Consider the following 144179-nt stretch of genomic DNA (forward strand, 5'->3'; position numbering starts at 1 on the left):
TATATACGACCAGTTTGAACGACTGTACCAGACAATATGGACTAAAATGTGTATGGCTGCTTCTGAGAGATTGTTCGCTAGGTGATCTTCTCTTTTAATGGTTGTTCAGCTTCCAGTCTACTACTCTGTGTGTGACCACCTTAAGAACAGAGGCTGGTGTCCACAGCTTTAAAGGGATTAACCCATTAATAATGTAAAAAATCAAAATACACACAATCTAGTTCATGGCACCTGTATCTAAAAAAAGCTAGATCCACTCCTGTAACTCACATGGATCAAGAGATCTCCCCATTCATTGCTGTAGTCATTCTGCTAAATTTATTTCAAGCTGACATGTCCTTTCTCTCCGTCTATCCAAGTGGAAGCAACATTGACATTGCTCTTGCTCAGATGTGGTGAAAATGTGCAGAGCGTGATTCCCAATATGAGGACCTCTGTCTTATTAGCTCAACTTTAAAGATGAAATGATCTCCACAAGCTATAAAGTTAAAGATGACACATTCCCTTTGTATTTTAAGCAAAAATATTTTTTTATTTTTCAAAGTAATGAAACTGAATCAGTGGCTACACCAAACTGAGAAACCTCTGGATAGGTACTCTACCCAGCGACTCACCCCTGTGTCGCGAAAAGAAATAGATTTTTAGTAAATTCTAAATGTGGGAGGCACTCATAAATACCTAGGGTTGTATATAATAACCACAATATGTATAATACTGTTAATTTATTGATACTATTAATAAAAATGTTAAAAATTTGTTTTTTAATATATTGTAGTTGATCAACTAAAAGTGACAAAAATGTATAGAGAAGATGCTAAAAAAAAAAGAAAAAAGTAAAAAAATTATGATAAAATAAAGTCAGTATATAAATATTATTCACTGTTAGTAAGTCTTCAAAGGAGTAATTCTCGTTAATGTCCAGTAGGGGGAGCAGATTCATTCATGTCATTTATAAATGAGTAGCCTAGTAAGAGGCAGTACGATGTTGTAAGTGTCTCCCCTGTAGTCTATCAGCGGCTCTGTGTATACTGGTACAACAGAGAGCCTACTTTTGATTTAAAAAAAGTTCCTTTTGACTAAATAATGGCTATACATATCTCCCTATGACGGGAAAGAGAATGTTCCGATATATCTTGTTGTTAAATAACAGTGACACATTAGATGCACTTCTTGTCCTATAATTCAGTTGTATTGTAAAGATATTTCTAGTGCTATCTTGTGTGCTATCTTGTGTGTGATAAAATTTATAATGTCCACTGTGATAGCGATATTCCACTCCAGGGGCAAGGACATATATTTAGTTGATCGGAGCAAGTGACTTATGCAGATAACAGGCTGTCAATTACGTTACCCATCCTGATGTCCATGGGAAGATTAAATACTGGCTGGCCGAGCTCTACCTGCCCGTGACGTGGCGTCCCATTTTTATATTTATTTTCATCTTTTACATTTTCTAAATTACAAAGAAGCAAAACTTTGGGCACCCTGCATGATTAGTACCTAGAAGCACCCCCTTTTGGCAAGTATCACATCTTGTAAACTCTTTTTGTAGGCAGTCAAGAGTCTTTCAATTCTTTGTTTCTAGTACACAGGCGCTTACACTCTTGGTTTCTAACGCTGTGGTAGCGCAGCGGTATCGCCACCGCTGCTAATCAAAAGTAACACGTATAGTCTCTATTCAGGCACTGCGCGATGCACTCCCTATGCACCTTCACTATCAGATAGTGAAGGTGCATAGGGAGTGCATCGCGCAGTACCTGAATAGAGACTATACTTCTTTTAATTCTTGTTTTAGGGATTTTCAGCCATTCTTCCTTGCAAAAGTCTTCCAGTTCTGTAAGATTCCTGGGCTGTCTTGCATGCACTGCTCTTTTGAGGTCTATCCACAGATTTTCAATGATATTCAGATTAGGGGACTGTGAGGGCCATGGTAAAACCTTCAGCTTGCATATTTTGACGTAGTCTATTGTGGATTTTGCACTATGTTTAGAATCATTATCCATTTGTAGAAGCCATCCTCTTTAACAGTTGGTATTATGTTTTCTTCCAGAATTTTCTGGAATTTCATTGAATCCATTCTTCCTTCTACCTGTGAAATGTCCCCTGTGCCATTGGCTGGAACACATCCCCAAAGCATGATTGATCCACCCCCATGCTTAACGGTTGGAGAGGTGTTCTTTTCATGAAATTCTGTGCCCTTTTTTCTCCAAACATACCTTTGCTCATTGTGGCCAAAGATTTCTATTTTAAACTCATCGGTCTACAGGACTTGTTTCCAAAATGCATCAGGCTTGTTTAGATGTTGTTTTGCAAACTTCTGATGCTAAATTTTTTGGTGAGGTTTTCTTCTGATGACTCTTTTGTGAAGGCCATATTTCTGCCTGTGTCGCTAAACAGTAGAACAATGTACCACAGCTCCAGAGTCTGCTAAATCTTCCTGAAGGTCTTTTGCAGTTAAGTGGACGTTCTTATTTGCCTTTCTAACAATCCTATGAGCAGCTATCTCTGAAATTTTTCTTGGTCTTCCAGACCTTTTCCTGACCTGTTCCTTTTAACTTCCATTTCTTAATTACATTTCGAACTAAGGAAATGGGAACCTGAAAACGCTTTGCTATCTTCTTACAGCTGTCTCCTGCTTTATGGTCTCAACCATTTTCAGAGTGTTAGGCAGCTGCTTAGAAGAATCCATGGCTGCTGCTTTTTGGTACAAGCTAAGTGGAGTCTGGGTATGTATAAAGTTTTGAAATTAGCATCACCTGACTTTTCCTAACGATGATTGTGAACAAGCCTTAGGCTAGTTACACACTAGCGGCTGCGATCCAGCATACTGTTCCGGCAGGGAACAGTCTGACAAATCTCTGCGCATTCCGGGAATATGCAGAGAATTGGCTGGAAGAATTTGCTGTGCACAGTGGTTTTCTTCCGGCCGTTTTTTTCAGCATATTTGCTGTAATGCAGACGGATCTCCGCCTGGTCTCCATTAAAGTAAACAGAGCTTTACCAATGCCGGAGTACGCAGAGATCCAGCAGACCGTTGCAGCGCTCCTCCAGTCCCTTTTCCTGTGTGTGGTGCTTGGGGCAAGGAAGTGGAGAGCAGCGGAGACCAGACATCTGCAGGGGATCATTATGCTGAGTGATGTTTATTGTGAATTTATTACTCGTTAAAGCAATATACAAATATTCTAGAAAACCTGGACAAGAAAAAAATCCTGTTCTGTACACTACAAGTGATTAAAAGACCAGGATGCTCAAGTCTTTTCTTATACAAATTTTAATTATTGTAAGTTATTGGATAGCAGTTGCTGCAGCAAAGGCCTCATTCATGCAGCCTTATCCGTATTTTGGCACACAAATCCACAAAATGGATGCCTTCCATGTGCACTCCGCATTTTTCTTACTCCCATCAATAGTAATCTCTAAATAAAAGCACCTTATGCGTTCCATAATTCGGCATACGTAGATTGACTCCTGACACTGCGATGCTCCACAGGATGGTGGAGCTCAGCAGTAAACACAATATAATGCATACAGCTGAAGAATGTCAGATTGGCTCCCACCACTTTCTGAAAGCAGTCCTTTATTCTTTACCTTAAAAACAAGGGCTTACGGAGGATGCAGCATGGTGTGCTAGGCCAAGGCGATGGACATGTTGTGTCACTGTGCAGCGCTTCTTCAGGCCTGTAACGTAAGGATGTAGGCATACCTACATATGTGAATTGCTGATGTCCTTTTCGTGGTAAGAGCATACAAATTCATATAATGCACAATTAATCTACAAACAATTGCGCAAAAAAAGGCGCTATTTGCAAAAATTCACTAAGATCATTTTTGTTATTAAGACAAAAAGGTCCCATTGTGGTAGAGCAAATGATCCAACCAGCTTCTTTCTAAAGCAAAATCCTTTGATGGTCTCCCCCCCCCCCCTACCCCCCTTGAAGGTATCTGAACACAATGTTTTTGGATCATTCCTCTGCTATGGGACCTTTGGGCCTTAATGGGGTATTCTGAGATTTATATACTGATGACCTGTCCTCTGGATAGATTATCAGTATCTGATTGGTGGGTGTCTGACAGCTGCGCCCCCTGCCGATCAGCTGCTTGAGAAGGCAGCTGCACTCCTGTGAGCACCGCAACCTTCTCTCTGTTTTTCCTAGGCCGAGTGACGACACGTCCATGTGTCACATGGCCTAGGAGCAGCTCAGCCCCATTCAAGTGGATGGGGTTACGTTTTGATACCAAGCACAGCCGCTATACAATGTATGGCGCTGTGCTTGGTAGGCTGTGAGAAGGCAGCGGAGCTCACAGGAGCGCTGGTACCTTCTCAAACAACTGATCGGTGGGCTACCGGGAGTCAGATCCCGACCAAGGATAGATCATCAGTGTTAAAATCTTGGAAAAGCCTTTTAATGACAAAAATGAACTTTATTCTTGTAATTATTAGCTCTTTTTTTTATTTTATTTTTTATTGTTTTTAGATTAATGTGCATTACATGCATTTGTGTATTATTACCTGGAAAACTATGTCGGTGATGCATATATGTAGGTATGCCTACGTCCTTGCATTACAGGCCGGAAGAAGCGTAGTGATGCGAAACGGTCATCACCTTGACATAGCACTTATGCTGCATCCTCCGTAAGCCCTTTAATGTGAAGAATAAAGGACTGATTTTAGCAAGCGAGGATTGCTGCATTTGACATTCTTCTCTACCCATCAATAGTAATGACAATACTCGTCTGCAATCCGGACAAGAAGACACACTCTGTAATTGTCACGGAAGGTGAGGGAAGGGAAGCAAACCAAACACAACAAAATTAAACAAAACAGCAGGCTAGGCCCCACAGCTAGGGAACAGGGACAGGTCACCTCCTGACAATCCTTGAGCCTTTCCCTGACTGCTACCAACATGAACAAATCTCGATAGTAGAAGTGTTCATGCTCTCCAACCTAAGCCCTGCTGCAACTGACACAAACCCTCACCTAGGGAGCAGGCGAAAAGACAACCGGTTCCTTGCACAAAGATGAAGGAACCAGTGTCTACCTAAGGCCTAGCTAGTACAAACAACAGAAGGGAAGGAAAGAGAACTTAACTGAAGACGAACTAGGAGCAGGAGATCCACAAAACACCAGCAGAGATCTCCAGGAGAAACTATAAACCGCAAGGGCTATAGTGAGAGGCAGGTATAAATAGCATCACTAACTAATGAGCAGAACCTGTGAGGAGGTGGGATCCTGCCCAAAGCCACAACAAAGCAATCTGTCGGATTCACAGCAAGTCTGACAGATCGTCTCCGATCACTCACAGGGCAGGGCGTGACAGTAATTCGCAGAAAGGTCACATGGATCAACAAAAAGTACAAAAGCGTGCCAGGCCCAATAAAACTGAATGGATCGTAGGCTACCTGCAACAAATGCAGATAATACACAAATGAAAAATATGGTCGTGTGCATGAGGCCTAATGACGAGACTCCAAGCCAATCATTGTCACAATACTGTGTTGGGCATTTGTCACACAGTTCAGTTTTGGTGCAATTTTATGCAAACACTAGGATTTTTTTTTTTTTAAATGCACCAATTCAGTGAGTTATTTTGCTTTAATGGGAGGAAATGTTCCTTTCTTATTCATTTAAGTGTACTTAAACCTATAAACATTTTAAAAACTGTTAGAAATAGCCCAAAACATTTTTTGTAATATATTTGTCACGGATGAAGTTGCAGATAGCTGGAACGTATAAATAAACGATTGACTGGCTTGATTCCAAACTAAGGAGCATATAGGCGAGCCCTATAAAACCCTAAGAGCTCTCCCTGACTGCTATGCACATGCAAGGGTCTCAATGGTAGACGATTGCATGCTTACGTACCTAAGACTGTGTGACACCTGAAAACCCTATAATAGTGAGGGGACACGACCACTGGCTCCCTGCACTTAATACGGACGGAGTCAGGGGCACCTAGAATCAAGCCAGCAAGGAAACACAATAAAGGAAAAGACTTATCTGAGCAAACAGCAGCAGCAGCCTCCAGCAGTGAACACTTCATCCAGGAAGTAGTATAAACCTCAAAGTGAGGCAGTATGGGAGGGAATATAAAGGAAGACGATTAGTCTTAATAAGTGACACCTGGCAGAAGGAAAGGAGATGACAAAGTGAAACCAAAACAAAGAACGTCATACAAGAGGTAGAGAAGAACGTCTGTCAGACCTTCTCACAGAACTGGTGGTGACAATATTTTAATAATTAATTTTATTGTTTTACTAGCAAAACCGGCAGCCAAAGTTCAGGCCATTCTGTAGCACTTTTCACAGTAGCGTATACAGAAAAGACAGACAGGAGCTCTGCATTGCACTTTGCTGCTCCCGCCTGTCAAGCCTGGCATAGCGCATATCGGTGCATGGCATCCAGCACTGGCTACAGTGCATATTGTAGAACACAGAATCCATACAACGCATGTATGACTACAGTGTATGGATTCTGTATGCACTGCAGTGAGAAGTGTTACAGAAATGCCTGATCAGGGGCCTCTTTTGCTAGTAAAACAATACAATCAATAAATAAAATACACTCATTAACAGAAAAATAATGCACATTTGACCACTGCATCTGAGGCGTTTAAATGTCCACGATCGGCATTACCTCCGATCGCAGACATTAGCCCCGGGTGTGCGCTGTGTGAAACAGAAGGCACCTAGTAGCTATGGCGCTTGCTCTGCTCCGGAGTGGACACCATCTTTAAAGACCTGACATATGATGGATGTCGGGGTTAAAATATTTCTGTTGTGATCTGATGTGCATTTATGAGCACACTGCTGTTAGGTTCCTACTTCAAGGTTTCCGTCACTATTGCTGCACTACTTCAAAACAGTAAAACCCCCACAGACCCCATTATAAGTCAGTAGAGTCTATTGGTTGCTGTATGACTGATGACTGACAAAGCATAATGGCTTCCATTAAGATGTATATGATGGTAGCAGCATAAGTGGCTTAAAACATCTGAAGAGGTTGTGTCCGTTTACATAGGTGAGCACTCGCTAATCCTACCATACAGGGCTAGCCTTGGGGCTTAAGCTATGTATGGGGGTGTGGTGGACCTGAAATGCCACACATACTATACCCCATACTGTGGGCTGATACTATGGCTCTGATTTTACATACTTTTACATAAAAGTATGTTCCTTACTGCGCAGGTATGCGTAACCGCTTCACCCTACCAAATATTTCTTCTCATTAGGAATCAAAGGCTGAGAGCTTATTCACACAGCCTTTTTCTGAACCCATTAAAGTCTGTGGGGCTATTAGCATGGCCGTTTAACGGGCAGTGAAGAGCGGCTGTCAAAAAATAGGAAATGTTCTGGAGGGTACTATGGGGGCCATTTAATTTCCAGAGGACACTGAAGCCAATGAAATGAATCCTTTTTTTAACGGCTATTTTTAATGTCCATTAGAGCAGTCTTGATTCTCTCCAAAAGGGAAACCATCTAAAATATTGTAATTTGATACCTTTTAATATCTAACTAAAATAATTGATGTTATATGGCAAGCTTTCTAGACTTTGAGAATATGTGCATTAAAAACGGATGCAAAACGGCCGTTATAAACTGATAGATGGCGAAATAAAAAATGGATGAAGACACTGATGCAGAATGGCCATGAAAAGCTGACCGTGTATTCTGTTTTTTTGTTGTTGTGTGACTAGAACCCAAATAACTACAGTGATTTGCCTCTCAGTACTCACTGGCACACGGCAGTCAATTCCGGCACTTCATGCATGTTGTCACTAGAGGGCGAGGTTGACCCATAAGATGCCTGTATGACAGGTGTAGTGATGGAAGTAAAACTATGCATTTCTTTCCTCAGGCAAGATAGTCATGAGTCAAATCATATATATATATATATATATATATATATATATATATATATATATATATATATATATGATTTATTAGTAAGACTTTCTATATACAGCCTCATAGTATAGTCACATGCCCCCCAGAAAAAGAGAAAAATGTGAAAGCAACCTTTCTACTAGTTGTACTTTACTGCTTTCTACCTCTTCTATACATAGGTAAGTAGAAGTGGTGTCACTTAATTTAAACGATGGCATGTGACATTTTTGGTATTTATTTAGCTATATACCACACATACTGTACTGGAGCAACACACTGATTGTGTATATAAATACATTTATATAACTTACCTTAAAAGGCAATCCAATCTGCAGGCTACGAGTTATAGAGCAGGAGAAGCTGAGCAGATTGATTTTGTGGGAAAAAATTCTATAAAATGTGTAATTTATACATATAAACCTCAGCTTTTTCCTTGTTTGCGAGTCATGGGGTGTTTTTTTTATGATTGAGTCATGTAGGCGGTCCTATCAGTGATTGACAGCTGACTCTACATGACTAAGCATATAGGGGTGGCTGTCAGTTACTGATAGCACCTCCTACACGTCCAGTGGCGTAACTAGATATGACTGGGCCCCTTAGCAAATTTCCCCAGCAACTTTTTCACAACCCCACAACTCCCGTTTCTAGTAAAGATCGCTCTCTCAGACGCCCAGCAGCCGCTCCGTCCGTTTCCTACAGTGTCTCTGTATATAATTTCATTTTATAATATTGTTGAGGGGGCCCTGACAATAAAATCTATTAGTCCTACTCCTGGATGGGCCCCTTCTGAGTTCGGGCCTCAAAGCAGCCGCTTCCCCTATAGCTACACCCTGTTCCCGTCCTAATCATAAACAGAGGACCACCCCCTTGACTCCTAATCATAGAAAGAGAGCAGAGTTTTAAGTGAATAAATTAGAAGTTTTCCTGAATCTTTTCCCACAAAACCATATAACAATCTGCTTAGCTCCTCCTGCTCTGTAACATGCAGACCGCGTGGTGACAGGTGCCATTTAAATATTCATTATTCACTATATTATGGCATTGACTAATATATAGTCTTAAAAGGAAACTGTCAGTAAGTTTGGGCCCAATAAACCACCACCTTGCAATAATATAAGTTGGGTTTAGCTTCCTAAACATGTCAAGCATTAGTTAGTGAAAGAACTCATTAAGGCTACATTCACACGAACGTATTTTGTTTCCGTGTCCGTTCCGTTTTTTTATGCGGATAGGATGAGAACCCATTCATTCCAATGGGTCCGCAAAAAATACGGACATCACACCATTTGCTGTCCGCATCCGTACGTCTGTTCTGTAACCCCGGAAAAGAAAATAGAACATGTCCTATTCTAGTCCGTTTTGCGGCCAAGGATCAGCATTGTTGCAAAGGATCCGCCAAAAAAACAGATGCCATACGGAATGTCATCCGTTTTTTATTTGCGGACTGCAAAACACATACGGTCGTGTGAATGTAGCCTTAAGGATTTATCAGAGATGAGACCAGCAGCATTGTGTGCATGCAATGGCGAGGGCATGGACAGTGGACCACGCTTGCGCAGTGAAGCAAGTGTTCTGTCCTCAGCTTCATCAATACAATGTGAATGCATCTGTTTATATGTACAATGTGAAAAGTTGTTGAAAAGTGGTACAGTAATTTTCCCTTACTGATTTGTTATGACTCTTCTTTTAAAGTTTCAAGATGTCTACTGCTCCTTCCTCAATTCCAACAAAATACCAGACTGTGTACATTGCTGAGTCAGAGAAGAAGGGTTTCAACTCAGGGTCACTGAGATTTTCCTACAGTCTTAGCCAGGTAATGTGAAGATGCTTCTGTGGATATACTCATTTCATAATTCAAATTTATTTTTTTCATAAAATATTTCTTAGGCTTCGGTATGCATTTCGGGAGCCTTAGACCTTATGCACATGTTATATTATGTCTATTATTCTGTCCCAACATCCATGGACTCCTGTGGGGCCCTGCGGTACCTCCATACGCCTCTGATCTAATAGGAGACCATATTACAAAGATATCTTGGACATACAGCACATCATGGTCTCATGTGTTACCATACAGCCTCCTGCAAGGACATGATCACATATTAGGATTAAATCCATAGTGTGTTTTAAAAGAGGATTCGCAGCAGAAGCTTACACTCTAATTTTTGCTGTGAATGTGCCACAGATCTGCACAAGAACTAGCCCTGTTGTCATCTGCTGCTGGTGGAATCTGCGAGAAGAATGAGCATGCATTTCTCCACAGTGCTGACAAAGTCCATGCAGAATTTTCCTGCTGTGTGTGAATGGGACATCCCAGCCGTCCCGGACCTGGCGGGACAGTCTCAGATTTCAGTGGCTGTCATGCAGTCCCAGAACGGATGAGAGGGCTCCTATATCTGGCCATAACCACTGTGAAGGGAGCACATGGCAGCCTGACCTTGTGAAGGCCTCCAAGCCTGCCATGTTAGGACTATTATACCCTGCCAAATAGGATTCTGGTAAAATCACATTGCACTGCAATACTTCTATAGTGCAGCATATTAATAAAGCGATCACAAATTCAAGTACCTCAGGGGGAGTAAAATTATTATTATTTTTTTTAAACATATAAAAAAAAAATGGTATTAAAAATGGGGGGGAAGGGGACCTTTCCTTCATTTAACCCAGGTCCCACCTCTGGACATGCGCAGCTGCCTTCCATTCATTTCTATGGGACCACCAAAAATGGCCTAGCACCGGCTCGGGTATTTCTGTCTGCCCCGTGGAAATGAATGGGAGCGGTGCCCGCGCAAGTGCAGTGCGCTCCCATTCATTTCTGTGAGGATTCCGAGAGATGGGACCCACAGATATCAGACAATGGGGGCATATCCTAGCAATATGCCCCCATTGTCTGAGATGGGAATACCACTTTTTTTTCCGTTTCTTGGCCACTTAGGGGCACTATAAGGGATCATCACTAAGACAGTCCAGGCAGTATGCTGAAGGGCTGGCTTGGTGCTGTTGCTAGCATCTCGCATCCTAAGCCCCCTCCTCCATATCTTAACTAGAGATAACTGGAAGAGGACAAAACGTGGCAGGTGGTGCTGGCCAACACAGAACGGCATTTGTGCTGCACTGTGATATTTGGTTCTGCTGAGGCAGTGTATTGTACTGTATAATGGTATTGTTGGACCCATCAACTTGTGTTGCCCTGTCCTCTGTCAATTTGGACCTGCCTACAACTAGAGTTGTTGCGATACCAAATTTTTGATTCGGTTTCGATACCATGAAAAAGTATTGCGATACTCGATACCATTCGATACCACGCGAAAAAAATAAACAAAAAAAGCCACGTGCATTCCTCATTTTTAAAAATGGCGAATCGCGCAGTTTTTATTTTATTTTTTCTGTTCCGGCATTCACCACCTAGATTTTTTTTTATATTTTAATAGTTTGGACTTTTCTGACGTGGCGATGTAATATGTTTATTTATATATTTTATATGTGAAATTGGGAAAAGGGGGGTGATTTATACTTCATATTTTAGTGGTTTTTTTTTTTCACTTTTTATTTAATAACTATTTCCCCCCTTAGGGGCTAGAACCTGGGATCTTTCATCCCTTTTCCTATTCACCCTGATAGATCTCTATCAGGGTGAATAGGACTCCACACTGTCCCTGCTGCTCTGTGCTTTGTGCACACAGCATCAGGGATGTTACCATGGCAACCAGGGCTTCCTGGCTGCCATGGTAACCGATCGGAGCCCCAGGCTTACACAGCTGGGGCTCCGATCAGAAGCTGCCACTGCACCACCAATGAGGGGGAGTGGAGAGGTCCCTGTGGCCACTGCCACCAATGATTTTAATACTGGAGGGCTGAGAGGGGCCGGCGCACTGTGCCACCAATGATTTTAATGGGATGGGGGGATTGAGGGGGGGGGGCACACTGCACCACCAATGATTTTACCCCTTTATACAGGAGGCGGGTACTAGCAGATCAGCGGCAGTTAACTGCCGCTGATCGCAGCTCCCTGTCAGGGGCAGGGTGCCGGCAATGCGATTCTGCTGCCGGCACCCGCCTCCTGTATGTGTTAAAGACTGACTACTGTATATGAGTCCAGACTTTCACTATTAGGCCACACAGAGCGGCGCCCAGCGATGTCTCAGCACTCACCATTTAGTCCTGGGCGCCGCTCCGTTCGCCCGCAGTGCCCCATTACTGTCTCCTCTCCTGCTCCACATGCTGCTGATTACTATCGGAGCGATGGGAGGAGACATCAGCTTCACTAGTGGGCGTTCCTTCTCCCTGGCTGTAGCGCTGTCCAATCGCAGCGCAGGGAAAAGGAACGCCCACTAGTGAAGCTGATGTCTCCTCCCATCGCTCCGATAGTAATCCTATCATTGGTGGCGCAGTGCGCCCGCCCCTCCTCCGCCCCTCTCTTCTCATTGCCGCCCCTCCTCCACCCCCTCTCTTCTCATTGCCGCCCCTCCTCCGCCCCTCTCTTCTCATTGCCGCCCCTCCTCCGCCCCTCTCTTCTCATTGGTGGCAGCGGCAGCAGCACAGGGGGAGGGAGGACAGCTTCCTTCTCCCCGTGCTGCTGAGAGAGAACATGAGCGCGCCGATAGCAGCGCGCTCATGTTCAGAGATACTAGACTGCGCAGAAGCGCAGCCCAGTATCGAAAAAACGGAAATCCCGGTATCGTATCGATACCGGGACAAAAGTATCGATTGGGTATCGAAATTTCGATACCCGCAACAACCCTACCTACAACATGATTCTCAATTCTCAGTCCGCCCCTGAACAAAGGAATGTGAAGTGAGAAGGTTTATAAACCAGAAATCCGTAACCGCACTTTACTTTTATCCTCCCATTTGTTGTAGGAAATGCCGAAACATAGAGACGATTGCATCATAAATCATGTACTATTTAGAGAATTTCCTCCTAAAGTTAAAAAGCAATAACCACAACTTATGCAAGATGACCACTTCAGCCGTGCAGAATCACACCAGTTGTGTCATCTCTTTTGCATAACTGCAATCTTTTTTGCCTTGACTCATACTTTCGTAGAAGTGAATTTGAGAGGCTGCGTGTCTGGCTTCTTCCTTTTTGTTTCTATTGGAGTGACTGTTCTTGGGCTAGATTCACATCATGTTATGTATACTTCTACATATGACTAAAGCCTCATGCACACAATATCACACACGTATCCATTTTGCGGTCCGCAAATCGTGGATATGCAAAACAGAGATACTGGCCATGTGCATCCCACATTTTCCTCTTACTCTTAGAAATGCATATTCTTGTCAACGAAATGGACAAGAATAGGACATGATCTTTATTATTATAATTTTTTTTTTTTTTGCGGGGCCTTGGAACGGACATATGGATGGGGACAGCACATGGTGTTGTACACATCTTTTGCGACCCCCATTGAAATGAATAGGTCCTGTATATAACAGAAACACAGTAGTGTGCATGAGGGCCTACCGTATTTTTCGCCCCATAAGACGCACTCCCCCAAAATGGGGGAAAAATGCCCCTGCGTCTTATGGGGCGAATGCTGACATTTTTACATTGCAGGCTGCGATGTATGAGCGAGCGGGGAGGGACTGGGAGGAGGAGCTGGGGGCCAGCAATTGCGGCGGGGCGGTGCAGTCACTGTACTCCGGCCCTGCCGCTCCAGTGCTGCACTATACAAATATAAAATGTCTCATTCAATTAAAAGTGATTAAACATGCCCCCCCACTTTTAATATTACAGTACACCCTAACCGCTTCTGTAGAATGCAGGCAGGCAGGCCGGGCGTGCGGCAGCGTAACTCCCTGATGTCAAGTGCCTGCGCCGCCTACTTTATGAATGAAGCGTTGTACAGAAGCTGTTAGGATGTACAGTAATATTAGGAGTGAGGGGGCATGTTTAATCACTTTTAATTGAATGAGACATTTTATATTTGTATACTGCAGCGGTGGGGGGAAATCTGTGGATGACAGTTTTATGGGGAACATCTGTGGATGGCACTGTTATGGGGTGGGGGGTCTGTGGATGGCACTGTTATGGGCTGGGGGGTCTGTGTATGGCACTGTTTTGGGGTGGGGGGTCTGTGGATGGCACATATATAACAGTGCCATCCACAGATCCCCCATAACAGTGCCATCCACAGATCCCCCCTGTAACAGTGCCATCCACAGATCCCCCCTGTAACAGTGTCAGCCACAGTTCCCCCCCGTAACAGTGTCAGCCACAGTTCCCCCCCGTAACAGTGTCAGCCACAGTTCCCCCCCGTAACAGTGTCAGCCACAGTTCCCCCCCGTAACAGTGTCAGCCACAGTTCCCCCCCCGTAACAGTGTCAGCCACAGTTCCCCCCCGTAACAGTGTCAGCCACAGTTCCCCCCCGTAACAGTGTCAGCCACAGTTCCCCCCCGTAACAGTGTCAGCCACAGTTCCCCCCCGTAACAGTGTCAACCACAGTTCCCCCCCGTAACAGTGTCAGCCACAGTTCCCCCCCGTAACAGTGTCAGCCACAGTTCCCCCCCGTAACAGTGTCAGCCACAGTTCCCCCCCGTAACAGTGTCAGCCACAGTTCCCCCCTGTAACAGTGTCAGCCACAGTTCCCCCCCGTAACAGTGTCAGCCACAGTTCCCCCCCGTAACAGTGTCAGCCACAGTTCCCCCCCGTAACAGTGTCAGCCACAGTTCCCCCCCGTAACAGTGTCAGCCACAGTTCTCCCCCCCTGTAACAGTGTCAGCCACAGATCCCCCCCCTGTAACAGTGTCAGCCACAGATCCCCCCCCCCTGTAACAGTGTCAGCCACAGATCCCCCCCCCTGTAACAGTGTCAGCCACAGATCCCCCCCTGTAACAGTGTCAGCCACAGATCCCCCCCTGTAACAGTGTCAGCCACAGATCCCCCCCTGTAACAGTGCCAGCCACAGATCCCCCCCCTGTAACAGTGCCATCCACAGATCCCCCCCTGTAACAGTGCCATCCACAGATCCCCCCTGTAACAGTGTCAGCCACAGATCCCCACCTGTACCAGTGTCAGCCACAGATCCCCCCCCCTTTAACAGTGTCAGCCACAGATCCCCCCCCCCCAACTTGCTTGCAGATGCTTGCGATTTTCACGCAGCCCCATTCACTTCTATGGGGCCTGCGTTGCGTGAAAAACACAGAATATAGAGCTTGCTTGCAGTTTATGTGCACAGCCCCATAGAAATGAATGGGTCAGGATTCAGTGCGGGTGCAATGCGTTCAACTCGCTCATTGCACCCGCGCGGAATACTCGCCCGTGTGAAAGGGGCCTTAGTCTCTCATCCCCATGGGTCGGCCGGACTGCGCATGACACAGCACTTAGTCTCTTTCCTCTGCAGTCCGTTTTCTCTCATCACATATTGTGGAACTTAGTCTCTTTTCCGTCTCTCAACTGTGTTCTTTGCACATGCCCTAGTGCTTCATTTCCTACTAGTCTCTTTCAACCCATTCAGGACCCTGCAATTTTTTTGCAAATCTGACGTGTCATTTTATGTGGTGATAACTTTAAAACACTTTTAATTATCAAGGCCATTCTGAGATTGTTTTCTCGTCACATATTGTACTTCATGACAGTGGTAAATTTGAGTCACAATATTTAGTTTTTATTTATAAAAAAAATACCACATTTACCCAAAATTTCCAAAAATTCGTAATTTTCTAATTTTAATTTCTCTGCTTTTAAAACAGATAGTGATACCTCCTAAAATAGTTATTAATTTACATTTCCCATATGTCTACTTCATGTTTGGATCATTTTCTAAATGACATTTTCCTTTTTTGGGACGTTAGAAGGCTTAGAAGTTTAGAAGCAAATCTTGAAATTTTTCAACAAACCCACTTTTTAAGGACCAGTTCAAGTCTAAAGTCACTTTGTGCGGCTTACATAATAGAAACCACCCTTGAATGGCCCCATTTTAAAAACTACACCCCTCAAGGTATTCAAAACTGATTTAGCAAACTTTGTTAACCCTTTAAGTGTTCCACAAGAATTAAAGGAAAATGTAGATTAAATTTTAGAATTTCACTTTTTTTAGCAGATTTTCACTTTATTAGCAGATTTTCCATTTTTTCCCCCCAGTAACAAAGCAAGGGTTAATAGCCAAACAAAACTCAATATTTATTACCCTGATTCTGTAGTTTACAGAAACACCCCATATGTGGTCGTATACTGCTGTATGGGCACACGGCAGGGCGCAGAAGGAAAGGAACGCCATATGGTTTTTGGAAGGCAGATTTCACTGGGATAATTTTAAGTTGCCATGTCACATTTAAAGACCCCGTGATGCACCCCTAGAGTAGAAACTCCAAAAAAGACCCAATTTTGGAAACTACGGGATAAGGTGGCAGTTTTGTTGGTACTATTTTAGGGTACATATGATTCTTGGTTGCTCTATATTACACTTTTTGTGAGGCAAGGTAACAAAAAATTTCTGTTTTGGCACCATTTTATTTTTTCGTTATTTACAATGTTCATCTGACATGGTAGATCATGTGGTATTTTTATAGAGCGTACGGACGCGCCAATACTAAATATGAGGTTTTTTTTTTGGGTTGTTTGTTTCAGTTTTACATAATAATGCATTTTTGAAAAATATGATTTTTTTTTGTGGTTTTTTTTATTTTTTTTTGGGCGACTGTCTTATGTCTTATATTTTTCGGTATGAGATGACTGGTTTATTGGTACTATTTTAGAGTGCGTATGACTTTTTGATCACTTGGTATTACACTTTTTGTGATGTAAGGTGACAAAAAATTGCTTTTTTGCCAAACTTTTTATTCAATTTTTTTTACGGTGTTCACCTGAGGGGTTAGGTCATATGATATTTTTATACAGCAGGTTCTTATTGACGCGGCGATACCGAATATGTGTTTTTCTTTTTTTTACATTTAACACAATACATTTATTTTAATTTTTTGGGCTATTGTCTTAGGTAGGAGCTAATTTTTTGCAGGTAGAGATGACGGTTTGATTGGTACTATTTTGGGGTACATAAGTCTTTTTGATCGCTTAGAATTACACTTTTTGTGATGTAAGGTGACAAAACAATATGGCATTTATTTTCTTTCTTTTTTTTTTTTTTTTACGCCATTCACCTGAGGTGGTAGATTATGCAACATTTTCATAGAGCACAACAACGCTATTTTATTGTAAGGGGGGGGGCTTTTTTTTACTTGAAACTTCCCCCCCCCCACTTTTTTTACTTTTTATTTTTGTCCCAATGTGGGATTTCACGTTTTCAGGGTTTGATCCCTGTTTCAATTCAGTACAATACATTATGCCTAGGACAGTTGCCTAGGAGACCCAGCCCTCAGGCTGGATCTCCTGGGCTTCCGTAGCTGGCAGCACCGAAGCCTGTGTAGGCATTGGGGCTGCCATGGCAACCATCGGCCCCCTGTCAGAGCAGCGCGGAGGGCCTATGGAGTCAGAGGGAGCCCCTCCCTCTGTAAACCCCGCACATTCCGCGGTCAGTGCTGACCGTGGCATGTGAAAGGGTTAATCCGCCGGCTTCACCACATAACGCGATGTCGGCGGATGCAGCAGGGGCCCAGCTATCGGTAACAGCTGGCCCGTGCTGCAGATCGGACGGGTGCAGCTCTTGCACCCGCCCGATCACATCACGTACATGCGCGTAAGGATGCGGCAAGAAGCCACATTCCCTCATGTGCGTGAAGGGGTTACGGGGAGAGAGATTATTTTCCTCTCTATTTATTTTATTTAAGATTCATTATTTTAACTACTAGATATCCCCTTATTTAATAATGGCATATTAATTTACTGAATAAATGAATAAATACAATTATTATACAGGATCATTATTTGATCATGTTTAATATCATTTGGACACATTTCTTCTTGATAGTATTCATTATATATGTTGCATCATGTTCATAAATTATTTGAGTTATTAGGATGATCATGTTTTCTTTCCCACTTAATTATTAAATGTAAATAAATTTAATTGTTAATACTGTCCTTCATTGATAATCTTTTGAAATTAATTATTTGGACCTTCTCGCAGTGATTCTTGCAGCCTATCTTTCTTATATTATCTCTATTTTACATGATTCATATAATTTTTGTAATTTTATTATTATTATTATTATTATTCCTCTTGATCATGATTGCTTATAATCATGATCCTGTCAGAGAATTACTAGAGCATTCTTATTACTTTTAACTCTTATTTTATTTATTTTTTTGTGTTTTTATTCTTGATCCTAATTTATTTACCCTTTTCTATACAGATCATGAGGAAATATCCTGACATTCTAGGGCTCTACATGGGAGAGACATTTTTAGGGGGGGTGGAGAGGGGGGGAATAGTTTTTATTTAAGGTAGTTTTTATCTAATAACAAAAAAAGAATATAAAGTACTTTTTAACCAAAGACCAACAATAGCAACTTTCTATGCCTTTCGGAAAGTTCACAAAAAAAGAAAAAAGAATTCCCATCCCAGGATGACCAATTGTCAGGGAATCGAAGTTTGCGAGGGGATCAGTAGCTAGGTAGACCAGTTGATATCCCCATTTGTGCTCGGGTTATCTTCCTATTTGAAAGATACTAAAGATACCCTCGTCAGGCTCCAGGGCATACAGGTAAATGAAACGACTATGATTGCCAGTCTTTATGCATTGTACACAAGCATTCAGCACGATCTTGGATTAGAAGCAATCCAAAAATTTTTGAGCACTAAGGGGACACAGTATTATGAACACAATCAATTTGTTTTGTCACTTTTACAATTTTTGCTTACACATAATTACTTTATTTTTAATGGTAATTATTATTTACAGATCACTGGAACAGCAATGGGGACGATATGTGCACCGAGTTTTGCTAATTTGTTTTTAGGGTGGTGGGAGGAGAGATTAGTTTTCACGGACAAACACATTGATTTCACCAAACACGTACTATTTTGGGGACGATACATTGATGATATTTTGATTTTATGGGAAAGCACTGAGAAACACTTCTTTCAGTTTGTGGACACACTCAATAAGAACACGATAGGTCTTAAGTATACTGCTGAAATACATAAGAAAAATCTCAATTTCCTGGACCTGAAGATTGCCCTTGAGCCTGACGGGAGCATCAAGACAGAAGTGTACAGGAAGGCCACTTCAACTAATAATCTTCTCCATTGGGAGAGCTACCATACGCCAGCTTTGAAGAAGGGTATTCCGATAGGCCAGTACCTACGAAAAAGGAGAAACTGCTCCACTAAAGAAGGTTTTGAGGAGAAAAGTATGCTCTTGTATAGAAGATTTAGAGCCAGAGGCTATCCTAAAAAGGTCCTGCACAAGGCATATAATAGATCTAAAAACATTGAAAGAACTACTCTATTGCAGAATCAAAAGCAAGCAAGAGTAGAGAAGAAAATAATACAATGTATTGGAAGATATGATGTGCAACATGAAAAATTTAGGAACATCTTAAGGCGTCATTGGTACATTTTGATGGCAGATAATGATCTAAAAGAAGCAATTCCCCCTAATCCAACAATCACATACAGAAGGGGCAAAAACCCTAAAGAAAGTCTAGTACATAGTCACTATCAGCAGAATCGAAAAGAGCAGAAAACCATGTGGTTATCCACGAGAGGTTCATACCCTTGTAGAGACTGTATATTCTGCAATAAGACAGTCCCCAAGAAAGAGTTTATCAATCCAGTGGGTAATGAAAAGTATCAGATTAAGGAGTATATTCATTGAAAAATCCACAGGAGTGATCTATGCTATTGAATGTGGATGTCCTAATCTATATATAGGAAAGACCATACAACAATTGAGAAGATGTATCTCAAAACATTTAAGCTGTATTAATACAGATTTCTGGTACAGCCCTTGCAAGACACATTCAGGATAAACATAGAGGCGATACTAAAAATCTGAAGTTTTGGGGCATAAAGAAAATGAAAATGGGTCCTAGACAAGGAGACATTGACAGAAAGTTACAACAAGAAGAAACAAAATGGATATATCGCCTGAAAAGCCTATCTCTGTTGGGACTTAATGAAGGATTTACAGATGTGTCATTCCTCTGACTCTAGTGGCTCAAATAAGAGGTATACAGATGGAAATACTACTATAGATTAAAGAGAAAGAATAAGTATAACTGATGGTAGGGGTATGACTTTAAATAAAAACTATTCCTCCACCTCTCTCCCATGTAGAGCCCTAGAATGTCAGGATATTTCCTCATGATCTGTATAGAAAAGGGTAAATAATTAGGATCAAGAATCAAAAAAATCAAAAACACTAAAAATAATAAAATAAGAGCTAAAACTAATAAGAATGCTCTAGTAATTCTGTGACAGCATCATGATTATAAACAATCATGATCAAGAGTAATGATATTACAAAAATTATATGAATCATGTAAAATAGAGATAATTATTGGTCTTATGGGCCATTTGTAAATATATAAAGTTAAAAAGAGGCCTGCACATGTGCCAAGGGCCAGCATAGAAGTTGGTATTAGAAAATGTTTCATGGTGTGGCACTATTATGGGTGTTTCCCCTGGGAGCACATGTTGAGTATGTGGCCCTTAGGTCGCGCACTTCCCTGTAACCTGGGTTTATCTTCCAGGGAGCCAAGCCTAGATTTTGGCACTCCAGGTATGCTTGGTTGGCAGCCTTTGGACTCCTTTTCAGACTTGTAATGGACTGCTCCCTTGTGCTCTTTTTTGTGTGGCACGCTGCTTTTTTGTAACACATCTCGAGTGACAAAGTGTGTTTTTGGGCTTTAAATTAAATTGTAATTTTTATATTTTTTACAACAATGATGCTTAGTCTGGTTTTAAATGCGGTAATGTGTACATCTGTTCAGATATTCAAGCCTCTTTGACTTTGGCTGTGTACCTGTCGTTTAATTATTTATGCATGTCATGTATATAATCCTGTTCCCGTGCTTGCCAAGTGTGGTGCTGCAGACATGTTGCCAATACACCTCAGTATAAAGAATAAAGATCTGAAGCCGTTCTTTATACTGAGCTCTATTTCCTTGGACGGTGTTAAGGCAATTAACCCTCTCTGAACCAGCAGCGGCATACCTACACAAAGTTTCCACCATCCCCTTTTCCTTTTTGGCAGTGCGGGCATCTATTATTATTATCTATGTTGCCAATACACACCTCTCTCAATACTGTGCGTGGTAAACAACAGTTCCTTAATGGGGTTGTCCCACAAAAAATATTTTATGTTTTTCAAACAGCACCTGTTCCAAATACTTTTGTAATCGCATGCAATAAAAAATTTTGTATAGCCACTGAGTTAATAAAATCTATCTATATAGCGCCACCTACTGTTTGTTTTTATCCTTTGTTCTATGCCTACCTTACTAAGGGGGTCACACATGATCAGTTCCATTCTTAAATTGCCATCAGCCATAATTACTATCAGAAGCAGTGACAGTTACAGAGAGAGAGCTGTAGCAGAAAGGACACACCTCCTGAGCTGCTAGCTTAAAATAAATATAGCAGAGTATAACTGGGAGATCTCTGGATCCTTGTAAAGTACAGGACTTGTTAGAGATTGTACTATATGATGTCTGATTTTAATTTTTTTTAATTAATCAGATAGGAGAAGCCCTTTTAACCCCTTACCAACATACGCCGTACATATACGGCAAATGTCGGGTCTTTAAAGATGGAGCCCTCTCTGGAGCAGAGTGAGCTGTTTCATACAGTAGGCACCCGCAGCTAATGTATGCAGTCGGCAGTAACGCCAACAGCGGACATTTAACTCCTCAGATGTTGTGATCAAATGTGACCTCTTCGTCTGAGGAGGCTAAAACCCGGAAGTGCGCGCTTCTGGGTCAGGTGCAGTTTGCCCTGGCGGAGATCGGGAAAACTATTTGTTACTGCTTCATTCAACATGTACTATTATTTTTTTTCACCCTTATTTGGAAGCGGACAAAATTGAGCATTTAAACTGATATATAGTGATTGAAACCAAAGTGGTAGACTTGACCCTAAATGTACTTTGCTGACATACCTGCTATGACATGCCCTTAGATGTCCCCTTTTATTTGTAATGTGAGTGTTAGACATCAGAGGAGATTAAGATTAGTTCAGCAACGTTTATTAGTCATGAGGAATTAATATGCACATAGAAACGTGTCTTCTAGTGACTATGTCCCTAACGTATGGCTGTGAAATTCTGTAATATTGGGATTGGGAATGTCACAATGTTTTTAGAATGTGGTCTGAGGTACAATTTAATTAGAGAACATGCCCACTTTGCCAACTTTTTGCTTGCATTACATCATACATTTTTGAATATGGTAGTTTATGGGTTAGTGATCGCTGGGTGTCTCTGGCATTGAGAGCTACAGGGTGTTAGCCCCCACAAGGGGCCGTCTTCCCCTGTAACTGGGGTTCCTTTGGATGCCCCAGTTACAGTGGGAAAATGCATGGTTCACTTGTCTCCAAACCATGTCAATCATGGGCCCATGGTTTCTAGCGGAGATTCTGGATCTGGTGTCTCAGGGCCCAGTGTGGTATCCGCAGGTCCGGAGTCTCGACTTGACAGCATGGGGGCGGAGTTATCTTTTTGGACGGAATCATGGGGAGAGAGCTGGTAGGTCCCTGAAGGTGTGAAAATGACCTCGGTAAAGTATATAGAGTTTCTGACTTGCCACTTTCTTCCATGATACAAAAAGAAGAACCGTGCCTTCCGTAGTAAATTCATCTTCATACATGATGATGCACCATCTCATGCTGCAAAGAAGACATCTGAGTCATTGGCTGCTATAGGTATAAAAGGGGAGATGCTCATGGTGAGGTCACCATCCTCCCTTGGCCTTAGCCCTTTTGAGAATCTTTGGAATATCCTCAAACAAAAGATCTATGAGGGTGGGAGGTAGTTCACATCAAAACAGCAGCTCTAGGAAGGCTATTCTGACATCCTGCAAAGAAGCTCATCAAGAGAATGCCAAGAGTGTGCAAAGCAGTAATCAAAGCAAAAGGTGGCTACTTTGAAGAACCTAGAATATGACATATTTTCAGTTGTTTCACACTTGTTTGTTATGTATATAATTCCACATGTGTTAATTCATAGTTTTGATGCCTTCAGTGTGAATTTTTTAATTTTCATAGTCATGAAAATAAAGAAAACTCTTTGAATAAGAAGGTGTGTCCAAACTTTTGGTCTGTACTGTGTGTGTGTGTGTGTGTGTGTGTATGTATGTATGTATGTATGTGTATATATATATATATATATATATATATATATATATATATTAGGAAGGAACAAGGGGTCATCATTGATGGTCGGTACGTTTCACTGAGGTTCCTGGTCTCGGTGAGGTAAGAGACGTTTTTTTCTCAAAGTGGCAGATTGCAGTCTGACACTTTAGATGTGTTAGTATTAGCTGCAAACCCTGGACGGCTCTTATTGGGAGTAGTCAAAGTGATGGGTGGGTGACTACTCCCCACGTTCCAAGCCGGGTCTTGGTTTGGGATATAAAACACAGGCAGCACTGTCAGGTGGTGTTGATGACTCCTCTCTGACAGTGGAGCGTTGCCAGTCTCTGTGTTGGAGCTGTGGAGATCTCTGCGTTGAGGTCTGAAGACCGTGTGTCAGGCGAGCAGGCCGCCTTACAGCCTGCAAGTGGACTTTCTGAGGCTGAGCATTCAGCTGGGTGTGAACTGACACCCAGGATACCAGGTGAATGTTATTTTGTTTTTTTCTGGGTGTGAACAAGCACCAAGCCTGAAAAGGGACTGTTGTGTTATGTTATGAGTGTGAATAAACACTGAAGATTGATTTAAAACCTGGTCCGCTGCCTCTATACTGCGTCCGCTAACCTGCCTACCAGAGCGAATCTCCACAATATATACAATATTAAACTTCAGTTGGAGTCACTCTCATGCAGAAGAACAGCAGGTGGCGCTATACAGAAACATTTTATTGAATAACTCAGTGGCTGTACTACATTTTTAATTACATACAATTACAAAAGCATTCAGATCCAGGTGCTGGTTTGAAAATTGTAGAATATTTTTCGCAGGACAACACCTTTAATTATTGCTCTGCACTTACGTTTACAATTGACTATCCCTTGTTGCTTCAGGAAAAAGAAGCTTCTCCTCTTTTAAGTTGATGAAAAATATCTCTAGTAATACAGCATCCAATAGGATATGAGACAATTATTTTTATGTTGGATTAATAATGAATATATTGGACAGGATGGGCGATAAATGAATAATGACTGGGAGTCCAGTGGCCCCCAATGATCCTGATAACGAAGGTCCCTGGCTTCCCTCACAGAATGAAGGAATAGTGACTATTTCGGTCCCCTACTTCATTTTCTTGTGACCTACTAAATACCCTCACCTTTCATTTTGGGTTGCAACTCCCCTTTTTGAGCTGCAGTCACGTGACATAATGAGCAGGCAGTTCCGAGATGAATGCCCCCGGCAGCTGTTCTCGAAACTGCCTGCTCCCGGGGACCGCATTTGTTTCAGACCGGCTGGCGCACAGGTAAGGGCTTACTGTGCATCGCCGAACTTGTGAGTTAAGATGGCAGCCCGCATGTGTTCGCGGGCGAACACGGTGAACTGGCCATCACTGCTCTATAGGTCCTAGGTATAGGAGTTTCTATTGTAAATAGATGAGATGTATTCCTATATCCCTATGTGACAGACATCCATCATTCATTCACACATCTCACACGCTGGGAGATCAGGCAGTTTGGCGCCGAACATTTGCACAATAGGTATTGAGCTGGACAATGATTGCGACCCTGCTGGTTGTGGATCTTGCCCTATACTGCAACCTGTCTAAAAATTGTAGATTGTCACTGCCCCACCCGACATGTTTTGCCGTGATGCGGCTTCGTCAGGGGAGTTGGAGTAATAGCTATTAGTTATTAGTTCCCCTGTGGTTTTAAAAGTAAATAATAAAGGTTAAAGTTTTAACATATAGATAGGACCCCTAAAAGGAGTTTTTGGTCAGGTGACCGTGGTTTGATTTTTGTTACAATCTCCTGAGGGCCCTATAGGGACATAAATCTGGTTCTTTGATTTATTTATTTTAAATCCCTGCATGCCAGCCCACTCCATCAAATGGGACAGGGCAACAAAGATTGGAAGTCACATGTTTGGAAGACAAGACGTCTTGCCACAGCGTTGAAAGCTGCAATCTTCATGTCACATAACTGCTACTCAGAAAGGAAAGTACAGCCCAAATAGAAAGATGAGAGTATTTAAGGAGATTTCCTGGTGAGCTGTCCTCAGGAAAGGTCATCAATCTCTGTTCAGTAGGGTTCCTACTCCTGGCTGATCAGCTGTTTGAAGAGACCCCGGAACTCTGATGAGCACTGCTGTCTCTTCCTAGGCCTGTGATGTCAATTGAATGGGCCTGAGTTGCAATACCAAGCACAGCCACTATGCAATGGTAAGCTGCGGGGAGGCTCCGGCGCTCATTGAACTGCTGCAGCCTCTTCAGACAGCTGACAGGGTGCCAGGTGTCGGACCCACCACCGATCAGTTATTGATGACCTATCGTGAGGATAGGAAAGCTTCTTTTAGTGCACAACCCCTTTAAAAGTGTCTTTTTAGCCCCTAACAAGCAAACACAGCACAGCTTTCATTATTCAAACCCAGAGTTGGGCAGAAGCTTGGTGTGTCGCAGATTTTAATGTTTGATGAGCACAGACATACAATGGTTGTGAGTATAATAAAGATTTTTACCTTTGGTAAAGCGTGTCTGGTTTTCTGCTATGATGCATTGTTCTTGCTGTCTTTAGCACCTGTGAGAAGAGGCTCCTTGGAAGTCTGACTTTAGAGGGCTCTTTTCCGACCAAGACAGATCACCGTTTAGCTCTCATATCTCATACGTCTTTTGTATAATGTGCTGTGATTGTTTTCGGTGGGCAACACAGACCACTTTTCTTTTAAACGGTTTTAACCTGCCCCTTTATCAGCACCTGTAGGGGCGGGGCTAATACCGATTTCACAAATTTGATCATAAGTGAAATGGTGTGATCACTGTTAGTCAATTAATCGCCCCCGCTTGTGGAACATTAGGTGGATAGGGCTTTCAGATTATGATGCTTAATAACCACCTAAAGACGACATATAATCCCCATGCAATTTATTTTATCTTAGGTCTTGTCAATGATTTATCTTGGGATCTAAAAATAACATCAGAATTCGATTAGCAAGCCTTTTCTGCGTTTCAGCTTCATCAATCAATCTTTCATACCTGAGTCAACACCCTCTGAATTGCGTTCCTTCCTTATTTTATTTGTCAGTCTTAAGCAAGAAGCCCTGAGGTGTTCTTCTAGGTTCACAAGTTGTTAAAGGAACATTTATTTTATTAAATGCGCTGTTTCACTGTTCATCTGCTCGTCTTATTATAGTTGAGACCGTTTTGATTGGATGGTGTTCCCTTCCGGTGAATAGAATGCCTAGTAATCATAATAATGGAACACAGAAATGAAGGACTACCAATTTAATATCACACTACAAGCAGTTGTCATTTTCTTTCTTATAAGTTTAAGCTTAGTTATTGGAATATGTATAGACCCACATGTACATGTGGTCCTGCTTTGGGGGCCTTTTAGCCAGACCCCACCTTGCCAGACCTGCATAGGGAAGCATGCTTAAATGCTCCCTGGTGCTGGGTTCACTGGGTCACATGCATGGGGGACACGTCAGCGGAAGTTCACCAGCAGGGACCGGAGTGTGTCAATGGTAGTAGGGGATCGAAAAAGAGCCAGAACCCAAAGGCGGGGAGCAGGTAATTTTTTTTAATTTTTAATTTTTTGTTAGAGGCACTTTCCAGGACTGTTATAATAATGTCCTTAGGTTAGGTCATCAATATCAGATGGGTTGGGGTCAAGCTCCTGGCCACCAGGCTGCTGCACTCTGGAACAGCACCAGATTATCAATGTTACAGTCCCAGAAAGCCCATTGAAAGGGACAGTTCCATCAGAAATGGGGCATTTTTCATAGAAAACATTTTTTGCAGGTTTTTTTAATTACGGGATTATACCAATGATATAAATGAAACACTAAATTGGCCCAGATTTAATAATCTTAAAGATGGCAAAGCTTAGACAGGCAGTCTAGACCTGCACCAGATTTATCACAGGGCTCAGGCTGGATGATAAATGTGGTGTAAGGATTTTTCTCTGACTCTATCCCAACTATTGGTTATCTTACTTTACAATTTTGGTGCATAATGGGACATCTTAGGCCTGCCCCCTTTCTGGTGTAGCCCCACCCCTTTCTGCTGCGCCCTTGCTGTGCATGTCAGAAAAATTCTATCCTTACAGTGAAGATAACCCTTCAGATAACATCTTCTCTCTGTGTTGAATGCAAAAGAAGGAAATGGTCCAGATTTACTAGGGTTAGCAAATTGGCCCATCTAGGGTTTCTACATTTTTTCCCAACATACTTGACAATAGAAGGAAAGGGGTGGGGCTTCATGGGAAAAAGGACATACTTAAGATGCGCCATTTTGTGCAAAAATTGCGCCACAATCCTGGCATAAAAATCTGTCTCAAACTAGGAAACCAATAGTTAGTATAGTCAGATAAAAGTGTCTACCCCTGATCGAGATTTATCATCCAGATCGAACCACGGTGATAAATTTGGTGCAGATCTAGACAGCTGGTCTAAGCTTACGCCATCTTTAGGATTAGTAAATCTGGCCCTGTATGTTAGTGTTGGCCATGAGTAAGGAACATTTGCGCTAAGTTTCATTCTGCAGTCTTCAACAACCTTTAACCTTACAACCTTCTGTTAATGGCAGTCTCTCCTATGTGGATGTGTCCCGCCTAGTAACACATGCTGGATCTGTGTGTCCAGGTTGCTGCTGTCTTCTCCCTGCAAACAGATGTGTGTTTTCTCCTCCTTACCTATACATTGTGTGAGCTGTCCTCAATTCTTTTTCCCCTCTCCACACATTCTGCCATTTACAACTCCCTGCTGCTATCTTTAACACAGAGAGGTGAGGGGGAGAGCACAGAGAGCCGTCAATAATAGATTACAGTATTTAGTAGTTTTCTTTTAGGAAGCAAATGAGCAAAAATCAGTGCAAAGGTGTCTATAGCCTTTAATGGATTATTTTTATCAATATTCAGCTGAGGCTTTCAGGTACTTATATAGCTTATATATCAACAAACAGAACTGGTACCACAAAATACCCAAATATCAACATTTATTAATGAGACATTAAAAGCATACATACACATGTACAGACATGTGGAAACAATATAAAGTCCCTGCACCGGCAGCTCATGGACAATCCCATAAGATCATATATCACATAAGATATGGGCTATCTGGTACTAAACAACATATACATGCGGACTATAAAGACAATCATGAAATCCCAGATGTATAGTGTGACTCTAGCAGGTAAGGTGACTTGCGCTATATCCACCGATTCTAGGAGTCAGGTGCGCGCACAAATTCGCAATCTAAAACCGAGATCGTGCTGAGCAAGTCTAAATCTCTCTTACCCGATGCCCCAGGATGTATGGATGAGCTGTCGCTGCCTGGCGTGCCCCTCTACGCGCGTTTGCTTCTTCCTCCTGCCTACGGGGCATCGGGTAAGAGAGATTTAGACTTGCTCAGCACGATCTTGGTTTTATATTGCGAAGGTGTGCGCGCACCTGACTCCTAGAATCGGTGGATATAGCGCAAGTCACCTTACCTGCTAGAGTCACACTATACATCTGGGATTTCATGATTGTCTTTATAGTCCGCATGTATATGTTGTTTAGTACCAGATAGCCCATATCTTATGTGATATATGATCTTATGGGATTGTCCATGAGCTGCCGGTGCAGGGACTTTATATTGTTTCCACATGTCTGTACATGTGTATGTATGTTTTTAATGTCTCATATATTTGGGTATTTTGTGGTACCAGTTCTCTTTGTTGATTTTATATTTAGGAGGTAAACCCGCATATGCACTGGTGGTGTCGATCCAGTTGATTACTTATATAGCTTATATCAGAGGCAGAACCTGAATTTACATGAAAAGTAAAATTAGGAGTATGTGAAACCTGTCTTTGTATATATGCATGTACAGTATATGTGTGTCTGTGTGTCTATGCATTTACATACACATCTGTGTTTGTGTTAATCCATAAATTCACTCTTTACAGGTTTTAACCTTTATGATTACTTGTTGCAACCCCTGGACATGGCGGTATAATAGAATCAGTGTAATGACAAAAGATCCTACATGGCATTTCTGTCAAACTACTCCTCATGTCCACAAGATAGTACACTGCTATTTCCCTACCAGAGATATTCTTTGTAATGTCTGATAAGTAAGGGTTCTAATAACTGTGACCCTTAAAAATCCATAAAAAAAAAAAGAAATGCCATCCTCTTCTGCTTTTTTGTGACCCAGCTTGTCTTCTGAACTCTAGTAAATGAAATTGATAGGAAACACACAATAGTATATGAGTGGCAGTAAGTATAAAACAGTGATATTAAGTATTAAAGGGCTTCTGTCACCCCCAAAACACATTTTTCATTTTTGGGCTTGTTAAAATCCTTATTGAACGACTATTCCCTATATAGGGCTCTTACCTTGGTATGTGGCTTCGTTTCATTAAAAATCGATCTTTTAAAATATGCAAATGACTTCACTACCATCAAGTAGGGCGTCTAATTGCTGGTAGCCGCCGCATCCTCCTTTTAAAAAAACGCCCCCTCCTCCTGTTGATTGACAGGGCCAGCGAGCACTCTCCTCCTCCGGCTGGCCCTGTCAGCATTTCAAATCCCGCGCCTGTCTTCATTCGGCGCAGGAGCTCTAAGAGAAGGACGCTCGCCTCCTCAGCACTCCCTCAGTGCGCCTGCGCCGATGTCTTCTCTTTCGGTGAATGAAGACAGGCGCGGGATTTGAAATGCTGACAGGGCCAGCCGGAGGAGGAGAGCGCTCGCTGGCCCTGTCAATCAACAGGAGGAGGGGGCGTTTTTTTAAAAGGAGGATGCGGCGGCTACCAGCAATTAGACGCCCTACTTGATGGTAGTGAAGTCATTTGCATATTTTAGAAGATCGATTTTTAATGAAACGAAGCCACAGAACAAGGTAAGAGCCCTATATAGGGAATAGTCGTACAATAAGGATTTTAACAAGCCAAAAAATGAAAAATGTGTTTTGGGGGTGACAGAAGCCCTTTTAAGGCCTCTTTCACTCGAGCAAGTATTCCGTCTGGATGCGATGTCCTGTGCACCTGCATTTTATTATATACTACAAACATTTATGATATCGTCTGCCACTTGTTAGGACAGCTGCCAGTTTTACTATCTCCATTCAGAGGATGCCTGAGTTTTAAAGTGGTTGTCTCATCGTAGACAATGGGGGCATATCGCTAGGATATGCCCCCATTGTCTTATAGGTGCGGGAGCCCCGCAAGGTGTTGGCTGGAGGACTCCGGTCCGGCCACCACAAAGCCGGGTCCCCATAGAAGTGAATGGGAGCGCGCCGCGCATGACTGGCCACCGCTCCCATTCACTTCTATGGGCTCCACGGAAATTGCCAAGCCAGCATTCGGCTATTTTCGCCGGCCCCCAGTGCACCCTCCTTCACTTTCGGGGCTCCGTTCTCTATATAGGACAATGGGGGCATATCCTAGCGATATGCTGGCATTGTCTGTGATGAGACAACCCCTTTAAGGTTCCTGGTGACCAGCAATAGTGTTGAAGTTTGGTGCTTCTGCGATTCTCCTACGTTCAGGCCTCATGCACACGACCGTTTTTTTTTGCGGTCCGCAAAACGGATTTCCGTTGTTCCGTGATCCGTGACCGTTTTCTCTTCCGTGGGTCTTCCTTGATTTTTGGAGGATCCACGGACATGAAAAGTGAAAAAAAAAAAAAGTCAAGTTTGCATTGAAAATGATAGAAAAAACGGATAGACACGGATGACTATCTTGTGTGCATCCGTTATTTTTCACGGACCCATTGACTTGAATGGGTCCGTGAACCGTTGTCTGTGAAAAAAATAGGACAAGTCCTATTTTTTTCACGGACTGGAAAAACGGATCACGGACGCGGAAGCCAAACGGTGCATTTTCCGATTTTTCCACGGACCCATTGAAAGTCAATGGGTCCGTGAAAAAAAACGGAACAACGGCCGCGGATGCACACAACGGTCGTGTGCATGAGGCCTTATGCTGTGTTTGTTCTTGTTTGCTCTAGCCCTGTACCCATTCTGCCTGTGTGCTCTTACACTTTCTCCTGCATTTTGCCTGCATTTATTCTATGTCTATTCCTATTTCCTATGTTTCCATCCATTAAACATATCCATTTTTTTTTCCGGATGATGCCTTCAAATATTCAAATCTTTATTTAAAACAAGAAAGGTTTACATAAAAAAACAGATATGAATTGAAAAAAAAAGGACACAAACATATTAAAATAATATGCACATCAGTTAAACATATACATTAAAAAAGCCAGAAAGGTAACCATAATATTGCATACATTTGTATACATAATTTCCATGAACGCCTAACATATACAAGATGTGAACAGCCCTTTATAGTGGTTTATGCCAGTTTTTTGGCCCAAAATAATTGTGCGACGTAAGGAAATCTTGACCTGTCATATGGAAGTAAAAAATGTCTAACTTCTTCCAAGATGCGTCAGCTCTAGCATACAACTGAGCCATTTGGATTCATTTTGGCACATTTTCTGAGGGCTGCATTTCCGTTTATACAGTCTAAATATAAAAAATTGTTATTAAATCTCCTCCAGGGGGTTTATCACCGAAGACTGTGTTCAGGATATATAAATAATAAGAAACATATTAATAAGTGGAAAAAAGATTATTAAAGCGAACATTATCGAAATCTTAGTATCAAGAAAAGGGCAAGGCCATCCAATGTGTAGCCAGGTTAAATATTCAGTGATAATACATGTCATATAATGGGCTTGTTCTGAGCATCTTGGAGTATCGTCCGTATTAGTGCAACCTTCATTAAGAAATGCACAGGTGTTTTCTGTCCCATCTTACACATACCGATGAAACTTCCTCCTTGGTGACGTGAATCCAGGTTTCATTAAAAGCTTAAGCTGTCAGTGCATAGAATTTCAAGGCGAGTTAGAAATGTGTTTTCTTTCATATCCCGCCCTGTTTTCTTTGCTGAATAGCCCTGAAGGAGATCTGAGTCAACTAGGGAGAGGGAGAGATGGAATTATTCACTCCTCACACATCTGCTCTTTAGTCAGTATGTAATTGTTCATTTCGATATTGCTAATGTATCTTGACTTTTAGCTTGTGGAGCCAAAAATAAAAACATTACAAGCAAAGGATGGGAATCAAAACAGAAACTCTAGCTACAGTGCCCAGATATTGTTTTATTATATGCTAATGAGCCTCTAGGTGCTATGTGGGCGTAAAATCAGCACCTAGAGGCTCCGTCCACTCACCCTTTATCCCGCCCAGGTCCCCTGTTCTGCCCGCCCTGCTCCTCTTGATTGATGCCACGGTCCACCGCATCATTGACAAAATCCCGCGCCTGCACCGTTTACTTCGGCGCAGGCGCAGTGAGTGAAGGCCGCTCTCCTGATGCCGGCTTCCTCACTGTGACGTAGTCGGCGCAGGCGCAGTGAGGAATCCGGCACCAGGAGCGCATCATTCACTCACTGCGCCGAAGACAGAAGTGAACGTTGCAGGCGCGGGATTTCGTCAATGATGCGGTGGACCGTGGCATCAATCAAGAGGAGCGGGGCGGGCAGAACAGGGGACCTGGGCAGAATAAAGGGTGAGTGGACGGAGCCTCTAGGTGCTGATTTTACGCCCACATAGCACGTAGAGGCTCATTAGCATATAAATGTGCATTTTTTACAAAAACTGCTGCAGGGACTAATGTTAGAAACATACTGTTATGTAGTGCTGACATTAGCGCATCGCTAATGTCAGTCAGCTACATAACAGTATTTCTGGTGGTAGAAACCCTTTAAAGGGCATATCTCAGCAGAGATTTTAGTGGGATATCACTAGGATTGCTAGAACGAAGTGGGCACAGGGTGAGGAAGGCACTTTTCAACCGTGTCTCCTGTTAAGGGCTCATGCATACGACCGTGATCGGGCCAGGCAATGCAGTCCATCTGTTGAATCTCCCAGTGTCACGGTGCAGTGTGGTAAATACACTCCACACTGAACACAGAAGGGAAAGGAAAAGGTATTAGGCCTGGAACCTAGGAAAATGGTCACACCTAGAGAGTCCCTACGCCGAGCCCTGACTGCTATCAGTATGGATAGACCTTGATTGTGGGAATGTTCATACGCAGGAACCTAAGCCCAATCTCACCCTAACAGGGCCCTGCAGATAGTGTCAGGACACGGATGGCCTATTCCTTCCCATATGAAGGAATAGGAGACCCCCTCAGGCCTAATATCAGGATGTAGGGGTAAACAACACTTAACTTTCAGAAGTATGCAGACGAGCAGGAACTCAGAGAGAACCAACACCCGGACTTCCACAAACAAGGAGCTATCAACCGCATAGCATGATGGGTGAGGCCAGACTAAATAGAGGAGAAGGAATGACCACTTAAGCTACACCTGACACAAGCGGTGTGGTCATCCCCAGCAACAACACAGAAAGGTGAAACCAAAGAGGCTGTCAATCACGTGCAGCCAGTCTCCACGATCTTCTAGTCCCTGTTACAGGCAGGACCGTGATACCCAGGCCGACCGCGACTCCTCTGACCTGAACTGGCTGTATCATAGGAACTTATGATAAATTGCAATCAGATCTCTTGTACCGAATGGTGAGTTCAATACAATAGATCCACGATTAGGAATGATGCGTTCAGTTCAGGGGAGCCGTGGTGGGTCCGGGAGATCTGGCAGACACATGGTCCATGTTTCACGGGCTGATCACAGTTGTGTGCATAAGCCCTAATTATGGTTAGATTTTTTTGGAGATCCTGCATGAACGGACATGGGGCCAACGCTACTGTGTTATTCCGACAGGTGGAAAAGCACATTTAAAAACAAGGTAAAAGAGAGTAAAAAAAGACAAATGGTGAGGGTGACAACACAAAAATATACAGTGGGTATAAAAAGTTTACATACCCCTGTTAAAATGTCAGGTTTCTGTGCTGTAAAAAAAATGAAACAAAGATAAATCATTTGAGAACTTTTTCCACCTTTAATGTGACCTATAAACTGTACCACTCAATTGAAAAACAAACTGAAATCTTTTAGGTGAAGGGAAGAAAACAAAAATAAAATAATATGGGGATGTAGCTGTGTTCAGAGTTAAGCAATCACATTCAAAATCATGTTAAATAAGAGTCAGCATACACCTGCCATCATTTAAAGTGCCTCTGATTAACCCCAAATAAAGTTCAGCTGCTCTAGTTGGTCTTTCCTGATATTGTCTTAGTCGCATCCCACAGCAAAAGCCATGGTCCACAGAAAGCTTCCAAAGCATCAGAGGGATCTCATTGTTAAAAGGTATCAGTCAGGAGAAGGGTACAAAAGAATTTCCAAGGCATTAGATATACCATGGAACACAGTGAAGACAGTCATCATCAAGTGGAGAAAATATGGCACAACAGTGACATTACCAAGAACTGGACGTCCCTCCAAAATTGATGGAGCTGCAGGAATATCTGGCAAGTACTGGCTGTGTGGTACATGTGACAACAATCTCCTGTATTCTTCATATGTCTGGGCTATGGGGTAGAGTGGCAAGACGAAAGCCTTTTCTTACGAAGAAAAACATCCAAGCCAGGCTACGTTTTGCAAAAACACATCTGAAGTCTCCCAAAAGCATGTGGGAAAAGGTGTTGTGGTCTGATGAAACCAAGGTTGAACTTTTTGGCCATAATTCCAAAAGATATGTTTGGCGCAAAAACAACACTGCACATCACCAAAAGAACACCATACCCACAGTGAAGCATGGTGGTGGCAGCATCATGCTTTGGGGCTGTTTTTCTTCAGCTGGAACTGGGGCCTGAGTTAAGCTAGAGGGAATTATGAACAGTTCCAAATACCAGTCAATATTGGCACAAAACCTTCAGGCTTCTGCTAAAAAGCTGAACATGAAGAGGAACTTCATCTTTCAGCATGACAACGACCCAAAGCATACATCCAAATCAACAAAGGAATGGCTTCACCAGAAGAAGATTAAAGTTTTGTAATGGCCCAGCCAGAGCCCAGACCTGAATCCGATTAAAAATCTGTGGGGTGATCTGAAGAGGGCTGTGCACAGGAGATGCCCTCGCAATCTGACAGATTTGGAGTGTTTTTGCAAAGAAGAGTGGGTAAATCTTGCCAAGTCAAAATGTGCCATGCTGATAGACTCATACCCAAAAAGACTGAGTGCTGTAATAAAATCATCAGGTGCTTCAACAAAGTATTAGTTTAAGGGTGTGCACACTTATGCAACCATATTATTTTATTTTTATATTTTTTCTTCCCTCTACCTAAAAGATTTCAGTTTGTTTTTCAATTGAGTGGTACAGTTTATAGGTCACATTAAAAGGTGGAAAAAGTTCTGAAATGATTTATCTTTCTCTCCTTTTTTTTACAGCACAGAAACCTGACATTTTAACAGGGATGTGTAGACTTTTTATATCCACTGTATATAACAGACAAATTTTAGGGGTTGTCTGGCATAATTAAGAAACAAAAGGTAGGCAGCAGTGTGTTTTATTAAAACACCTTTTAAATGCCCTGCATTCTGGCACCAAGGCCAGAAGTGACAGGGACCCTTTCTTGGTCAGAAGAACATTGCAGCCAATCTGGCCTAAATGGTCACATGTGCAAGAACGGCATGCATCTGCTGGCACTCAGGAGCCACAATGTTAGAATGGATGGAGTTTTAAAAGGTAAGGAAGTGATTTTTTTGTTTTTTAAATGATTTTTATTTTTATTACACTGCTGCATGTCTTTTTTTCATTAATTATGCCGGGAAACAACTTTAATGGGGTTGTCTCACTTATGCAAGTAGCCTTTATTATTTAGGGGAAGTTAATACAATGCACTTAATAATGTATTGTTACTATCCATATTGCTTCCTTTGCTGGGTGGATACATTTTTCCATTACATAATGCACTGGTCGTTTCCATGGGTACGACCACCCTGCAATCCATAAAGCCTCATTCACACGTCAGTGTTCTCCACGGACAGCACACGTCCCCATTCATTTTAATGTGTGCATTCAGACATCAGTGTGTTAGCACCGTCCGTGGGTCAGTGTTTTTAGCACAGATGCATGCTCTGTTTTGTCCGTGTTCACGGATCCATCACGTCCATTATTGTCTATGGGTCCGTGAAAACCATCTGTGTTTCACGGATCATAAAAAAAAAAGAGATGCTTTGAAAATTATTTTTCAGCTGTTCAGTGTCAGTAAAACATGGATGCAACACGGATATCAAAAAACGGACACACGATCCTTCACGAATGCATTACTGACCACCTGCTCACGGATTTGAGCACGGACGTGTGAATAAGGCCTTAGTGGTGGTCATGCTTGCACACTATAGGCAAAAATGCCAGCCTTTCTGGTGGCCTGAACCGTGGGACCGCGCGTAGGCTAGTGCTTTTTCCTATAGTGTGCAAGCACGGCCACCGCTGCTGGGTTACAGGGTGGTCGTAACCATGGAAACGAGCAGTGTATAATGTGATGGAAAAATAAATCCAGCCAGCAAAGGATGCAATATGGACAATAATAATACATTAGTAAGTGCCTTGTATTAACTTTCTCTACATAATAAATGCTATTTACTGAAGTGAGACAACTCCTTTAAGGTTTTAACCAGTCCAGACAAAGATGTTGGCAAAATGCATGTGAATCGGGTGCTTGGTGGGTGAACTTTGGACTTTACTATTTTGTTCCAAATAACTTTAACCATTTGACACATGAACATCTGCAAATTGCCATTATTATATAGTATGAACCTTATTAATTGACTCCACTTTTCAGTGTGATTTATTTTATTGGCACTGTTGCCCAATACCTCCTTTACCTGCCATTTATTTATTGTCCTGCTCACCATCTGTCTTTCTTTAACTATACGTTTGTTGAACTAGTAAATATGAATTAATTATTATTTTATGTTGTCTCTATGATTTTTGGAAACTTGTTAAAGCATGCCATTATGTGCATCATTGATATAAATTTAGTGGAATACATGGTCTTGTTTAGTATAAGGCATATCCTAGGTTTTTATCCTATTATTCCCCTAAAATCACATAAGTGACATACACTTTTATAATGGAAGTCAGTGGTGTGACATTTTCCTAACACTCGGTAAAGGTTCATACATAAGGTTGTAATAAGGCTCCATTAACCAGCTGTATATATTTAAAGGCTTGGGCGGGTTTTGCATCCTGTACAATGAGATCAACAAAGCCTTTCCCAGTGCAAGTTTTAGGCTACTTTCACACTAGCGTTTTTACTGGATCCGGCAGGGTTCAGCAAAAACGCTTCCGTTACTGTTAATACAACCTCCTGCATCCTTTATGAACGGATCCGGTTGTATTATCTTTAACATTGCCAAAACAGATCCATCATGAACTCCATTGAAAGTCAATGCAGGACGGATCCGCTTTCTATTGTGGCAGAGAAAACTGATCCGTCCCCATTGACTTGCATTGGGGGTAATTCTGGATCCGTCTTGCTCCGCGTCCCAGGACTGAAAACAAACTACAACATGTTGCGGTTTTCTCTCCGGTATGGGAACGCAGCTAAACGAACGGAATGCATTTTGGAGCATTCCATTCTGTTCAGTTCAGTTTTGTCCCCATTGACAATTAATGGGGACAAAACGGAAGCGTTTTTTTCCGGTATTGAGCCCTTATGACGGATCTCAATACCAGAAAACCAAAACGTTAGTGTGAAAGTAGCCTTAGGCTTTTCTGATTCTGTCCTAGTGTTGTAGTGTGGTCAGGTGCACAAAGCCATAGGGATAACTATAGGTTAAAGTGGATCTGTCAGCTAAATGCACTGCCTGTCCAAAAAAAAAGTCACCACCTGGATTTAACTAAGCAAATAGTATTGAGCCTCCTATTGGATAATTACTGCATGGGAGGTTATCTTTCAGCTGTCAACAAGTTATTTAACCCCAACTGGTGCAATGAGTTGCTTCTCATTTCTTAAACAACCATGTCGAAAGACACATCTCGTGGTCTTGGAAAAGATGTTAGTCTGTTTGAGAAGGGTCAAATCATTGGCATGCATCAAGCAGAGAAAACATCTAAGGAGATTGCAGAAACTACTAAAGTTGGGTTAAGAACTGTCCAACTCATTATTAAAAACTGGAAGGATAGTGCGGACCCATCGTATTCGAGGAAGAAATGTGTCGGGGAAAAAATCCTGAATGATCGTGGTCGCCGATCACTTAAATGTTTGGTGAAATCAAATCGAAGAAAAACAACAGTAGAACTCAGGGCTATGTTTAATAGTGAAAGTAAGTGCATTTCTACATGCACAATGCGAAGGGAACTCAAGGGATTGGGACTGAACGTCTGTGTAGCCGTAAGAAAACCACTAATCAGTGAGGCAAACCAGAAAAAAGTCTTCAATTTGCTAGGGAGCATAAAGATTGGACTCTGGAGCAATGGAAGAAGGTGATGTGGTCTGATGAGTCCAGATTTACCCTGTTCCAGAGTGATGGGCGCATCAGGGTAAGAAGAGAGGCAGATGAAGTGATGCACCCATCATGCCTAGTGCCTACTGTACAACTCTGTGGGGGCAGTGCTATGATCTGGGGTTGCTGTAGTTGGTCAGGTCTAGGTTCAGCAACAGTATGTGCTCCAAGAATGAGGTCAGCTGCCTACCTGAACATACTGAATGACCAGGTTATTCCATTAATGGATTTTTTTCTTCCCTGTTTGCACGGGCATATTCCAAGATGACAATGCCAGGATCCATCGGGCTCAAATTGTGAAAGAGTGGTTCAGGGAGCATGAGACATCATTTTCACACATGGATTGGCCACCACAGAGTCCAGACCTTAACCCCTTTGAGAATCTTTATTTTTATTTTTTTTGGTGGCGACTTTTTTTTTTGGACAGGCAGAGTATGTTGCCCTGTGTTAGGCAGTGTAGTACAGCTTCAGGCAGGGGCTGATTGGGAATGTACAGTGGCCCTGGAAAAAAAACCTAAAAGTGGCCCCATATTGTAGGTTGGTCCAAACTGACAGTAGGCAAGGCCAGTAATACTGTAGTGCTGAACAAAATAACAGTGCACAGTGCAGCTAAAATACTGCCGCCCACGCCAAAGTATGAAGCTGTATCATCATCCTGAGGACGGCAATATAGTTAAATTCAGGAGGTCACCTGCAGCTGCTGTCCACTTGCATAAGTGCCTGACGCTCCTACATTAATTAATGCTGAAAGCATTAGCTCTTTATGTACCTGGCTGGCGACCATGAGGAGGTCTTGGGCAGCTCCCTGGGCATTGGCCCACAGGGAAATTTCCCTGTAGGGTTTATGGGCAGTCCGCCCCTGGCTATAGGTCTTTATAACCGTTAACAAAAACGGCACAGCTTAATATGTAAAACACTTTTGGGGAGATTTGTTACTTTTGTGGTGTAAAAAATAATGGTGTACACCATATTTGCCATAAGCTCACCGGATTTACTATAATTCACACCAGAAACTAGTGTACATTTAAATCTCTGGTGCACAGAGGGGCAAAACTGCACCTAGTTTAGAGCATACTGCTTAAGAAATGAGTTGTGTTTTTCTCCAGCTCACAGGAGATCAATACTGGCATAGGAAACACCAGTCTTGATAAATCTCACCTTTTGTACCGTCTGTCAGATCAGATCAATGAAAAAATGCAGCAGGCTGATAATTTAGAGTTTGCTGTATTCAGGAGGGGAGCGCTCCTCGCCTCCCTCTAGTGAATGATTAACTTCTCTATTCACATATACAAAGCAGCTCTCAGTCAACACCATGAGTCTGGCATATGATAACTATGAATTCACTCGATTCTTTTATCAATCCCATTAGCCGAATGACACAGATTTTTTTTGAATAGGGCGGAATATTCTGCTGACTGATCTGCTCTAATCTCTGAACATACTACTTGCTTTTTGTTATGTAGTCTGCCAAATTAGATTGAAATCGAAACACAGACGTAAGTGTGTATATGTATGTACGTAATGGTATGTGTGTGTGTGTATATATATATATATATATATATAATTTGAGAAAAAATGAAAAAGTTTCTTTATTGTTGAACTGAAACTTTGCAGATTTACGTAGAGGCCTCTGCATGGCTGAGATGCGGCCAAGGTGTAGCAGAAAACCCCAAATCTGTGTGATTTAAAAATGAAATCATGTATTGTCTGGCTGTTAATTGTTAATGCCCACAATACTTTAGGCAAGCCGCGTACACATTGCCAACGGTTTAGGATCTTGGCTGCAACCCAGCTGCGGCTTGGCCATGCAGCGGCCATTTCATGGGACACCACCCTGAAGTAAATGGATGGCATATCTCTAGTATATGTTATCAATGTCAGATACTGAAGGTGCAGGTCCTATTTCTGGGACCCCCTCCTGTCTCCAGAACGGGGCCCTCTGAAGTGAAAGGAGAGAAGCCACCCTCCATTCAGCACTATGGAAGTTTTGAAAATGGCTGTGCACCGGTTTGGCTATTACTAGCAGTCCCATAGCAGTGAATGGAGAGTTGGCATGCGCAGTGTGCTCTCCTTTTTTTTTTTTTACCACTGTGGGATTTGCCAAAAATGGCAGAACATGTTTCTTGGCTATTTTCGCAACTCCCTGTTCTGGAGATGGGAGCAGGTACCAGAAGTGGAATCTCCACCTATCTGACATTGATGGTATATCCTAGAGATATGCCATCAATGTCTGAGATGGGAATACCCCTTTAAGGAGGTGCCATAACCTCCCCAGACACATCTGTTTTAGTAACTACTTCCTTTCCCAATTCTGGAGCACTTATTACTGTATTGTACAATTCCTTTATTATACTTGCTAGAAGTTATGAATAAATTACTAGCCGTTTTCAAGGAAGGCCCAGATTGGTTTTACCAGTTGGAATGTCCCTGCACAGTCTGATTCTGTCCAATCAGTGCTGCCAGTGCCCAGCGGGGTTCTCAGGGAATATATAAGAAACCCTAAAGTGACAGCATTAGGCATGCTTACACATTCTAAGATGCACTTCAGTTCCAAAATGGTGGAACATTTGTACATAGCAGCCTTGTGTGATACTGTATGTTAGAATAAATATTGTAAATTTATATTGATTCTATATAAAGACGTATGAGCAAGTTTACAGCCCTTATAATAGCTTAGTATTGTTGTGTCAGATATTTTTTACTTTTTTTCTGAAAGCAACTAAATTAGACACGTGAATCCTTCTCTCTGTCAGAATGAAAATCCAGGCCCGGGATCGTACAATGTTGGAAAAGGACCAAATGCTGACAGTGTTTCATTATCATCTAAAGGGACGGGAGGATTTCCATCAAGGGTAAAACACACGTCTAAATAATTTGGACTCTGCTGGAAAGCATTTTCTAGGATCAGCTGTCTATACTTTGCTACTTCATAGAAAGAAAATCTGAAAAGGCAATAAACTGTTAAGTTTTGTTTTTAAAGTATAACTATTCATATATCATACCCCCCAATTTATTGGACATGGTGTATTGCAATAGGTCCAAATATCTGTCTCTATGTCCGACAATACTTGGTTGGCACACTCATGGACAACAAGGTCGACCTCCCCAAAGAGAACTACTTGACTGCCAGGAAAGGATGATGGGCCTCATTCATTTCTTACATGAGTTTTTCGAGTGTTTTATTCTGATGACCTATCCTCAGGATAGGCCATCAGTATCTCATTGGTGGGGGTCTGACTCTTGGCACCCCCGCCGATCAACTTTTTGAAGTGGCTGCTGTGGTCCATTGAGCAACACGGCCTTCTCGCAGCTTACTGAGGACCGTGCCGTCCATTGGATACTGGCTGTGCTTGCAGTTCGTGTGAATGGAACTGAGCTGAGCTTAGGCCATGTGACCGATGAACGGGACATCACCGGCTTAGAAAGAGGCCGCAGCACTCATCACAGCGCTGTGGTCTCCTTAAACAGCTGAATGATGGGGGTGCTGTGAGTCGGACCTCCACCGATCAGACACTGATGACCTATCCCCAGGATCAGTCATCAATATAAAACACTTGGAAAACCTCTTTAAACTGCTTTGGCAAAATGAAATCTGCACTCTGTTTGGTTGCTATGGGCAAAGGCAGTTTTGATGAATGACCTCCAGTAAGCATTAGGCCTCATGCACACAACCGTATTTTGGGTCTATGTCCAATCTGCATTTGCAATCTGACCCCTTCATTTCTCTGAGTGCGCAAAAAATGTGGACAGGACACAGATGCCATTCGTGTGCCGTTCTGCAAATTATAGAACAGGACCTATTGTACATTTTGCGTACAAGAATAGGCATTTTTATAACAAAATTGCGACATTTACACGAACAGTATGTGTATTTTGCGGATCCACAGTTTGCACACCACAAAGCGGATAAGATTGTGCGTATGAGGCCTTATGCTTTACAAACCACTCAAGAGAAATGTTATCCAGCCAGGTATACGGTGACATCTGTCACCCCTAGGCTTCCATTGTAAAGAACAAATACTGTGCGGCATACGTCTTTTACTGGTTATCATATGTCTTGTGTCATTACAAACAATGGTATATGTTTATAACAGCTATTCCATCGCTTTAGGTATCGAGAAATTCGCGTGTTAGGGCAGCGCGCAGTCCGGCCCCTAATTCTTACTACATACAAGGTTCATTGCCCTCAAAGAAGGATTTTAACAAGAGTAACTCCAGTATGTTTCATCAGCCTGTTGCTCTCAAGGTGGAGGATACAAAACATAAGACACCAGCTCCAAATCAGTACGATGTAAGTGGAACACCTTTTTGCGTGATTTTATTTTTTGTTTATTAAAACTTCCATTAAGCGCTGTGTGTTGTTCACACCATTCTTTAATATCTTGTTCCACTTGCTGTCACTTGTCCTTACCACTCATTAAATGAATTCCTAATCCATTATGTATTGTATAATAATAAGTGTTAAGTGTTCTTTCATATATACTGTATTGCACATATACTATAATCACAAGACCGTTTCAGTGTAGCATCGGGTTCTCCTGTTTGTAGTAGGCCACATGCAGTGCTCTTTTGCTGCATGATCACTATAAAAAGTTTTGCAGAATTTGCAGTGCACTATTAGCTAATTATCCTACTTTAAGACTATATGAAACCCTATCTTGAGTGTTATCCTTGAACACTATTTTGGTTTTTTTAACCTGTATAGGATTACCTATACCTGGCGCATGTGCATCATGCTACTAAAGCCAGGACAGTACACCGTGCTTCTCTGCACATGCAGTAGAAGTAGACCACTACAGCGCATGCACACAATTTTGGCCAGGCTTGCCATGGCATTCTTCACCTCCATGGACGTCAGTCAAGCCTGGCCAGGTGGGATAAAGGTGCAAACACCCTGACTTCTCTCAGCAGCATCTCTACCATTTTGGCTTTAAAAAGCTACTGTATAAGACACCTTTGAAAACTGGGACTGGTGGCAGTTTGGGGTTATCAGCATCCTCTCGATAGGTCATCAGTATCTGATTGGTGGGGTCCAATGCCTGGGACCCCTGCCGATCAGCTGTGGAGGCTCCGGTGATCGAGTGAGCTCTGCAGCCTTCTCCAAGCTGAACAAGCACAGCGCCATACTTTGGACAGAGACTGTGCTTGGTCGCTGCTCAGCTTTATTTACCTTGAATGGGGCTGACCTTTGATTAGGCCATGTGACCCATGAATGTGACGTCACTGGCCTAGGAAAAGCTGCAACACTCACAGGAGTGCCGCGTCCTTCTCAAGCAGCTGATTTGTGGGGGTCCCTGGTGTCAGACCCCCACCAATCAGATGCTGATTACTTATCCAAAAGATAGCTTATCAGTTAAAAAGTCTTGGAAAACCTCCTTTAATTTTTTTTATTTTTTTTCAGGTATCTCAAAATTTTTGCCATCCAAATAATAATGTATCTGCACATGCAGCTTTTGTCTCAGGAACCAAGCGGGATTCTGTACAGCTGAAAACTTTGAAAGGACCTTCACCTTGTAAGTTCTGATGGGGTAAAGACATTTTTGCCATAACAGAAAGTTATCATATTGCTAGAATAGCGATTGGTGGAGATCCGGCTGGCAAGACCCCTATCTATCCAGAGTGTTGGGGCCACAGCTGCAGAGGATTGATGCAGAGCTTAAGGGCTCATTCACACGAACGTAGATCGTCCGTGCCTGTATTGCGACCCATTAACTTGAATGGATCCGTAATCTGCAAGATACAGTGCAGAGCGGAGGCAGGGTCAGAAGTCCATGAAAGCACTATGAAGCTCCTCTGTGGGCTTTTGGGTCCGTGCCATCGCATTGCAAAATATAGCACATGTCCTATCTTTTGCTGTATATTGCGGATCGTGGACCCATTAAAGTAAATGGGTCTGCGCCACAATGGGATTCACACAGCCAATGCCTGTGCATTGCGGATCGCAATTTGCAGTCCACAGCATGGGCACAGATGGTCTACAGTCATGTGAATGAGCCCTGACACACCAAGAAGGATTCGTTGGAATGAGACTTTCTCTGTGTGAACGTTCTGATAATATACGGAAGTGATTACAATATTAGAGCGAAAGGAAAGTGTATTTGGGTAAACTGTACAAGTAAAAGGAGGCTCTAGTTCCCTGTTGGCCACCTCTAGCCTGGGTACAAGATGACATATAGATGGGCATGGAGGCATGTAGGTTTCTTATGGTATCCTGCAGCACATTTGCCCAAAGACGCAACTGGTTCTGTAGATCCTGCACACTCGTAGGATACTAAATCTGGCGTCCCAGATGGTCCAATAAATGTTAGATTAGGGATAAATCTAGAGACCATCTGGATCATGATCACTATATGTTTATGCCCTCATGTAACCACTGCTCCAAAAACCTCCTAACAGTTAGGTCAGAACAGCCTAGCTCGCTGAGAATTTATTAAAATGACCATCCTGCTTCTCTCAGTTCAACTATGCACCTCCTATTAAAGTCTGTCAACTGGGAAAAATGTCTGAATGTGTTGCAGAGGAATATCTAGCAGTCAGCAGTCTCTCTTCAAGAGGTACACTACCCAAAAGAAGCCTCTGAGAGTGTTTTTATAGGTCAGCGGAGGAAGCACTTTTGTGCCCTCTTGTGGCAAGACCCTTTGTATGCTCAAACCACAACTGTAATCATTTACATATATGTTTGAGACAAAACTACATGCTGAGTTTTGCAGCAATCCGACATTTCTATCAGGCCTCATGCACACGACCGTATTTTTTTGCGGTCCGCAAAAACGGGTTCCGTTTTGCCGCGATCCGTGACCGTTTTTTCGTCCGTGGGTCTTCCTTGATTTTTGGAGGATCCACGGACATGAAAAAAAAGTCGTTTTGGTGTCCGCCTGGCCGTGCGGAGCCAAACGGATCCGTCCTGAATTACAATGCAAGTCAATGGGGACGGATCCGTTTGACGTTGACACAATATGGTGCAATTTCAAACGGATCCGTCCCCCATTGACTTTCAATGTAAAGTCAGGAGTTAATATACCATCGGATCTGAGTTTTCTCCAATCCGATGGTATATTTTAACTTGAAGCATCCCCATTACCATAGGAACGCCTCTATGTTAGAATATACCGTCGGATTTGAGTTACATCGTGAAACTCAAATCCGACAGTATATTCTAACACAGAGGCGTTCCCATGGTGATGGGGACGCTTCAGGTTAGAATATACTAAAAGAACTGTGTACATGACTGCCCCCTGCTGCGATGTCTGCGTCCGGCCGGGAGCTCCTCCTACTGGTAAGTGACATGACCTGTCACTTACCAGTAGGAGGACCTCCCGGCCGGACGCAGACATCGCAGCTCACAGGTAAGTATAATGGTTCTACAAATTGCTAAGTAACCATGGCAACCGGGACTGCAGTAGCGTCCTGGTTGCCATGGTTACCGATCGAAGCCCCAGCGATTAAACTGGGACTCCGATCGGTACACTCCGCTGCCACCAATGATAGGGGGGGAGATTTTAATTAGGAGGGGGAGGGAGGGGAGAAGGCCCACTGGCCACCAACGAGTTAACTACAGGGGAGGGAGGGGGGGGCCAACTGGCCACCAACGAGTTAACTACAGGGGATGGAGGGGGGCCGGCCGCACTGGCCACCAATGAGTTAACTACAGGGGAGGGAGGGGGGCCCACTGGCCACCAATGAGTTAACTACAGGGGAGGGGGGGGGGGGCCGGCCGCACTGGCCACCAATGAGTTAACTACAGGGGGGGCCCACTGGCCACCAATGAGTTAACTACAGGGGAGGGAGGGGGGGGCCGGCCGCACTGGCCACCAATGTGTTAACTACAGGGGGGGGCTGCCCCCTGCTGCCTGGCAGCACCTGCCAGGCAGCAGGGGGCAGTGATGTACACAGTTCTTTTAGTATATTCTAACCTGAAGCGTCCCCATCACCATGGGAACGCCTCTGTGTTAGAATATACTGTCGGTTCTGAGTTTTCACGAAGTGAAAACTCAGCTATGAAAAAGCTTTTATGCAGACGGATCTTCGGATCCGTCTGTATAAAAACTAACCTACGGCCACGGATCACGGACACGGATGCCAATCTTGTGTGCATCCGTGTTCTTTCACGGACGCATTGACTTGAATGGGTCCGTGAACCGTTGTCCGTCAAAAAACGGATACACGGATCACAGTCTCGGCTGCAAAACGGTGCATTTTCCGATTTTTCCACGGACCCATTGAAAGTCAATGGGTCCGCGAAAAAAAATGGAAAACGGCACAACGGCCACGGATGCACACAACAGTCGTGTGCATGAGGCCTCAGGGTGCGTTATTTTTTTATATTTTTTTGCAATGCTTTTTTAAACAGACGTCAGGCGTGGTGACTGGTCCTCTTTAAAGGCATCTTGTTATGATGACAGATCTGCTGGCCTGTTATACCCAATAGTACACTAAAAGTATTGTGCCATTTGGTAGAACATCCTAAATATCATGGTTCATTGTAATATGCAGGGTTATTTCCACCTCATAGAGTGATGGGATATTACTAGAACATGCCATTACTTTGTGATTGGTCGAGGTCTGACATCCATCGCTCCTGAGAATGAAGATGATGTTAACCTTTAAAAGGGGTTATCCCATAACTAATGTAAAAAATGAAAATCAGACATCATATAGTACATGATGATCTCTTTCTAAAAAAACTAGACCCAAACTGGTAACTCACATTGATCCAGAGATCTCCCCATTCATTGATCTGCTAGATTTATATCAAGCTGGCAGCTCCAGGGGAGTGTCTTTTCGGCTCCAGCTCAGGGGGCGTGTCCATGCTCTCCCTATCACAGCTCAGGAGGCGTGTCTCAGCTCTCCCTATCACAGCTCAGGAGGCGTGTCTCAGCTCTCCCTATCACAGCTCAGGAGGCATTTGAATGATGAAACTGAGCATGTGTGGCCATCCCAGTGAGCAGGACAAAGAAATGAGAACAAAAAACAAACAGCAGCTGGCGATATACAGATACATATTATTGAATAACCCAGCGGCTATGCCACATTTTTAATTTAAGGAGGACACCATATTCTGAAGACAGATCTGCTTCAATGGCAATGTTTGGATTTCTAGAAATAAAGTAATTTAAAAAGGGTCAGTGTTTTTATGATAATCGAAAGTTTACATCGGGTAAGATTAGATGCTTTTCTAGAAAAAGGCATTACATTATGTTACAAGTAGGTGGTTGCATAAGAACAAATTGATTTCTTTTCTATGAATTGGTAATCTACAGATTTACCGTTGGAAAGGTTACGTTAAAGGGGTATTCCAGACATATTAAGTCATTCCCATATCCACAGGACTAGTAACTATTAGTTCGGTGGGCGTCCTACCGCTTGGACCCCTACTAATCAGGAGAGAAGGGGTCCCGTACCCCATGGAGCCCCCTGAAATGAATGGAGCAGCCGGTCGGGCATGCGCACAGTGCTCTCCTATCTCCGGAACTCCCATAGGCTGCGCCGCATGCCTGACCAGCTGCTACGTTCATTTCGGGGGGCTCCATGGGGTAATGGTCCCCCGCTCACGTGATTAGTGGGGGTCCCAGTGGTAGAACCCCCACCAGTGAAATAGTTATCCACAGGATAGGGGATAACTTATTATAGCTGATGGATGTATGTATGTACTCTAGTTACTAACGTGATACAGGTAACAGGGCGTCTATGAACATTTACATTTTTTGTTTTCCTTACATAAAACTATCAATCTTCACCATTGTTGTAGAATGTTGTATTTTACAAGTGTCAGTGGCACCAAACCTGACATTCATACTTAAGCCCTTCATAATTGAACAATATGTCATTTTAGGTCACTACACAATAAATTACTCTCTAGTTAAAGAATCTCCAAAGGTCCTGGTTTCATGCTTCAAGTCAAAGACTGCAAGGGATGGTATGAACATGACCTCAGATTTCCCTGGGCCAACCAGCTATGACCCATATGGATCTCCTGAAACAATAAAGAAGACTGTTTTTCCGTAAGTTATAGGATAGCTGTCTATCTATCCTATGTAATCTGTCTATCTAATCTGTATATCTAATTTGTCTGTCTATCTATCTATCAAGTTTACAGTAATATCCATTGCAGAAAGCTGTAAGGGTCTTACAGATTCAAGAAAACACAATAGGAGTAATGTATTATAATCGCCTGGTGTAAATTTATGCACACGTGGTGTTTGCACACCACCCTCTCCAGTTTCTGAAAAGAGAGGGGTTAAAGGACGAGGCAGGGGCGCGGTGTGGGCAGGCCATCGACTGATGTAAATGACGACTGAATTCTACTCCAGATAAGAACTGGAGTAGATTTCAGTCTAGGTGCACGGACTGCTGGAGGAATTGCCTAATTAAGGCATGTGCCTCGTCAGAAATTAGGCACATCCTCCAGCAGCGCAGGGGATATCCTAGACTGGCGTAAAATGCTGACCCCCAATCTCTCTTTTACGAGATATAAAATACAACAGTCCCCAAGGGGGAAAACAATTACATGGAAAGGCACACACGCCGATCTCCTGGAAGTCCAGCAAATACATTGTTCGCATATATAGTGTAACTATGGGCAAGACCCATTAATACAGTCGTGTATATATATAATCCAATGTGCGATCTCCCCAGGTCATATAGACGGTACTGGAATCTAGTTACGACGCCCACTCACTCACTCATTCATATGTCTGAGCAATCCGTTGTCCCACTCGGATTTGTCCTCAAGCCATACCCTGGGCATGCACCCACACTCCCCAAATCTTATTGAAACGATCGGGCACTCCTCTGGCCGCATACAGTCAGGTCCATAAATATTGGGACATCGGCACAATTCTAACATTTTTGGCTCTATACACCACCACCATGGATTTTAAATGAAATGAACAAGATGTCCTTTAACTGCAGACTGTCAGCTTTAATTTGAGGGTATTTACATCCAAATCAGGTGAATGGTGTAGGAATTACAACGGTTTGCATATGTGCCTCCCACTTGTTAAGGGGCCAAAAGTAATGGGACATAATAATAATCATAAATCAAACTTTCACTTTTTAATACTTGGTTGCAAATCCTTTGCAGTCAATTACAGCCTGAAGTCTGGAACGCATAGACATCACCAGACGCTGGGTTTCATCCCTGGTGATGCTCTGCAAGGCCTCTACTGCAACTGTCTTCAGTTCTTGCTTGTTCTTGGGGCCTTTTCCCTTCAGTTTTGTCTTCAGCAATTGAAATGCATGCTCAATCGGATTCAGGTCAGGTGATTGACTTGGCCATTCCATAACATTCCACTTCTTTCCCTTAAAAAACTCTCTGGTTTCTTTTGCAGTATGCTTTGGGTCATTGTCCATCTGCACTGTGAAGCGCCGTCCAATGAGTTCTGAAGCATTTGGCTGAATATGAGCAGATAAAATTGCTCGAAACACTTCAGAATTCAACCTGCTGCTTTTGTCAGCAGTCACATCATCAATAAATACAAGAGAACCAGTTCAATTGGCAGCCATACATGCCCATGTCATGACACTACCACCACCATGCTTCACTGATGAGGTGGTACAAGTTGATCTTGGTCTCATCTGTCCATAGGATGTTGTTCCAGAACTGTGAAGGCTTTTTTAGATGTCATTTGGCAAACTCTAATCTGGCCTTCCTGTTTTTGAGGCTCACCAATGGTTTACATCTTGTGGTGAACCCTCTGTATTCACTCTGGTAAAGTCTTCTCTTGATTGTTGACTTTGACACACATACACCTACCTCCTGGAGAGTGTTCTTGATCTGGCCAACTGTTATGAAGGGTGTTTTCTTCACCAGGGAAAGAATTCTTCGGTCATCCACCACAGTTGTTTTCCGTGGTCTTCCGGATCTTTTGGTGTTGCTGAGCTCACCGATGCGTTCCTTCTTTTTAAGAATGTTCCAAACAGTTGTTTTGGCCACTCTTAATGTTTTTGCTATCTCTCTGATCGGTTTGTTTTGTTTTTTCAGCCTAATGAAGGCTTGCTTCACTGATAGTGACAGCTCTTTGGATCTCATCTTGAGAGTTGACAGCAACAGATTCCGAATGCAAATAGCACACATGAAATGATCTCTGGACCTTTTATCTGCTGATTGTAATTGGGATAATGAGGGAATAACACACACCTGGACATGGAACAGCTGAGAAGCCAATTGTCCCATTACTTTTGGTCCCTTAACAAGTGGGAGGCACATATGCAAACTGTTGTAATTCCTACACCGTTCACCTGATTTGCATGTAAATACCCTCAAATTAAAGCTGACAGTCTGCAGTTAAAGCACATCTTGTTCGTTTCATTTCAAATCCATTGTGGTGGTGTATAGAGCCAAAAAAAATTGAATTGTGTTAATGTCCCAATATTTATGGACCTGACTGTACGTCAGTTTATACATCCGAAGATCCGTATTTATAAGTTGTGACTACTTTTCAATTGTCGGGTGCTTAGGAGGTTTCCAATTCAACAGAATTGTTTTCCGACTATGAAACATCAACAGCCGGAGCAATTTCCTGCCATATTTAGTGAGAATCACCTCTGATATCAGGCCCAACAAGCATATCATAGGTGCGCATATCCCCGGGAGACCCAATTTTATGTTAATGAAACGACATACCCCACCCCAGTACGACTGCACAACAGGGCACAGCCATATCATATGGTATAGGGACCCTCTTAATTCCCCGCAGCGCGAGCATGAAGGATCCGGTATTTGACGCATGTAGTACAGGCGTACTGGGGTCAGGTATACTCTGTGTATCCACTTGATCTGGATAAGCTGGTCACGGGCGCTTATAACCCATGACCGCCATACAGATCGTAACTCCTCCAGATGAGACACCTCCAATTCAGGGATATCCTCAGCTCAGCTCCCAAACGAATGCTGGAGCGTAGAGTCCTACATCTTCATAATCTCCTTATAAAAGGAAGAAATTGGTTTATGCGGATGCACCCGCCTGGCAATAGACTCCAGGGGGCCACATTCAAGTTTTATAGATAAGGATTTGATCTGGGTCTCACAGGCATGTCTTTGCTGGAGGTAACGATAAAAGAATGTTCGAGGTAGTTTGAACTCACTCTGGAGGCCTTCAAAAGAGCGGAATTCCCCTCCATGAAAGAGTTGTGTCAGATATTTTACCCCTTTTTGAGGCCAAAATTTGAACCCTGACAACAGAAGGAGCTTTCGAGGGGCTTATTGCGCCACAGAGGCATATATGGAGACCAAGTCTCCCCATTAGGATCCTCAATATGTGTCTCCACAAACCGTGTCCACGCCGCAATCACATTAGTCATGGCTTCAGTGCAGTACATGGCTCTAGGGGCTCCTCCCCTCTATATACCATATTCGCCAGAGCCTCATATGAGCCGACTAGCGCTGCTTCAAGTACCACCGCTGGGTTGTTTGCATCCGCTCTGATCCACCAAGTCGCATACATCAGTTGAGTTGCGATATAATAAACATACATATCTGGCATTCGCAAACCCCCTTGTGTATACAGAGCCTTTAGGGTTTTCCTAGCCAATCTAGGGGATTGGTGTCTCCACAGGAAGGGCGACAGTAGTCTATCTAGGGATTCGAAGTGTGACTTAGGAATTTTAACTGGAGCTGCCCTGTAAATATAAAGAAGTTTTGGCAACAGTACCATTTTGACACTATTTATTCTACCCACCAAGGTCAAAGGTAGGTTCTCCCACGCTTCTATTTTAGGCGGGATGTATTCCATTGTAGGCAACATGTTCAGTTGATAAAACTGCATCGGGTACCTATGAATTTGAATTCCCAAATAAGGAAAACTTTCCACCACTCTTAAGGGCGACAACGGGGATATAGCTGAACTATCATCCACATCCACTAAGCACAAACTAGACTTAGCCCAGTTCACCTGGAGGCCCGAATATCTCCCATACCCATCTACCGTGTCCAGAAGTGCCTCCAGAGAAGGGCCGGCGTCTGCCAAGTACACTAACATATCATCCACATATAGCGATAATTTTTCTTGTATACTTGCTATCATCCATCCCTCTATCAGTAAACTATTATTAATCAGTTGGGTAAGAGGTTCCATAATGAGGGCAAACAACAGCGGCGACAAGGGGCAGCCCTGCCTGGTGCCTCTATGTAGACTAAAAGGTTGGGACAGACAACCATTTACCCTTACTCAGGCCTTGGGGGCCTGGTACAGCAACTGGACCCATCTGATAAAAGACCAGGGAAAACGCAAGCAGTGTAGCGTCTCCTAAATAAAATGCCACTCCAAGGAATCAAAGGCTTTCTCATTATCGAGAGAAGCCAACGCTCGCGACCCTGCATTGTCGTGTCTGACCTGTAAATTAGTAAACAACCTCCTAAGGTTGATATCAGTTGTCTTGCCCGGCATGAAGCCAGATCGGTCTGGGTCTATAATCAATAAGATGACTTCTCCAAGGCGTCTCGCCAAGATTTTTGCAAAAATTTTGGTATCCGTGTTTAGAAGGGAAATCGGTCTATAGGAGCTGCACTGGTCCGGAGGCTTCCCCGGTTTGTGAATTACCACGATAGTCGCCTCCATAAAAGACGAGGGCAGCCTATCGGCCTCAAAAGCATATTCAAAGAGCTTGACCAATTGTGCACAGTGCAGATCTATGTCTAGCTTGTACCACTCCAAAGGAAAGCCGTCCGGAACAGGCGATTTCCCAATCGACATGCTCTCAATTGCCGCCTTAACCTCCCCCACATCCACAGGACCATCCAGATAACTCCTATCCATCCGAGATAGAGGAGTAAGCGGAACGCTCTGTAAAAAACCTCACGTATCTACAGGTGAAGAGTGTTTTGGAGGTCAGAGTAATACCGGGCAAATTGTTCACAGATCTCTCCTGGTCGAACTACCCGAGACCCATCTACACATGTAATGTGAGGGACCACAGTTTGAGGCGTTTCAGTTCTGGACAAAAATGCCAAAGCTCATCCGTTCTTGTCCCCATCCGAGAAAAAAACACCTGTCTTTGAAATAATAGCTTTTTTTGGGTATATTCTGTCAAGTGTAGGTTAAGTCTTCTTTGCGCCTCTTCCCACGCCATACGATTGTCCTCACTAGGAGCCTGGACATATGTTCTTTCTTTATCTACTACCGTAGGTCCATGTCTAGTCTAGCTCTGGTAGTCCCTAAGTCTTTCCTATGCAAGGCTATCGCATGTATGAGTGTACCACGCAGAACCACCTTAAAGGCCTCCCACTCTACTATGGGGTCATTGTTCGCCCATTAATCTTTCATGCCCTGCTGAGCCGCCCAGGCCACAGGTAGGACCTCCAACCACTTACAGTTGATCCGCCACAACCTCTCAGGGGGTGTCAATGATTGGGCGAGGAGCACCAATAGGGGGGGCATGATCCAAAATACCCCTCGGTAAATAATCTACCTTGGTTAAGTTAGGCAACAATTCTCTGCTAACAAATACTAGATCAATTCGGGAAAGCGTTGCATAAGATGCAGAATGGCAGGAGTACTGTCTTTCTCCCGAGTGCAGATATCTCCATCCCTCCGGGAGGGCATATGCATCCGCCCAGTTGCTCAGTGACCTATTGTGGTTAACCTGAGGGCGGAATCTATCCGCATCCGGGTCGAGGACAGCATTTAAATCTCCCATCAGGATCAATGGGGCAGATGGTAAAGATGCCACCCTCCCCATGATGTCATGTAACACTTTTCTCTGGAAGGGGGGAGGAATGTACACACCCGCTAGAATATAATCCATGCCCCTCACTGCCGCATGCACGATAACAAAATGGCCAGACATATCAATCTGAAAAGGAAGAGATTTCGCCACGAGCACTGAGACTCCCCTCGCATGAGTACTATAAACAGCATGATACTTCGATCCCACCCACGGTCTCCTTAGCGCCAGCAGCCTTTGCCCCTTCAGATGTGTCTCCTGCAATATCACCACATCAGGATTATAGCCCTTCAAGTAGTTAAAGACAAGGGTCCTTTAGATTTTTTCATTGAGTCCCCTGACATTCCAGGAGACAAATCGACAGGTAGCCATCATGGTGGGAACTCACTATTGTAACCCAAGAGGACCCCAGATTGCCCAGACCATTCACACCCACTTTCATACCACAAGACATGAAACAGAGATAGAACATACCAACCAGACCATAACGTCAGGCCTGACCCCCCTCCCTGCCCAGATTTCCCCAACATATCCGAGCTTGGTATCCCGAACTTAAGTAAGTTAACTTCCTTTTGGAAATACGGGGGAACCAACACTAAGTGTCCACCACCCCTTAATTAAACTAAATGGAACCAGGGGTTAACTGGGACATCTAATCCAACTGCAGCCCCTCCCTATAATTCAGCCATCCATGAATGCAAGTAGAGTTCCATCACCCTGGGAACCCGCATGTACTTAGCCCCTCCGATCGAGCCAGTCCGATGCTTCTTCCGGAGTGGAGAAGAACTTCACTGACTCTCCGTCCTGGACTCTGAGACGAGCTGGATACAGCATGGCATACGCAAGGCCCTTCTCGTGCAGACGTGCTCTCACTGCTGTAAACTGCCTCCTCTGTTTCTGGACTTCCTAGGAAAAATCTTGATAAAATGAGATTCTGGTGTTGTCAAATCTAATGTCTTTCAGCCAGCTGGCCGCCGCTAGTACGGCGTCGTGGTCCCTAGAATTCAGGACTTTTAGGATGAAAGGACGAGGTGGATCCCCTGGAGGTAAAGTTTTGGTGGGGATTCTATGCGCCCGTTCAACCGCAAAACTGGCAGAGAGTCTGCTTAATAAGGTGCTCCGCAAAGTCCTCTGGAGATTGGCCCTCAGCCCTTTCGGCAAACCCATAATGCGGACGTTATTTCGTCTGTTACGGTTCTCTGCGTCTTCCACTTTTGCTATCAGAGATTTAACTTGTTGTTGAAGGACTCGCACATTGTTATCTTCTAGTTGCGCCATATCCTCCACATCTCCCAGTCTCCTCTCCACCTCTGCAGTTCTCTTGCGTATCTTGTCAATATCATGCCGGAGGCAGGTGAGATCAGCCTGGACGTGGTCTATTTTGACTGTAAGAGCAGTCTGGCAGTTTGTAATTGCAGACATTATTTTGCTAAGATTAATCTCTACTTGTTTGGAGGGGCAACCGTCCTCCTGGGCCTCCATCTGACTCATGCCGTCCACCATTAACTTGGGAGAAGGGATACTGCCAGGAGTGCCTGTTTTACGGCCCATATAGATAGAATTTGCACAAGTAGGCTATATACATAGTTCCCATGAGTGTTGTGGGAATGCAAGGCGCAGACAGGTCACAAAACTATCAGGATATGCAATTGTTGACCTGGGTGAGATCAGGGCGAATTCCTCCAGATCCTACAGAGGAACAGTTAATGACTCCACACACTTATAGGCACAATCTTGTGTCTCCCGCCCCCGATGAGGCCCCTAAAAACCACCACCGCACTCCAGCCAAGGGGTTAATTAACTCTGCAGTTGCTGCTGGCCTGCGGGGAGAGCAACCCGGGTACCTTGATGTAGGCGCAGTCTGTCCCCCTCACCAGCTGCAGTCAGCGTCCGCAGCTAGCATCCCCATGGGATATCCAGGCAGGGCCACGGTTCAGCGTTCCGCGGACAAGAATAGGCATTTTCTATTATGGTTGCGGCCATGTGCGGTCCGCAAATTGCGGAATGCACATGGCCAGTATCCGTGTTTTGTGCATCCGCAAATTGCGGATCCGCAAAGCACTGCGGTCGTCTGAATGGGCCCTTATTCAAAGTTTTCCATGGATACGACCTGTAGTTTTCTGTGCAGCATGGTCGAGCATGGACAGTCATTCTCTGCCACTGCCTCATAAGCAGTGGAAGCGCTCAAATGGATGACCCCTTCTCTTCAATTAAAGCCGAGAGACATCGGGGCATATAAGCCCCACCACGGGAATGACCAGAGCTGCCCACTTATGGGCAGTGTTTGTATTAGGTCCACCCATTTCTGCCCGGGACAGTGCGAGAGAATCATGGGCAATGTAGTCAGGAGGTTTGTTTCCAGCTCATGTGATGTAAGGGAAAGCACCATAACAGAAAGAGCGGATTACAGATGAAAATGGGAGAACAGCAGTAGGATAGAAAGGTAACGCTGGACACAGTTTCAGTGTGGGTTAAGACTTTGACACTTATTTTAGTGCAGTTTACACAACCAGAATACCCCATTAGCACACTGTGATAGTAATCAGTCTTTAATTCTATGGAGACTAGGAAACATTAGGATCAGACAGAGAGGATCTGCCACATCCATACATTACACGGCTGGCCATCCATTTAAATGGCTGTCATGCAATACTACATTTCTTTCCATACTTTTACTTTAAAGAGTCATTAGAACTAAAAATGCTACATTTTTTTTGTTCTAATGACCCCTTAAAGTAAAAGTATAGGGACATTTTCAGACATAATCAACCTTCTAGGATATTGTTATCATTTTACAAGGCGCTCTTTACATTACCAGCCCATGACAACAGAAAGCTACTGCTGCATGTCACTGAGCGAACAGAAACTGTAAGGCCCCTTTCACACGGGCGAGTATTCCGCGCGGATGCGATGCGTGAGGTGAACGCATTGCACCCGCACTGAATACCGACCCATTCATTTCTATGGGGCTGTTCACATGAGCGGTGATTTTCACGCATCACTTGTGCGTTGCGTGAAGATCGCAGCATGCTCTATATTCTGCGTTTTTCACGCAACGCAGGCCCCATAGAAGTGAATGGGGTTGCTTGAAAATCGCAAGCATCCGCAAGCAAGTGCTGATGCGGTGCGATTTTCACGCATGGTTGCTGGGAGACAGTCTATTCACTGTATTATTTCCCCTTATAACATGGTTATAAGGGAAAATAATAGCATTCTGAAAACAGAATGCTTAGTAGGTGATCAATTGAGGGTTAAAAAAAAATAAAAAAATGAACTCACCTTCTCCTCTTGTTCGCGTAGTTCCCGGTCTCTTCTTTACTTCTTAAAAGATGAACTACCGGCTAGGACCTGTGGTGACGTCAGATCACATGCTCCAATCACATGGTCCATCACCACGGTGATGGACCATGTGATTGGAGCATGTGATCTGACATCACCAAAGGTCCTTTAGCCCACAGTTCATCATTAAAGAAGTAAAGAAGAGACCGGGAACTACGCGAACAAGAGGAGAAGGTGAGTTCATTTTTTTTTTTTTTTTAACCCTCAATTGATCACCTACTAAGCATTCTGTATTCAGAATGCTATTATTTTCCCTTATAACCATGTTATAAGGGAAAATAATAACATCTACACAACACCTAACCCAAGCCCGAACTTCTGTGAAGAAGTTCGGGTTTGGGTACCAAACATGCGTGATTTTTCTCACGTGAGTGCAAAACGCATTACAATGTTTTGCACTCGCGCAGAAAAATCGCGGGTGTTCCCGCAACGCACCCGCACATTTTCCCGCAACGCCCGTGTGAAAGAGGCCTTACCAAAACAATGTGCCATCATTTAAAATGGATAGCTCTCTCCTCCCACTTTGCTTCAGTTTTGGATTGGGGTTTCTTGGAACTGGACCAAGCCCCTGTATCATCAATAAAGTCTGATGGGTTTTGAATGAAAGTCACTTGCCACTAGGATTTATTTCTAGCTCCAAATGGTTCTTTTTTGCTGGACCTTTGGGGCCCACTACTACATCAGAGCAGGTTTCCTCTGGTACTCTGGTGGGCCAGTCCAACCCTGCTTAGCTTATTTCCTTGGCTATAAATGTAAATTTTTCGGTAACACATGGGTGATGTCATTTGTGTGTTTTTATAATTGCCCTAGCTAAGGCTACTTTCACACTGGCATTTTGGCTTTCCGTTTGTGAGATCCATTCAGGGTTCTCACAAGCGGTCCAAAACGCATCAGTTTTGCCCTAATGCATTCTGAATGGATAAGGATCCGCTCAGAATGCATCAATTTGCCTCCGTTTTGCAGCGTTTTGGTGTCCGTCTGACGAAACTGAGTTTCTCTAACACAATCTGGCACAATAGAAAACTGATCCGTCCTCCATTGACTTTCAAAGGTGTTCAAGACGGATCCGTCTTGGCTATGTTACAGATAATACAAACTGATCGTATGTATGCGGTTGTATTATCTGAACGGATCAGTCTGTGCAGATCCATGATGGATCCGCACCAAACGCGAGTGAGAATGTAGCCTAACTCATGGACATAACAGGGTAATGTAGATTAATAAATGTTTTTTTTCCCCTGAAAAACAAAATACGAATGCCTAAGGCAAACCATTCTTCTACACAGTTTTGATTGTCAAAATGACCCATTCATTGAACACAGCAGTTAGTAAGTGACCAACAATACAGTATTTGTCATCATATCTTCCGGCAATGTTCTGCGTCTTAGTCTTTGCTATTTATCACTTAAGGCTTATCTTCTTTAGCCTTGCATTTCTCTTTTCTCAGGCCACTAACCATACTTCATTCTTCTAACAACAATTCATCTCTGTGTGCAACTACTGTTTTATAAACTTCATCTTCTTCCAATCATGGAACACAACTATAGAAAAGTTCATATTTTCATTTTGCACAAAAGGATTTACTAGTAATACAGTACGTTTATTAATTGTCTTTATTCTGAATACTAAAGAAAAATGTATGCAGGACTAAGGAGCAACTTCAGAATTAATAAAAAAATGTAATATTTTTTATCGGTTTGTCCCGACCACAGAAAGAAAAAGAAATAAAACAAAAAAGAAAACAAAATAATAACATTTAATAGACTGCCTGTCAGAATCATTGAGCACTACCATACAGAAGTATTACAGTGTATAGTACACCTAATCAAAACGATCGCAGTCCTAAGGGGACTAGAAAATGTGAGAAACACTTGAATAAAGGGAGACATTTAATAAGAGTGGCTATTTATACGCCAGCCTTAATCCCGCTACACTGCCGGTGGATACGCCAAAGTTATGTAGAGGCACAGGCCTCTCTCTACATAACTTTGGCTCTTGCTGCCACCGGCTGTATGCTTTAAACTACGCCAGCTCCCTTGCAAACTGCAAGGTGCACTAGATGGACCTCAGACCAGAACAGGGCTTTTCAGGGCACGGATGTTTCAATAGACGCAGAGCCTATGGTGGGTCTCTAGGTGTGCTCCCCATGCGTGTGTGTGCTGGATGGAGGCCACATTGCCACTGTTTTAAGTGGGCTAGGTGGGTGAATGAGTATCTTCACCATACCCAGTATACAGCAGAATAGATGTGGGTGGTTTAGCAAAGCATGCTGGGGAATTCACATTTGACTCCTTACCCTCGACCCCCTTCTTAATCATTTCGGTGGGCAGATAGCCTTTTAATGTTTTTGTACAACAATAAAAAAAAAAATGTTTTTTGTAACGCTATCTACCTTATAGTTAATCTAATTTTCCTGATAAGCGTAAACGAATCACCATTCTTAAAGTTAATCTAGAATATACACACCCTTGGATCTGTAGATGATGTTTTATGATTGCATTCATGCATGGAATAATGATACAAGAGGTGTGCTCTTGGCTTGCACTGAAAAATGTATTAAAGATCTATCACAGATACATGTAGCATAATTAAAATTCAGATTTTTGTTTTTTATTTGTATTATATTGTAAAACAAGTTAATTTTATCTTTTAGGAAGAAGCATTACCTCTGTTTCTCAGCTCCTGCAGTTCCAATGCCTAAGACACCGATAGCCCCAGGCCCCGGACACTATGACCTTGTGGATTATGAAGGACCACTCAAACACTACATTTCCAGTGCTGCATTTGTGTCAAACACAAGTCGTTGGGCAGGAGATTTTTCTGGAGCAGATGTTCCTGGACCGGGTTAGTATCAATTAGATGCATCTATATGCTATTTGATCTCTGGAAATTAAGATTTAATGATGCTTGTAGCTAACTGAGTATCATAAAAGAACAAAAATCTTCTACCAGCACGATAACATGGAAATAGAACAAGTCCAGCTCACCAGTGCAGCGACACGCAGTGGAAAACACGTGAGGCTCACGGTGGACTGATGGGAGCAATAGTTCATGTACCCACGGTTAGCAGATGCCTCCCTGGGCCGGCGTGCAGTGATGAGGAAGACAGCACAAAATCTTGTTACAGGGAACACCAGCCAGATGGAAGTTGAGGTGCCGTTGATGGTAATGGGTGTAAAGTGCTTTTGCAGCTGGGCCCCTGGTTCGTGATGCCGTTAGGTGCAGATGTTGAGTGTAATAGTAGTAAGAATGAAAATTCGGTTGTTGTAAACCAGTTGAACATTTACTGCAAATCAATAGTCTCTAGACAGTTGGTACAGTTCATCAATGGAAAGTTTTTTGTATAGCATAAGTAATAATAAGTTCACTTATAATCCTATTATTAGGTAGTGGCAGTTGTCAATGAAGGAGTTGTCCCTTTTAAAGTAGACACTTTAAATTTCCACTCAAAACATAGTCTATGATGTTTCCCGAGTCACAGGAGGCGGCTGTGCAAAATTTCGGGGATTCCCTTAGTGGACATGCACACATACATACACTCAGCTTTATATATTAGATTGCAGATGTATTTATCCTGTTTCCTGAACATTATTATGGGGGCTGCCATCTTGCATCAGTTGTTCTTAACAGCAGAAATCATCAAAACAATTGCTTTACAGCAGTCCGATGGGCCATAGACACAATGGTCAGGAGGGGACCTCTGACTTCTATGGGAGAGTTTTCTGGGCACGCTCTGTGACCTGTGCAGAGGTCATTGTACAAGGAAGGAGTAGATAAGCTCTGATAATCACCTATTGTGAATGGTGGATTCTGTTTTATCTGTCACTGTCATTCTAGTCCTGCCTATAATGATATCACCTCTGTCTATAGATAAGCAGGTAACTGCAGTAAAGTGTTCTGTACAGACCAAAAAGTGGCGCCTATTAGGCTTAGTGGCCAGTGTGAAAACTGCAGGATTTTATGTTTTTTTGTTTAAATATATATATTGACATGGAAAATTAAAATGAACCAACAAAAATTCTTTAATAATAGGTTAAACATAAAAATGTGATTTAAATAATAGGTCATTTTCTGATGACACATTTCCTTTAACCCCTTCAGGACCGGGGGATTTTCCATTTTTGCGTTTTCGTTTTTCACTCCCCGCATTCCCATAGTCCTAACTTTTTTATTTTTCCATTCACATAGCCTTATGAGGGCTTATTTTTTGAGGGACAAGTTGTACATTCTAATGGTACCATTTACGGTTAGATACCATGTAGTAGGAAGCTGAAAAAAAATTCCAAATGGGGTTGAATTGTGAAAAAATGCAATTCTGATAAGGGTTTTTATAAAAAAAAATTACACTGTACACTATGCGGTAAAATTGACCTGTTACTTTCATTCTCCAGGTCAGTACGGTTACAACGATACCACACTTGTATAATTTTTCTTGCGTTTTAATACTGAAAAAATAAAATAAAACCTTTGAGGAAAACAAAAAAATTATAATCATATTCTGACCCCTATAACTTTTGTAGTTATGTGTACGGGGCTGTGGGAGGGCTCATTTTTTGCGGGACGATCTGTTCTTTAAGTGATACCAGTTTGATGTGTGTGCGACTTTTTGATCACTTTTTCAAAAAAAAAAAATTATTGGGTAGTTGAAGTAACAAAAAATGGCAAATTGGCTGTTTTAATTTTTTTTCCTGTTACGCCATTTGCCGTATGCCATTCATATTGTTATATTTTAATTGTATGGGCATTTTCGCACGCGGCGATGCCCATGATGTTCATTTTTTTTATTGGTTAAGTATTTTTATTTTAAGGAAAGGGGCGTGATTTGAACTTTTAGTTTTTTTGTAAAACTTTTTTTATATTTGTAAAACTTTTTTTAACTTTTATATATTTTTTTTTTTACTTTTTTTAAGTCACCTTGGGTGACAATACCTGGCAATCATTAGATTGCCTATTGTGTTCATTGATGTCTATATAGACATCATTGAACACTACATTTGCACTATACCAATACAATGCTGCCACCTAGTGGCCTGTATTGGTATATTCCTGAAATAGGCGCCGAAGCCTCAAGCATGCTTCAGGCTATTTCAGCAATGTAACAGTTTCTCTGATCTCAATCGGGGAACGCTGTTACAGAAGCGGAAGCGAGTGACCTCTGCTTCCGGTCTGATTATATGCCGTGGTCACATTTGACCACGGCATCTGAAGGGTAAAATGCATGCGATCAGCCTTATGGCTGATCGCATACATGTGCCACGGGTCATACATGTGCCATGGGTAGCAGAAACCCGGCGGCTATGGCGCACGCTGCACGTGCGGGCGGGCGCTATGTTTAGGGACCGGACCTCCGCCGTACATATATGGCGGAGGTCCTTGAGGGGTTAAGGTCCATATTTTTCTCACTGATAGCTAAGTACTCTGTATCATCATACCGCTCTTACTGTAATGGAAATCAGCTCTCCATGCAATGACTTCCTGATCAGCCTGTGATAGACTTGTGTGTATACACAGTAGCTCAGGAAGGAGGAAGACAGCGGCAGCCCGAACCAATGATGACAAAGGGGATATCTCTAAGACTACCACAGCAGCAAGATATGAGGAAAATAAATAGCAGGTAATCATCTTCTGTAGGTACTGATTTACATATAATTTCTGAGCTCCTAACTGGACAGTTCCTTTAAAAAGTTGGTGTATTTTTGACTCTAATAAGTACCTAGGGCAAAACTAATTTATAATTCAGCTGTCAAAAAATGATCAGGACCTGTTCCTCCCTATAGAGCAGAGGACCAATGGATGAGAACCTAGAGAGCAGTGGCCTATCAGGAGAGAGAAGTGCAGAATCTGTTTGACGCAGTGACAAGAGAAGGTAGAGAATGAAGAGAGATAAGTACTGGGAGCAAGAAGGTGAGGAATCAGCCTCAGAAAGTACAGAAGCTAACATAGAGCCAGAATCCAGTAACAGGACCTTCCTTCTGGGTGCAGTAGGAGTTATGTTCTGGCCTCTCTCAACCCTGTTGAGAAACAAACCAGAGTGGGCTGTTTTATATACGAGCAAAAGGGTAACAATGTTTTGGCTCCATATCTCACCATACAGTACAGTTTTAAATATGAGACTACCATCATTTTATCAGCAGTCATCTTGGCTATCTCATACATGAATTGGACTTGCTACTATTTAGCATATGATGTTATGTGGTTGTTTCACAGCTAAAGGCGTTGGATACTTGACCAGGATCGATGGTGGTCTCAATGCTAAGCTATATGTGACTATCCTACAAGATGAGTTACTTTGTACACTCGAGTACTATGAGTATGAAAAGGACGACATAATGTTCCAGCAGGACAACGTCCCAAAGTATACGTCGATATTGGCAAAGAAATGGTTAAATGACAATAAAGTAGAGGTGCTGGATTGGCCCCCACAGTCCCCAGACCTCAACCCAATCAAACACTTGTTGGTAGAGTTGAAAAAAAAGCTGTATTTGTACCTAAGTGAGTCGAGCAGTATGCACCAACATTGGGAATGTGAACAAGAGACCTGGGAACAGATTTCAGTCAAGACATGCTTGAATCTGATCAAGAGCATGCCCAGAAGGATTCAGGCAGTGTTGAAAGCCAAAGGTGGATTTACAAAATACAAAAATAATACAAATTAAAATTTAGAATTTTAGGAGCAAATCAGTAACGATGCAGTTACATGACAAGAATCTGCGTAACTAATCATATGCTAAGTAGTTGCAAGTCCAATTTATGTATGATATAGCCAAGATGGCTGTCTATAAAATGATGGTAGTCTCACGTTTGAAGCTGTAGTGGATGGTGAGATATGGAGCCTGAAAGTCAGTGTACATTTATAGTGTCAGTGGAGAAGGATCCCACAGTCTCTTCTGTACATTCAGGATCTTTTGGCCTAGAATCTGTGGGCTTCCAGTGGAGAACATTATTTCTTATAGGACAGTTACCAGTGGAGAGAGTGTTTGTTAAGAGGGTCTCTAGCTCTGACAGACTCAATTTATTACATAGTCGCCCATTTATTTCAGTAGCCGCTGCAAGGACAATGAACAGCCACTGGGATCATTGCTGATCACCATAGGTTCAATTGGTTCAATTGTGATACAGAAAGCAAAGCTATTAAAAAAAGATTTTCTCCACTGTATTTACTGAGGAAAATAAACTGTTGGATGAAATGCAGAATGTAAAAGTAAATTCCCCATTAAAAGTGCCCTGTTTGACCCAGGAAGAAGTACAACAGCGACTTAAAAAGATTAAAATAAACAAATCGGCAGGACCAGATGGCATACACGCCAGTATCCTAAGAGAATTAAGTAATGTCATAGCCAGACCCTTATTTCTGATATTTACAGACTCTATACTGACAGGGAGTGTTCCATAGGATTGGCGCATAGCAAATGTGGTGCCAATATTCAAAAAGGGTGCAAAAACAGACCCCGGAAACTATAGGCCGGTAAGTTTAACATCTGTTGTGGGTAAACTGAAGGTTTTCTAAGGGATGCTATCTTGGAGGATCTCAATGAAAACAAGCAAATAACATCATATCAGCATGGCTTCATGAGAGATCGGTCATGTCAAACTAATTTAATCAGTTTCTATGAGGAGGTAAGTTCTAGACTTGACAATGGTGAATCAATGGATGTCGTATATCTGGACTTCTCCAAAGCATTTGACACTGTACCACATAAAAGGTTAGTATATAAAATGAGAATGCTCGGACTGGGAGAAAACGTCTCTATGTGGGTAAGTAACTGGCTCAATGATAGAAAACAGAGGGTGGTTATTAATGGTACACACTCAGATTGGGTCACTGTCACTAGCGGGATACCTCAGGGGTCAGTATTGGGCCCTATTCTCTTCAATATATTTATTAACCACTTCAGCCCCCCTAGCTTAAACACCCTTAATGACCAGGCCACTTTTTACACTTCTGCACTACACTACTTTCACCGTTTATTGCTCGGTCATGCAACTTACCACCCAAATGAATTTTACCTCCTTTTCTTCTCACTAATAGAGCTTTCATTTGGTGGTATTTCATTGCTGCTGACATTTTTACTTTTTTTGTTATTAATCGAAATTTAACGATTTTTTTGCAAAAAAATGACATTTTTCACTTTCAGTTGTAACATTTTTCAAAAAAAACGACATCCATATATAAATTTTTCTCAAAATTTATTGTTCTACATGTCTTTGATAAAAAAAAATGTTTGGGTAAAAAAAAAATGGTTTGGGTAAAAGTTATAGCGTTTACAAACATGTACAAAAATGTGAATTTCCGCTTTTTGAAGCAGCTCTGACTTTCTGAGCACCTGTCATGTTTCCTGAGGTTCTACAATGCCCAGACAGTAGAAAAAACCCACAAATGACCCCATTTCGGAAAGTAGACACCCTAAGGTATTCGCTGATGGGCATAGTGAGTTCATAGAACTTTTCATTTTTTGTCACAAGTTAGCGGAAAATGATGATTTTTTTTAATTTATTTTTTCCTTACAAAGTCTCATATTCCACTAACTTTTGACAAAAATAAAAACTTCCATGAACTCACTATGCCCATCAAGAAATACCTTGGGGTGTCTTCTTTCCAAAATGGGGTCACTTGTGGGGTAGTTATACTGCCCTGGCATTCTAGGGGCCCTAATGTGTGAGAAGTAGTTTGAAATCAAAATGTGTAAAAAATTCCCTGTGAAATCCGAAAGGTGCTCTTTGGAATGTGGGCCCCTTTGCCCACCTAGGCTGCAAAAAAGTGTCACACATCTGGTATCGCCGTACTCAGGAGAAGTTGGGCAATGTGTTTTGGGGTGTCATTTTACATATACCCATGCTGGGTGAGAGAAATATCTCGGTCAAATGCCAACTTTGTATAAAAAAATGGGAAAAGTTGTCTTTTGCCGAGATATTTCTCTCACCCAGCATGGGTATATGTAAAAAGACACCCCAAAACACATTGCCCAACTTCTTCTGAGTACGGCGATACCAGATGTGTGACACTTTTTTGCAGCCTAGGTGGGCAAAGGAGCCCACATTCCAAAGAGCACCTTTCGGATTTCACAGGGCATTTTTTACACATTTTGATTTCAAACTACTTCTCAAGCATTCGTGCCCCTAAAATTCCAGCGCAGTATAACTACCCCACAAGTGACTCCATTTTGGAAAGAAGACACCCCAAGGTATTTCGTGATGGGCATAGTGAATTCATGGAAGTTTTTATTTTTTGTCACAAGTTAGTGGAATATGAGACTTTGTAAGAAAAAAAAAATCATAATTTTCCGCTAACTTGTGACAAAAAATAAAAAATTCTAGGAACTCGCCATGCCACTCACGGAATACCTTAGGGTGTCTTCTTTCCAAAATGGGGTCACTTGTGGGGTAGCTATACTGCCCTGGCCTTTTAGGGGCCCTAATGTGTGAGAAGTAGTTTGAAATCAAAATCTGTAAAAAATGCCCTGTGAAATCCGAAAGGTGCTCTTTGGAATGTGGGCCCCTTTGCCCACCTTGGCTACAAAAAAGTGTCACACATCTGGTATCGCCGTACTCAGGAGAAGTTGGGCAATGTGTTTTGGGGTGTCATTTTACATATACCCATGCTGGGTGAGATAAATATCTCGGCAAAAGACAACTTTTCCCATTTTTTTTATACAAAGTTGGCATTTTACCAAGATATTTATCTCACCCAGTATGGGTATATGTAAAATGACACCCCAAAACACATTGCCCAACTTCTCCTGAGTACAGAGATACCACATGTGTGACACTTTTTTGCAGCCTAGATGCTCAAAGGGGCCCAAATTCCTTTTATGAGGGCATTTTTAGACATTTGGATCCCAGACTTCTTCTCACGCTTTAGGGCCCCTAAAATGCCAGGGCAGAATAAATACCCCACATGTGACCCCATTTTGGAAAGAAGACACCCCAAGGTATTCAATGAGGGGCATGGCGAGTTCATCGAATTTTTTATTTTTTGGCACAAGTTAGCGGAAATTGATTTTTTTTTGTTTTTTTCTCACAAAGTCTCCCTTTCCGCTAACTTGGGACAAAAATTTCAATCTTTCATGGACTCAATATGCCCCTCACGGAATACCTTTGGGTGTCTTCTTTCCGAAATGGGGGTCACATGCGGGGTATTTATACTGTCCTGGCATTTTAGGGGCCCTAAAGCGTGAGAAGAAGTCTGTAATATAAATGTCTAAAAAAATTTACGCATTTGGATTTCGTGAGGGGTATGGGGAGTTCATGTGAGATTTTATTTTTTGACACAAGTTAGTGGAATATGAGACTGTAAGAAAAAAAAAAGAAAAAAAAAAAACTATTTCCACTAACTTGTGCCAAAAAAATGTCTGAATGGAGCCTTACAGGGGGGTGATCAATGACAGGGGGGTGATCAATGACAGGGGGGTGATCAATGACAGGGGGGTGATCAATTACAGGGGGGTGATCAGGGAGTCTATATGAGGTGATCACCCCCCTGTAAGGCTCCAGGGAGACGTCTGTATGTGTTTTGCGGATCCGATCCATGTATCCGTGGATCCGTAAAAAAACATACGGACGTCTGAATGGAGCGTTACAGGGGGGTGATCAATGACAGGGGGGTGATCAGGGAGTCTATATGGGGTGATCACCCCCCTGTCATTGATCACCCCCCATAAGGCTCCATTCAGACGTCCGTATGTGTTTTGCGGATCCGATCCATGTATCCGTGGATCGGTAAAAAACATACGGACGTCTGAATGGAGCCTTACAGGAGGGTAATCAATGACAGGGGGGTGATCAGGGAGTCTATATGAGGTGATCACCCCCCTGTAAGGCTCCATTCAGACGTCTGTATGTGTTTTGCGGATCCGATCCATGTATCCGTGGATCCGTAAAAAACATACGGACGTCTGAATGGAGCCTTACAGGGGGGTGATCAATGACAGGGGGGTGATCAATGACAGGGAGGTGATCAGGGAGTCTATATGGGGTGATCACCCCCCTGTAAGGCTCCATTCAGACGTCCATATGTGTTTTGCGGATCCGATCCATGTATCCGTGGATCCGTAAAAAACATACGGACGTCTGAATGGAGCCTTACGGGGGGTGATCAATGACAGGGGGGTGATCAGGGAGTTTATATGAGGTGATCACCCCCCTGTAAGGCTCCATTCAGACGTCTGTATGTGTTTTGCGGATCCGATCCGTGGATACGTAAAAAACATACGGACGTCTGAATGGAGCCTTACAGGTGGGTGATCAATGACAGGGGGGTGATCAATGACAGGGTGGTGATCAGGGAGTCTATATGGGGTGATCACCCCCCTGTCATTGATCACCCCCCTTTAAGGCTCCATTCAGACGTCCGTATGTGTTTTGCGGATCCGATCCATGTATCCATGGATCCGTAAAAAACATACGGACGTCTGAATGGAGCCTTACAGGGGGGTGATCAATGACAGGGGGGTGATCAGTGAGTCTATATGGGGTGATCAGGGGTTCATAAGGGGTTAATAAGTGACGGGGGGGTAGTGTAGTGTGGTGCTTGGTGCTACTTATTACAGAGCTGCCTGTGTCCTCTGGTGGTCGATCCAAGCAAAAGGGACCACCAGAGGACCAGGTAGCAGGTATATTAGACGCTGTTATCAAAACAGCGTCTAATATACCTGTTAGGGGTTAAAAAAATCGCATCTACAGCCTGCCAGCGAACGATCGCCGCTGGCAGGCTGCAGATCCACTCGCTTACCTTCCGATCCTGTGAACGCGCGCGCCTGTTCACAGGAAGTCTCGCGAGATGACGCACAGATGCGTCCAGGAGGAATGAATCGACCGCCTCCAGGACGCATCCGTGCGTTAGGCGGTCTGGAGGCGGTTAATGACCTTGTAGAAGGCTTGCACAGTAAAATATTAATTTTTGCAGATGACACTAAACTGTGTAAAGTAATTAACACTGAAGAGGACAATATACTGCTACAGATGGATCTGGATAGTTTAGAGGCTTGGGCAGAGAAGTGGCAGATGAGATTTAACACTGACAAATGTAAGGTTATGCACATGGGAAGGAATAATGCAAATCACCCGTACATACTAAATGGTAAAACACTCGTTAACACTGACATGGAAAAGGACCTAGGAATTTTAATAAAAATCTAACTAATCAGTAAAAACCAGTGTCAGGCAGCTGCTGCCAAAGCCAATAAGATAATGGGTTGCATCAAAAGGGGCATAGATGCCCGTGATGAGAACATAGTCCTACCACTTTACAAATCATTAGTCAGACCACACATGGAGTACTGTGTACAGTTCTGGGCTCCTGTAAAAAAAAGCAGACATAGCAGAGCTGGAGAGGGTTCAGAGGAGGGCAACTAAAGTAATAACTGGAATGGGGCAACTACAGTACCCTGAAAGATTATCAACATTAGGGTTATTCACTTTAGAAAAAAGACGACTGAGGGGAGATCTAATTACTATGTATAAATATATCAGGGGACAGTGCAGAGATCTCTCCCTTCATCTATTTATCCCCGTGACTGTGACGAGGGGACACCCTCTGCGTCTGGAGGAAAGAAGGTTTGTACACAAACATAGAAAATGATTTTTTACGGTAAGAGCAGTGATACTATGGAACTCTCTGCCTGAGGAATGGTGATGGTGAGTACAATAAAATAATTCAAGAGTGGCTTGGATGAATTTCTGGAGTGTAATAATATTACAGGCTATAGCTACCAGAGAGGGGTCGGTGATCCAGGGAGTTATTCTGATTGCCTGATTGGAGTCGAGAAGGAATGTTTTCCCCCTTAAGTGGGGAAAATTGGCTTGTACCTGACAGTTGTTTTTTTTGCCTTCCTCTGGATCAACTTGCAGGATAACAGGCTGAACTGGATGGACAAATGTTTTTTTCGGCCTTATATACAGTACTATGTTACTACATCTAAAAACCGAACACATAACCTTATCATTGACTCTCTACTTCTTAATCTACTTCCATCAAGGTTCTTTTAAGTTCACATTTCACAATGGTGGATCTTCTCACAGCCTAAAGGTCTGAATGCGTGAAGATGTCAGTGTAAGATACTGCTTTCCAGAATGTATGGTTTATTCTCTAAAGGAATGCTGTTTGAGCACATAGTGTTCTAGAGAATTTGAACATTTCACCACTAAAAGTTTGCTTTTCTGCTACTGTCAAGGAAATGTGATTGTATATGTACAAGGTTCTTGGCAATAACCAAAGACAATTACCTTTCAAAACTGGTTCAGGACCCGACTAGAGGGACGGCCACACTGGACTTAGTATTAACCAATAGACCTGACAGAACAACAGATGTGCAGGTTGGGGGACACCTGGGAAATGGTGACCATAAAGTAATAACCTTCCAATTGTCATTAAAAAGAGTGTTTCTTCAGGGAGGAACAAAAATACCAAACTTCAAAAAAGCTAAATTTAGCCAACTAAGAGTAGCCAAAGGCCTAACTAAGTGGGACAAAGCATCCTAAAATCTAATTGTGAGAGGTACATACCTTATGGGAATAAAAGGTTAAGGAACAAGAAAAAAACTATGTGGATAAATAGAAATGTAAAGAATAGTAATAAATGACAAAATAAAGCATTTAAATCACTATAAGGAAAAAGTAGAATATGTAAAAGACAAATAAAAGCAGCCAAACTAGAGACCGAGAGATTAATTGCCAAAGAGGGTAAAACTAACCATAAAATGTTCTTCAGTTATATAAATGGTAAAAAGTATAAATCTGAAGGTGTTAGCCCTTTACAAAATGATGAGGGGGGAGTTGCAGAGAGCGATGAGGAAAAAGCAAAGCTGTTCACTGAAAAAAATAAACTGTCAGATGAAATGCAGAATGTAAAAGTAAATTCACTATTAAAAGTGCTCTGTCTGATCCAGGAAGAAGTACAGTGGCATCTTAAAAAGATTAAAATAGACAAATCGCTGGGAACAGATGGCATACACCCCCGTATCCTAAGAGAATTAAGTAATTTCATAGCCAAACCCTTATTTCTGATATTTAAAGACTCTATACTGACAGGGAGTGTTCCACAGGATTGGCGCATAGCAAATGTGGTGCCAATAATAAAAAAGGGTCCAAAAATAGAGCCCGGAAACTATAGGCCAGTAAGTTTAACATCTGTCGTGGGTAAACTGTTTGAAGGTTTTCTAAGAGATGCTATCTTGGAGTACCTCAATGAAAATAAGCAAATAACGCCATATCAGCATGGCTTCATGAGGGAACGGTCATGTCAAACTAATTTAATCAGTTTCTATGAGAAGGTAAGTTCTAGCTAGACTTGACAATGGTGAATCAATGGATATCTTATATCTGGACTTCTCTAAAGCATTTGACACTGTACCGGCTCTATTCTCTTCAATATATTTATTAATGATCTTGTAGAAGGCTTGCACAGTAAAATATCAATTTTTACAGATGATAGTAAACTGTGTAAAGTAATTAACACTGAAGAGGACAATATACTGCTACAGATAGATCTGGATAGATTAGAGGCTTGGGCAGAGAAGTGGCAGATGAGATTTAACACTGACAAATGTAAGTTTATGCACATGGGAAGAAATAATGTCACCAGTACATACTAAATAGTAAAACACTGGGTAACACTGACATGGAAAAGGACCTATGAATTTTAGTGAACAGCAAACTAAGCTGTAGAAGCCAGTGTCAGGCAGCTGCTGCCAAGGCCAATAAGATAATGGGTTGCATCAAAAGGGGCATATATGCCCGTGATGAGAACATAGTCCTACCACTTTACAAATCATTAGTCAGACCACACATGGAATACTGTGTACAGTTCTGGGCTCCTGTGAACAAGACAGACATTTCAGAGGAGGCCAACTAAAGTAATAACTGGAATGGGTGGACTGTAGTACCCTGAAAGATTATCAAAATTTGAGTTATTCGCTTTAGAAAAAAGACGACTCGGGAAAGATCTAATAACTATATATAAATATATCAGGGGTCAATACAGAGATCTCTCCCATCATCTATTTATCCCCAGGACTGTGACGAAGGGACATCCCCTGTGTATGGAGGAAAGAAGATCTTGCCTGAGGAGGTGGTGATGGTGAATTCACTAAAAGAGTTCAAGAGGGGCCTGGATATATTTCTGGAGTGTAATAATATAAGCTATAGCTACTAGAGAGGGGATCCAGGGAGTTATTCTGATGGTCTGATTGGCGTTGGGAAAAATATTTTTCCCCCTAAAGTGGGGAAAATTGGCTTCTACCTCACAGGGTTTTTTTTTTTGCCTTCCTCTGGATTAACTTGCAGGATAACAGGCTTAACTGGATGGACAGATGTCTTTTTTTCAGCCTTTTAAACTACAGTTAGGTCCATATATATTTGGACACTGACATCAATTATTTTTATTTTTTTTACCTGTTTACTAAAACATAATAAAGTCATAGTTATATAATGGACATGGAAATAATGTCCATACTTTTAGCTTTCATTTGAAGGTATACACATTAAATTGGATGAAGGGTTTAGGAATTTCCGCTCCTTTACATGTGGCAACCTGTTTTTAAAGGGACCAAAAGTAATTGGACAATTGACTAATGCTGTTTTATGGGCAGGTGTGGGCCATTCCTTCATTATTTCATTCTCAATTAAGCACATAAAAGGCCTGGAGTTGATCTGAGGTGTGGTGCTTGCATTTTGAAGATTTTGCTGAGAAGTAAACATGCGGTCAAAGGAACTCTCCATGCAGGTGAAACAAGCCATCCTTCATCTACGAAAACAGAAAAAACACACCAGAGAAATTGCTACACTATTAGAAGTGTCAAAATCTACAATTTGGTACATCCTGAAAAAGAAAGCATTGTTGACCTCAACAATGCAAAAAGACCTGGATGCCAACGGAAGACAACAGTGGTGGATGATAGCAGAATAATTACCATGGTGAAGAGTAATGCCTTCCCAACAGCCAACCAAGTGAACAACACTCTCCAGGATATAGGCGTATCAAGAGCCAAATCTACCATAAAGAGAAGACTGCATGAAAGTATATACACAGGGTTCACTGCACGGTGCAAGCCACTCATAAGCCTCAAAAATAAGAAGGCTAGATTGGACTTTGCTAAAAACATCTTAAAAAACCAGCACACTTCTGGAAGAGCATTCTTTGGACAGATGAAACCAAGATCAACCTCTACCAGATTGATGGAAAGAAAAAAGTATGGCGAAGGGATGGTACAGCTCATGATCCAAAGCATACCACATCATCTGTAAAACACGGTGGAGGCAGTGTGATGGCTTAGGCATGCATGGCTGCCAGTGGCACTGGGTCCCTAGTGTGATGATGTGACGCAGAACAGAAGCAGCCGGATGAATTCTTGGGTTTTCAGAGACATACTGTGTGCTCAAATGCAGCCAAACTGATTGGCCGGTGTTTCATCATACAGATGGACAATGACCCAAAACATAAAGCCAAAGCAACCCAGGAGTTTATTAAAGCAAAGAAGTGGAATATTCTTGAATGGCCAAGTCAGTCACCTGATCTGAACCCAATAGAGCATGCATTTCACTTGTTAAAGACTAAACGTCAGACAGAAAGACCCACAAAAACAGCAACTGAAAACCACTGCAGTAAAGGTCTGGCAGAGCATTAAGAAGGAGGAAACACTGCGTCTGGTGATGTCCATGAGTTCAAGACTTCAGGCAGTCATTGCCAACAAAAGGGTTTTCAACCAAGTATTAGAAATTAACTTTTATTTACAATTATTTAATTTGTCCGATTACTTTTGAGCCCCTGAAATGAAGGGATTGCGTTTAAAAATGCTTTAGTTCCTCACATTTTTATGCAATCATTTTGTTCGACCCATGGAATTAAAGCTGAAAGTCTGGACTTCAACGGCATCTGAATTGTTTTGTTCAAAATCTATTCTGGTAATGTACAGAACAATTAGAAAAATGTTGTCTCTGTCCAAATATATACAGTACAGACCAAAAGTTTGGACACACCTTTTCATTCAAAGAGTTTTCTTTATTTTCATGACTATGAAGGCATCAAAACTATGAATTAACACATGTGGAATTATATACATAACAAACAAGTGTGAAACAACTTAAAATATGTCATATTCTAGGTTCTTCAAAGTAGCCACCTTTTGCTTTGATTACTGCTTTGCACACTCTTGGCATTCTCTTGATGAGCTTCAAGAGGTAGTCACCTGAAATGGTCTTCCAACAGTCTTGAAGGAGTTCCCAGAGATGCTTAGCACTTGTTGGCCCTTTTGCCTTCACTCTGCGGTCCAGCTCACCCCAAACCATCTCGACTGGGTTCAGGTCCGGTGACTGTGGAGGCCAGGTCATCTGGCGCAGCACCCCATCACTCTCCTTCATGGTCAAATAGCCCTTACTTTCAAAGTTTTCCCAATTTTTCGGCTGACTGACTGACCTTCAATTGTTTTTCTTTACTTAGCTGCTTTTTTCTTGCCATAATACAAATTCTAACAGTCTATTCAGTAGGACTATCAGCTGTCTATCCACCTGACTTCTCCTCAACGCAACTGATGGTCCCAACCCCATTTATAAGGCAAGAAATCCCACTTATTAAACCTGACAGGGCACACCTGTGAAGTGAAAATTATTTCTGGGGACTACCTCTTGAAGCTCATGAAGAGAATGCCAAGAGTGTGCAAAGCAGTAATCAAAGCAAAAGGTGGCTACTTTGAAGAACCTAGAATATGACATATTTTCAGTTGTTTCACACTTGTTTGTTATGTATATAATTCCACATGTGTTAATTCATAGTTTTGATGCCTTCATAGTCATGAAAATAAAGAAAACTCTTTGAATGAGAAGGTGTGTCCAAACTTTTGGTCTGTACTGTATATACCTAACATTATGTTACTATGTTACCTTCCTACCTGCAGATGTCACTGTTGATATTGTGTTTTTATGGCCAGCTACGTATTGGTGAATTGCTTACTGAAGCAATTTAAAAAAACAACAACAAGGTTTTAGGAAGCCCTGGGTACTATGTGAAGAGTTTTGTCAGCCAGAAATGTCTAAAGATTCACAAACCAAATATTTCTACTATTGCGGCTTTAATTTTTAACATGTTTTGACATCTTGTTACTTCCACATGTTTGGCTCTCATTCACAGGGTACTACTGTAGCTTGTGCATGGACCTTGTACCATGGCACACAGAGTCAGTGCAGGTCTATATTACGGACCTATAGGAACTTAATGGTTCACCCTATAGTGTTCAGTATAGGCCCATGTCATGCCATAGGTGTCATGTACATATCTATACTCCATAGATGAATACAATCAGGGATTGAATGGCCCTGGAAAAACCCTAAAAGTGGCCCTATATGGTATATAGGTCAAAACTGACAGAAGGCAGGGCAATGCAAATCAGCAATGCCATAGTGCAGCACAAATAATGCCCTTGCAGAACTAAATACCACAGTGCAGCACTAAATACCTCCCCAGAAACTGTCCTTCTGTGGTGGACATTCTTGTTATGAATGATGCCACTGCTATTAGGGAATATTGTTGCAGTGAATGGGGTGTACTTGGTCTGCAAAAATGTTAAAGTGCATCGATCAGCAGATTTGTACCTATGAAACTGGCTGACCTGCTGTATGTGCACTTGGCAACTGAAGGCATCTGTGTTGCTCCCATGTTCATATGTGCCCGCATTGCTGAGAAAATGATTAGTAATGAGCGTACCGGGTTCGTCCTGCGGTGGATGAACCCAGTTAGTTCATCTACATAACTCATATTCCTTCCTAATCCCTAGCTCCGTACATGTATTGCCTCCAATGAGGCTCTTTCAAGATGAGGGCGGATAACGCAAGACTTCTGTAGCCTCGTACATGCACCTTTACTGTAAGTAGTGACGCATGCATTAATGTGTTACATTACGCATCCGAATCCGGGTTCGTTAATGATTGGCGCACATCCACGAATACAGGATCTGATTTGTGATATAATACATTATTTCATGCGCTGCTATCCGCTGCCATCTTGAAAGAGCCTCATTGGAGGCAATACATTATAGGCATGTACGGATCTAGGGATCGGGAAGGAATATGAGTTATGTAGATAAAGAAAACTGGTCCGTCCACGGTTGGATGAACCAGGTTCACTCATCACTAAAACTGATGTTTTAATATTTGCAAATGAGCCTCTAGGAACAATGGGGGTGTTGCCGTTACACCTAGAGACTCTGCTCTCTCTACAACTGCCACACCCAATGCGGGTACATATGAACATGAGACCAGCAAAGATGCCTTCAGCTGCCAAGCGCACATGCAACAGGTCAGTCAGTGTCATAGGTACAAATATTCTGACAGATGCCCCTTTAGTAAATGATGCACCTCAAAATAACAGCCACGTGAATGTCAGAACTCAAGGTTTGCCAGCGGTACATTTGCTCAGATTATCACACTTCTTCCAGCCCCTTGCCTTCTTCCTATAGCAGCTTTTCCCCTGGTAAGGGACACAAATGCACCTGGCTGTCCACATGATGTAAAAGAAAATGTGATTCATCAGACCAGGTTACCTTATCACATTGCTCCGGGGTTCAGTTCTGATGCTTAGCTTGCTCATTTTAGTTCCTTTCAGTGGTGGACAGGGGTCAGCATGGGTTCTCTGACTGGTCTGTGGCAATGCAGCCTGTCCTAGCCAGCAGTAACTTTTTCATTAATTCTTACTACAATAGCTCTTCTAAGAAGTCAGCCCAGAAGGGCTAGACATTGATCTCCATGTGCATCAGTCACACTTGGGTGGGCTCCTGTGCACCAGTTATCCTTTCATGGACCACTTTGGTTGGTGCTACTCACTGCATACCAGATACTGCCCTCAGACCCAGTTATCTAGCAATAAAGATTTTGGCTATTGTCAAAGTCACTCAGATCCTTACATTTGCCTATTTTTCATGCTTTCAAGACATCACTTTCAAGAACTGACTGTTCACGTGTTACTGGATGATAAGTTGTATGCTTTTTTCCATAGGAAAGAACTTTGAATATATAACCAAAGTTAACCCTTTTTTAAAGCGATACTCTATCAACACCAGATTTAATGGGTTGAGAAAATAGTCAGCATACAGTAAGTGTATTCTATGGCACTCGTATATGATGATCATTCATGTGGGTGTCACAGCTGACAAAACAAGGTGTTACACTGTGACCCACTTAGGAGTCGGTGGCAGATTGCAAAGTTTGCATAATGAATTAATTACGATGCCTTTCTGTACATTCATGTTGTTAGGAGGAAAGACAACTCCTTTGGTAAAATAACATGCACGCCCAACGCTCAGTGCTTCTGCTTCCTGTTGTGGTAATGCGTACAAATGAACACATTTTACAGAAAGAGATGAGAGCTTTCTGTACCAGAGAGGAAGTCCTAAAACGTTTTCTCCAGTTAATACCTGTAGACGCGTTGCTCGCAGATGCATTTAACCGTGACATGGTTTGGATATGACATAGTTGGAGACACAAACTCTTTGACACTCCAGCCTCGTTGTTGATACAACCAGTTTAACAATGGAGACGATACCGTGTGTGTGTGGAGGAATCTGTAATATGACTTATGTGGTAGAAGGCACTGTACCAAATGAAATGAATTGTAATCTTGTAGTGTAGCATATATGGAAGTGGTACGTGTCACCCTGTGATTGCTGGAACACAGACATATTTAACATTGAAAGACGTGTAGCAGTTAACCATTAGCCCTTCGAGGGGAACTTCTTTTCTACATGCTGCTCATGACAGTATGAATCTTTTTGGAAAGTTGCAATTGGGAAATTTTAAAGCATCCTGCATACAGTCCTTGGGTAAAAACTTCCAGTCTGATGACAACATTAAAAAAGAAGCCCAAAAATTACGGTTAGCGAGATAAATATTATCCGGCAGAAATGTAGTCCCTTGGTCTACTGTTTAAGTACGTGCCTCAACAGAGAAGGTGTACGTCTTTCCAGGTTTGCTTTGGTAACAACAGAGCTTGTCCTGCCACTGAGTAAAGTTTTTATTTCAGTTCAGTTGTTATTTCTTTTAGGCTGGGTTCACACCTGAGCGTATTCGATAAGCGCTGTTTACAGGCGTTTTTATCGGGCGTTTTTGAGGCGTATTTTGGGGCGTTTTTGTATTTCGGAAACGCGCGTCGTACGCGCGTTCTTGCTATTGACCACACAGGCGTACAATGAAAAACAGAGGTGTTACGCGCGACAATACGCCCCAAAGAAGCTCCTGTATATTCTGCAGCACTTTATTACTGATATTATCATCACCTGCTTTCCCCAGTGGAGCTCACAATCTAACTTACTTATCAACATGTCTTTGGAGTGTGAGAGGAAACCGGATTATCTGGAGAAAACTCAAATTAGCAAATTAGGAGGAGAATATACAAATGCCATGCAAATGTTGTCTTTGGTGTCAGATTCAAACCTAGGACTCCCCAGTGCTTCAAGGCACCAGTGGTATCCCCTGAGCCTGTGTGTATGAAAAATATTTCTCATAATCAGAAAAGACTATCTTGCTGACTGTTGCGATAAATGTTTTCATTCACTGAAAAAAGTTGCATTGTGTTTTAGTGAACACATGTTATCATAAACCCATTATCATAGCTGTGTTACTGAATGCGTACATTGCTGCAAGATAATGAGTAGATACAGCAAATGCATTTTATATCAGTAATACAAATTATAACTATGTTACGGAAGGCATTACTGTATTAAAACATGTAGTTCAAAGATGTTTCACTGCAAAAAAATTAGTTTTTTCAAAATAAACACTGAAATAGATGTAGGGGCTGTGTTTTTTACTGGCATTGTGGTTATTTTCTTCTGCATAAGAGCTTATTCCATAACACCTGTTCAAACGAGGCCTTTTATCCTTTTTGGGTGCGTCTTATTTTAAAAACGACAGGATTTTTTAAATTCTTTTTTATAAAAAGCTCAAAGTATAGACAAATCATTGGTGTCCAATAGCATGTTATGTAAGGCCACGGCCCTGAAACCACACCCACTCTATACCCTTGTAAACTTAGTTGGTCATTTTTGTTGGGAAAGGTATCAACCACAGATATGCTGAACAGAGCATCCTGCCTTCTATAGAAATGTCCTATGCTTGTCTGTAAAACGGACAAGAATAGGACATGTTCTATTTTTTTTTTTGCGGGCGCAACGGAATGAACATATACGGATGTGGACAGCACACATATTGAAGTGAATGGGTCCGCAGCCGTCCAATACAAAATGCGGATCGGATGTGGGGAAAAAAAAATGTTTGTGTGCATGAGCCCTAAAGAAAATAAAACTGTTCTGGATCTTGAAATAGGGTGCCACTACAGGAATTTATTTTGTGAAAACAAGTGTTTTTATTATGCAAGTATTATATATAGAGAGTAGCGAAGTTTTGAAAAATTAAATTCAGCTGCTTCGCCAAACTTCGACAAGAAATTCTAATTATGAATTACTTCATCATGAATCGCTTTCCATTGTATGGAGCAGGCGCAATGACGGGGAATGGGGATTCCGCCGCCCCTCGTCATATAAAAAAATAATACTCCCCTCATCCACTTGCTCGCAGAGAGGCCGTCCACTCCCGTATTGATTGAAGAAAACTGCCAAAGCGTGATGATGTCACCACGTGGATGAGTTTTTCTTTTTTTTTTTGTTTCTTTTTTTCAGCCACCATTTTAGGAAAAATTGATTCGTTACCATGAAGCGTGAGGAAATTCGGCTTTGTGAGAAATCAAATATTTTCTGAAACTCGGATCAAAGTCCACTTCGGATACTTCGATTCACTCAACACTAATAAAAAAAAACAATATAGATTTGGAATCATCATAATTGTACTGACCTAGGGGATAAAGTTATCATGTTATTAATTCCACACCGTGAACACCGTAAAAATAAATCTTCCACCACAAAATAAATGAACAAATGTTATTTAATACATTATATGTACCCAGGGGCGGACTGGGAAATTAAAGTGGCCCAGGAAAAAATACTAAAAGGGGCCCTGTTTTGTAGACGGGTCCAAATTGATGGAAGGCAGGACCAGCAATACCATATTGTGGCACAGTATTCCACCCCAACAGAGCCAAATACCACAGTCTATCACAAAATGCTGCCAGCAGCACAAAATACATCCCCAAAAACTTCCACTGGCTGGCATCGGCCCACCGGGTAATTTCCCTGTAATGTTTATGGCCAATCAGCCCCTGTATGTACCCTAAAATGGTTTTGTATAAAATTACTCATCCTGCAAAATGCAAGGTTTTATACAGCCACATAAAAGTAAAAATAATAAAATTACGACCACTGGAACGTAGCTTTTTAACACTCCCCTTCCCCGTGCTGCACTTAGAGGGAAGTATACTTACATACTCCCCACTGCTCGGTTCCAGCACCTTTGGTCCACCACAGCGTTCACCACACTGCAGTCACCGTTTGTAAATTACTGGCTTAGAAGAGGGTCACGTGTGACGCATCTGCCAATGAATTGCTGCAGCAGTGATCTGTCGTCGTCCCCCAAGTGTCACCATGTCACTAAGGGAACATGTTGGAATTTTTCCAATTTTAATGAAGCTGGCTGGACTTTGGATCTGACATGGATCTTTCTGATAAAAACAATCTGTATGATCTAGCAGTTATTCCAGGAGGCTAGTTTCAAATAAAGGGTTGGTATCTGTATCTATATTTATTAACTCTCACGTGAGGTCATGACTCGGTGGTCACTTTAAGACTAACTCATCTGGTAGATGACTCTATAGGAAGTCAGCCATACAACATACTGTAACAGGAAATGCTATTGTTCCATATAATTTAAGATAACATCTTGATGTGTCATGTGGTTTGCTACAAATAATCCCATCCAAAACAGACTTGTTTTTTTTCTATATATGTAATATCTCTTTGATCTTGTAATGGATGGTTGACATAGTGCTATTGACAAGTCTGCAGAACTTGGTGTGAAGTGGACAACCAGTTACAAGTGTAAATGAGGACTGCAGAGGGGCGGAGCCTAGCGGCGCATGGAGTAGGACGCATGCCGCACTAGCTCCGGCAAGTATCCTGTCTATAATACCTAAAACGGTGGAGATATATCCTTACAACACCTGAAGGAGCGGGGGACATAGCCAGCAAGCGGTCCGGTGCTGAGAAAAATCATTATGCCTGCAAAGAGAGGCAAAACGCCGAGCCGGCAGGACAGAGAGGCAAGATCCCAAGATGGCGCTGAGGAGGAAGAGTGGCCTGATCTGAGGGCGGCGGTGAGTCAGGGAGCGGCAGCGCGGCTAGAGCGCTTCGCTCACAAGTCACACCAGTCCCCCAGTCAGGTATGGGGAGAAGGAGAGGACACCCTGGCACAAGTGGAGGAAGGCTTAGGGGAGCAAGATGGCCCCTGTAATGACGACCAGCAATTCCCAGCTCAGCATGAGGGGGGGGCGAGTGCCAGCGGGTGCAGCACTGAGAAGTGCCTGCCAGTGATTAATGCCCCTGAGCCCACCTTGAAAGATGTGATGGCAGCTATTGCTTGCTGCAACGCCACCCTCCAGAACATGAATATTAATATTGGAAGTCTAAAAGCGGACATGTCCATTATCCGTCATGACCTGCATAAAGTGGCTGAACGCACCTCAGAGGTAGAGAGGAGGGTCTCGGATCTGGAAGATGGGGCTGTTACCCTACAGAGAGAGAGCCGGGCTGCGTCAAAGGATATAGCGGCACTCTATGCTAAAACAGACGACCTAGAAAACCGCTCTCGCCGCAACAATATAAGGCTGGTGGGCATTCCTGAGAAATCTGAGGGCCCAGAGGCTACTGATTTTATTGAAAAATGGCTTGCGGAAAAATTCCGTGATAGAGGACTCTCTGCACTTTATGCTGTGGAACGAGCACATAGGGTCCCCACCAGGCCTTTGCCGCCAGGACGTCCGCCACGTCCAATACTGGCCAAAATCCTGCACTATCGAGACAGAGACACTATACTGAGGGCCGCAAGGTCTCATCCTGATTTAAAAATTAATGGAGTTCAGGTGTCTCTGTTCCCTGACTATTCGTCGGATGTACAGAAAAAAAGAGCTCGCTTTGTGGAGATTAAACGGAGGCTGAGAGATTTGCAAGTACAGTACTCCATGATGTTCCCAGCCAGGCTCAGGGTGGTGGCGTTTGGATCCGCGGTGTTCTTTGAGGACTCGGACGCTGCGGTCAAGTGGCTGGATCAAAATGAGCGTCGCCTTAGGATTCCATCAACAGACACCTGAGACTGTTGGACATTCCTGCTCCTGATTGAAGTTCTGATGTCCACTGGACCGTCCACCCACCGTTGTGGACATTTTCTTTTTTTCTTTAGCCGGTTGCTGAAGAAATTTTGTGGGTAGAGCATACGCCCGAGGCTGCTCCCCACCTTTCTAATGTGCCTGCGTACGGTATCGTGCTGGATGCTGTGCTGCTTCAGGCGCTGTTGGGCCAGGTTCACAATGTTGGCCCCAAGTTCATTACTGAATCTAATTATGCTGTATATGTTCATTGCCTGGGGAGGGATAGTTGGGGGGGGGGGGGGAGGGAGGGGGGATGGGAATAGCGGGGGTTATTATCGTTAAAGGTGCTTATGATGGCAATTCTAAAATGCTGAAACGTACAGTCCTGGTATATTTTGTCCGGGGGGGAAAAAGAGAAGAGATGGGAATCTGTAATCTGGTATTTAACATTGTTTTTCCCTGCGGCTGCTGGGAGGTGGAAAGTTGTAGATCTCAAATGTACTTTTATATATGTATGCATTCTTATGGGACCTGTTACGAGAATACTTAGCTGGAATGTGAGGGGAATGGCGGATGCTACAAAGAGACACGGTCTGTTCCGTTACCTGTCTAGATATCAGCCGGCAATAATATGCTTGCAAGAAACGCATATGACCAAACAATCTATACATGTCATGCAAAAGCCGTGGTTGGGTTATTCGGTGCATTCCGTCTTCTCCTCGCATTCCAGGGGGGTTAGTATCTTAGTTCATAAGAATATCATATTTGAATGCCTGAGGGTATGTGTGGATGAAGAGGGAAGGTTTATAGGAATGCATTGTGTGGTCCAAGGGATGAGAATGGTGTTAGCAACAATCTATATACCCCCACCATTTTCCTCGGTGCCTTTAAGGAAGCTTATAGAATTCATGGCAGAGTTTCCTGAACTTCCAATGTTAATAGTGGGAGATTTTAATAATGTACTTGACAGTTCGCTTGATAGATGCCAGATCACACCTAGTGGTAGTAGTACGGGTGAAACCTCGTTTGCAAGAATACTGAGGGAAGTAGGTCTGATGGATGTATGGAGAGAGACCCACCCCCTGGACAGGAAGTACTCGTGTTGCTCCTCGACATATGGCTCCCTGTCGCGTATAGACCTGGGTCTGGTAAATGCTCATATGTTCCCGTTTGTACAGACCTCAGAGTATCTTTCTAGGACCCTATCTGACCATTCCTTATTTAGCATCGCCCTTGATATCTCTGTGACAGCCAGGCCGGGGGTTAGATACTGGCGACTTAATGCCTTTTGGTTAAAACTGATGGGGGACCCGTCCGATATGCTTCAATCCCTTAGGGAATATTTTTGTATAAACGAAGGGACTGCGTCTTCGTTAGTCGTCTGGGATGCGATGAAGGCCTTCCTCAGAGGATCCTTTATTAAAACAGTCAGTCGGATTAAATCTAAATCTAGAGAGCTTGATCGACAGAAACATGACAATATGAAGATAGCGGAGGAAGCTTTTGTGTTAAATCCTTCTATCATGACAAGCAATACCTTGAAGACTAGGCAGGAGGAGTTGAGGTGTCACCTTTTGGAGGTAGCAGAGAGGAAACGACTGTTTTACAAGCAGCAATTTTTTACTGAAGGTGAGAGTGTAGGCCATATGCTCTCTGTTATCGCAAAAGCGCAGCAAGGATCACAATGTATATCTGGCCTGTTAGATGCTGGTGGCGTCCTCAGGCGTGATACGGATAACATTCTGAATATACTAAATAATTTTTATTCCTCTCTGTATGCTTCCAGGGTGACATGCTCAGATGAGGAGATCGACACCTTTTTGGCCACTTTAGATCTTCCTAAGCTTTCTAGGGAAGACAGTATGCGGTTAGAGGAGCCGATTGAGCTAGAAGAATTGAAGGCGGCACTGGCTGCTATGGCTAATGACAAGGCTCCGGGTTTGGATGGGCTTCCGGCGGAAGTTTATAAGTCCTTTGCGGAAGTGTTGCTCCCGAAACTTCTGAAGGTATTCAATTGTTCCAAGGAGAGGGGGGAGCTTCCTCCGTCTATGCAGGAGGCGGTAATAGTAGTCATTCCTAAACCGGACAAGGATCACTCTCTCCCTGACTCATATAGACCGATATCGTTACTCTCCACTGATGTTAAGTTGCTTGCAAAGGTCTTGGCCATGCGTCTGTCTAAAGTGATTCTGTCTATCATACACTCTGACCAGACTGGCTTCATGCCTCAGAAATCAACGTCAATTAATATTAGAAGAGTGTTTGCCAGTATTCAACTTCCAGCTGATAATGTTGGAGATAGAGCTATCCTTTCATTAGATGCGGCCAAGGCCTTTGACAGCATTGAGTGGCGATTCCTGTGGAGAGTTATGGCATATATGGGATTTGGAGATGAGTATATATCCTGGGTTCGGGTGCTCTACTCTAAGCCCGAAGCATGTATCAGGGCGAATGGAGGGGTGTCCCCCAAGTTCTGTCTGGGTCGGGGTACTAGACAGGGGTGCCCGCTGTCGCCTCTGCTATTTGCAGTTGCGATTGAGCCATTAGCCGCAGCGATTCGTAAATCAATGGACATCCGGGGGTTCCAATATGGGACAGTTAATAATAAAGTGGCGATGTATGCAGATGACACCTTGCTTTTTCTGGGAGATACTGGTCCATCGTTGGAAGCGGCTATGAAAATCATTGATTGCTTCGGGGATCTGTCGGGTCTGACTATTAACTGGAGTAAGTCGGCGATTATGCTGCTCGACGGGCAAGTGCAATCACAGACAGTGAGAGACAGAAATATTCCATGTGTAGCGACCTTTAAGTATTTGGGTATTCATATATCTCCGAAAATCCGAGACTTTGGGCGCCTTAATTTTGACCCGTTGGTTATCAAATTTCGTAATAAGACTAAGGCATGGTGTAAACTATATCTGTCGGTGGCGGGAAGAGCTAATCTCATTAAAATGGTGTTGATGCCCCAGCTACTCTATGTTCTACATAACTCCCCGGTCTGGCTGCCAAAATCCAAATTTGTTCCTATCAATGCTACTTTCAGGGAGCTCATATGGCGGAAGGGGCAACCGAGAATTAAGCTTGAAACGTTGCAATATCCTAAAACAAAAGGGGGCCTTGCAGTCCCAAACCCCTGGGTGTACTTCCTGGCTGCACAATGCCAACATTTTAAGGGGTGGATGGAACTGGAGTCAAGTGAGATGTCGTGTCAGTTGTTTAAACATTGCTTGTCTTCTAATGACCTAATGATGATCCTGGAGACTAGGGGGGCTGGAAAGAGTGGTCCGATGGGCGATTTGGGACACTTGATGCAGTCCGTATGGAATAAGGTCAAGCTCCTGAGGGGGGTTTTCGGCAATACGGAATATACTCCACTGTGGGGCAATCCTGTGCTGCCGGAATTCCTCTCCCTGTCTGAGTTTGGGGCATGGAAAAGGAAGGGTATTCTGAGGTTGGGCCATCTTTTGGAGGAAAAGAAGTTCATGTCATTTGCCAGATTTCAAGAGAAGTATGATCTGCCTAGAACTCACTTTTATAAGTACCTTCAGGTGAGACATGCATACAACTCCACATTTAAAGGTACGACTGTGGTGGCTGGGAGAGATGCTGCACTGCACCAGATTCTGTCCAGGGGGGCGAGGAGAGGTATGATTTCCTGTATATACAAGTTGCTGCTTGAGAAGTTTCTAATGTCACATCCGCTTACGGCTAAAAGTAAATGGGAGAAAGATGTTGGCGAATTAACTGATGACCAATGGTCTGACATGCTGGAGGCGATACCTCTCTCTTCGTTGAGTGAAGGACGTAAACTCTCGCAACTGTTTATTGTCCATAGGGTCTACAAAACACCGTTTTTTTTGTTTCGTATAGGGTTCAGACCCACGGATGAATGTCCAAGATGTTCTGTGGTGTCTGCAGATCTGTTGCATATGATGTGGACGTGTGAGAGGTTAGGGAGATACTGGGAGTTGGTACGTCAGACAATACAGGATGTATACAAGGTACGAATACCCTCTGACCCGAAAGTGTGTGTGTTAGGATATGTCTCTGAATTGGCCACTGGGCAGGTGCATAAAATAGCTATAGGGAGAATGTTATATGTCGCTAGGAAGTTGATAGCCCTACATTGGATACAGACAGCGCCGCCAATCCTTGGTGAATTCCTAAGTGCGGTTGACACAATGCTGAGTTATGAACGGATGGTGTACCAGAAGCGTGGATGTCCAGCGAAATTTGAAAAATTGTGGGATCCATGGCTGTCGTTTCGATGTCTGAATAGAAATGTTTAAAAATGTGCCTTTGTATTTTGTAGGTTAGGGTGGGGTGGGATGGGGGGGGGGGTTGGATTGGAACTGGATTAATACACATAATTTGGTGCCTTTTTTGTTATTAGTCCTATGGACAATATGTCTCTATGTCATCCTTGTATGTATTGTGGAAAAACGTGTATTTACACTGTAAAATGTTCAATAAAAATGATCTGATTTAAAAAAATGAGGACTGCAGCCTTTGGGTCACATTTCAGCTATATCCTAGATATCCCAATGTTCTGTAACAATATTTCGAAATGACCTGGATTCAGATTAAATGTCTCTTAAAACAATATACATTGGTTCACATACATCCTGAGGCCATGTTCACACCTAGTATTCTGGTGGTGATCAAAGCAGCACCACAATCTTGAATACAGATCACAACAAATCTACATTTTAGTAAATGTGGGGTCGTTGCAGTCTTGGTATGATCACAGTTGTGGTACTAAGCAGAGGCGGACTGGGAACTTAAAGTGGCCCTGGAAAAAATACTAAAAGTGGCCCCGTTTTGTAGTAGGGTCCAAATTGATGGAAGGCAGGGCCAGCAATACCATATTGTGGCACATTATACCAACCCAACAGAGCCAAATACCACAGTCCATCACAAAATACATCCTCAAAAACTTCCGCTGGGAGTCTGTGAGGAGGACTCAGGCGGTCACCTGGGCATCAGCCCACCGAGAAATTTTCCTGTAAGGTCTATGGCCAATCCGCCCCTGGTACTAAGAGTACTGCAGTACTGCTTCTGTGTAAAACTGTGATCTCTGAGACATGCATTCTTCACATCGTCAATGGGGAAGAACATTGACAAAACCACAATAAATAGGGCATGCTGCGCTTAAGAAATACATTAAAACCTAAATGATGCTATGAATGTGTTTAAAAAAATAAATTCTTATCCATTACCTTATACCATCATAATGTTCCTAATTATAGTTTTATCTAGGTGTGAACTAGACCTGAAGCTGCCTATAGAAATATCACTTGAGAACTATTGTTGGCAAACAAAACAATTTTGTATTGGTACTAAAAATGGTCGACTTTTTAATGTTGGACATCTGCTATTTTGTATGCTCCAACATTTTTTTTCTCAGACATGCATGGGGACAACTCTCTAGCTGTGAAGGTGTTACTTTAGGCTACTTTCACACCAGCGTTTTGGCTTCCGTTTGTGAGATCCGTTTCAGGGATCTCACAAGCGGTCAGTTTTGCCCTAATGCATTCTGAATGGAAAAGGATCCGCTCAGAATGCATCAGTTTGCCTACGATCAGTCTCCATTCCGCTCTGGAGGCGGACACCAAAATGCTGCTTGCAGCTTTTTGGTGTCCGCCTGGCGATGCGGAGGCAAACGTTCAGAACGGATCCGTTTGTATTATCTTTAACATTGCCAAAACGGATCCGTCAATGGGGGACGGATCCGTTTTCTATTGTGCCAAATTGTGTCAGTGAAAACGGATCCGTCCCCATTGACTTACATTGTGTGCCAGGACCGATCCGTTTTCACTGACACAATTTGGCACAATAGAAAACGGATCCGTCCCCCATTGACGGATCCGTTTTGGCAATGTTAAAGATAATACAAACGGATCCGTTCTGAACGGATGCATGCGGTTGTATTATCGGTGCGGATCCGTCTGTTCAGATCCATGAAAAAACAGCATCAAACGAGATTGTGAAATTAGCCTTACTTTGCATCTCTTGTATAATAATAATAATAAAATTGTATAATTGTCGCTTTATTTTTCATTTTTGATCTTGCAAACATGTCTATTACTATATTCCTGTAAAGTTCCTTCTATAACCAATAAAAACGTTGAAAAAAAAACCATGCAAAATGCAGGGGAAAAACAATTCACTCCCAAAATTCTGTCCGAAAACAGCAATAGACGTAACTTGAGGTTTTGACATCCCCTTCTCTAGAGGTCAGAATAGAGCTACCCTTGAATACTATCTTGACTGCCCTCCCACTCATAATATAAATTATATTCCCTCCAATTAGCTACTTAGTTACAGTAAGGGTGCATTCACACGACCGTGCTGTGTTTTGTGGTCCACAAATTGCGTATCTGCAAAGCACGGATACCGGCCGATGTGCAATCCACAGTTTGTGCACCACACATGGCCGATACTATGATAGAAATGCCTATTCTTGTCCGCAATTGCGCAATTTTTTGCGGGGCCACGGAATGGAACAACGGATGTGGACAGCATCTTTTGCGGACCAATTCATTGAGTCGTCTGAATGAGCCCTAAGGGCTCATGCACACGACTGTACGTATTTTGATGTCCGCAAAAAATGGATCTGCAAAAAATACGGATGATGTCCATGTGCATTCCGTATTTTGCAGAACGGAACAGCTGGCCCCTAATGGAACAGTCATATCCTTGTCCGTAATGTAGACAATAACAGGACATGTTCTATTTTTTTGGCGGAATAGACATGCGGAAACAGAATGCACACAAAGTAACTTCAATTTTTTATTTTTTTGGGCGGACCCATTGAAATGATTAGTTCCGCATATGGGCAGTAAAAAAAAAAAACGTAATGAACACGGAACGAAAATACATTCATGTTCATGAGCCCTAAGTCTGTGATTGCTTTTGATAGCAGAAATTGATTTTGAAGTTGCCTCTCTGTAGCGGGTAACAAGCAAAATCTGGTTGCCACGGCCCACGTTCTAGTAACATGTTATATAATAAATCATGACAAACTACAAAGGTAGGTAAAATCCTTTGTGTACAGTCTATGTATAAATATCTGAAGCTTTCCACTCTCAGTGACTCATAATGGTATATGTACAACATATTGTACAGTGTAATGTTGTGAACAAAATCTGTCCCTCCAGCATTCTTTCCCCCATATACAAGTTTTTGATTGCTAAGATTTCACAACAAAGGAGAGGATTTAGGGGACCATTTATTAAGACTGGCGTTTAAGACACCTGTCTTAATAAAGCACTAAACTGGCGGTGCCTCTCTGTAACTTCGGCACATCCAGCACCAGTTCCAAATTTAAGACAGATTCCTAGCTTCCTAAAACAGCTGAAGAAAATAGTAAATGAAATGGGCCCGTCCCCGCCCATGCCACGCCCACAATTTTAGACTTGGCATGTGCGGGTAATACATCTAATTTAGGCGTATTTCAGCATAGTAAATGACCCCCTTAGGATGGCTCACAAACATTGGGGCTTATTTATCGAGTGTTAAAAAATAGTTTCAAAAATTGACTAGATTTTTCCTATGCATTCCTAACAAGCACTGTGATCATATGACTGCAGGATGGACTACTTATATGGTTTTTGTAGTATGTAATCATAGAGATACATAGTTCTGCATATGGACTGTATACTTTATAATGTTAACATATGTTTTAGCACTTTCTTAGCCTATAAGGAAAATGTTTGTCATGTGTGGGTGCTACTTCCCACACCATGACATACAATGTTGTCATGTTGATCTAGTGGATGCTGTGAGTGCGATAATTAAAGAATGATGTCAACTCCTCCAGTTGAACCCCTTAGGTGCCGCAGTCAGTGGCTTCAAGTGGCTAGACCAAAGGAGGGAGTGGGGGCTTCTGTCTAACCATCAAACCTGCCCCAGTGACACAATTGCAGCATGCCGATGGTTGGTATGGGCTAATAGGGGGCCTGTCAGTATAACACTGATAGGCATAATACACTGCACCACAGATATATTGTCGTGTCTTATAGAAGAAATCAAGACCTCTAGTGTTTAAATACAATAGTGGGACTGATAAAATATAAAAAAAATGAAAGCAAAATGTTTATAAATGTTTAAAGAAAAATAACTTAAAAGATACAGATAATTGTTATGACTACATCTGCAATGTAACTATAAATGCCAGAATTGCCATATGACGGCCATTGAAATGGTGTATCTCACCCAGAGGAGCCTGGGTGAGAACAGGAAAGGCTGGGAAAATAGGTTTTTCCCACTGTCTGCAGCAGCCAGGCTGGTAATGAAGGTAATTAGCAGCCAGCTGAGGAGCTCAGGTAAATGTGGGCTGAGCTCCTCAATCAGGGCTCCCAGTCTGGGGAAGGAGCAGGCTGCGCCAAGGCCTGCGGGAGCCGGGACCCTCTGACCCTGTGTGGGGTAAGCACTGCAGTGTTTTGGGGAGCTGGGTGGTAGATCCAGATCCTGAGAGAGGGAAAATACTGTATAGGCAGTGGCCAGAAAGCCAAGCATTTATGTTTATGCTTTATGTTTTGGCCTGCTGTAAAAAGTGATAATAAAGCTGTCCGTGGCCAGTTTGCACCCAAATCTGCAGTGTTGGAGTGACTTCTTGAGTTGTGCCAACCGTCTAAGCGGAGAAGATGGCGATCCTGGAGAGCTAAGTGACCCGGAGTTGTCACACTACCCAAAATGGTATCAATACAAATGTCAACTTATCTTGCAAAAAATAAGCCCTCAGACAGCTCTATTGATGGAAAAATAAAAAAGGTTATATACAACATGGCAACACAAAAGCAAATTAATTTTTTTAAGCACTTGCCGACCGCCTGTGCATTATAAACGTCTCATCGGTCGGCATATATCTCCGAACGAACAGTTTAAAGCATCAGTGCGGAGATTGCGGATGCACGCTAATCATGAAGCTGCTGGAGCTGACTGTCAGTGACAGCAGAGATCCCCAAAGAGGATGCAGGATGCTTTCTTCACTGTCCTTGTATTCTCCCTTGTTTTAAACACACTGCTCAATGAGTACTGTGTAGGGAGTTTAGGAAGTGGCAATACTACTTCCTGATCTGGTCCTAGCAGTCATGTGACTGTGACCTGAGTGGGTCTTATCAGACCCAGATCAGCTCTGCAGAGAGATTGTACAACCTCTATGGGGAATGTATTCCCCCTGTAACAGGGACTAATACAGACGAAATCGGCAATAAAAAAAAAAATCTCCTTTTCTGTGGCATCATGTTCAGACAGCAGCATTATGATGTCTGAGCATGAGCTGCCAGCACAAACTGACTGACTGAGGCTTCTCTCACTATAGCTGCACACATGTCACTGATGCAGCTCAGCTGACGGTCTTCAAGTTCTTTTATTCCACTCTTTTGCTGACAGTGCCCTCCAAATTGCCTGCAATTTCTGCCTTATGAGGGGAAAGCCAGTGGCCACCCTAGCCACACCGCAGTTTCTAGCTCCACCCCCAGCTACCATAAGGCCTCATGCACACGACTGTTGTTCTGGTCCGCATCCGAGCCACAGTTTTTGCGGCTTGGATGCGGACCCAATCGCTTCAATGGGGCCGCAAAAGATGCGGACAGCACTCCGTGTGCTATCCGCATCCATTGCTCCGTTCAGTGGTCCGCAAAAAAAATATAACCTGTCCTATTCTTGTCCGTTTTGCGGACAAGAATAGGCAGTTATATCAATGGCTGTCCATGCCGTTCCGCAAATTGCGGAATGCACACGGACACCATCCGTGTTTTGCGGATCCACGATTTGCGTATTGCAAAACACACAACGGCCGTGTGCATGAGGCCTAACCCATATAACCCATATATCAAAATGATCATTATGGAAAGGGGAGATAATTAAAAAATATATTTTAGTTATATGTTGTGCTATTAACAAAAACATTTTTAACATTATCTTGGTTTTAAAAAAAAATTAAACATAAAAATTCTTAAAGGCTATGTACACCTTCAGAGGCATTATTTCATGATTGCATGTTACTTATTTTTGGCTAAAAATCACTTTTTTTTTCAATTGGCTTTTATTAAAAATATTGAGCTGTTCTGTCACAAAAGGTTAACAGTTTTTCTACCTGTGTGACTGGTACTTTCACTTTGTGAAACTTCTAACTACTGATAGGTCATAAACCCTTATCTAAACCACATTCTTATCAGTAAGATAAGAACTAAGCTATGAAGAGTGTTTATAAGGTCAGAGAGCAGAGATAAGGAGCCCATCAGCTCCTCAACTGACGCAAAAGACAGAATATCCACAGGCTGCTACTAGAGCATCTCAGCTATGTACAGAAAAAAGGATTCTATATTTGTAATATTGACCAATTAAAAAAATTATTTTTAGCTCAATAGCAGCTGCCATAGCAGAGGAATTTGCTGGATTTTATTTTGCCCTTTATAATCTAAAACCCGATGACCCTAGTCTTATGATTGATAAAATTAACAACTTCCTAGAAGCGGTCAAAGTCCCAACTTTAACAATTGAGGATAAAGACATGTTACTCTCCCCGGTGACTTTAGATGAAATTTTAAATGTTTTAACGAGTACTCCTTCAGGGAAATGCCCGGGACCTGATGGGCTACCCATAATATATTATAAAAAATTTAAAAATACCCTCGCCCTGCAGCTAGTAAATTTATGTAACTCTTTACTAAATGGAAAATCCCTTCCGCCACAATCACTAATCGCTCACATAACAGTTATTCCTAAAGAAGGGAAAGACCCCACTAAATGTAGCAGCTTCAGACCAATTTCTCTGCTCAACGTTGATGTTAAACTCTGGGCCAAGCTTCTAAGCTTTAGGATAGCAAAATTACTCCCTAAGCTTATAGGTGAGGAACAGGTAGGCTTTGTGAAGGGGCGAGAGGGTAAGCACAACGTTAGCAGAGTTTTACATGCCATATATTACGCTAAACAACACAAAGTCCCACTGACGCTCCTGGGAACAGATGCGGAAAAAGCATTCGATAGGGTTAACTGGGTTTTTATAGAAAATGCTTTACGCCACTTTGGATTTCCGCCCATGTTTATCTCAGCCATTTTTTCTCTTTATACAAGTCCCTCAGCTAGGGTCCTTGTTAATGGAACTTTATCCCCTCCTTTCCACATCTCCAATGGAACAAGACAGGGCTGCCCTCTCTCTCCTGCATTATTCATTTTATCTATGGAAATGCTTCTTTGTAAATTAAGAACATCAGAGGCTATTAAAGGATTGAAGGTGAATGGGAGAACCCACTCACTGGCAGCCTTTGCGGATGACCTGCTCCTTTTTATAACGAATCCTAAAGTTGCAATCCCAGAGGTGATTAAGATATTTTCGGACTTTGGAGAAGTTTCAAATTTCAAAGTTAATTATGACAAATCTGAAATACTTAACATCACTGCCCCAGAGAAACACATGTCAGTTATCAAAACTAGTACCTCCTTCCAATGGCCGAGAGAGGCTATTAAACACTTGGGGATCATGATCCCAGCAAACCCCTCATCCCTGTTTAAACTTAATTATGTCCCTTTATTTGACAAGGTGAAATCTTATCTGGCATCCATTAAGCTTCCCTTCCTTTCATGGTTAGGTAAGAAAAACCTATTATCCACATATGTCCTGCCGCAAATCCTCTATACATTGAGAAGTCTGCCTATACCACTGTCAAACAAATACATTTCTGAATTCCGGAGTTTATTCAGTAGTTTTTTATGGTCCAACAAAAAACCACGCCTGGCTTACTCTCTTCTTATTAGAAAACATAACAAAGGTGGACTGTCCCTTCCAGACTTAAAAACTTACCTCCACGCTATACAGTTAGAGAGGTGGATTGAAATGTCCAGACCTCACAATAAAGCCCTACACGTTGATTTGGAGAAAGCTTTACTTGGAGATAATGCTCTTCACCGACTATGGGTTCAAGCACCTACCAAAAAAGGGAAAACCTCTCTAAGTGCCCTAACACGAGGTATGTTTCAGGTATGTGACAGTACCGAAGCCCTATCAATGTCCACAAACAAACTTTCCCCCATAGCTCCCTTATCTGTTCTCCCGTTTTACCTCAATCAAGGTGGAAGTGACTTTCACGGAGCTTGGAGGTACCTAAATGTACTCAAGGTATCTGACCTGATTAAAGCCACTGACCTATCAGAATTCATGAAATTAGCCCAAACCCATATACCTAGTCATCTATGGTCCAGATTAATGGAATTAGATTTTGAATTATGTTGCAAAAAATTTAAGAAGAGCAGTGTAGTGACCCATAATGATCCCACATGGCTAGAAAACTATACTCTAATGCCAAATCCGCCCCCTAAAACTCTCTCAAAACTTTATTCCCAACTAATCCTGAACTCTTCAACTGAAATACCCATATACTTGAGGGCATGGGAAAGGGAACTACAGATTTCCCTGGGAGATGATGAGGTTAAAGCTATATTACAACACTCCCATGGCTTCTCCAGATGCATACGCATTCAGGAAAACTCCTACAAAATATTATCAAGGTGGTACAAGACCCCAGACTTTCTTTACAGAGCCCACCTCTCGCCTTCTGACAAGTGCTGGAGATGCCAAGAAGAAAGAGGTTCCATCACCCATATTTGGTGGTCATGTAGGAAAGTCTTGAGTTTTTGGTCTGAAGTTGAGAGAATTATTAACAGAGTATGTAATTCAAAGATTTCCCTGACCCCTGCTCTTATATTACTGTGGCTGCCCCAGAAGAAGTTCAAACCCTCTGCGAATAATTTGGCCACACACATGATAGCTGCAGCTAAATATATTATCCCTACCAAGTGGAGGAACTTAGACCCCCCCACCATTAAAGAATGGATAGAGAAAACTCACCAGATATGTCTTATGGAAGAAATGGTGGGTTGGGAAAAAAGTAATAGACGTACATTTCTGAAGATTTGGCAACCATGGCTAGACTTTCATGGAACTTACCAGGGAACTTAGTTCCTTACACTTATATCAAAGAAGTTGTGCATTCGCTCTCACTCGAACCCTTCTGACCTGACCTATACAGACCATTTTGGTAGAGAAGACTACATTCCTCTTACATTCTTTATACACTAAATACTTTCAATGTCCATTTACTAAAATAATAGGCCCTTGTCAATGTTACTCTAGTATCCAACAGACCCCTCATCTTACTTACTCACTATGTTCTCTGCATTATATAGGTGCTCCCGGATTACCAAGCCTAATACAGCCCCATTCGTTCACTGTGTGTTTTGTGTTTTTTTTTTTTGTTTATACTGTCCTTTACTGTTCTGACAGTACTTTTGATCCATGTAATTAGCAGGCAATTGACTTATCTAATATATGCCTCTGTATCTGGATTGGAGTGGAGAGGGGCCGTATATAAATTACCTAGATACTATGTCTTATGCCTAGGCACATAAAGGGTATATGACCCTTCTCCTTCTGTTTTATACTTGTGTCCACTCGTGTGGGGACTGCCCACCCAGATTTCAAGCTGCTTAATTTAGTGCCTTGTTTACTTTTGTCAATATGTACTTGTCATACCTTTCTTCTTGTTATGAAAAATATTCATAAATAAAGAATTTACAAAAAAAAAATGAGTATACTGCAATAATATAAAAAAAATGCCCCAGGTGCACATAGCATTTAAATAAAAAATGACATAAAAATAAAGCCCCATGTGTCACCAAAAAAGGCGTAAAAATTTATATCACCAAAGAGAAAAAAGTCATGACTTTCGAAGATGCATGTACTAAAAAAATGGACAATGAGCCTGGTCAGGAAGGTGGATAAATGGCCTAATCAGTAAGTGCTTAACAATTAAGTGTTTTTGAGCAAAAGTAGCAAACAAAAAACAAACAAAAACAAAAAAGTTGACTAAGGCTACTTTCACACTAGTGTTTTGGTTTTCCGTTTGTGAGATCCGTTCAGGGCTCTCAGAAGCGGTCCAAAATGGATCAGTTTTGCCCTAATGCATTCTGAATGGAAAAGGATCCGCTCAGAATGCAGCAGTTTGCCTCTGTTCAGTCTCCATTCCGCGATGCCTGCAGCGTTTTGCTGTCCACCTGACGAAGCGGAGACAAACAGATCTGTCCTGGCAGACAATGTAAGTCTATGGGCACGGATCCGTTTTCTCTGGCACAATAGAAAACTGATCCGTCCCCCGTTGATTTTCAATGGTGTTCAAGACGGATCCGTCATGGCTATAGAAGACATAATACAACCGGATCCCTTCATTGCTGTTTTTTTCTATTTCCCCATGAGATGGGAGTTGGGGACCCCCATTCTCGAAATGCAGGTGTATGTCTGTGGTGGGAATAACCATTTAAGATCGCCGTGGGAGCCTGGCACTGACTGCCATCTAATTCCAGCAGTTTAATTACCTAGTGACTGCAGCATCTGGGAAGTTAGAGGGAGTTGGCTCTGTTACCATCAGCCACCCATGAATGCAGGTGTGAGGATGCTGATGCACTGCCATGGCAGTTGGAGGCCTAACAAAGATACCCAAGCCTACCATACCTATATGCCCATTAGCTTGTACCACAGGCAACCTAATAGACAGACTGCCAGTCCACAAGTGATAAGCTATAAAGGCATTATAAAAGTGATCAAGCAATCGCATTGTGACATCCCCGAGTGGTAATAAATAGTATATGGAAAAAAAAAAAGTTTTGTAAAAGTAACAAAAAAAAAACTCACACATGTATATGAAAGTCATGTCATTAAAAATCTCAACTTGTCCCACAAAAAACAAGCCCTTATACAGCAGAGTTGGTGGAAAAATAAAAAAGATATTGCTGTCTGAGTGCGACTTTTCAAAAATGAAAGAACTCCTAATTAGCAAATTAGGACAAATAAAAGAAATCAGGTGAAGGCCAGATACTTTTTCACAGCACTGTTCATATATACTGCCATAGTGCAGTACAGTACTTGAAGAGTGTGCTTGCTTATTGCCTGAGGAGTGCTATGATAGTGCCATACAGCACTTATGTGCAGCCTACAGCGCTCCAGATAGTACATACAGTACTCAAGTAATGCTAAACATTGCTCAACTACATACGTATACTGTGCCCAGTGGGCATACAGGGCCAAAACAGAGCCATATTTTTCCCACAGTGTCAAAAAGTACATTAAAGAATGGCATACATTCCTACAGATCCTCCATCACAGAGCAGCCATCATTTACTCATGTGTGCGCTCAACTCTTTGAAGAATGATGCTGCCTTTGTTTGCAGTATCCCCCAGGCTAGCAGTGTCTAGCTAGCTGCATGATGAGGCAAGAACACATGCATATTTGATACACTAAAAACAGCGAGTGGTCTGGTTGGTTGCAGTATTGGCATGGACTTCCAAATACTCTGCTTGTGTTCCCTTTCTACTTATTCCTTTTGTTTCTACAGTACAGTTGGGGTGGAAGTAGTATGGAGAATGTAGTACTTTTTCAGATTGTATGCTTCATTGGCATTTGCAGTCACCCTATGGACATAGAGGGACTTATAATAAAGCCCTTTCAACCTTCTGGCATTGACTGTGAGTTTGTGAGTACAATATGCAACTATCATTTATGTTTTTCTCTTCTATTCTTTCAACTACAGGTGCTTATCGTCCTGAAGTCCCAGGAAAACAGTCTTTTCTTTACAACAGTGACAAGAAGTGGATTCCCGCATAGGCCACACACAAAGCTTATCTCTAATGAACTGCATCTAAAGAGCACCTCTGGGGAACTTTGCTTAAACTGACTCTTTTGTCATCTCCAAACTATCATGAATATAGATAGTACTGCATGTGTTGTTGTGCCTGGTCTCAGAATTTGTGAGTCCCAATTATCTTAAATTGGTTGCTCAAAACCTCAATTGGTTGCCTCAAACCATATTTTTGATGGCCAGATTTGTGTAAGTTTTTCTGTAGAACAAAATATAAACCTGATGGACCCATTTTACATCAAAATACCAGAAGCCATGACAGTGCCAGAACTCAATATATGTTAATAGAAAGGCCAAAGTATTGTGAACCCACTATTAGTTTATTTATCCTCACTTATACAGCTCTGACATATTCCACAGAGCTTTACAGATCGTCACACTGTCCTCAATGGCTCACAATCTAAGTTCCTTATCAGTATTTCTTTGGAGTGTAAGAGGAAAACGGTGCACCTGGAAGAAACACGGGGAGAACATTACAGATATTGTCCTTGCTGGGATTCAAACCTAGGACCCCAGCGCTGCAAGACAAGCTGAAAACTAGAGTTGAGCGGACACCTGGATGTGCGGGTTCGACGGGTTCGGCCGAACTTCAGAAAAAAGTTCGAGTTCGGGACCCGAACTTGACCCCGAACCCCATTGAAGTCAATGGGGACCCGAACTTTTGAGCATTAAAATGGCTGTAAAAATGTCATGGAAAGGGTTAGAGGGCTGCAAATGGCATCAAAATGTGGTTAAGAGCATGGCAAGTGCTCTGCAAAAAAATGTGGATAGGAAAATGACTTTAAATAACATAAAATACGTAAAAATAAATAATCTTGATCTAGGAGGATGAGGTCCATATGGAGTAGAAGGTTGTGGAGGTTGTGTAGGTGGAGGAGGAGGAGGTAGCCTACACTGCTTTTTGGTTTTAAATTTATTTATATTTTTTAATTTAGGGTACACCCCAAAACATTGGGAAATATAACCTGTGATAACCCCCTCCAGTCTTGCTAAACACACATTCAGACAATACACTGGCTGCAGGGCAGGCCAGCACCTCCAAGGCGTAAAGGGCAAGATCAGGCCATGTGCCCAATTTGGAGACCCAGAAGTTGCAGGGGCTGACCCCTGTCAGTCAGTTCGTGTAGGCGTGTCCACACTTACTGCCCCACCATGTCGCACGTCCCTGTGATGTTCACGATCCAATTTGATATCTGCTCTATCAACTTTCGATGTTCTTTTATGATGCGCCTACCATGGTGATCACGGTAATCGGCGAATCAGGGTTCCACGCCGGAGAGGGAGCCTGAGAAAGAGAGACCACATCCAAGGGAGGATTAATTTTTTCAAATTTAAAATTTTAGAGCGGAAATATGGGCCAAAGTATTAAAGCGTAAAAGTGGGACAACTTTTTAAAGTTTAAGCATTGAATGAAAGGATGTGGCGCGCATTAATTAATGAAGAATTTCTTACATTTTATTCCCTGTCAACTATGCAGAGCAGGGGTTTCTATCCGGCAAAATTTGAAAAATGTCACCTGACAATGTAATTGACGATTTTTTTAAGTTTATGTTCCTGTCACCTATGTAGAGGTGCCCCAGTGACATCCACCATCCATTTGTATATCTTCTCTATCAATTTTCGATGTTCTTTTCTGAGCCTACCATGTTGATCATGGTTATCGGCGAATCAGGGTTCCACGCCGGAGAGGGAGCGTGAGAAAGAGAGACCACAATTAAGGGAGATACATTTATAAAAAAAAAATTGTGATCGAGCGGAAATATGGAAAAAGTTATTGAGGCGCAAATGTGGGACAAATTACAGAAGCGCAAATGTGGGAAAAGTTATTGAAGCGCAAATGTGGGACAAATTATTGAAGCGCAAATATGGGACAAATTATTGAAGCGCAAATGTGGGACAGCTTGTTAAATTTTAAGCATTGAATGAAAGATGCCGCGCATCAATTAAAGAAGAATTTCAGAACTTTTATTCCCTGTCACCTATGCAGAGCAGGGGTTTATTCACGTCTAAAATTGTAAAATGTCAACCCAAGAATGTAACAGAAAAATTACAGAAATGTATTAAACCTGTCTACTTGGTAGAGCAGGGGTCTATGACAGAAAAAAATTGTTTATTGTCACCCGAAAATGTAAAAGAAAAATTATTGAAATTTATTAAGCTGTCAACTAGGTAGAGGAGGGGAATATATCACCCAAAAATTTGTGAATTTCACCCGAAAATGTAACTGACAAAGTAGTGAAATGACATAAAATAAAATACTTACAAATAAAAAAAAAAAAATTTGATTTATGAGGTGGAGTTCCATATGGAGTAGGAGTTTGAGGAGGCGGTGGACGTAGCGGTGTAGGTGGAAGCGGTGGAGGAGGACGAGGTAACCAACACTGGTTTTTGGTTTAAATTTTTATTTAATTTTTTAGTTAGGGTACACTCCAAAAGAGTGTGAAATATCCAAAATGCAAGAATGAGCAATTGCGCTGCAGTATAACAATGGCTGGTTAAGGCAGGTATACATGTCTATTCTGCACAAGGTACGGACAAGTCCTGTTGGATCCATGCCTGGTTCATTTTAATGAACGTGAGCTTGTCTACATTGGCTGTGGACAGGCGGCTGCGCTTGTCTGTGCTGACGCCCCCTGCCGTCCTAAACACACGTTCAGATAATACACTGGCTGCAGGGCAGGCCAGCACCTCCAAGGCGTAAAGGGCAAGCTCAGGCCATGTGCCCAATTTGAAGACCCAGAAGTTGAAGGGGGCAGACCCGTCATTCAGTACGTGTAGGCGTGTGCACACATACTGCTCCACCATGTTGGTAAAATGCCTCCTGCTAAGACGTTCCATATCAGCTGGTGGTGCTGGTTGTTGTGGCATGCTGACGAAGCTTTTCCACATTTCGGCCATGCTAACCCTGCCTTCTGAGGTGCTGGCGGTGTCCCAGCTGCGTTGGCAACCTCTTCCTCTGCCTTCGCCTTGTGCTTCCACTGTGCCCCCGCTGTCAGGTGGGAATGCCACCAGCAGCGCCTCTACCAGCATGCGTGCGCTTGTACTTGCGCATCTTATGATCATGCTCCAGTGAAAGATTTTAGACGCTACATTGTCCTTGTAACGGGTATTCAGCAGCGTGGCCACCCAGAAATCAGCACAATTAGAATGTGGGCAACTCGGCTGTCGTTGCGGAGACACTGCAGCATGTAATTACTCATGTGTGCCGGCTGCCCAGAGGCAACGAAAAGCTGTCCTCTGTGGGAGGTGTATCGTCTGTGTCCTCTGTATCCCCCCAGCCACGCACCAGTGATGGCCATTAGCTGGTCTGGGTGCCACCCTGCTGTGAACATGGTTCCTCCTCATCCTCCACCTCGTCATCCTACAGAACTGTGCCCTGGCTGGACAATTGTGTACCTGGCGTTTGTGTGTGCAGAAACCCACCCTCGGAGCCACTTGTGAATGACTGGCCGGAAACCCTACGAAATGATCCCTCTTCCTCCTCCTGTGCCACATCCCCTTCCATCATCGCCAGCAGCGTTTTTTCAAGGAGGCATAGAAGTGGGATAGTAACGCTGAGAACAGCATTATCGGCACTGGCGATGTTGGTGGAGTACTCGAAACAGCGCAACAAGGAACACAGGTCTCGCATGGAGGCCCAGTCATTGGTGGTGAAGTGGTGCTGTTCCGCCGAGGGACTCACCAATGCGTGCTGCAGCTGAAACTCCACTATCGCCTGCTGCTGCTCGCACAGTCTGGCCAGCATTTGCAAGGTGGAGTTCCACCTTGTGGGTACGTCGCATATGAGGCGGTGAGCGGGAAGGTGGAAGTTACGCTGTAGCGCTGACAGGCGAGCAGCAGCAGGGTGAGAACGCCGAAAGCACGCACAGACGGCCCTCACTTTATGCAGCAGCTCAGACATGTCGGGGTAATTTTTAAGGAATCTCTGCACCACCAAATTCAGCACATGCGCCAGGCAAGGGATGTGCGTCAAACCGGCTAGTCCCAGAGCTGCTACGAGATTTCGCCCATTATCGCACACCACCAGGCCGGGCTTGAGGCTGACTGGCACAAACCACTCATCGGTCTGTTGTGGTTCAAGGCCCGTCCACAGCTCCTGCGCGGTGTGGGGTTTGTCCCCCAAACAGATAAGTTTTAAAACTGCCTGCTGTCGTTTACCCCTGGCTGTGCTGAAGTTGGTGGTGAAGGTGTTACACTGACCGGATAAGGAGCTGGTAGAGGATGAGGAAGCAGAGTAGGAGGAGGAAGCAACAGGAGGCAAACTGAAGCACCCTGCAATCCTCGGTGGTGGAAGGACATGCGCCAAACTGCTATCCGCCTTAGGCCCAGCCGCCACTGCATTTACCCAGTGTGCTGTTATGGAGATATAACGACCCTGACCGTGCTTACTGGTCCACTTATCCGTAGTCAGGTGCACCTTGCCACAGATGGCGTTGCGCAGTGCACACCTGATTTTGTCCCCTACTTGGTTGTGAAGGGAAGGGATGGCTCACCTTGAAAAGTAGTGGTGGCTGGGCACGACGTACTGTGAGACAGCCACCGCCATAAGGCCTTTAAAACTATCCGTCTCCACTCGACGGAATGACAGCATTTCAAATGCAAGTAATTTAGAAATGCTGGCATTCAGGGCTAGGGATCACGGGTGGGTAGGGGGGTACTTCCTCTTCCTCTCCAGCGTTTGGGATATGGAGAGCTGAACGCTTCCGTGTGACATTGTGGAGATGCTTGGTGAGCCAGGTGGTTTTTGAGGTGTCTACTCCACTGCAGCTTGTGCTTAGCACTTAAATGCAGGTTGTGCTCAGGTTGAGAACGTTTATGCCTCGCTTCAGGCTCTGATTGCACAGCGTGTCTTGTCGTCAGCACATTGTCTGAAGAACTGCCATGCCAGGGAACTCCTTGGAGCTGGCTTTGGTGTGCTCGGTCCCTTGCTGCGGTGGGCAGTAGGAGGCATACTGTCTAGGGGACGGCCGCTCCGCTTTTGCACCCTGCTCCCTCTTCTGCTGTGCTGGTGGCTCTGTGCGACCACCGCCTCTTCCTCCGAACTACATCGGTCACTCGCATGTCCTTGATTCCATGTGCGGTCGAGGACCTTATCGTCCTCCACATCATCTTCCACCCAGTCTTCACCCCTGCCCTCCTTGTCGGTCTGCACACTTTTGAAAGCCGCAGCAGTTGGCACCTGTGTTTCGTTATCATCCGAGACGTGCTGCGATGGTCCTCCCATGTACTCATCTTGAAAAAAAAGTGGTTGGGCATCGGTGCACTCAATCTCTTCCACTTCTGGGGAAGGGCTAGGTGGATGGCCCTGGGAAACCCTTCTAACAGAGTCATCAAAAAGCAGAAGAGACTGCTGCATGACTTGGGGCTCAGACTGCTTGGCTGATTTGCAAGGGGGTGAGGTGAAAGACTGATGAACATCGGCTGCAGGTGTCAACTGTGGTCTTTCAGCAGGAGACTGGGTGGGAGACAATGTGAAGGAACTGGATCCACTGTCAGCAACCCAATCTACTATCGCCTGTACTTGTTCAGGCCTCACCATTCGTAGAGCAGCATTAGGCCCGACCAAATACCGCTGCAGGTTTTGTTGCCTACTCACACCTGAGGAAGGGGTTTCACTTGTGCGTGTAGCTGGCACAGATCGACCACGTCCTCTCCCTGCAACAGGAGCTCCTCCAGCAGCACCACAACCTGGGCCACGTCCCTTATTTGACGCTCTCCTCATATTTTTTAAATTTAGGATCTTGCCCTAAATGGGTGTTTAATTAATAGTAGAATAGAACAACAGTATGTAAAGGGTGTATCTCACACGGCCTGAACCAGACTAGGCCTCAATAAAAGATTTTTTTTGCCCAAAATGGCTGTATTTAAAATGCCAAATTCAAAGCCCTGTATGTAGAGGTAGTATCTCAGAGGGCCTGAACCTCTGTAGGCCTGCAGTAAATATATCTCTGCACAAAATGGCTGTATTTCAAATGGCTGAATCAAACCCCTGTTTGTATGTATATGGGGGATCACACACGGTCTGAACCAGTGTAGGCCTGAAGTAAATATATCTTTGCACAAAATGGCTGTATTTCAAATGCCTAATTCAAACCCCTGTATGTATGGGGGGGATCACACACGCCCTGAATCAGTGTAGGCCTGAAGTAAAGATTTCTTTGCACAAAATGGCTGTATTTCAAATGGCTGAATCAAACCCCTGTATGTAGGGGGGTATTTCACACGCCCTGAATCAGTGTAGGCCTGAATTAAAGATTTCTTTGCACCAAATGGCTGTATTTCAAATGGCTGTATTTCAAATGGCTGAATCAAACCCTTGTATGTATAGGGGGGATCACACACGCCCTGAATCAGTGTAGGCCTGAAGTAAAGATTTCTTTGCACAAAATGGCTGTATTTCAAATGGCTGTATTTCAAATGGCTAATTCAAACCCCTGTATGTATAGGGGGGATCTCACACGCCCTTAGTCAGTGTAGGCCTGAAGTAAATATATCTTTGCACAAAAAGGCTGTATTTCAAATGGCTGTATTTCAAATGCCTAATTCAAACCCCTGTATGTATAGGGGGCATCACACACGCCCTGAATCAGTGTAGGCCTGAAGTAAAGATTTCTTTGCATAAAATGGCTGTATTACAAATGTCTGTATTTCAAATGGCTGAATCAAACCCCTGTATGTATAGGGGAATCTTACACGGCCTGAATCAGTGTAGGCCTGAAGTAAATATATCTTTGCACAAAAAGGCTGTATTTCAAATGCCTAATTCAAACCCCTGTATGTATAGGGGAAATCACACACGCCCAGAATCAGTGTAGGCCTGAAGTAAATATTTCTTTGCACAAAATGGCTGTATTTCAAATGGCTGTATTTCAAATGCCTAATTCAAACCCCTGTATGTAGAGGTGGTATCTCACAGGGCCTGAACCTCTGTAGGCCTGAATTCAATATTGGTGCACCAAATGGCGGTATTTAAAATCTATGAATGTAACCCAAATGTATTAAGGGTGTATCTCACAATGACATCTGCATCAAAGGCTGCCAACTAAATTTTTTGTGCTCAAACGACTGATGCTGCAAGGCCTGAAAATAGTGTGTTTTTCAAACCCCAGAAAATGATGGGTGTATTTCTAGCTTAAATTGGACACTGACTAATACAGATGTTGTAGATTGTCCAAAAAGTCTTTTTTTGCTAACAGAATATGAATGCTGTATATATTAAACTTGAATTTAACACTTGCAGATCTAGAAAATACTGTTTTTTGAAAAAAAAAGTGTGTTTTTTAAACCCCAGAAAATGATGGGTGTATTTCTTGCTTAAATTGCACACTGACTAATACAGATGCTATAGATTGCCCAAAAAGTCTTTTTTTGCTAACAGAATATGAATGCTGTATATATTAAACTTGAATTTAACACTTGCAGATCTGGAAAATACTGCTTTTAAAAAAAAAAAAAGTGTGTTTTTAAAACCCCAGAAAATGATGGGTGTATTTCTACCTTAAATTGCACACTGACTAATCCAGATGTTGTAGTTTGCCCCAAAAAAATGGTGATTTGCAATGTCCCAAAAGCTCAGATGCAGTGCTGGTGCTTGCATAAAATGGCCGCCGCCACCCATCTAACTAACAAAATTATAAAAGTTTTTTTTTTTTGGTCAATGGCCTCAGGGCAGGGTAATTTTGTCCTGCACCCACACAACTATTTCTAGGTAGATTGCTGAGTTAGATTCTCTCCCTGAAATCACAAGTCCAGCAGCATCCTCTCCCTACACTTGTAACAGCAGAGTGACGTACAGCGCTACGTGACTCAAGCTTATATAGAGCCTGGGTCACATGCTGCTCTGGCCAATCACAGCCATGCCATTAGTAGGCATGGCTGTGATGGCCTCTTGGGTCAAGTAGCATGACGCTTGTTGATTGGCTGCTGTGCAGTCTTTCAAAAAAGCGCCACGAAAGCACCGAACCCAAACTTTTACGGAAATGTTTGGGTCCGGGGTCCAAAAATCCTAAAGTTCGGTACGAAACCGAACTTTACAGTTCGGGTTTGCTCAACCCTAGCTATTTGCCTTCAGTAAGGGTACAGAGGAGTGGTAACCAGTTGGGGGCGTGTACCTGCACAGACTGACTCTATCCAGCAATGCTGCCATTTTCAGACTGTGCAGGTACACCCCCCCAACTGGTTACCTCCCCTCTGTACCCTTACTGAAGGCTAATAGCAATTCATTCATAACTTCTAGTGCAAATAATAAAGGAATGGTACAACATAGAGCCATAAGAATAGATGCTCCAGAATTGTTAGTACGTGGGGAATGCATGTATCTATTAAAATCGGCAGGTAAGAAGTGGTGAAAGGTCCTCTTTAAGCTTATATTAGCAGGGCAGATAATTGTGCAGACCATCGCTAACAAGCGTTCGTATGAATGCTCGTTAGCTATGATCTGGCGGTGTGATACATCCGCCAATTACCCGATGAACAAGCAAACACTCATTCATCGGGTAATTGGAATCTTTCAGCAGTTTTAAGAATGTTCGTTTGCCGGTGGCTGATCGTGCTGTCTAATTACGATCTGCTGCCGGAAAACAGTGATTCAGTATGGGGACAAGCGATGGCATGATAGATTGCTCCTCTCAATACAGCATGTAATAGCAGCAGTCTCCTCCACTGATGATCAGGCGATTGCCAGGAAGGAACGCTTCTTTCCCAACAGTCGCCTAGATGATCTTCAGATCTAATATAAGCTTTAGGGACAAATCTGTGAATGTCCTTGAGTTTCCTAGCCAGAGCTCTGACTTGAACACAATCGAACATCTCCGGAGAGACCTGAAAATTGCTGTCCATTGACTGTCCCATCCGACCTGGCAGAGCTCAAGAGGATCTGTATAGAAGAATGGCAGAAAATCCCCAAAACCAAAGCTTGTGTCATCATACCCAAGAAAACTAGAGGCTGTAATCGCTGCCAAAGGTGTTTCAACTAAGTACTGAGTAAAGGGTCTGAATACTTATGTTAATGCAAGATTTCAGTTTTTCCCTTTTCAATAAATTAGCAAAGGCCAATAAGGTAATGGGTTGCATCAAAAGGGGCATAGATGCCCGTGATAAGAACATAGTCCTGCCACTTTACAAATCACTAGTCAGACCACACATGAAGTACTGTGTACAGTTCTGGGCTCCAGTGAACAAGACAGACATAGCAGAGTTGGAGAGGGTTCAGAGGAGGACAACTAAAGTAATAACTGGAATGGGTGGACTACAGTACCCTAAAAGATTATCAAAATTAGGGTTATTCACTTTAGAAAAAAGACGACTTGGGGAGATCTAATAACTACAGTCAGGTCCATAAATATTGGGACGTCAACACAATTCTAACATTTTTGGCTCTATACACCACCACAATGGATTTGAAATCAAATGAACAAGATGTGCTTTAACTGCCGACTGTCAGATTTAATTTGAGGGTATTTACATCCAAATCAGGTGAACGGTGTAGGAATTACAACAGTTTGCATATGTGCCTCCCACTTGTTAAGTAAGCAAAAGTAATGGGACAATTGGCTTCTCAGCTGTTCCATGGCCAGGTGTGTGTTATTCCCTCATTATCCCAATGACAATAAGCAGATAAAAGGTCCAGAGTTCATTTCAAGTGTGCTATTTGCATTTGGAGTCTGTTGCTGTCAACTCTCAAGATGAGATCCAAAGAGCTGTCACTATCAGTGAAGTAAGCCATCATTAGGCTGAAAAAACAAAACAAACCCATCAGAGAGATAGCAAAAACATTAGTCGTGGCCAAAACAACTGTTTGGAACATTCTTAAAAAGAAGGAACGCACCGGTGAGCTCAGTAACACCAAAAGACCCGGAAGACCACGGAAAACAACTGTGGTGGATGACCGAAGAATTCTTTCCCTGGTGAAGAAAACACCCTTCACAACAGTTGGCCAGATCAAGAACACTCTGCAGGAGGTAGGTGTATGTGTGTCAAAGTCAACAATCAAGAGAAGACTTTACCAGAGTGAATACAGAGGGTTCACCACAAGATGTAAACCATTGGTGAGCCTCAAAAACAGGAAGAGTTTGCCAAACGACATGTAAAAAAGCCTTCACAGTTCTGGAACAACATCCTATGGACAGATGAGACCAAGATCAACTTGTACCAGAGTGATGGGAAGAAAAGAGTATGGAGAAGGAAAGGAACTGCTCATGATCCTAAGCATGCCACCTCATCAGTGAAGCATGGTGGTGGTAGTGTCATGGCGTGGGCATGTATGGCTGCCAATGGAACTAATTTCTCTTGTATTTATTGATGATGTGACTGCTGACAAAAGCAGCAGGATGAATTCTGAAGTGTTTCAGGCAATATTATCTGCTCATATTCAGAACTCATTGGACGGCGCTTCACAGTGCAGATGGACAATGACCCAAAGCATGCTGCAAAATCAACCAAAGAGTTTTTTAAGGGAAAGAAGTGGAATGTTACGCAATGGCCAAGTCAATCACCTGACATGAATCCGATTGAGCATGCATTTCACTTGCTGAAGACAAAACTGAAGGGAAAATGCCCCAAGAACAAGCAGGAACTGAAGACAGTTGCAGTAGAGGCCTGGCAGAGCACCACCAGGGATGAAACCCAGCGTCTGGTGATGTCTATGCGTTCCAGACTTCAGGCTGTAATTGACTGCAAAGGATTTGCAACCAAGTATTAAAAAGTGAAATTTTGATTTATGATTATTATTCTGTCCCATTACTTTTGGTTCCTTAACAAGTGGGAGGCACATATGCAAACTGTTGTAATTCCTACACCGTTCACCTGATTTGGATGTAAATACCCTCAAATTAAATCTGACAGTCTGCAGTTAAAGCACATCTTGTTTGTTTCATTTCAAATCCATTGTGGGGGTGTATAGAGCCCAAAATGTTAGAATTGTGTTGATGTCCCAATATTTATGGACCTGACTGTATATATAAATATATCAGGGGTCAGTACAGAGATCTCTCCCATCATCTTTTTATCCCCAGGACTGTGACTGTGACGAGGGGACATCCCCTGCATCTGGAGGAAAGAAGGTTTGTACACAAACATAGAAGAGGATTCTTTACAGTAAGAGCAGTGAGACTATGGAACTCTCTGCCTGAGGAGGTGGTGATGGTGAGTTCACTAAAAGAGTTCAAGAGGGGCTTGAATGTATTTCTGGAGTGTAATAATATTACAAGCTATAGTTACTAGAGATGGGTTGTTGATCCAGGGAGTTATTCTGATTGGAGTAGGGAAGGAATTTTTTTCCACTAAAGTGGGGAAAATTGCCTTTGTCTCACAGTTTTTTTTTTTTGCCTTCCTCTGGATCAACTTGCGGGATAACAGGCTGAACTGGATGGACAGATGTCTTTTTTCAGCCTTATAAACTATGTTACTATGTATTTCTAACATTCTATTTTCACTTTGACATTATGGGGTATTGAGTGCAGAATGATGGGGAAAAACTTGATTTTTTTTTTATTTTAGCACAAGACTACAACATAAAATGTGAAGAAAACGAAAAAGTCTGAAGCCTTTTTGAATGCACTGTACATACCTGTTGTCATCTCTAGTAGACTACATGCCTCCATTGGTTTCACTTAATGTCATATAATATGTATGTATTCTGCTGGGAACTCTAGAGTGATAGAGTAGCGTACTTCATTCAGGACCTCCCCTGATTTACCAAGTGACTTTGAAAAATCTGTCTCTTGGTTGGACCCATCACATGTGTGCATGAAATGGGTATGCCTTTGATTTTAATGGGCACCATGTAATGCTTTATTTCCCTTGTTGTGGAGCTGCTAAGGAATTGAATAAAATTTGGTATTATAATTTTTTTTTATCAGAAGAAACTCATAACTTATTTTCTCTAGAGAAGCTGTATATTGCTCGTCTTTTATTACTTCTGAACATCGAGAAATCTGTGTCAGACTCTCATATAATCTTCACCCAATTTTATCAGTTTGAAACACAATGCTTTACTATTTATCACATTATTTGTTACGCTCTGAACCATGAAGCACAACAATAATGTGGGAGGAACAATGCTGGAAAACAAACCAGTTTTTGTGAGTAATTATAAAAGTAAGAATAACTTTGGTGTGGTTCATAAGTAGGTAGTAAAAAGACAAGAAGGCTTCTTCATAAATAGAATGCAATGGTAAAACAAATTGAGTTCATGTAGTAGTAGAGATAGTGTCACTAGTATTGTTGCCTGGCAGCACTAGGGTCCTGGGTTTGAATCAAACCAAGGGCAGCAACTGCATGGGGTTTGTTCTAACCTTGTTTTTCCAAGAACTTTGGTTGTCTCCAACACTCCAAAAGTATACTGATAGGTTTATTAATATCCCTAGTGCGTGTCTGGGATAGGGAGATTAAATTGTGATCCTCATTGGAGGCAGTTTCTAAAGTGCATGGTGGCAATCTCTGTACAGTGCTCTGGGATATATTGGAGTTGGAATGGGAATGCAATGGGAAATAATTAATATAAATACCTGTATCTGTTTTGTGTTAAAGTATATTGTCATGGGCTTACTAGATAAGTTGTGGACCCTCTGGATTACCATGGATTTGGCTTAAGCCTGGGAGCAGAGTGTAAGGGATTCCTCGGTCCCCAGGTCAAAGTAGTCATTTGACCTTAACACTAAGAAGATGATGCCAGGATGTGGCACCAAGGCGGCTGTCAAAAGTTGTAGTCGGAAGAATGGGAAGAGTTTTTTTACTCAGTTGACATGTAGGGGTTAGGGCAGGTGAAGTTTGGACACTAGAGTCAAAGCCAATGACTCTGAATCAAATCAAACCATAGCAGAGTACAGGACTAAATGAACCTGTTTTTCAGGCAGTGGAAATTTGAAGGAAGGGTTGGACGAAGGACAAGTGTTTTGGCATATGTTGGCCCTTTAAGAAGCCAAGTGTGTTCACATGAGAGGGGCCATCAGCAAGAGGGTAGCATGATGTCAAACACAGAAGATCCGAGCAGGAAAGCTGCAAGACAGAGAGATAGCTGGACAACTAGCTCTGAGGGCAATAGACAGAGGATGGCAGTAGAGAGTATGACGCTAGCCACACACAGGCCCAGAGTTAGGAGTGTGACATATATTGCCTTTGCCATGCTGACCTTTACCTTTTTTCTAGCTAATCAAACCATTTATTTACAAGTAGCCCTCATAAACATAGGAACTGCTATGGGTGCTGCGTGGTAGCAGCAAATCATGCATCTGTTTCATCCATGTGTAACCAAACACCGCTTGAAAATAAGGAGCCTATTCTAATGCGATTATCTGTCACAAGGCTTCTTCCTCATTCTCTCATACTTATTTTTGTTTTTGAAGTTATCTGACAGACGCTCTTCCCATCCCTGAAGGTTTGGTACATTTTTACGCTATGAGATTTTGTTATTTCATGTCTAAGCTTTTGTAAGTGCTACATAAATATAGACAGGGCCATGTCCTAAAGTTAAACCTACATTCACATTCATTTTATTTCTAATTCACGCTTTGTTGTTTGGCTGCAAACAACAGGCTAACAGCTTCAGTTTGTCTATTCATTTGTTCCATTGTGAAGCTACAAGATCTGGTGAAGGAGTTTCAGGATCAGAAAAAGAATGACTGCCTCACCCCCAAAAACAGGGCCACACCTGTCCACAGGTTTTGTGTAGCGCCAGACTGGCCCACTAGAGTACCAGAGGATCCTCCATTCTGCCCAGGCCCTGATACCATAATGGTCCCCAAAGGTCCAGGAGAAAAAAAAAACATTTGGTGCTCCCTTTGGAGCTAATAACTTGCCACTAGGGTATATTTCTTTGAATCAAAGTATTTAATAATAATATGAGGTTTGGGCCCCAATGGTAATTTGCTCTGGTGGGTCCAAGGAACCCCAGTCCTACCCTGGTTGTGTGTGGTATTGCAGCTCAGCTCTGTTAAAGGGGCTGTCCTATGAAAAATATTCTACAGTTTTCAAACCAGCACCTGGATCTCAACTCTTTTGTAATTGCATGTAATTAAAAATTTAGCATACCCACTGAGTTATTCAATAAAATGTATCTGTATACCGCCATCTGCTGTTTGGTTTTTCTTTTCTTTTTTTTTTGTCCTGCTTACTGAGATGGTCGCTCATGCTTAGTTGTATCATTCAAATGCCTCCTGAGCTGTGATAGGCAGAGCATGGACAGACCCTCTTGGCTGCAGCAGAATAGATACTTCCCATGAGCTGTCAGCTTGATATAAATCTAGCAGAGCAATGAATGGGGAGATCTCTGGATCCATATGAGGTACAGGGCTGGTTCTAGCTTTGTTAGAAAGAGGTTGTCATGTACTATATGATCTCTCATTTTCATGTTTTACATTAGTTATGGGATAACACCTTTAAGTTAAATGGGGCTGAGCTGCAATACCACATACTCATACATGAACATACTAACAGCCAGTGGGCAGGGGTGGTGCTGTTTTTGAAAGTAAGCAGCAGTTCTGTTTTACTTCTGGACAACCCCTTTAACTAACTGCACACAGCATTTCTATTCAACATACTGTACTCGGGTTCGGAGAGCATATATCAAAATATACAGTATGTTCCACATCTATTCATTTGCATTCTGTCAAATGACAAGGAAAGGTGGAAGAGAACATTTTAATTGATATTTATTTTAGGATGTCATCATTGTCATTTATGTCCTTCATCTGTCTTCAAGCCTAAGGTATCAGTATAAGGTAAAATCTAACATTACTGTTTATACTGTGTCTAGAGAAGTATTTAATTCCTCCTGTTGATATCTCACTAACCATTGAGCCCAGAAGTGGAAGCCATCTGATCTCACAGATACACTGATAAGCAAAAAGGTAACAATGTTTTGAACTTTTGACTTTCAGGATCCATATCTCACTATTCAACCGTGAGACTACCATCATTTTATAGACAAACATCTTGGCTGTCTCATACATAAATTGGACTTGCAACAATTTAGCATATGATTAGTTATGCTAATTCTTGTCATGTAACTGCGTTGTTACTCTTTTGCTTCTGGTGGTGGAACAATCTTTTTCTTCTTGTATACTACAAATTACAACCTGTTCTCACATTCTCTAATAGCTTAGTGTGTTACTAGGTTAATTCCCAAGTGAAAGGTTACTGGTTCGAATCCAGGAGCAGCCATTAAGATTTCCAAAGAAAAGAGAAACCGCATCATCCAGCTCATCGATAACTGTATTTCGGGCAAGAAAATGGCCAAACTGCATCATGTGAGGGCCGTGACAGTTAGAAGAATAAGAATTGAAGTGCGACCATCCATTCCAAAGCCAAGAGGTGGGCATCCAGGTAAAATATTAGAGTCATAAAGTTCACTCATCACAAGGTCTATCAGTTCTGGCGCAGTGGAGGTGCCTTGTAGTGAGATCACAGACGTCCATGCAAGCACCTTGCAACGCACATTACACAAGTCTGGAATGGTGGCCCGAAAAAAGGTGAAGCCTTGACTTCAATTTCGTCATAAGAAGTGTTGGCTCCAGTTTGCAGAAAAGTACAAACAGTGGACAGTAGAAGATTGGAAATGGGTGATTTGGGGCGATGAGATAAAAGTCTATAGACTGGGCTCTAGGTGCAAATGGGTCTGGAAGAAAGAAGGAAAAATGTGGCTAATGGATCGAGAAATTGAAGGAACTGTCAAGTTCGTGGAGGAAGCCTGATGATATGGGGTTCTTTCACAGCCAAAGGCGTTGGACCAGGATCAATGGTGGTCTTAACTTCGCACAGCTATTGAAGAGGAGTGGACCAACATTCCACAGGCCACAATCAACAACCTGATCAACTCTATGCGACGGAGATGTGTTGGCAAAACTGTGCACATTTCAGAGTGACCTTTTATTGGGGGCAGTCTAAGGCACACCTGTGCAATATTCATGCTGTCTAATCAGCACCTTGATATGCCACACCTGTGAGGTGGGATGGATTATCTCGGCAAAGGAGATGTGCTCACTAACACAGATTTAGACAGATTTGTGAACAATATTTGAGAGTAATGGGTCTATTGTGTATGTAGAAAATGTTTCAGATCTTTGAGTTCAGCTCATGCAAAATGGGAGCAAAACCGAAAGTGTTGTGTTTATATTTTTGTTCAGTGTAAAACAGATAACATAACAAAAACTATATTAGAGGGTCAGTTATAACAAATACACTGACTGCAAAAGGATAACAACACTTTGAACTTTTGGCTTTCAGGCGATTTAAGCCCTTCCAACTTTTAACTGACTATATATAGATGACTGTTCGACTGTTCAGGACTTATGTATTTTTTCAACCGTATTAACTATGTAACTCCAAAGTGGCCACACACATTTGATGAACATTGGCCAGTCGGAGAAAGCAGCATCGGGCATTTGGGATTTCAATGTGCCCGATACTTATTCCCTTCTCCCTATTAAGAACACATTCACACTCACCTAGGCCAAGTATCTGTGTCTATAGAGGTTTCCAGACGGTCGGAAGATCTGTGCTCACCTTCTCATTGTGCCCAACTAATGACCAAAATAGCAGTCAAACTTGCACAAATATTGCATATTTCCATCTTTATTTTGCTTTGTTTTGGTGTTATACACACCAATCTGTGTGCTATTCTCTTTATTAAAGGAAATGTGTCACTAACAAGTTTATCTGCTAGCTAAAACCAGATAGGAAAGCATAACATTTTTTCCTAATCTTTTTATTATGTGTTTTTTATTTTCTGATTAAAGATTTTTATTCTTTTTCCTGAACATGATTATGGGGGCGGCCATCTTGCCTGAGTTATTCTTATCAGCATTTACAAAGCATAAAAAAAAAAAATTGCTTTACGGCAGCCCCATGGGCCCTAGAAACAATGGTCTGAAAGGGGACCTCACTAACTTCTATGGGAGAGTTTTTCTAGACATGCTCTGTGACCTGTGCAGAGGTCATTATGCAACGACCGAACACCCTAGGGGTGATGTGCGTGAGCGTACTAGTGATAAGTTGTCCCTTGGGGCCAGCGTGCAGTGGATGGGAAGACAACACAAAATCCTCCGGGGCACTCTCTGTTGCAGGGAACACCAGACAGATGTTGGTCGAGGTGCCCTTGATGGTAATTGGTGTTTAAGGTGCTTTTGTGGCTGGGCCCCTGTTTCGGGATGCCAGCACCACTAGGTGCAAATGTTGAGAGTAATAGTAATGATGATATAGAATAAGGAGACTAGAGCTTTTAACAAACTCCCAGTACTTTACTGAAGCAGATCCACAGATCATCAATGTATGCAAAAGTCATTTACAGGTATTCACATTATTTCCTAGAAGTTGCATAAGGCATAGTCCTCTATGACAATCAGTCATTCTCTCTCTTATTTCTCCAGGTTAGAGGGATGAACTATCTCTGCTGTACTGTATAATCCTATACTTCTGTATCCTCTTCTAGGAATGCTATATTCTGACAAATGGGCTTTTTGTCTTTAATTATAGTGGGTAGCTTGTAGCTTAGAATCTTTCCACCTGATGCAAAGGAGGCTGGAGGCTGATAAACGACAGCTACCTTCCTTTGTCAATATTCCCATTCCCTCTCAGAGTTGCCTGGTTCTTCTATAATCTTTTCCCTTCTTTGGGCTGGTACATGGAACTAAGTAAGGTCCCGGTACACTTGGCCCCTACCTGCAGAGAACCAGGCTGGTGAAACTACTAGCGGAAAGACAATACAACTGGAACCCAAGCAAACACAGGACATGAAACAGACAACAAGACGAACAGGAACCAGCACAGAAGCAGATGCCTGGACTCCAAGTGGAATGGAAACATGGCGGTCTCAGGCAGAGCTGCGCACAGACTAGAGATCCTTCCTCCGGAGAACCCAGGGACCCTCTCACGAAGGCAGGACAAACATGGGATAGGAACAGAAGAAGAAAGGAACTACAGGCCAACAAGAACATAGTAACATAGTTTATAAGGCCGAAAAAAAACTTCTGGCCATCCAGTTCCGCCTGTTATCCTACAAGTTGATCCAGAGGAAGGCAAAAAAAACTGTGGTAGAAGCCAATTTTCCCCACTTATGGGGAAAAGTACAAGGATTAGAAGCAGTAGGCACCGCCAGGCAGGACATAGGACAGGATACAATCAGAAGTAGTTTAGCACTGCCAGGCTATCAGATGCAGTATAGCACTGCTAGGCTAACAAGTAACAGACAAGGATAACATAAACATCATACAGGACAGGTACAGAAAAACAGACAAGGTAATGACATCATAGAACAGATAACAACATCAGACAAAGCAGCAGCAATGCATTGCCAGGTGACCCCACAAACCAGGGCAGATAGGAAAACCCCCCTGGATCAGCAGCAAGAGGCTACACCCAGTAAGGCACAGGACAGAAGATAGGTAGATATAGCTGCATAATGAGGGCACCTGATAAGCCACACCCAGGAACGGACCAGGGGAAGTTAACCCCATCAGAACCAAACAGGGAGGGGAGCCTGCATGAACAGGGAAGTGAACTCATAGGCTACAGTACTGGACGTTGCCCCTGGCAACCAGCATACAAAAAGTCCACCGCAGCCAGTACGCCAGAGCACAAACAACCTGTGACACAACAGAAATGCATCCATACTAGGCCATGTTCACACACAAGGCCGCAGCCAGCATGCATAGCAGAACCAGCATGCATGGAGATACCCACAGCCAGTACACAAAGCACATGCAGCCAGCCTGCACGGCACCAGATACATGAGCCACAGAAATGCAGACAAGGGAATCCACAATTCACACACTACACCGCAGCCAGCATGCAGTCCCAAACAACCAGCATACACAGGTGTCATCCTGCAGCCAGTACGCGAGGGAGCATGCAGACCGCCTGCACAGCAACAGTGATAAGAACTGCACAGAGAAGCAGACACGGGGAGAGCAAACATTTATAAGCAGCAGTTCCACAAAACACTGCAGCCAGCACGCAGCCCCAAGCAACCAGCATACACCGGAGACAGGCTGCAGCCAGTACGCGAGAGGGCATGCAGCCAGCCTACATGGCAAAAACTGTAATAGTGAACCGCACCGTGACATCCATATCATTACAGGCAGGTTTAAAATAGTATATAAGTGCAGTAAAGTAATCTGTACAGACCAACAAGTGGCGCATATTATTAGTCTTAGTGGCCAGTGCAAAAACTTCAGGAATTTTTTTTTTTTTTTTTTAATATAGATATTCACATGGAAAATTAAAAATAACATAATCAAAAATTCTTTAAAAATATTTTAAACATAAAAATATGATTTAAAGGGAACCCGTCACCCTGAAAATATAATGTAAGCTACAAGCAACATGTTATATAGCAGTAGGAGCTGAGCAGATTGATATATAGTTTTGTGGGAAAATAGTCAGTAAAACTTGCATTTTATTTATTTAAATTCCTGCTCATTCTGGGCTTTGAAGTCAAGGAGGCGGTCCTATCAGTGATTGACAGCTATCTGTGTATTCACAGTCATAGGGGATAGGCTGTCAATCACTGATAGGACCATCTCCTTGACTTCAAAGCCCAGAATGAGCACAGCTATAAATGTATAAAATACAAGTTTTACTGATTCTTTTCCTACAAAACTATACATAAATTTGCTCAGCTCCTCCTGCTCTATAATATGCTGCCTGCAGCTCAAACACCATGTTCAACATGACAGGTTCCCTTTAAACAATAGGCCATTTTCTGATGACACATTCCCTTTAACTGCAGTGAATAATGTCTAGACAAAAATCATACTAGTCATTGCAGTCCAGGATTGATACACATTCAGTAGCTGCTCCCTTTTAGCAGAAGACTTCCAGGCAAGTTTTCTGCATGGTTTTAGTGTGTTGTAGGAGTCTTTGCATATATATTTTTCTAAACTATTCTGCAGCTCTGTACAGAGGTGGTTATCATTCATTGTCCCCAGTTGGGGTCACAGCCTAATTTCCCTATCATAGACACACAGATAAGGTACAATTTCATAAGTGGTCAGTTAACCCCTTCCTAACGCAGACATTTTTTTTTTAGTTTTACTCCCTCCCTTCCAGGAGCCATAACTTTTGTTCTTCACATTGCCAAATCTGAGCTTGCATTTTATAGGACAAGTTCTTTCTTTTTTTTTTTTTTCAGTTTAGAAATTCTTTTATTTCAATTATATAAGAAACGTATACAAAATCAGAAAATTTCAAAAAGCCTATTACATAAATCAGTAATATAATAACATTTTACCCCAAATACCCACCCCCCACCCTTTGGAGAGAGAGAGAGAGAGAGAGAGAGAGAGAGAGAGAGGGAAAAAAATAAAATAAAAACACACACATCCGGCCCTAGTTCAACAATTTTTTCCATATTTTATCAATTCTTTCTGCACTCTCACTATATCTCTCAGACACCCGTTCCAATTTAATCAAATTAGCGACTGATTCTTGCCACTGTCCCACTGTAGGGGGATCTCGATTTACCCATTTCCGAAGTATGAGAAGTCTGGCTTGAAATAATACTTTACCTAAAACCAATCGTATCTCTTTATTTATTTTAAGATGTTCTATAGCCCCTAATATACAAACTACTGGGTCTTCAAACACTTGAACACCCAGAAATACTAATACAATCTCTGCAATTTCTTTCCAATACCTAAAAAGTTTAGGGCATCTCCAAAAACAATGTATGAGATCCTCCTTCTCTCCCCTACATTTTGGGCACTTATCAGAAGTTCTCACACCCATTCTCTTTAACGCCCAAGGAGATCGATGTAGCCTATGAACTATAAAAAACTGAGAGATCTTATGTGAGCCCCTTTCCGACCCTGTAGTATAACTTCTAAGAGCATCGTTCCATTTTTCTTCCGTAAAAGACGGAAGTTCTTATTCCCATTTTCCTCTGGCAAGTATTGTAATCCGTTTTTTTTTCCTTCCATCAAAATCCCATATCTTTTTGCTGTTGTGCCTCTTTTTTCTCCTCCATTAGTAAATTTTTATATTCTATCTGATTGTTCCCTTCTATATTTATCTAAGTTCACCGATGTCCTCATACCAATTTTAAGCTGAAAATATTTATTATTATTCTTTTATTAAGGGGAGTACATTTAACTTTTCGTATTCTTCTACGTTTCTAGAAATTTGTATACCTAAATATTTAAAACTCTCGTGTTTTTCAAGCACATGCACCCTTGAGCCATTCTGTGATTGCCCGTTCCCTAATAACATCATATGGGATTTCCCCCAATTAATGTTTAAACCAGAATTTTTTTTTTTATCTATTATATCTATTACTCTATTGAACTCATCCCCAGTGTTGTGCATAAATAATAAAATATCATCGGCATAAATAGATAATTTTTCTTTTCCTTCCCCATATTGAAAACCTATAAACTCCCTATCATTTCTTATTTTACATGCCAAGGGTTCTATTGCAATATCAAATAGTAATGGGGAGAGAGGGCATCCCTGCCTGGTGCCCCTGTAAAGGGCAAAAGGCAGGGACAAGCTCCCATCCACCATCACCTTAGACCTTGGATTGGAATATATAAATTGAATCCATCTTATAAATCCCTCCCTATACCAACCCTTTTCAGAACTGCCCATAAATACTCCCACTCGATACAATCAAATGCCTTTTGGACATCCAATGAGAGTATAGCTTTCTCACCAATTTCTGTTTTATTAGCTTCAATATTGAGGTACAGCCTTCTTATATTTGAATATATCGTTCTTCCGGGTATAAAACCTGTCTGATCTTCATGAATTATACCTTTAATCACCTCAGAAAGCCTACCTGCCAAGACCTTTGCCAGAATTTTAACGTCCGTATTTAACAGGGATATTGGTCTATATGAACCAGGGTCTAGTTGTTCTTTACCCTGTTTTGGAATCAATGTAATAATTGCTTCTTTCATTGAGTCTGGTAAATCACCTATTTTTTGGGCCTCACACAGTGTCGCTCTTAATTCTGGTATTAATACCTGCGCAAAGGTCTTATATATTTCGAAAGGGAGTCCATCACACCCTGGTATTTTTACAGGTTTCACCGTACCCAAAACCTCTTCTATTTCTAATTGCACCTTTTAACATTGCATGCCATGTAGTAGTAAGTTGGAAAGAAGTTGGAAAACTCTAAATGTAGTGGAATTGAAGAAAAATAATTCCACAATTTTTTTTGTCTTTCCTTTTTACTGTGTTCCCTATGTGGTAAAAATGATATATTAACTTCATTCTGCAGGTAACTACAATTACAGCGATACTAAATGTTTAGTTTTTTTATGTTTTAGTACTGTCACCACTTATCTGTCTGAGCTCCAGTGCCACGGTCTAAGGCTTGGACATGGCAACACTGTGTCAGACACACTTCTGGGCCATGCCCCCGTGATGTGCCTATCAGGTTCTGATCCAGGGATTCAGTGCTCTATTTAAACCACCTGCTGGCAATACACCCTTGCTAGTTACAGGTTTTTCCCTTGCTGTGCTCCGGTTAATATTTTGTGTTATTGGATTGCTACTATTTGGATTTGACTTCAGCTTGACAGGGACCTCTCTCTGATTTTGTACCCTGTTGCCCATCTGGTTTGATCCTTGGCTTGGATATTGTTGACCACACTCTGTCCTGTGATTTGGTACTGTATTAACCTCCTGGCATTTGGAGCTAAAGTTTTTGATTGATACCATTTTGTCAAATGTATACATTTTTGATCAGTTAAAAAAAAAGAAGATTCTGCCATTTTGACCTTTCTTTTGTCCCATACAGAATAAATGCTTTTATATTTTAATAGTTTGGGCATTTTTAGATGTGTCAATGCCAATTATGTTTATTTTGCATTGCTTATTTTTATTTGTAAAATGGGGAAAGGGGGTGATTTGTTTTTTTATTCTTTTTTCTTTTTATATTCTTTTATTCCTAAAATATTTGTTTTACTTTATTTTTAGTCCCCCTAGAAGACTTCAACATTAAGTAGTTAAATCCCTGATACCACTTCCTAAAATCACTGTATACCTATTAACCCCTTAAGGACTCGGCCCTATTTCACCTTCTGGACTTGGCCATTTTTTGCAAATCTGACCAGTGTCACTTTAAGTGCTGACAACTTTAAAACGCTTTGACTTATACAGGCCATTATGTGATTGTTCTTTCGTCACATATTGTATTTCATGATACCGGTAAAATGAAGTAAAAAAAAATCATTTTTATTTATAAAAAATACAAAATTTACCAAAAATTTGTAAAAAATTGCAAATTGCAAATTTCCAAGTTTCAATTTCTCTACTTCTATAATTTATAGTAATACCTCCAAAAATAGTTATTACTTTACATTCCCCATATGTCTACTTCATGTTTGGATCATTTTGGGAATGATATTTAAATTTTTGGAGATGTTACAAGACTTAGAAGTTTAGAAGCAAATCTTGAATTTATTTTAGAAATTTTTAAAAACCCAATTTTTAGGGACCAGTTCAGGTCTGAAGTCACTTTGCAAGGCTTACATAATAGAAACCACCCAAAAATGACCCCATTCTATAAACTACACTCCTGAAGGTATTCAAAACAGATTTTACAAACTTTGTTAACCCTTTAGGTGTTCCACAAGAATTAATGGAATATAGAGATACAATTTCAAAATTTCACTTTTTTGGCAGATTTTCCATTTTAATATTTTTTTTCCAGTTACAAAGCAAGGGTTAACAGCCAAACCAAACTCAGTATTTATGGCCCTAATTCTGTAGTTTACAGAAACACCCCATATGTGGTCGTAAACTACTGTACGGGCACACGGCAGGGCGCAGAAGGATATGAATGCCATACGGTTTTTGGAAGGCAGATTTTGCTGGACTGTTTTTTTTTACACCATGTCCCATTTGAATCCCCCCTGATGCACCCCTAGAGTAGAAACTCCATAAAAGTGACCGAATCTTAGAAACTACACCCCTCAAGGTATTCAAAACTGATTTTACAAACGTCATTAACCCTTTAGGTGTTCCACAAGAATTAATGGAAAATAGAGATATAATTTCAAAATTTCACTTTTTTGGCAGATTTTCCATTTTAATATTTTTTTTACTTTTACAAAGCAAGGGTTAACAGCCAAACAAAACTCAGTATTTATGGCCCTGATTCTGTCGTTTACAGAAACACCCCATATGTGGTCGTAAACTACTGTACGGGCACACGGCAGGTTGCAGAAGGAAAGGAATGCCATACGGTTTTTGGAAGGCAGATTTTGCTGGACTGTTTTTTTTTTATCACCATGTCCCATTTGAAGCCCCCCTGATGCACCCCTAGAGTAGAAACTCCATAAAAGTGACCCCATCTAAGAAACTACACCCCTCAAGGTATTCAAAACTGATTTTAAAAACGTCATTAACCCTTTAGGTGTTCCACAAGAATTTATGGAAAATAGAGATACAATTTCAAAATTTCACTTTTTTGGCAGATTTTCCATTTTAATATTTTTTTTACTTTTACAAAGCAAGGGTTAACAGCCAAACAAAACTTAATATTTATGGCCCTGATTCTGTAGTTTACAGAAACACCCCATATGTGGTCGTAAACTACTGTACGGGCACACGACAGGGCGCAGAAGGAAAGGAATGCCATACTGTTTTTGAAAGGCAGATTTTGCTGGACTGTTTTTTTTTTACACCATGTCCCATTTGAAGCCCCCCTGATGCAACCCTAGAGTAGAAACTCCATAAAAGTGACCCCGTCTAAGAAACTACACCCCTCAAGGTATTCAAAACTGATTTTATAAACGTCGTCAACCCTTTAGGTGTTCCACAAGAGTTATTGGCAAATGGAGATGAAATTTCAGAATTTAAATTTTTGGGCAAATTTTCCATTTTAATCCATTTTTACCAGTAACAAAGCAAGCGTTAACAGCCAAACAAAACTCAATATTTATGGCCCTGATTCTGTAGTTTACAGAAACACCCCATATGTGGTCGTAAAGAGCTCTACAGGCACACGGCAGGGCGCAGTAGTAAAGGAATGCCATACGGTTTTTGGAAGGCAGATTTTGCTGGACTGATTTTTTTGACACCATGTCCCATTTGAAGCCCCCCTGATGCACCCCTAGAGTAGAAACTCCAAAAAAGTGGCCCCATTCTAAAAACTACGGGAAAGGGTGGCAGTATTGTTGATACTAGTTTAGGGTACATATGATTTTTGGTTGCTCTATATTACACTTTTTGTGAGGCAAGATAACAAGAAATAGCTGTTTTGGCACCGTTTTTATTTTTTGTTATTTACAACATTCATCTGACAGGTTAGATCATGTGATATTTTTATAGACCAGGTTGTCACGGATGCGGCGATACCTAATATGTTTACTTTTTTTTACACAATGATTTCATTTTTGAAGCAAAAAAAAATCATGTTTTAGTGTTTCCATAGTCTGAGATCCATAATTTGGCACTATTTTGGGGTGCGTGTGACTTTTTGATCGCTTGCTATTACACTTTTTGTGATGTAAGGTGACAAAAAATAGTTTATTTAGCACAGTTTTTATTAAATTTTTTTTACAGTGTTCATCTGAGGAGTTAGGTCATGTGATATTTTTATAGAGCCGGTCGATACGGATGCGGCGATACCTAATATGTATACTTTTTTTTTGGTTAGTTTTACACAATAATATCATTTTTGAAACAAAAAAAAAATCATGTTTTAATGTCTCCATATTCTGAGAGCCATAGTTTTTTCAGTTTTTAAACGATTATCTTAGGTAGGGTCTCATTTTTTGAGGGATGAGATGACGGTTTGATTGGCACCATTTTGGGGTGCATATTACTTTTTGATCGCTTGCTATTACACTTTTTGTGATGTAAGGTGACAAAAAATGGTTTATTTAGCACAGTTTTTATTTTTTATTTTTTACGGTGTTTATCTGAGGGGTTAGGTCATGTGATATTTTTATAGAGCTGGTCGATACGGACGCGGCGATACTTAATATGTATACTTTTTTTCCCCCTATTTTTTACCAATTTTTTTTAACTTTTTTAAATTTGGGGAAAATGACGTTTTTGTTTATTTTTACTTAAAAACTTAAAAAAAAAAATGGGGAAAACTTTATTTTTTCAACTTTTTTTTTCACTTTATTTTTTGTCCCACTTTGGGGCTTGAACTTTTGGGGGTCTAATCCTTTGCATTCCAATACTTCTGTATTTGAATGCATTGGCTGTATGAGTAATACAGTGTGTATTGCTCATACAGCTTCTGGCCTGTGAGATCCAGGTGGCTGGATCTCACAGGCTCGTCACCGAAAGGCAGCGCAGATGCCTCAGGAAGGCATCGCGCTGCCTTCCATGCCATCAGGTCCCCCCCACAGCCCCATGGGGACCCGATGGCACCACCGCCGCACCAGGTAAAAGCCGCAAACCGCAGGTCTGAATTGACCTGTGGTTTGCGTCGATCACCGACATGGGAGGGGGGTCACGGGACCCCCCGCGCATTTAGCCGAGGTGCCTGCTCAATGATTTGAGCAGGCACCTTGTTCTGATCACCGCCCGCCGGGCAGCGGTGATCGGAACAACACATGACGTACCGGTACGTCATGGGTCCTTAAGGACTCGGGAACCCTGCCGTACCGATACGTCATGGGTCCCTAAGGGGTTAAGCTCTGCTACAGCAACGGCTTAATAGGAATTTTACTATGTCAGGCCTGGGAGCCTTCAAAAGGACTAATGCTGCTATAACAACTGAACGTTTCTGTGACTACATCCCTGGTAAATGATAGTTCAAATGCTTTGGTCTCAATTGCATGTTAAGTAGGGTGCTGCTGCATATAGTGTTTGTTTGTTCTTGCATGTCAGCCATAGTATCGTGCACCTGTATTTTATTTCATATTGCTGGTGCTGGTCTAACTTTGTTTTCTGCATTGTACATTTGGGAGAATGGCTGCCTCAATTTGGACCTTGCACTCCTGCCCATCTGTCCAATGCTTTACCCTAAATTTTGCAGGCCTAGAAATTTCTCATGATTGCAGTCTATCCAAGAGGCAAGTTCTTTCAACTTATGTAGTTGGTCAATTCAATCTAGCTAGCCTTGGTGCGTGGGTAGATCTGGATTCAACCAATTCAGGGGATCAACATTATGGCTGCAAGTATGAGATATTTAGCCAGCGTCCTCTTTTGTGGACATAAAGATGGGCTATCTAGTCAAAAGAGGACTAGGGAAGGAGACAGAGAAAGTGCTGTTAGTAGCTTCAGCATTGTCCCAGAAAGGGGCGTATTTTGACACAATGTCACTATATGTGGGATATAGGGCCAGGAGCACTATTGTATCATTAAGAGGGGGATATCTGTTCTGTGACTGGGAGCACTTTACCCCAAGTAAATGACCGCTCAGTTGCAGTGGTCGCAGTTGACTACGGTCTCTGAGGGGTTGAAAGAGTTTTCTCTGATCACTGACTTAGCCACTGAGTGTCTGCTGTGTAAAACAGCAGGCACCCACCGGCCATGGCAGGTGCCATCTTTAAAGACCCGACATTCGCTGTTAGCGTTGAGTGAAACGAAGTATCAGAAGTGGATTTCAATACGAATTTCCGGAAAAATTTGAGTCAACCTTATCCATTTGATCACCGCAGCCGTCCTAATTGAAGACAGCATGCAAAATCTCACATGTGGTGACATATGACGTCACCACGCCAGCCGGCATGATGACATCACATCACCGCACGAGATGTTACGTACTGTGTAAGGTGAGTATTTTTTGTTTATTTTTTACCGGATTAACCCCTCAAAGCCCTCAATGTTACTCTCAGATGACGTGATCAGCGATGAACAGGGCATCTGAGGGTTTCAATGACGCGGCATGGCGCCATTGCTATTCTCCGTCATTGCACCCGACATACAAAGAAATGCACTTCAAGTAATTAATCACAAAGCAAATTTCTTTGTGAAATTCAGCAAAGCAGCCAAATCGATTTTTCTGTAACTTCGCTCCTCTCTATTCGCTTTACATATTGGGAACTAATTGATCATGAATTTTTTTGAGTGTGGGAGAAAATTGAAGGAAACCCATACAGATAGGGAAAGAACATATAAACTTCATGTAGATGTTGGAATTCTGTGCTGCAAGGCAAGAACCTTAACTACTGACCCACCATGCTGCCTCCCATATAGTCTATTTAGTCTGCACAGCAGTTTGTATGGGATAAATGTGGATACCATGTTCTAAACACATCCATGTTCTCCTGTGTACCTATGCGCATCTTGTGATTGATACATAGCTTTAGCACATTTAACCAAAGAGAATTCATTGGAGAGTATACATGGGGAAGGTAGGGTTTCCTGTAGAGTCACACTTATTGCATTTTAATTCTCTATTACGAGAGATTCTTCATAATGGAGAATATGTCCAAGCAGCAATCAGGTTAGCTGATGTGGCCACGCAACTGGTGAATCAGATAGACACTATTGTTAGAAATACAACTGGACCTTCAGCAGCAACTATACTAACCTTTATCTCTTCACTTGGTATGTACAGTATGTATGGTAAATTTGTATATGTAATGAGATACTCAGTATGTATCACAATCACAACATATCAAGCAGAAGAACAATGCAGTAATTTTAAGGTTATGGCTAACAGGCATGGTTCTCAGAAGATAATGTTATAGCATACTGGGGGACAAGGCACTGTTTGTACTGTAGCATGTTTTTTTGTAGAATAGCTGGAATTGTATATATTATACCTATACAGCAGCAAATTTTTAACATACTTTGTCACTCTGATATATGACTAAAACTTCAGATTCAGTATTAAGGTTACTAGATGTCACAGATGATTCATACTGCAAAAACTAATGAAAAAACTGGTTCTAATTACATATTAAAAATCCTTTCATTAATCCTTTCTTACACTGCTTTTTTGTAAATTCAAGGATTGGGGCACTCTCAAGAATGGGGTACTCTCAAGAATGTGGGGTTCAAGCTCCAAATCCTCACCAAGTTCACAGAATTTGGTACTCCCGATTCATTGCTGCCACAATTTTGAGATTAACTCTGGTGGTGCTACATTTTTCTGGTTCAAGATACCAAACCTCCTCCTTCCTTCTCACACTCTTTGGGGAAGATTTGTTATGAGAGAAATATGTAAATTCAGTTTTGCATGAGTCTGCATTGCTATAATGTGTGCCCAATGTATGAAACATCTAAGGCTACTTTCACACTAGCGTTCGGAGCGGGTCCGTCTGATGTTTCATCAGATGGATCCGCTCCTATAATGCAGACGTTTGCATCCGTTCAGAATGGATCCGTCTGCATTATAACTTAGAAAAATTTCTAAGTGTGAAAGTAGCCTGAGCGGATCCGTTCAGACTTTACATTGAAAGTCAATGGGGGACGGATCCGCTTGAAGATTGAGCCATATAGTGTCATCTTCAAGCGGATCCGTCCCCATTGACTTCCATTATAAGTCTGGACGGATCCGCTCGCCTCCGCACGGCCAGGCGGACACCCGAACGCTGCAAGCAGCGTTCAGGTGTCCGCTCACTGAGCGGAGCGGAGGCTGAACGCCGCCAGACTGATGCATTCTGAGCGGATCCGCCTCCACTGAGAATGCATTAGGGCCGGACGGATGCGTTCGGGGCCGCTTGTGAGCCCCTTCAAACGGAGCTCACGAGCGGACACCTGAACGCAGGTATGAAAGTAGCCTAACGTTGTAGAACATGGCACATCTTTAAAAATACTACTGGAGTGCGATTGTGACTTTTTTGTGTGACTTTTTGAAAGTCTCATTTGATAAACCTGTAGAGGCAAATAGCACAAACTGCGTAAATCCGACCTTTATAGGCCTGCCCTTCCTCTACTACTATTATTGACTATGAGGAAGAGAAAGGGTGAGTCTATAAAGACCGAATTTATGCAGTTTTCCCCGATTAATCTGGAGTGAAACACAAGTTGGCGATTGCAATGAATCTTGTGTGTTGAAACTGCTAACAGGCAATATTTCAATATCTAGAGCAGTGATGGCGAACCTTTTAGAGACCGAGTGCCCAAACTGCAACCCAAAACCCACTTATTTATTGCAAAGTGTCAACACTGAAATTTACCCGAATACTATTATAGTACATCTTCCATGTACTTTATCATTTAGCTATAATAGCCTGCCTACATTTCATGCAATGCCTCTGTTGTTCATAGCGCGCCCTGCGCTGATGAATGGCAGGAGAAGTCTAAGGCATATTGGTACACCATAGACTTTTTCCAGGGTGCGGGTGCCCACATAGAGGCCTCTGAGTGCACCCGTGCCATAGGTTCGCCACCACTGATCTAGAGTCTTAGAGTTTTAGGAGAAGACTAGTTAATGGTTAAAGTCTGTTTGTATCTGTTCTATCAGGATTCATCATTTTACAAGAAAGAAAAGGGCAGCCAGCTGCCCTTTTGTTTCCTACAACAAAACCGGATTCCTGACAGAAGTCAGCTGTCCATTTTCTTTTTAGCCTTAAGTTGAAAGGTGATGTATAAAACATGCTAAGGAAAGGATTCAGTTGATCTGTTTTTGCAGTTTGTTTACTGGGTCCATTTTTTTCACTGAGCATGCCCCAAACTGTTGAGCATGCCCAGTAATGAAACAGAAAGGTGACAAACTGCACTATGATTGTCTGAAGCGGAAACATACATCTCAATCACTTTTCTCTCATCACAGAAAACAAGAGGACTAGACAGGAACACAAAGAGGTCCCACAAAGTTTCAAAAACTTGGAAAGTCATTGTGCTTACTTTTTAAAAGTAGAGCCACATTGGCCTTTTCAGCTGATGTACCCCTGAACACCATAAAGTCAAAAGACATTTTAACATCTATACAGTGGGGCAAAAAAGTATTTAGTCAGCCACCAATTGTGCAAATTCTCCCACTTAAAAAGATGAGAGAGGCCTGTAATTTTTATCATAGGTACACCTCAACTATGAGAATGGGGGAAAAGAATACAGGAAATCACATTGTAGGATTTCTAATGAATTAATTGGTAAATTCCTCGGTAAAATAAGTATTTGGTCACCTACAAACAGGCAAAATTTCTGGTCTCACAAACCTGTAACTTCTTCTTTAAGAGGCTCCTCTGTCCTCCACTCGTTACCTGTATTAACCCCTTAGGGACCGGGCTCATTATCAACTTAAGGACCAGGCCATTTTTTGCAAATCTGACACTTTATGTGGTGATAACTTTAAAACGTTTTGACTTATACAGGCCATTCTGTGATTGTTTTTTCATCACATATTGTACTTCATGACACTGGTAAAATGGAGTAAAAAAAAAAATTCATTTTTATTTATAAAAAAAATACAAAATTTACCAAAAATTTGGAAAAATTTGCACATTTTTAAGTTTCAATTTCTCTACTTCTATAAATCATAGTAATACCTACAAAAATAGTTATTACTTTACATTCCCCATACTTCTACTTCATGTTTGGATCATTTTGGGAATGCCATTTTATTTTTTGGGGATCTTACAAGGCTTAGAAGTTTAGAAGCAAATTTTCAAAAACCCACTTTGTAAGGACCAGTTCAGGTCTGAAGTCACTTTGTGAGGCTTACATAATAGAAACCACCCAAAAATGACCCCATTCTAGAAACTACACCCCTCAAGATATTAAAAACAGATTTTACAAACGTTGTTAACCCTTTAGGTGTTCCACAAGAATTAATGGAAAATAGAGATACATTTTCAAAATTTCACTTTTTTGGCAGATTTTCCATTTTAATAATTATTTTCCAGTTACAAAGCAAGGGTTAACAGCCAAACAAAACTCAATATTTATGGCCCTGATTCTGTAGTTTACAGAAACACCCTATATGTGGTCGTAAACTGCTGTACGGGCACACGGCAGGGCACAGAAGGAAAGGAATGCCATACGGTTTTTGGAAGGCAGATTTTGCTGGACTGGTTTTTTGACACCATGTCCCATTTGAAGCCCCCCTAATGCACCCCTAGAGTAGAAACTCCAAAAAAGTGACCCCATTTTAGAAACTCCAAAAACTGACCCCATTTTAGAAACTACACCCCTCATGGTATTCAAAACGGATTTTACAAACTTTGTTAACCCTTTAGGTGTTCCACAAGAATTAATGGAAAATAGAGATACAATTTAAAAATTTCACTTTTTTGGCAGATTTTCCATTTTAATATATTTTTTTCCAGTTAAAAAGCAAGGGTTAATAGCCTAACGGGCACACGGCAGGGCGCAGAAGGAAAGAAATGCCATACGGTTTTTGGAAGGCAGATTTTGCTGGACTGTTTTTTTTGACACCATGTCCCATTTGAAGCCCCCCTGATGCACCCCTAGAGTAGAAACTCCAAAAAAATGACCCCATTGTAGAAACTATACCCCTAAAGATATTGAAAACTGATTTTTACAAACTTTGTTAACCCTTTAGGTGTTCCACAAGAATTAATGGAAAATAGAGATACATTTTCAAGATTTCGCTTTTTGGGCAGATTTTCCATTTTAATAATTTTTTTCCAGTTACAAAGCAAGGGTTAACAGCCAAACAAAACTCAATATTTATGGCCCTGATTCTGTAGTTTACAGAAACACCCTATATGTGGTCGTAAACTGCTGTACGGGCACATGGCAGGGCACAGAAGGAAAGGAATGCCATACGGTTTTTGGAAGGCAGATTTTGCTGGACTGGTTTTTTGACACCATGTCCCATTTGAAGCCTTCCTGATGCACCCCTAGAGTAGAAACTCCAAAAAAGTGACCCCATTTTAGAAACTCCAAAAACGGACTCCATTTTAGAAACTACACCCCTCAAGGTATTCAAAACTGATTTTACAAACGTTGTTAACCCTTTAGGTGTTCCACAAGAATTTATGGAAAATAGAGATACAATTTCAAAATTTCACTTTTTTGGCAGATTTTCCATTTTAATAATTTTTTTCCAGTTACAAAGCAAGGGTTAACAGCCAAACAAAACTCTATATTAATGGCTCTGATTCTGTAGTTTACAGAAACACCCCATATGTGGTCGTAAACTGCTGTATGGGCAGGGCCGATGCAAGGATTTTTGCACACACAAGCAAAGCTACATTTTGGCGCCCCCCCCCCCACACACACACACAACTCGGTGGGGGTGATGTAAAAAGGAGGACGTGATGTGACATGGAGGGGGATGAGAAATGTGACATGGAGGGGGATGAGAAATGTGACATGGAGGGGGATGAGAAATGTGACATAGAGGGGGATGAGAAATGTGACATGGAGGGGGATGAGAAATGTGACATGGAGGGGGATGAGAAATGTGACATGGAGGGGGATGAGAAATGTGACATGAAGGGGGATGAGAAATGTGACATGGAGGGGGATGAGAAATGTGACATGGAGGGGGATGAGAAATGTGACATGGAGGGGGATGAGAAATGTGACATGGAGGGGGATGAGAAATGTGACATGGAGGGGGATGAGAAATGTGACATGGAGGGGGATGAGAAATGTGACATGGAGGGGGATGAGAAATGTGACATGGAGGGGGATGAGAAATGTGACATGGAGGGGGTTGAGAAATGTGACATGGAGGGGGATAAATGTGACATAGGGGGGTGATGTAACATGGAGGGGGAGAAATGTGACATAGGGGAGGTTATGTGACATGGAGTGGGAGAAATGTGACATTTCTCCCCCTCAATGTCACATCACCCCCTGCTTTTTACATCACCCACTTTGTGTCACATTAATCCCCTTCATGTCACATTTCAACCCCTCCATGTCACATTTACCCCCGCCATGTCACATCCCCCCCTCCTCAATGGCACATTTCCTCCTTCTATTAATGTTGTGTAAAAATAAACATTATGCTCCTCACCTGGGCCTGTTCCCATCTGCAGCAGCTCCCCTTCTCCTCTGTGTGGTCCTGGTATCTTCTCTCTGTGCTCCCGACAAGACTTTGAGGACCTTTCCCACTCAGCCAATCAGTGGCTGCAGCTGTGTCATGTGTCAGACCAGTGATTGGCTCAGCGGGAAATCACTGCCCTGACACGTGAAACAGCTGCTGCCACTGATTGGCAGAGTGGGAAAGGTCCTCAAACAACTTGTCAGGACTCGGGAGCCCAGAGAGAAGATTTGAGGACCACCACACAGAGGAGAACAGCCGCAGGAGCCCGGCTGCATGCAAGTGATTAATGAAAAAAAAAAAAGTTTCATTTTTCCGCCCCCCCTTCTCAGTGCCCTAAGGCGGCCGCTTGGTCTGCCTTATTATAGCACCAGGCCTGTGTATGGGCACACGGCAGGGCGCAGAAGGAAAGGAATGCCATACGGTTTTTGAAAGGCAGATTTTGCTGGACTGGTTTTTTTACACCATGTCCCATTTGAAGCCCCCCTGATGCACCCCTAGAGTAGAAACTCCCAAAAAGTGACCCCATTTTGGAAACTACGTGATAGGGTGGCTGTTTTGTTGGTACTAGTTTAGGGTACATATGATTTTTGGTTGCTCTATATTACACTTTTTGTGAAGCAAGGTAACAAGAAATAGCTGTTTTGGCACTGTTTTTATTTTTTGTTATTTACAACATTCATCTGACAGGTTAGATCATGTGGTATTTTCATAGAGCAGGTTGTCACGGACGCGGTGATACCTAATATGTATACTATTTTTTCATTTATGTAAGTTTTACACAATGATTTCATTTTTTAAATAAAAAAAACCCATGTTTTAGTGTTTCCATAGTCTGAGAGCCATAGTTTTTTCAGTTTTTGGGCGATTATATTGGGTAGGGTATGATTTTTGCGGGATGAGATGACGGTTTGATTGGGACCATTTTGGGGTGCATATGACTTTTTGATCGCTTGCTATTACACTTTTTGTGATGTAAGGTGACAAAAAATGACGGTTTTTACACCTTTTTTTTTTTTTACGGTGTTCATCTGAGGGGTTAGGTCATGTGATATTTTTATAGAGCCGGGCAATACCTAATATGCTATTTTTTACCAATTTCTTTTTATTTATTTGGGGAAAATGACGTTTTGTTTTTTACTGGAAACCTTTAATTTATTGGGGGGAAAACTTTATTTTTTCACTTTATTTTTTTGTCCCACTTTGGGACTCCAACTTTTGGGGGTCTAATCCCCTTTACAATGCATACCAATACTTCTGTATTGGAATGCATTGGCTGTATGAGTAATACAGTGTGTATTACTCATATAGCTTCCTGCCTGTGAGATCCAGGGGGCTGTATCTCACAGGCTCTTCACCAGAAATCAGCGCCGATGCCTAAGGAAGGCATTGCGCTGCCTTCCATGCCATCGGGTCCCCATTACAGCCGCACGGGGACCCGATGGCACCGCCCGCCGCAACTCCCGTAAACGCCGCAAACCGCAGGTCTGAATTGACCCCCCCGCGCATTGTCCCAGGGTGCCTGCTCAATGATTTGAGCAGGCACCCAGTTCCGATCACCGCCCGCCAGGCGGCGGTGATCGGAACTACACATAACGTACCGGTACGTCATGTGTCCTTAAGTACCAGGACATCATTACGTACCGGTACGTCATGTGTCCCCAACAGGTTAATGGCACCTGTTTGAACTTGTTATCAGTATAAAAGACACCTGTCCACAACCTCAAGCAGTCACACTCCAAACTCCACTATGGCCAAGACCTAAGAGCTGTCGAAGGACACCAGAAACAAAATTGTAGACCTGCACCAGGCTGGGAAGACTGAATCTGCAATAGGCAAGCAGCTTGGTGTGAAGAAATCAACTGTGAGAGCAATTATTAGAAAATGGAAGACATATGATCCAGAAGAGGATTGGGAGAATTTCATATGGTCAGATGAAACTAAAGTAGAACTTTTTGGTAAAAACTCAACTCGTCGTGTTTGGAGGAGAAAGAATGCTGAGTTGCATCCAAAGAACACCATACCTACTGTGAAGCATGGGGGTGGAAACATCATGCTTTGGGGCTGTTTTTCTGCAAAGGGACCAGGGCGACTGATCCGTGTAAAGGAAAGAATGAATGGGGCCATGTATCGTAAGATTTTGAGTGAAAACCTCCTTCCAATAGCAAAGGCATTGAAGATGAACTGTGGCTTGGTCTTTCAGCATGACAATGATCCCAAACACACCACCCGGGCAATGAAGGAGTGGCTTCGTAAGAAGCATTTCAAGGTCCTGGAGTGGCCTAGCTAGTCTCCAGATCTCAATCCCATAGAAAACCTTTGGAGGGAGTTGAAAGTCCGTGTTGCCCAGCGACAGCCCGAAAACATCACTGCTCTAGAGGAGATCTGCATGGTGGAATGGGCCAAAATACTAGCAACAGTGTATGAAAACCTTGTGGAGACTTACAGAAAACGTTTGACCTCTGTCATTGCCAACAAACGGTATATAACAAAGTATTGAGATGAGCTTTTGTTATTGACCAAATACTTATTTTCCACCATAATTTGCAAATAAATTCTTTAAAAATCAGACAATGTGATTTTCGGGATTTTTTTTCTCATTATGTCTCTCATAGTTGAGGTATACCTATGATGTAAATTACAGGCCTCTCTCATCTTTTTAAGTGGGAGAACTTGCACAATTGGTGGCTGACTAAATACTTTTTTGCCCCACCGTATAAAAAAAGTGACACATTGATATTGCCACGTTTTAGTTATGGTTATCACAATAAACCCTCATATTGTTGAGCATTTGTGTAAGACGTATTTTAGGGACAGTTCACCATGCGTTTAGCTAGCTAACAATCTTCTCTAAAAAGAGACATGAAAATCATCCCAAAGCTTTGCTGCCACGGTGGTGCACATGCCGCACAACCAGCCCAAAATACCCTTTTTCTAACCACCTTCTACACCTTTAATCCTAGAATACCCAGCGACGCCACTGCTACATATGCAATTTTGCCTTTTTAGATTCATATATACTGAAGAACAAGACCACAGATCAGCTGGGAGGAAAATATTCTGCATTCCAGTTGGCATTTTGTATTTTCTTTAACAGCTCAGATGATAGATTTCCCATGAAATTATTTTTATCTGCTTTTGTAATTTATAGTTGGCTTTGTAGCATAACATTAGCATGCTTTTTCTGAGACATGACTGCTGTTACAACCTAGAACAAGCAATGCTTACATGGGTTTCGCACCTGTCAGCTTGTAGCTGGCTGCATAATATCATAATATGGCTGCCTTGTAGTGTACAGATGAGAGGAACAACTCTTGGACCCTTACAGGTCTTCTAAACTAATCATATATTGCCATAGAACCCTATGGTGATCTAGCTTCATTTCAGCAGAACTGTCAGTGTTGCTGCTGCAATATGAGGCTAAAATGCAGCTATTCAATGACAATGTGAAACCAGCCTTAAATAACCCTAAAGCCATTGTTTATTTTTATGATATTTGCACACAACTCTTCTGGGGGGTGTCTGTGACATAACATATGGACAATTCCTTTGATGTCTACTGTCATAATTAGCACTGTAGTCCCTTTATCCACCAGAACATTTTTCCTGTATGTAAGACACATGCCTTAGCTACTGGCGTCTTCTTCAGATCTGTTACCGATAGGAATGATGGCTACTATAAACATAATCTGTGATTTTTAGAGTGAACCAAGAATATACAGGTGCTTCAGCAAATTATCAGGGTCATGCATTCAATCTTTGAAAATGAGTTACAATAAAACCACATTCCTGGCTCTAAAAGGAACAATAAATATGTCAAAAACTAGCAGAGGTGACTAATGTCAAACCACCCCCTTAGGGGACTTTGGAGGCAGACAGTCAACAAGAGATTTCCTGAAGGTAAAGCTAATGAGGGACAAGAAGCCCTCCAGTGCTCTAGCTCCTTATGTGCTGATTGAATGGTGTAAAAGCTTTAGTCTTAATACTGGTTTTTCTAGTTCTTCTAGATCTTCATGTTTTTACAGGGTCTCTAGGCATTACTCTGTTTTATGTGTTAATAAATTGATTATTGAACAATAACAGAAGGCAATATATAGAGATGAGCAAATTTTTAAAAAATTCGATTCGGCAGGTTCGACAATTTTTCTAAAAAATCTGGTCCGAATTTATTTGTGGCAAATCGCGTTAAAATTTAATTTTTTATTTCCTGGCTGCAGAGAGCTTTTATAGTGGTGTAGAACACTGTGCAGTAACATGCATAGGGAGTCTGCTGTGGTAGTGAAATAATACTGTGAGTCCGTATGACATGCAGATGACAGGCGTCGCTCTTAGAATCACTGCACACTTCACTTATTTGGGCAGTCACGGGCCCAAAACTAACCAAATAACTCAAGTATAAACTCAGCCTTACAGTTCGATGTTAGTGCCAAGAAGAACCACACTCCTTTTACACTGTCATCTGCTGATTCCACATAGATGTCTACAGAACCTGTTCTATTAAACACTTATACAAGTAGAGCCGACAGAGTGGAGAAGGTTTCAGCAATAGATTTGTGGGGACGTTACTGATTATTTTGCCCTTCCACTGATCTGTCAGAACATTAACCCCCAAAAAACGGATCCTGTCTGTTGAGCATCCGCCTTCACTTGGTCAGCATTTGGTCAGTAACCCATCAGTATTGCTAATGCCCAAAAAAAAACTGGAGTGGATCCAAAACAGAGATGACACGTGAATGGAATATTTGCATGTCTTCTGTGTTTTGCACCCACTTCTGCTTTTGGCTACCAAATCACAAGCCAGTTCTGATGGGACCATACAGGCTTTACAGCTGCTACACAGACAGGATCCGTTGTGCGTCTCATTTTTCCTTCCTTCTGACAGATCAGAAGACAGGTCAAATAAATGATTATGTCAGCCAGACCGAAAGGCAAAATAGTGGCCCAGACATAAAGTGGGGAGGGTGGGAACAGCATAAGAAGTCCACAGAGTGGCCCTATGACATAATGGTGAGGTGGAAGTAGCATGAGGAGACCACAGAGTGGTCCAATGACAGACTCTGGAGGTGGCAGCAGCATCAGGAGGCCACAGAGTGGCACAATAACAGAGTGTGGAGGTGGCGGCAGCAGCAGCATCAGGAGGAGACAACATAAGACAGAAATGTAGTTTCTGTGTGATGTCAGGAACAATTTAAGCAGCAGTCCAAAAAAGTTGGAGTGAGTCCCTTCTCCAATAAAACGCAAAAGTACATACATATGGGTCCGCGCTAGGCTTCAAAAGGCAGGCGTTTCACAAACAGGAAGATTTCATGGAGATTCTGCGTCGTCACCGATGCATCCCCAGTGTAAACTCTCGATACCAACCAGCAAAGCTTTTTCCTTCAAGAGGAAGAAATCATAGTGCAGTACCCTGATTCTTAATTAAAAGTAAGGTTTATTCTACTCACAGAACAATGACTTGTATACAGCGTGTAAATATGCCTGACCCGGGTTTCGCCTTCGCTTCGTCTGGGGCGCTACAAACTAATCAGCCCAAGCTGTGATCTTATGCACTCAGAGTTGTATGTCATATCCGGTTTCCCGAATCTGAAATAGTATATAATCGCATACATTCCCGTATACAAAATACAATGAGATTAATTAAAATCGCATACATTAAAAATCGTAAACATTAAAAATCGCAAATACTCTGTAATTAGCGCACAAGCACCTAGCTTAATATAACATATGCACATGCCTACAAAATAGCACATCGTGCATTAACCGGTACATATCCTATGTCTAGAATATGAACCGCTAATCAAATTCAGGCGGTGAACACTGGTAATTCGTATATGGATTACATACACAAAAAATATAGATTACATACATATGTGCATATGTCAATGATATGGAGACTACTACTCTACCTTAGACAACCTAATATATCCCCATTACCTTAAATCCTCTATTATCCCACCCTATGCCATACAAAGGAGCGATTTATGGACACTGGAGGTCTCTTGACTGATGGTTTTATTTTATTTTAACTCAGGCTAACTGCCTTCATGTCCCATTCAATGTTAAGGCCGTGTGGTTGTAAAGTGTTGAGTTCATATATCCATTTTGCGTCTATTTTGTTAATTTGTGTAACCACGTCCCCCCTCTCCAATTCTTATGCAAATGTTCTACCCCAATGAATCTCAATCCTGCAGGATTTTTTTGATGGACTCTTTTAAAATGTGCAGAAACACTATGTGTCTCCAAACCTCTTTTTATATTCCCTATATGCTCACTAATCCTGGTTTTGAGTTTTCTTAGGGTTCTTCCCACGTATTGTAGCCTGCAGGGGCACTCCAATACATAGATTACCCCTGCAGACTCACAGGATAGTTGTCCTCTTATTTGTACTTCGTTTTGGTTAGAACAAGAAGATATATTATTTTGTGTCCTACATTTTTCGTCTGTTGAGGATCTATTCTTACAGCCCGAACAGAAACCGCACCATACAAAATTATTTTTGGTGGTCATTTTGATATTTTTCTTCAAACATCCTTGTACTATTTTATTATGTACAGTGGGGGCCCTTTTGAAAATGAATGGTGGTTTATTTGGAATCAAAGGACCAATAACCCCATCATTTTTCAGGAACCTCCAATTCATCCTAATTATTTGCTTGATCTTAGGACACAAGGCTGAATACATAGTTTTGAATGCCCACTTGTATTTATCAGTGTTTTTCTCTCTCTTCCTTTTTAACATTATTATTTTCACCAATTTTCCTTCTCTGTTCTCGTAATACCTCCTCATTATACCCCTTTTCTTTAAACCTATTTAAAATAATACTGCTCTGTACCTCATAATCTGCCTGATGGGAACAGTTTATTTTTATAAGTTGGAACTGGCTCTTAGGGACCCCTTGTAGCCATGGGCTATAGTGACAGCTGGTTGCATCGATATACCCATTCCTATCCGTGGGTTAAAAAAAGGTTTTGGTTGTTAAATGTTGGTTAGTTATTGATATCTCCAAAATGAGGAAATTAACGCTGACCTTGCTAGTGTCCTCAGTGAATTTAATATTCCATTGGTTGTTATTGATATACTTGATAAAACACATTAGAGAGGACTCGCCACCCTTCCAGATACACAGGCAATCGTCGATGTATCTTCTCCACAGAATCAACATCCCTCCTGCTCCTTCTTTTTGTATGAGCGGGGGTTTTTTCCCAATAGGACATAAAAAGATTGGCGAAACTGGGTGCGAATTTCGCACCCATCACCACTCCAGATGTCTGTAAATAAAAAGAATCACCATACCAGAAATAGTTGTGGGTTAAACAATATTCAATACAATTTAGGATGAATTCCTTTTGATCAATTACCATGTGCTCATCCTTATCCATGAAGTATCTTACTGCCTCCAATCCTTTATCGTTGGGAATTATAGTGTACAGTGATGAAATATCTGCTGTCATCAGATGCACATCCTCTGTCATCGTGTCCACCTCCTTCAGGATCTTCAGAACATGACCTGTATCTTTAAGATAAGATGGTACAGTAGGCACATATCTCTGGAGAAATATGTCCACATATTCTGAAATCCTGCTGGTGATGAATCCGATCCCGGAGACAATGGGTCTCCCGGGTGGGTTAACAGGGTCCTTGTGGACTTTGGGCAAGTAATAAATGAGGGTGTGATTGGGTGGATGTTATGGAGATAATCAAATTCTTTCTTATTCAAAACTCCTTTTCCCAACCCTCTCTCAAGTAGTATTTTTAGTTCTTTTTTATATTCATTAATAGGGTCCTTTTTCAACAATTTATAAGTAACCTTATCTCCTAAAATACGTCCCATTTCTTTCTCATAACTACTTTTATCAAGGACAACTATCCCCCCACCCTTATCCGCAGGTTTTATTATTATATTTTCATTATTCTCCAGATTCCTTAAAGCATCTTTCTCTTTCCGACTGAGGTTGTTTTTTGTATTTTTATTGTCTTTTATCCCTTCCAATCCTTTTATTACTCCTCTTTTAAAGGCCTCAATACATTCATTATCCTTGTTATTTGGGTAAAATTTGGATTTATTTTTGAGGGAGGTGTGTGATTGATGTTCCGCCACTCCAGCATGGCACAACAGAATGGCACAATGACAGTGTGGAGGTGGCAGAAGCAGCATCAGAAAACCACAGAATGGCAAGGTGACATAGTGTGGAGGTGACAGCAGCATCAGGAGACCACAGAGTGGCAAGGTGACATAGTGTGGAGGTGGCAGCAGCATCAGGAGACCACATAGTGGCAAGGTGATATAGTGTGGAGGTGGCAGCAGCAGCATCAGGAGTAGAGATGGCCTTGCGGTTTGCCCGGCGGTCGTTTCGCAGCGAACTTTGCTCATTCGCGATTAGTCAAACATGCGAACATATGGCGATGTCCGCCGGCATTTTCGTTTGCATTGCGCCAAACTTTGACCCATGACACATCCATCAGGTGGGAAAGGAAAGCCAATTGAGACGTTTCAGCACATGGACACATCCCCACCCTATAACAGAACCCGATCTGGTAGCCATTTTATATTCTGTGTTTTGCCAGTGTAGGGAGAGGTTGCTTTGTGAAGCAGGAACAGACTGTTAGGGAAACCAAGCACTAGCTAATAGGGCCATAAAAGTCGTTTTAAAGATGTGCTATTGATAGGTGTGATATACTGAGGGGTGTGATATACTTATAATATACTTTCTAACATAGAAAGTATATTATAGTGCATTTGTATTGTGCAGCAGTTGTGTGCGGTTCTGCTGCAATACCGCAGCTATATAAAGGGAAAAATGCTATTGGAATAACTAATTGCAACTGGTGTGATATACCTGTTGAACCAAAAAAAACTGATTGAGGGGTGTGATATACCTATAAAATACTTTATAAAAAGTATATTATAGTGCATTTGTATTGTGAAGCAGTTGTGTGCGGTTCTGCTGCGATACCGCAGGGACAAGGGTTATTGGAACAACTATTTGCAATGGGTGTGATATACCTGTAGCCCAAAAAAAAAAAGATTTAGCAGTGAAATATACCTGCTTCTACAAAATACTGAATAAGGGGTTCAATATACCTGCTTCCACAAAATACTGATTGACGGGTGCGACATACCTGCTTCCATCAAATATTAATTGAGGCGTGCGATACACCGGCTTCCACAAAATACTGATTGAGGGGTGCGATATACCTGTTTCCATCAAATATTGATTGAGGCCTGCGATACATCGGCTTCCAAAAAATACTAAATTGAGGGGTGCGATATGCCTGCTTCCACCAAATATTGATTCAGAGGTTCTATAGACCTGTTTCCACAAAATACTGATTGAGGGGTGCGATATACCTGCTTCTACAAAAAAATTATTAAGAAGTTCTATATACCTGCTTCCACAAAATACTGATTAAGGGGTGCGATATACCTGCTTCCACCAAATATTGATTCAGGTGTTCTATATACCTGTTTCCACAAAATACTGATTGAGCGGTGTGATATAGCTGCTTCTACAAAATACGGATTAAAGGGTTCTATATACCTACTTCCACTAAATACTGATTGAAGGGTGCGATATACCTGCTTCCACAAAATACTGATTAAGGGGTTTGAAAAACCTGCTTCCACAAAATACAGATTGAGATGCGATATACCTGCTTCCACCAAATATTGATTCAGTTGTTCTATATACCTATTTCCACAAAATACTGATTATGGGTTGCGATATACCTGCTTCTTCAAAATACTGATTAAGGGGTTCTATATATCTGCATCCACAAAATACAGATTAAGTATTGCGATATACCTGCTTCCACAAAATACTGATTAAGGGGTTTGATATACCTGCTTCCACAAAATGCATATTGAGGGGTGCGATATACTTGCTTCCACCAAATATTGATTCAGGTGCTCTATATACCTGTTTCAACAAAATACTGATTGAGGGGTGGATATACCTGCTTCCATCAAATATTCATTGAGGCCTGCGAAACACCGGCTTCCACAAAATACTGATTCAGGGGTGCGATATACCTGCTTCCACAAAATAATAATTGAGGGGTGCGATATACCTGCTTCCACAAAATATTGATTGAGAGGTGTGATATACCAGCTTATACAAAATACTGATTAAAGGGTTCTATATACCTACTTCCACTAAATACTGATTGAAGGGTGCGATATACCTGCTTCCACAAAATACTGATTAAGGGGTTTGAAAAACCTGCTTCCACAAAATACTGATTCAGGGGTGCGATATACCTGCTTCCACAAAGTAATAATTGAGGGGTGCGATATACCTGCATCCACAAAATATTGATTAAGGGGTTTGATATACCTGCTTCCACAAAATACAAATTGAGGGGTGTGATATACCTGCTTCCACAAAATACTGATTAAGGGGTTTGATATACCCGCTTCCACAAAATACAAATTAAGGGGTGCGATATACCGGCTTCCACCAAATATTGATTCAGGGGTTCTATATACCTGTTTCCACAAAATACTGATTGATGGGTGCGATATACCTGCTTCTACAAAAAAATGATTAAGGGGTTCTATATACCTGCTTCCACAAAATACTGATTGAGGGGTGTCATACCTGATTCCAGTAAATATTGATTCAGGTGTTCTATATACCTGTTTTAACAAAATACTAAATGGGGGGTGCGATTTGCCTGCTTCTACAAAATACTGATTAAAGGGTTCTTTATACCTGCTTCTACAAAATACTGGTTAAGGGGTTCTATATACCTGCTTCCACAAAATACTGATTGAGGGGTGCGATATACTTTTTCTACAAAATACTGATTGAGGGGTGCAACATACCTGCTTCCACCAAATATTGATTGAAGCCTGCGATACACCGGGTTCCACAAAATACTAATTGAGGGGTACGATATACCTGCTTCCACAAAATATTGATTAAGGAGTTTTATATACCTGCTTCCACAAAATACAGATTAAGGGGTGCGATATACCGGCTTCCACCAAATATTGATTCAGGTGTTCTATATATCTGTTTCGACAAAATACTGATTGAGCGGTGCAATATACCTGCTTCTACAAAAGACTGATTAAAGGGGTTCTTTATACCTGCTTCCACAAAATACTGATTGAGGGTTGCGATATACCTGCTTCCACAAAATATTGATTAAGGGGTTTGATATACCTGCTTCCACAAAATACAAATTGAGGGGTGTGATATACCTGCTTCCACAAAATACTGATTAAGGGGTTTAATATACCCACTTCCACAAAATACAAATTAAGGGGTGCGATATACTTGCTTCCACCAAATATTGATTCAGTTGTTCTATATACCTGTTTCCACAAAATACTGATTGTTGGGTGCGATATACCTGCTTCTACAAAAAAATGATTAAGGGGTTCTATATACCTGCTTCCACAAAATATTGATTAAGAAGTATGAAAAACAAGCTTCCACAAAATACAGATTGAGGGGTGCGATATACTTGCTTCCACCAAATATTGATTCAGTTGTTCTATATACCTGTTTCTACAAAATACTGATTGAGGGGTGCGATATACCTGCTTTCACAAAATACTGATTAAGGGGATTGAAAAACAAGCTTCCACAAAATACAGATTGAGGGGTGCGATATACCTGCTTCCACCAAATATTGATTCAGTTGTTATATACCTGTTTCTACAAAATACTGATTGAGGGGTGCGATATACCTTCTTCTACAAAACACTGATTAAGGGGTTCTATATACCTGCTTCCACAAAATACTGATTGAGAGGTGCGATATACCTGCTTCCACCAAATATTGATTGAGAACTACGATACACCGGCTTCCACAAAATAGTGATTGAGGGGTGCGATATACCTGCTTCTACAAAATTCTGAATAAGGGGTTCTATATACCTGCTTCCACAAAATACTTATTGAGGGGTGCGATATACCTGCTTCTACAAAATACTGATTGAG

The 144179-nt window shown here is 42.2% G+C and overlaps 1 protein-coding gene across 1 annotated transcript; it reads left to right on the forward strand.

Moving 5' to 3' along the window:
* Positions 1 to 9579: 9579 nt before the first annotated feature.
* On the forward strand, positions 9580 to 98426 carry STPG1 (sperm tail PG-rich repeat containing 1). Its single transcript, XM_040421920.1, has 7 exons — positions 9580 to 9697; positions 41236 to 41334; positions 42594 to 42773; positions 43884 to 43995; positions 48315 to 48483; positions 60138 to 60328; positions 98307 to 98426. The coding sequence occupies exons 1-7, from the start codon at positions 9584 to 9586 to the stop codon at positions 98378 to 98380; spliced, it is 939 nt and encodes a 312-aa protein (XP_040277854.1). The 5' UTR covers positions 9580 to 9583; the 3' UTR covers positions 98381 to 98426.
* Positions 98427 to 144179: the final 45753 nt, after the last annotated feature.

This window comes from Bufo bufo, chromosome 3 (assembly GCF_905171765.1).
Source record: "Bufo bufo chromosome 3, aBufBuf1.1, whole genome shotgun sequence".
NCBI lineage: Eukaryota > Metazoa > Chordata > Amphibia > Anura > Bufonidae > Bufo > Bufo bufo.

Excerpts from the sequence above, each read along its gene's own strand:
- STPG1 (XM_040421920.1), top strand. The coding sequence starts at position 9,584 with ATGTCTACTGCTCCTTCCTCAATTCCAACAAAATACCAGACTGTGTAC. Across the intron at positions 48,484-60,137 it reads ATAAAGAAGACTGTTTTTCC|GAAGAAGCATTACCTCTGTT; the intron begins GTAAGTTATAGG and ends TTTATCTTTTAG. Across the intron at positions 60,329-98,306 it reads AGCAGATGTTCCTGGACCGG|GTGCTTATCGTCCTGAAGTC; the intron begins GTTAGTATCAAT and ends TTTCAACTACAG.